We start from the raw sequence: 110,729 nt of genomic DNA on the forward strand, positions 1-110,729 counted from the left end.
TTGAAAATACTTGGTGAGTTTTTTCTCATCTTCTATAAATTAACCACACACATTTTTTTTCTTAAAGCTTCACTCACATAACTGAGGAATAGTTTGGTGTTGCACAGAAATACTCTATAATAATCTAGATTTTACACCAGAGACTATAGACTGCACATTACAGCCCTGCCTGCCCCGTTGACTGTCAATACCGACTTACTTTATGCAAATCTAACAGGATGAACAGCATACTGTACAGGGCAAATTTAGACAAAGATGAATAATTATTTCTCAAATCTATATGAACCATTATAAGGAAATTTATTTACTTCCTCTATCACTCTTGGGTAACAAATACAGCCACATATGTATTAAGAAGGTTCTCAAGTTACAAAGGACAGTTTTATTACCTAGGAAGAAGAAACTCCCAGCAGAGGACAAACCACTCTGGATCTACTTGTTAAGAAGCAAATGACTGAGAATGTTAAACTAATAGGGAACTTCATAACCAGTAACCACAAGCTACTTGAATAAGTCATAGTAAGGAAGATAGAAATACAAGGGAATTAGATTTCAGGAAAACAAATTTTGGGGAATTAAGAAATCTAGAGAATAAGAATTATTAGAATTTGTCAGTGAGGAAGATGGCTAAGGAACCCTAACAGACAGTATAATTAAGGTTCAATAGACATTTCCTCTGAAAAAAGAAAATGCAAAGAAGGGGGAAATCTATGTGGCATTGTGAGTTGCTGATCAAAGATCTGATGTTAAAAAGAAACCTATAAAAGAAATGGAAAAGAGGAAGGCAACCAATCAAAAATACTCAGAGTCAATTACACAGTGGGCTATATTGTCACAGACCTTACTTGGCTGCACAGGGGACTGAGGGAGCAAGGCCTTTGTTACTCCCCTGCTCAGACTGTGACTGACTGTGGTGTGGAGAGCAGGAGCTACTCACCTGATACTCCTAGCTACCAGCAAGTCAGCAGGAAGAAAAGCAGCCCTAGCTCTGCCCCACATCATCATCCCCCAGTTTTTGGTCAGATTTGCCAGGTTGTTGCCAGGGGCTTTAAGCTGCACCACAAAAAGGGGTGTAGTAACTTACTCCTCTCTCGGAGTTAGGGAGCGCAGAGGAGGAATTGCGACTGAGTTGCAATTCATTCTCTGGTCTGCTCCTGGGTGATGCAGCTACTTACTCTGGTCAGATTGTAAATTGTAACATTACAATCAAGCCCAGAATGAGTCAAAAACGCTAAGGGAAATAAAAGGAGCTCTTATGAATAAAGCAGGAAGAAAATAAGTACTAAAGAGAAAGGAAGTCCATTAACAAGTGAGGGGGATGAAATTAATGATGACTCAAAATGGGTGAGATAATAGATTCTTTTATTTTTAAAAAAATCTGTCTTTTTCTAGAAAAGTAATCAGAACAATGAGGAAATAAGACAAATCTAGTAAAAGTAGCTACTGATAGGAACAGGTAAGAGAATATTTCAACATATATATTAGCTGAGCTACATGGTATGCACTGTAGGGTATTAGAGTAAATTTTTTTTAGCTAATTCCCTTATCACAGACAATTGTAATTAATTTACTCTGTCACTGGCAATTATTATTTAAGAATCATCAATTGGGGAGCTGTAGAACTACTGGAGAAAAGCAAATGTAATACTGATTTTCAGAAAGTGATCCTGGAATTAGCAACAGCCTGCTTTGAAATCAAAATTCCATCTCTAACACAACTCCTCCCCATGTCACAATCTTCCTCCTGGGGTGCTTCCGGTACAGCACAGCACCACGGTGCTTGTTGCTCTGTGCAGATCACACACCAGTGATGTAGACCTATATATCTAAAAGATAGTGGAAACATGAATAACAAACAGCATGGGCTTATAAAGACTAAAACCTGTCAGAAATACTTTATTGCCTATGTTTAATAGAAGTACAAAATTGTTGGAGGAAGAGAATGCAACAGGTGTCAGATACTAGGATTTTAGTAAAGCAGACCATAAAATCTTATCTGAAAAATTCAAATTGGCTTTTACACAAACTTAGTCACAGGAAAAACAAATAGACTGCAGAGCCAATGAAAGATAAATAGCAATGTATCAATTTAGGGGAGGCAGAGTACTTTAGAGATTGTTGTCAAGTCTGGTCTTTAATATCTTCATTAAAGATCTAAAACAGTACACTACAGTTTCTCCTATATTAGGTGGAATTCAAATACAGGCCAGGACAGAGAAATAATAAAAAAGTGATCTAAAAGGTTTGGAAACATGGCCAGAAAACAGAAGACTGTACTTGGAAAAATGCAAACTACATCTGGTGGGAAACAAAGGAAAAATAATCTCAAAATTATAGATATGCAATGGGAAGAGAAACCTGGAAAGTAGGACTGCTGAAAGATACCGTAGTGATGGCTGGACAGCAAGTTTATATGGAATTTATAGCGCATTATGAAAGCAGAAAAGCCAATGCAGTTATTAGTTGCATAAACAAAGGTATCTGGTAACAGGGCAAGGCTAATAACCCCTCTCTAGGCTGGCCCCTATAATATATATTGCATTTTATCCTGGGCATCATGGATTTGCTTCTCGCAGAGCAAAGCAGAGGTTCCATTCCCCCAAACCACTGGATATCTGGGTCATTAAAGTCAAAGAGGATTCCACACTGCCACTTTGTTTCCCCACTCTCACAGGCTTCTGGATGCTGAAGCCTGTAAGAGCCAGCCATAAGCTGCCCTTAGAATCCTTCTTCCAGGGCAGTTCCAAACTAAAAAGGCGGCAGAAGCACAAATTACTACATATAGTCTGCAGTGGTTCACTTTGTTTGGCTTGTAGGAGTGTTGGGAGATGGGAGAGGTAGAATCCAGCTGAAAATGGTCAACTCGCCTAGCGTATCCCCTTCCAACAAGAAGGCCAAGCAGTGCTGGGAAGAAATTAATGCTAAGGTTATGTCTACACTATGGAGTCTATACCAGCATAGCTATGTCAGCCTCACCCTAATGTAGATGCAGCTTACACTGACAGAAGGGATTTTTCTGTCAGGGTAGGAACACCACCTCCCCAAACAATATTATTTATATCGACATAGCTGCAGCTACACTAGGGTTATGGAAGCATAGCTACGTCACCCAACGGGATGTGTTTTTTTTTCACATCCCTGACAGACAAACATATGTTAATATAACTTTCAAGTGTAGACAAGTCTAAGGATTTAAAGAGGAAAAGTTCAGGATGACACAAGAAGGTATGCAGTATAGTCACAATTCGCAAAGACAGGAACTTAAAGTGAGGCTCATGAATCCATACTTAGACACCTAAATAGTTGGCCTGATCTTCAGAAGGGCTGAGCATCCAGATGCTCCTCTTGACCTCAGTAGGAAAGGAAAAGTTTAGGCTGAATGTCAGGAAAAAATTACTGAGAGTGAGAGGTAATCAGTTGTAGGACAGCTTCCCAAGGGAAATAGCGCAGGCCTGACATTTGAGGAATGAAGCTAGACTTAACGAAACACTAGAAAATGCACTAAAGGAACAATTCTGCAATAACACAGAAATCAATTAGATAATCTATCAGGTCTTTTCAATCTCCAACTTCTATAATTATAGGTTTTTATGTCCAGATTCCAACACAGACCCCCATTTACTACTATTAGTGGTACTAAGAATCTGGAAAAATTGAATACATCTTTTAACATGCAAAGATATACAAATGTGAACTTTCAGAAATTCTGTTAACTATTCTACCTCATGCTCTCATTTAAAACTTTTGAATGATAAAAGGCATGAACCTTACACAAAATAAAAAAACCAATGGAGTGAACACAAGTTGCTCTCAGTACAAATGCCCGCCAAAGGAAAACATGAGTGTCAATCTTTCAGATACATTTTCAAGGGAGAAACTAAAATAGACAGAGAAAGGAATATTTAAAAAATGCATTTTCTTCCCTACTAAAGTGCTGGCTTGTAGTCCATTTTCATAAACACTGAGATGTGAAGAATTCCCTTCTGCTCTCAGAATGGAGGAGCTGGATTGCTGTCCATCTCTGCCTTGATACACATCACCATAACTACCATATATTCAAGGCTGGATAAAGACTCTGCTGAGTGGGGACTGAACAAAATTTGCTCCTCTCCAAAAAAAACTGTAGCCCTCCATTGGACAGCCAGCAGTGTGGTTCGTACATGCTGTTCAAGTCAGCGTCACAAGAGTCTCATCTACTGCCCATCCTCCTCCCCCTCCTCCTAAGAGGCAGAAAAGGACACCATAGATGGTGGGTACATTTCCTCCTCAGTTCTTGGTAGCCAACCAGAAGCATCACTGTGCTATCTATTGCTTACTGACTCCTCTGACTGCTGGGCCAAGAATCTTAGAACTCAAAGATTCCATTTTACTTCTCCTCCCTAAGTACAATAACATGTTTTTCAAGTGATGCATTTTATATGCCTCTGACTAAGCTGAGCTCAAAGTCAGAAGGTTCTCCTCACTGGTTAGAATAGGGTGGGGGCTGAAGGAGGTGGGTAGCTCTGGTCTTTAACATACCATTTATTTCATTACATCTAATTTGGTTGATATTATCAACATTATTACACTGATAGTTGTTTCAACTCAGACTAATTTAATTGATAGAATTCTGTGTCCTTGCTATTATATGAGACAATTAGCTCTCATTAGTTCACATTTCACTCATTTTCTACTGACTGATTGCACTACATACTGATACTTGCTAATATCAATATGTAATGCAATCAGTCAGAGGAAAATGTTGGTATAGTACTGTATCTCTAAAAACTATCACATTTATCATTCCGATTGTCTTCAAAGTACCAATATTTTCCTATAATTTAATGGTTTCATAATCTAATGTTTTATATTAATAACAATCTTTGTAAGGTCACATACTTAATCACATACGGCTTAAACAGCATTTAATTAATGAGGATTGCCATTTATTAATAAATTGCAGATGGTACATTTCCGTTATCCAGCATAACCTTCAAATAGAAATGAGACTGAGGTTTGACTTAAAGACTTTTTGCTTCCTTTTCCCTATTTCCACAGTTTTCTTCCTGAATTCTAAGCTTTTTTGTATTCTATTGTTAAGGTCCTGCTGTAACCATATGGAGAGCTTTAGTAAAGCAAGAACATGCAGCTGATGCTTTGTAGGAGAGGTGAAGAGGTTACTCGAATTGTGCTACTGTTAATTTGCCCTTTAAGCATCTACAGCAGGGAGTCTATAATGGCATGAACCAAAGCACAGATTTGTCTATCAGATTATTACGTCAGAAATGTTAAAGATTCAAAAGGAAAGAAAAGGGCAAAAGGTTTTTTGTAATAATATATATAATCCACTGAGCTTTCATTGGGGACCATTTGTAAATGCACTGCTAGCTTACTCAGATAAAATGCAAACATACATACCTACATTTTTTTCTTAAGTATTTTTATATTACAGATGTGAATTTGTAGCTATGTTTTATAAACAATATACTTTTAGTCGTTGAATTTTTCAAGAAGTATTAAACCCATTAATACTCTATTAAAGTATAGATGATTCTAAGAAAAATAATAGCACCACACACATTAATGTACTATTCTTTAGAGTTCGGCCCTTCAATAATAAACATATTTAACAACCTTTAAAGCTAGTCTCAAGCAAGATCATAATTTTTAAAAGAGAAGTATTTAATGTCGGAAATGTAAAGAAGCATAAAAACAAACAGTTTGCAGTTTGGGATTTTAAAATTCAAAATAATCGGTTTTTAAAGATCAAATCCAAATTAGTTTTGTTATGCTATATTCTACACTGAATAATGACAGAGGATATTTAAATACCATAGTTCCTATAATAATCCCTGGTTGAATCATGGCTTCTCTGAACTGGGCTAGCCCTTTAGATAGAAACTAATCGCTACAAACGCTAATTTTCAAGTCCCTTTTGTTTCCTATTGCAGGAACCTCTGGATGCAGAAGGTACCCAATTAGCAGAATTCATGGTCCTGATTGTGTATTGTGGGGCTAGTGTGTGAACAGTATAAACATTGTTGATTACTATTCCACTGTAATGGTTGATTTTTTTTGATTGCTTAATAAGGCCATCTATTCTGCATCAGGCATTGGCAAGGTTGTTGGTGAAATCAGTTGGGTCACTTTTTCTGGTCATAGTAGCAGGAGGAGCCTGGTGATGGTAACAGATGACTAAAGACATAATTACAGGCTATTTAATCACATCTGTTTCCCCACTTAACATTGTTTGCTCAAGTTACGTGTAGTTAAAGAAATCAAAAGGAAAATAATGGCAAAGACAGTAAAAAATTACTATTACATGGTTAAAACTCTAGGGTTTGTTATAATTACAGAAAACAGAGTTTACAGTGATTTTAAAAGGCACTAATTTATATTAGTGAGCTTCTATACACACACACTCGGCAAAGCTGGTTGTTGCTGGTTGTATAGTCCATGTTATTTAAATACCTATTTGTGTAGAGGAAGTGGCTGAAATTAAAAAAAAAATCATAGCAGGATTAATATTGTTTATATATTAAAATTATTTGTATGTGCTCATCCAATATTATAATTATATGTCAAGTTAAGTAACTCTTTTCATGGTTTGTGATTAACAACTAATCCTATAAATACACCTTCTATTAAATGGCAATCAGAATAACAGAGACACGGTGAGCATCTCTGTATGCCACTCCATTCATTCTGGGATGCTATTTTCATCCCTTTATCCCTCCAGGTACAGTTCACACCATCACTCAATAATTTGCCACTGAGTCACAGTCAAATAGAGGGACAGAACTAAAAGATACGTAACTGCTTATGAGCTGTCAAACACAGTCCGTGTTGCATGCATACATAGTCAAACCAACTGTAGACATAGGCACAGCTGTATCTGCTTGCCGCCCACATATTGTATAGTAAATGTAAAACGTATGCCATGTGCAGTAAGTAAAAATACATATACAGTACACACTTCAACTTCTTTTCAGTATAATGTAAGTAATTTACTATATAATCTATACACATTATTAAACGTTACTGTGCATGATACAAAATAATCTGCATTGCATTTTTTAATATACAGTTAAAGTGGTCTAAAGTAACCAACAATACAATTGATCAATCAATAGGACTCCAATACTGATTGGGAGCTCTGCAATATGAATATTAAATAATAGTACTATATTTGTATCTATTAGATTAAGAAGAGAGTTGGGGAAATATAAGCTGTTTTTTTAAAAGCATGAAAAAGAAGAGATGAGGAGAATTTGATGAGCTCCCAAATTAAGCTTAAGTGGTCTTTATTAAAAAAGGCATTTAAGAATCTCAGAAAAGAAAAGGGGAACATGAAGGATCTAAAATGAGCTACTAAACAGCGGGATTGTCCCAAGATATCCCAGCTCCGGTTGTCCCAGGATTGGAGCCTCCTTTCCATCAGGGAGGGCTTTTCTTTGGGGGCAGTGGTTCTGGACTCGGGGTCTGGGATATCTTGGGACCTGCAGCCCACAGCTCCAGCAGAGTGAAGCAGACCCTGAGTTCGTGGGCCTTCTTTAGCATCTCCAGATGGGGGATCGAAATGAAACTCACACACTCCAACACATTTGAGGATACTCCCACCCCATGGCCCTAGCAAAGGGGGAGGGAGGAGAGTCTACCCTGGTGCCAACGATCCAGCGCCACCGTATTGGGTTTTGGGAAATACTCTGGCTGGGCCTCTGAGTCAGATTCATTCTGTCTGTCTTACCCTGGGTGTCCATTCTACTCTCCTCTGGGTCAGGGTGAAGATCTCCTGGCTGGGAGTTCCCTCCACAGCTCCAGGAGTGACTCCTGTAGTCTACTACTTAGGGTAATCCTGCTCCCTGTCTCCCTGTGTGATGGGGCATACAAACCCCACACTGGAAAACCAGGGATTAAGGGCTTATTCTGGGACCAGCCAGCTTGCCCCGAAACACCTGCAGCAAATGCTTTATCAGGTGGAGCACTCAAAAGACAGAGGAGCAGACCTGCAGCACACAGCTCCAGCAGAGCTGAAGCAGACTCGGAGCCCAGAACCACTATCCCCAAAGAAGAGCCCTTCCTAATGGAAGGGAGGCCCCAACCCTAGGATAACCAGAGAAAGGGGGGATACCTTCACTTCCCCTCCCCTTCCCCTGCTGGTGAGACCTTGACTTTAAGAATCCCCTCCCCACAACTCCCCCTGCTGGCCACAGGCTACAGTGTGACCACTAGTCCACACTCCCCTTGCAACCCCCAAGGGGAGGCGGCGGGACACCCTTACACCCTGCTGACTGCAATTTCCTTGCTTTTAAAGGCATCCTTCCTATCATACATGATTGACAAGGCCAGATGGGTAGGGCTAGCTCTACAGTCAGGGCCTCTCTGGCACCTTCCTCGTCCATGTGGCATCTATAGACCTGTCACATACCCTCCTGCTCATAACAACTCAGGGATGTTGTTCCTTGTAGTGGGCATGTCCTTTTTATCCACAGTAGTATTCGTACTCTGTGAAAAGAAATCAGCACTAGTGTGAGCCCTGCTGGTCTAGTGAAGCATCGGGAATCAGTAGGACTGGAGGGCCAGGTACCAACACATGATCCTGCTGTTTGTGTCTTTTATTGTGTGTAGCCATTGACAGGGTGTGTGGTCCATACCGGGCAAAAAGGGATTTCCCAGCAGCTAGTAAAGCAAGATGTCAATGGGCCACATCATGGCCAGAGCTTCCTTTTCTATCACAAAGTAGGTTCTTTCATGCAAGAACAGCTTTTGGCTTAAATACAAAATGAGGCATTCCTCTCCCTCAAAGGTCTGGGAGACCACCACCCCAAGTCCCGCATCTGATGCATCTGTCTGGAATATAAATTCTTTTGATAAATCTGGGTTGAAGATCACTGGATCACAGCAACACCTCTTTCAGCATTTAAAAGGTTGAATCACATTCATCTGACCACTGCACATTTTGAGGTTTCTCCTCTCTCATCTGCTCTGTAAGAGGGGCTGCGATGTTGGCAAAGTTAGGCATGAATCACCTATATCATCCAGTCAACTACAAAAATTGCCTAACTTGTGTTTTGACTATGGGTATTGGGTAGTAGGCCAAATCCTGCACTTTGTCCAAGAGCACACACCCACATCCCACCACATATCTCAGGTACATGGTTTTACTATTCTGAATTGACAATTAGTCAGGTTAGCAGTCAGGTCGTCTTTGGAGATCGTGGGTTGGTTTTTTTAATACCGTGATGACATGGTGCAGATGGCTGTCACAATCTGGGCTATACATTACTATCTGCTCTAGATAATCTATGGCGTAGTGTCCATGCTGAAGGAGCACAAGATCCATTAACCTCTGAAAGATTGCTGCCACCCTAAGCATTGTCAGAAAATAGTGCAGTGCAAAGAACATGATGAATATTGTCTTTTCCCCTGTATCCTGGAGTCAACAGAAACTGCCATTAATCTTTTGTAAGGTCAATTGTGGATAGGTACCTGGGTGCCCTAAGCCATTCCAGTAGCTCATCCATCCATGGCATGATATGCATCAATCTTGGAGATCGCAACGACCTTGTAGTAGTCAATGCAAAACTTTGTTAGAACTGAAGGTCAGAAGGGACCTGCCTGATCATCTAGTCTGACCTCACGCACATTGCAGACCATAAAATATCACCCACTCACTCCTGAAATAGTCCCCTAATCTCTGGCTGAGTTATTGAAGTCCTCAAATCATGGTTTAAAGATTCAAAGTTACAGAGAATTCACTATTTACACTAGTTTAAACCTATAAGTGACCCGTGGAGAGGAAGGCAAAAACCCCAAGGTCTTTGCCAATCTGACTCGGGAAAATTCCTTCCCAACCCCAAATATGGCAATCAGTTAGACCCTGAGCAAGTGGGCAGGACCCACCAGACAGGTGCCTGGGAAAGGATTCTCTAGTAACTCAGAGCCCTCCCCATCTAGTGTCCCTTATCCACCTGTTGTGGATTTTTGCTACTGGCAGTTGCTAATGAGCCATGTGCCATTGTAGGCAGTCCTATCATACCATCCCCTCCATGAACTTATCAAGCTCAGTCGGGCTTCAGAATGAGAACTGTGGGGTTTCACCAGCCACTGTGGGATTCCTCCATTACACCCAGGTCTAGCACCTCTTGGAGTTTGGCTTGATGGCATCCGATATTTTCTTGGATAGGGGCTGAGGGATTCTCCCTCACCCTCTGCCCAGGATCGCTCTCAATGCGGTGATACTTTAGGTGGGTACGCCCAGGAAGTGCAGAGAATATCTGACGGAATGCTTGTACCAGATGATCCATTTGGGTTTTTTGTTCAGCCCCAAACATCTCCCCCGACTTGACAGTGTTATCAGCCTCTGTTGTCAGAATCTCAGGTCCTAGTTCAGAGTCGGTTATGAGAGGAATGTTAAGTAAGACCTTTAGCAGGTTGACGGTAGATTTGAGTGTTGTACCTCATAATTGATGGGAACTACACATTGCCACACCTCAAGGAGCCCCTTCCATTGGGGTCAGTAGCTTGGACTCTGTGCTCAGCTACAGTAGATGATCTAGTCCCCGAGCTTGAACTCTTGTAACTGGGCTCCTTGGTTGTATGTGACTGCGTTATGTCGATGGGCATCCTGCAGATTCTCACAGGCAAAGGAACCCAACTTTTTAAGCTGCTTGTGCAGCTGAAGGACATTAGGACTAGGTTTTCTGTTCATTGGCCCTGGCTTTCCCAGGACACCTGTAACAAATCAAGAATGCCCTGGAACTTTCAGTCATATAGTAACTCAAAGGGGGAGAAACCCATAGAGGCTTGGGGAACCACTCAGATATCAAATAGTAATGGAGGCAACAGTTGATCCCACTGTTTGACGTCTGTGGTGACAAACTTCTTCAGCGTTCCTGTGAAGGTCTTGTTAAAACCTTCCACCAAGCTGCCAGTCTGCAGATGGTAGACCAAGATTTTTAACTTGTCTGTCTTCAGGAGTCTACACAATCCTGCATCAGTTTGGACATAAGGTTGGGTCTCTGGTCAGTCAAGATTTCCCATGGCAGGTCTACCCTATCTAAGAGTTTTATTAACTTGCTTGCTATTGTGCTTACATTACTAGATCGCAAGGGAATGGCTTCTAGGAACATGTCACATAAACTACTATTACTAGGATATGTTGATGGCCTACCAAACTCTTTTGTAAAGGGCCAACTAAATCTAACCTTGTTCTGCTCCTTCCCACCCTGCTGACTGCAATTTCTCATATGTAAAGGCCTCCTTTGTATCATACATGATTGACAGGGCTGGAGGAGTGGGGCTAGCCCTTCTGCCAGGGCCTCTCTGGTACCTTCCTCTTCCATGTAAGGTCTATACAACCCGTCACACATTCCTTTTCAATTTAGGTGTTTGTTTGTTTGTTTTGTTGGCAGTAGTGACCTTGATCCAAAAGCTACCAGCTGTTCCTTTTGTAGAAGCAATGCCCCAGTACCTGTCTCACTGGCTTCACATTGTATGGTTGTCTTTTTATTTGCATCATAGTAGGTGGTCACCAGCACCTTAATGTGTGTGATGGCTGCAACATGTTGAGGTAACCATGTCTATACTGCATCTTTGTCCACTAGTGGCCTCAGAGGTTCACACGCATCTGAGAAGGTTGGAAGAAATTTTTTTCAAATCGTTTACAATTCATAATAGTCTCTGAACTGATTTAATATCTTTAGGTTTGGACATCTACTATATTGCTTTTAAAATTTTGGGCTCAGGTCATAGCCCATGTATGTTACTGCAGTCAATTGTAATTTCATCTTGTTTTTATTCAGATTTAGATTTATCTCCCTGGCGCTCTCACACACAGATGGTCATAATCTGCCAGTTTCCACCATACTGTCTTCATGTCCATACACTAGAATGTCATCAGTTATGACACTGTCCCCTGGGACTCCTGTTAGTATGTCTTGTTGATGGCACTGGTAGTCATCTGCTGCAGGTTTGGTCCTAAATGGCATTCTCAATCATTTGTATCTACCTACTGGCATTTAGAATGTGGTGAGGTAGCTGCTTTCCTTATTCAGTAATACTAAGCAATATCCATCTTTAGCATCAACTACTGAGAATATTTTTGCCTTTGCCATGTTAGATATTATTAGATTATATCAGATAATAATATCTTCATAAGATTAGAAGGCCAGAAGGGAACACTGATCATCTAGTTTCACCTCCTGCATAACACAGGTCACAGGTCTTCCCTGAATTAATTCCTGTTTGAACTAAAGCATATCTTTTAAATAAAGATTAGATGTTTTCTAAAAATTGCTAGTGATGAAGATCCACCACAAACATTGGTAAATTGTTTCAGTGGTTTATTACCCATAATGTTAAACATGTGCACTTTATTTATAGTCTGAATTAGTCTAGCTTCAACTTCCAGACATTCGATCTTGTTATACCTTTGTTTGCTAGACTGAAGAACCTTCTATTATGAAATTTCTGTTCCCCCGTAGGTACTTATAGACCATGAGTGAGTCATCTTTTACCTTTCTCTTTGATAAGCTAAATACATCAAGCTCCTTGAGTCTTCCACTGTAAGGCAGGTTTTCCAATCTTTTATCATTCTCATGGCTCTTCTCTGAACCATTTCCAATTTATCAACATCTTTCTTGAATTGTGGACACCACAACACATCAACGCCAAATACAGAAGTGTAATATAACCTTCCTACTCTATATTCCCCTGTTTATAAATCTGAGGATTGCATTATCCCTTTTGGCTATAGCACTGCACTGACAGCTCATGGGAGTCATGATGGATAAGCAACTGAACAAGTCCTTTTCAGGAGAGAGTCTCCCATCCTGTAGTCTGGACTATGTTCTTTGTTCCTAAATGTATGATTTTATATTTGGTTGAACTGAAATACATATTTACCATATAGTTTATCATGCAATTTACCATGCAGTCCAGTTTGTTCTGTATCAGTGACCTGTCCTCTTCATTATTTATTACTCTTCAATCTTAGTATCATCTGCAAAATTTATCTGTGATAATTTAATCTTTTCTTCCAGGCCATTGATTAAAATGTTAAATAGCCTGGGGCCAAGAACCAATCCCTGCAGGAAGCCACTAGTAACACTCACTCAGTGATGATTCCCAATTTACAATTATCCAGTTTTAAGTCCATTTAATGTGTGCTGTATTCATGTTGCATCACTCTAGTTTCATAATCAAAATGTCATGCAGTACCAAATAAAATACCTTTATGTTTAAACATATTATATCATCACTATCACCTTTATCAACCAAATTTATAATCTTATCAGAAAAATTATATCTAGTTAATTTGACAAGATCTATTTTCCACAAACCACATGTTGACTGGTGTAAATTCTCTGTTAATTCTTTATTAATCAAGTCTTGTATCAGCCATTCCATTATTTTGCTTGGAATTGATGTCAGACTCACAGGCCTGTAATTACCTGGGTTGTCCCATTTATCTTTTTCAAATACTGGCACAATATTAGATTTCTTCCAGCACTCTGGAACTTCCCAGTGTTCCAAGATTTATGGAAAAGCACTGACTTTGCACTAGACATAGCTCTTGGTAGAGTTAGTATGGGTTTCTCTGCGCATTCTCACTGGAACTACTGCATCTTTATCCCTATTATTAATCTATCACAAAATGCGTCCTCTTTTAACGCACCCTAAATTTAGACTAAGATTAACCTAATCTTCTATTATTCTAAATCAGTGATTTTGCACATTTTGGCAATATATTGAGCTATTGTTTCTCCAGATTCTTGATTACACTCATTGAACAACTGCCTTTTGTATATGACATTTTTGTGGGTTGAAAATGATTTTGGATCAATTCTAGAATTTTACAGGGGTCCTCGCAGTCTGCTGCTTGTATATTCAGATACTGATGGAGTATGTGGCAGCCTTTACCCATTGCAGATAATAATGTGGCTGCTCTTATTTTGTTTTCCTTTTCTTCAGCCCTGTTGCAAATTCATAGTTTTCGCACTGTGATCTACAGAATGTCCATTTGCTAAACACATCCACTGTCATGTCCATCTGCTTGGAAAAAGGAATCGGGTATGTTTCCACAATTCGTGATTGATTTTATTTTTTCTCTCCTCCACTCTACCTCAATATTCTTAATTTCTGATTTCAGGTACCTCTGGGAACCAATTCACTTCTGACAACACATCAAAAGTTGAAGCATAAAAAGCGAGAGCACCAAGACAGTGCAACGTTCAAGCTTTATTCCCTTCCTTCACATATGCTATTCTCTCTCATCACTTCCTGAAGGTAGTGTTCTCTAAGTACCTAGACATAATCATGCTATAGCACCCCCTATTGGGGAGCTATTTATCATAACAAGACCACTGAGGGACTAGAGTTTTCTATCAAGATGTACAAACACTAGAGGTTACATAAGCTTTATAAAGGCACAAATTAAACTGATGCACTACTCTACTGTGATTTCCTATTTTAACAAACATTTTAGATTTGAATATTCGAACACAGTTGTATAAAATGTACAAACAAGCCACCACCACAAAAATATTGGACTTCAGACCTAGGCTAGTCAATCTTACCAGACGTTATTTACATCTTATCTTAGAAAATGAAGTTACACACTGCTCACATGGATATTTTTGTGAAATTTATATTTTTTAGATAAAATTATGAAATATTAACCTTCTACGTAGCATTTCAGTGCTAAGACTTCAAAGCGAAAAGAGTCTAAAATTTGCTTTGCTGTTTTATTTAATGTTATTTAAAACCATTGAAAAGATACATCATCATGCCAAACAGTGTTACTAAGCAATCAAAATCCGACAGCACACAAGTGTCATTGAAGAGAAAACATACAGATCACGATTCTCCTGAAAAGTATGTTACCCTCTTATGTGAAAAATGTTATCCAACAAGTTTGTTCCACCAAAAAAAATAAAATAAAATCAGCAGAGCTGAACCCCTTCAATGGGTGGGATGCTGCGAGTATAACTGAGATGGTGATTAGCAGAAATACGTTTGTATAGTACTTAGAGAGCTCACCTTTTGCCTTTTGGTCTTGGATTTGATTTCTATCTGGGACTATGAAAAGAACTGAGTTATCTCCAGCTCCCTGTTAGTGTGTGTGGATTTTCCATCCTATTCATCTTCAGAAAAATAAGAATAAAAACTGAACAGAAAAAAACATTTAATGCCCTTAATTAATTACTGAGAGAGATCAAAGGGAACACTAAGCCATTACATGATTGCTACTGTCTTTCTAGGGTTTGGTTTGGTTTGCACTTTTTAAACTTTCTACTCAGATTCTTATGGATAAAGTAATATGTAGACCATGAAATTTCAGCTAGCTGGGCCTACTTATAAAATTAAGCTACCAAATATTAATAAGTTGCATATTGCAGAGTATGTGAAATGGTGGCTGGAGTCCCTTTTGAAAAGGGGTGGTTGTTTCTCATTGCAACACACCCATACTGTCTTTCCATTCTCAAAGTATGTCTAGTATTTCATTAAGATAACTGCTTATTAATTGCCTCTCTGTCTGGACCATCTTCCCTAATGAACTTATCCTCTGGGAGTAACTCATCTATGCAGTAAACAGAAATGTGTTAAATGCAGGGCATGCTAGACCTTCATGGATCCAGATCTCTCAAAATACCTTATGATCAAAGCCCATGGCTGGATGCCACCCCAGGTATTGCTCAATTTAATCACAACAACCCCAATACCCCGTTATTTGAAGGTTGTAACATTAAAACTAAACAACAAATCTAGGTGGATAGCGCCTTTTAACTAAGTAAAACACATGGATCTCTCTCTCTTGTATTGTTTTTAGGAATTCCTGAGTTTACTCGTGAAAATTACCAAAATGCTTTGAAAAACATTGAATTTAAGAATATAAAAGAGAAGCAATGGAAATAAGCAAGGCAAGCAAGTTTCAAGAGTGAAGAGTCACTCAGGACAAGAAACTGACAAGACCTGCCATTTTTGCCCAACTGTCTTCTGAGACCACGGATCCAGGGTCTCGGGGGAAGCTGCTAAGAAACCATCGCCGCCTCTTGCCTGCATTGGTGAGGATAATTGCTTTTGCAGCTAAAATATACTGGACTTTTGGTTTGGGAGCTCATTTTATATGTTTATAAGTATAGTAATTAAAGCCTTTCTGTCATTATCGAACGAGAGTCGTGTCAATTCCAGAGCACACTAACAGCAGATCCCAGTCTGTGAGTTAACAAATAAAATGTAACTTCCCGATTTTTGAGACACAAATATGTGTCTGTTACAGTCACAACAGCAGTATACAACTATATATATATGCATTTGGTCACTGAGTTATGCATGTTTTTCCTCTATTTCTCAATATTGCTTCAAAGTGGTCCAAATAAAATATTCATAAGTCATTTAAAAAGATAACTGTGCAATTGTATTCAAAGCACTTATAAATGTTTGAATCCTTATGACTGAGTTAATTTAAATCTATGTTCTCCGTAAAATGGGTCATGATTCTTTATTTCTCTCTGTCCTACACTAATCATCCTTAACTGCAGAATTAGAACGTAAGAACAGCCATACTGGGTCAAACCAATGGTCCATCTAATCCAGTATCCTGTCTTCTGACTGTGGCCAATGCCAGGTGCTTAAGAGGGAATGAATAGAACATGTAATTATCAAGTGATCCATCCCATTAGCCATTCCCAGCCGCTGGCAAACAGCAATCCCAGCCCATCCTAGCTGATAGCCATTGATGGATCTATCCTCTATGAACTTACCTAGACACTTACCTAGTAACCACAATAGTCCCTACACAAACAGTGTATTAACAATGTTGATATCTCAAGTGTAGACCACAGGAGGACAATAATTCATTCTATAGTAAAAATGTCTAATGAAGAATGGGGGAAAAAAATATTGGAGAGACCAGGGAGGCCCAGGGTTGAAGGAGCCTTGAGATAGAACTAGCTTCTCAGCCCTAGAGGAGGTCCCTCCAGTAAAAGCATATTAGCAAAGCAGTGCACAGAAATTTGTGTGTGCTGTACCCTTTTTTGTGGATTACTTCAGTCTGTGGCTTCATGTACTTCATGTCACAGGATTCTTGTAGGCAAAATTAATTAGTGATTATAAAGTATTTCAAAATCCTCAGCTAGAACAGTAAAATGCAAAAATTTTAAAAACCCTAGTGAGAATACTGGATTTCCTGGAAAGGCTAGAGCAGTAAAGAAGAAATCCAAGACAGTTGCACATATCCAGTGTTTTACATAATAAGGGTACAGGTGCTATATTGTACCACACAATTTTTAAAATCAGTGAGTAAAAAGCATTTTTTAACCTAGAGAGGACAAAGGAAAAATATCAAACCATAAATAAAACTAAGAAAATAGATACACCATTAAAGATAATCTTGTAGAAAAATACAGTAGGCCTTCTGTTTAACTGTTTACTGTTAAAAGGCCTGCAAATGGTATAGTTATCAAACAAAGTATGGATGAAAGAACTTAAAATATTAATGGAATTATGTATTTCTTTGACTTCATTCTATTATATTTTACAGGGGAAATTTACCTCAAAATGTCTGGGATATCAAAGGATCCTGGGCCTGATTCTCCTCGCACATGAGTTTTACACCAATGTAACTCTGGTAGCTTTGAGTCATTCCTGATTCTCTCCAGTACAGGTGGAAGGAGAATCAAGGCCCCCTGTGGTCCCTAATTACGGATGATAGGTACATTTTCTGATCCATCCTGCCTTGGCCTGTAGCAGGGCCTTGATGCCTTAGAAACTGTGAATAATTCCCTTCTTTGATATATATTATTTATAGACCATGTCCATGTCCCCAACTCCTCTCTTTTCTGAAGAACAGATATGTAGATCTGTTGGTCACTCCTCACACGTCATTTTCATTGCCCTTCTTTATATCTTCTCTAGCATTTCTACATCATTTCTAAAGCGGGGGTGTAACAGAGTCCCAGGTAGTCCTTCCCCCAGATAGTGGGAGTACTTGACCATGCCCAGTTATTTACACTGGGTGGTTCCAGCACAAGCCCCACTGCCTTACTACTTGCAAGGGGGCCTTGCCCTTAGTGGGCCTTCTTAAGTCTCTTCAGATGGGGGATGAAAGGAAAGTCACAAACCCCAATGCATTTGAGGGTGCCTCTCTTCCCTGTGCCCCTCAAAGGCAGGGGAGAAAGTCCCACAGTGCTGCCAATGATACAGCGCCCACCTAGTGAGTTTAGAAAATTCTCTCTCACTGGGCTTCTGAGTCAGGCTTAGTCTGTCCGGCTTCCATGGGATTTTGCTGCACTCTCTGTAAGGTTGAGGTAAATGTCTCCTGGATGGGAGTTCTCTCCATGGCTTCAGGGGGTCACTCCTGCAGGCTACTACTTAGAGCAATCCTATTCCTTGCCCTCTCCCCTACCCGCAACTGAGTACAGTTTCCTCTCTTTTTAAAGGCTTCTTCCCTATCATACATGATTGACAGGGGTAGGGCTATCCCTGCCCCTAAGGCCTCACTGGCACCTTCCTCATCTGTGTGGGGTCTATACTCCAAGTGGAGATGCATCAGTGTGGCAATATTACCTCCATCATTTTGTGATTCTCACACACCGCTAAAAATAAGTGACATCACATGAGATTGATACATCACCTCCACCTCCTCTCAGACATGCTAACTTCTAGGAAACTTTCTTGCAAATTGCTTTTTATTCATATTCCACTGATATACATCTGACCTTAGGTTAATTGGTACTAAATATTAATTCAGTGCATATGACCCGCTGTTCAACTTTCTCGAGGTCACTGTGTAGTTTGGTTCAATCCATCTGGGTCTTCTAAGCCTTATAGATTTTGCAATCTTTTTACATTTAACTTTTTAGCTTCTTCCTTATTAGCCCTTCACATCTTTATTTTCTTTGCACTTTTTTCACTACTTGTAAAAGATCATATTTGCCAATTTATAGAGCCAATAACCCTTTAAAATTTTACTGTACATATATACATGCACACACACGCTGTACATATTTACATATGTGCACTATTGATCCCTCTCACTCTGTCTCCACTGCCCCTTTTCATTTATGATCTAAATTTCACTATTAAATGTGCTGCTTCTTAGATGATTTATGGTTACTTCGGATGTTTCTATGCTGCAACCAGGAGTGAGCTTCCCAGCCTGGGTAGGCAAACTTGCCCTAGTTCTAGTCAAATTAGCACATGACAAATAATAGTCTGAACACTGCAACAGGAGCAGTGACTTGGATTAGTCACCTGAGTACAAGCATGCCCACCCCCTTGGGTGTCTAGCCCAAGCCACCACCTGTGCCGCAATGGCCACACTGCTATTTTTAGCAGTGAGCAGAGCTAGCATGAGTGTGTTTCCCCCATCCAGTAGGCATGCTCTCAACTGCAGAGTATTCATACTCTTAGATTCTAAACACATTTTTATTGATCTGCATAAGAGAAAACTAAGATTAATGGTCCAGGATTCATAATTAGATACTAACACACACATTATCTGGTGCTACTTGCTGTCAGTGTTTCTCTTTGTCTTCTCTGCTTGCAACATTCCAGCACTGGAGCCCACGTTTGCAGTCCTGGGCTGAGCACGTCAGTTTTAGGACCTGGATTCCATGCTCTGGAATGTATGTTCACAGACACAACACTGGGCTCGCAGTCAGTCTCTATGGTAATCTTTTGCCAGATCACTGCTGACTTTTACGAACTCTGTGAAATTATGCAAACTTTCTGAAAAGTGTCTTCTCTAATCAAATGCAAATTTCTTCCATAGCCAATCAACATTTTCTCCATTACAGGTTTTTACATTAAAATCTAGTACAAATCTCTTATGACATTCATAGCAATATTTGTTAATGGGAGAATAAGTTTCCCTTGATTTCATTATCACCCTTTGCAGACATAGAATCTTTTATGTCAGGGCTAGTTTAACATTTTGGACCCTTCTACTTAACTTCCTCTGCAAATCATTTGCTTTGGCTCGTGAGCATCTATTTTTATTGTTTCTTTCTAGGTAAGCATATATTTTTAACATTAAAATCTACTATTTTGGCAAAAATAACTTTTTTTAACAGTTCCAATATATGCAGTTCCATTGAAAATGGAGTCCTAGAGCACTTTTTGTCTGCTTGCTTTTATTAATCAGCTATGCTTTTTGTTGTTGTTGTTGTTATTATTATATGTGCTCCTTCTTCTCTCTGTCTTCTTCATGTTTCCGTAGCTAGAAGATAAAACTTAGCTAGTTATTGAGAGAGTATCATTTATTTCTGTTCTTTAAGCAGGCTGCAGCAGAGCCAGAAGATAATGGACACCTCATTTATTCAGGCTTTGAATGATCATATTTAATTCCCAGTGACAGCTGTCTTCACCACATTAGCATTGCAGATCAGCTCGGTTTTGTAATGGCCTTCTATTGAGCATGATTCAATTATGTGTGGTCCGTAGTGAGGCCGGATACGGTCTTAGTATCTATAGCAATATTTCTGCAAGCTGCTGCTCTTTACACTGCTCACATTTAAGCTGTCTGTTTACCACAATGCTTTCCTTGAACTATATTGAACTCTGTGCACTTTGAAGCTAAATAAGGAAGAATGAATATAATTTGTCAGAGCAGTTATCTGTGCAGACATATTACATACCTCATGTTCTTTACATCTGTATGGAACTAGGAAACACTTATTAAAATAATTGTCTGTTTTTATACTTTAAACATTTATAATATAAAGTCATTAAAGCAGATTTAAATTATTATACAATGTTAAATGGTACCAAGTACTGAAGCTTAATGCTGGTTTAAAGACCTATTGTGATGACATATCAAAGAAGTGTTTTCCTGAGTAAATCTGCCTAAAATTAGTGTCATTTTTCTGAAAAGAGTTGAAGAGGGGCATAATGTTTCTGAACTGAGGAAGAAGAGCGTAAGACTGGTAAAAATATATTTTTAAAATATTTCAAGATTTCCTATTTAATTTGCTGTGTAAATTATCCTGTGTACACTATATTCCAGGCCTCCCGGGCCTTGTAAAGATATGTGCAAATTAAATTTCACGCTAACTTGCCCAAGTCCACAGGCACCTTATTATGTTTATAGAGTTGATACAATTTCTACCATACTCTAACAATACCAATTCAATAACAATAACTTAACAATTCTCTTTTAAATTCTGGACCCATGTCTCACGTAGCCTCTCCCTCGCAATAAAGCAGCCAGTTTCCCTCTGTATAGGTTCTAGCTAAGAGACAGTCTTCACTCTGGATGAGATCCTCAGACCCACTCCCACCCCTTTATTTTATGCCAGGTATAGGAACTGGAGCAGTGTAAAAGGGTTCTGAAGGTGCCCAGATCTAGTCATGGGGAGAATTCCCCCAATGCAGGAATTGAAGTAACAGCCATAACCTTTCAAAGACCTCTTTGCAAATCCTGGCATAGGGGATGTGCCAAGGGCAGGGTAGAAGTACACAGCACTGAGGAGATGCTCAGCCATGCTGAGGCACATAAGGCAGCCTAGGGTTGCTGACATAACTTGAAAAGCCCTTCAGGGAGCCACTTTAGCTTTCCTTCTCCCCTGGCTGTGAGTGTTTTATGCTGCACCTCTTAGGGTACATTTTCTACCACAAGTGAGGGTGTGCTAGGCATACCTGCACTAAGCTTTAATCTAGCTGGCATGGGTAACACTGATATGTGGTGGCACAAGCTTCCACATGGGCTAGCACCCCAGTACAAGTCCACTGTGATGGTACTGGGTACGTACTCAGTTGCTGGCCCATGCTCTCATATCTTGACTGCTACTGTTACCCACACTAGCTAAAGTGCAATCATGCTTTCATTTGTGGTACAGACATACCCTTAGAGTTATAGCACAGAATTTCACCTTCTTTTGGTGTTTATGAGGTAGCTCATCACCATGGTATCTAAGCATCTAACCCTTGCAGAAGTATTGCTAGACACTAAAATTCTATCATGCCCCATTATGGATCACACACAATTCTCTCCCCTCCACACCCTGCATTCTGGTGATCATACGAACACAGGTCAGAAATCTGAAATTTGTCCCCCGGAGAGGCATAAATGATGCTGATGATTTACAGATCGTTATATCAAACAATCAGAAGGGTAGATTTTGAACCCAGATAGTATCTTGAATTATTTAGAGAACCTCTCAATATAACAAGGGACTCTTCTGTCATTAAACTACCCCTCTTGCTTTTCTTTCCACAGAGTATGGACAGTTGCACTTTCTGAGTGAGAGGTAGAGTCTAAGCAGCTGTTTCAGAGCTTAGTGTGATTTGGTGACCCAGAATAGCTGAGGGTAGAGCATATTTATAAAGACTCCCGAGTCTTGAGGTGTTTTTTGTTTTGCTCAACTTTTTTTTCCAAAGTCTCTCTTCAGTTACCTATAACTGAAGCACCTAAATCAGAGCCAGATTTTCAAAAGTACTCAGCACCCAACTGCTTCTACTGTGGCACTTTGACAATTTCTTGATGTCAATGTGCTGAACTCTTTTGAAAAATTGACCATTAGTGTGTGTGTTTGGGTGGACTTTTTTGCTGCAGTAACCCAGGGGGTGTGGAACTTGTTCTCCTTTGATGCCTCTTTCTGTCCTTTCCTGACCACATATTTTTAAAAAATTGTTTGTTTGATCCTTCTGCCTCCTTCCATATTTCTAGGTCCCCCCCGCTTTCCATTTTCTTTCCTATCCTATCCTCTCTGACTAGGGTAGATTTAATTACAATGTCTTCCTAGTGTTTTATAATGGTTTTACTGCATTACTGTACCCAGAGAGCATGCTACATAAAGTTAATAAAGTTATTATTACTGATATATCACTTAAATATGAGATTCCTTGTATTTTTCAGTTGAGGGATAATTTTTAAAAATTAGCTGCAGGGTTTGCATGTATAAAATTGCATATTCACCAAGCTTACATTGACAGAAGCAACTTCACCAGATGAAGACATCACTTAATTTGCACACCACTGATGAACTGGCACATACATTTATTGATTTTTTTTATCAGTACAGTGAATGCCTTTATTTTTATTTATGATGGGTTACTTTTTATGGAGTTACATAAGAACAGCCATAGTAGGTCAGACCAATGGTCCATCTAGCCCAATATCCTGTCTTCTGACAGTGGCCAATGCCAGGTGCTTAAGAGGAAAAGAATAGAACAGGTAATCATCAAGTGATCCATCCCATCAGCCATTCCCAGCCTCTGGCAAACAGCAAATCCTGCCTATCCTGGCTAATAGCCATTGATGGATCTATCTAGTTCTTTTTTTAACCCTCTTGTAGTCTTGGCCTCCACAACATCCTCTGGTAAGGAGTTCTATAGGTTGACTGTGTGTTGTGTGAAGAAATATTTCCTTTTGTTCATTTTAAACATGCTGCCTATTAATTCATTTGGTGACCCGTAGTTCTTGTGTTATGAGAAAGAGTAAATAACACTTCCTTATTTACTTTCTCTGCACCAGTCTGATTTTATAGACCTCTATCATATCCCCCCTTAGTCGACTCTTTTCCAAGCTGAAAAGTCCCAGTCTTACTAATCTCTCCTCATATGGAAACTTTTCCGTACCGCTAATCATTTCAGTTGCCCTTTTCCAATTCCAATATATCTCTTTTTTAGGATGGGACGACCAGATATGCATGCAATATTCAAGATGTGGACGTACCATGAATTTATAAAAAGGCAATATATTTTCTTTCTTATTATCTATCCCTTTCCTAATGATTCCCAAGATTCTGTTACCTTTTTTGACTGCCATTGCACATTGAGTGGATGTTTTCAAAGAACTATCCACAATGACTCCAAGATCTCTTTCTTGAGTGGTAACAACTAGTTTAGACCACATCATTTTATATGTATAGTTGGGATTGTTTTCCAAAGTGCATTACTTTGTATTTATCAACACTGAATTTCATCTGCCATTTTGTTGGCCAGTCACCCAGTTTTGTGAGATCCCTTTCTAACTATTTGCAGTCAGCTTTGAACTCAACTATCTAGCATAGTTTCGTATCATTGGCAAATTTTGCCACATCACTATTTATGCTTTTTTCCAGATCATTTATGAACATGCTGAACAGGAAAGACCCCTGGGGACACTACTATTTACCTCTCCATTCTGAAAACTGACCATTTAGTTCTACCAAAAGTTAGATCAAAAGGGGTTGTTAAAGGAAATGAGCAGGAAAGGTAAAACAATAGCCTGGATCAGCAGCATCTCAGTAAACACTCAAACACAACAGGCAGGTTTATGGCCAAGAAGAGGCAACTCTTCAGCCCCAACCCTGGTGTCATAACTTTTGCCAGGGTTCAAAAAAGAGAGATCAAAGGGAACATTAAGGCATTACATGACCTAGAAAGGGAGAGAGTTTGAGTGAGCTAAGAGAGACAGCCAAAGAAGCGTCAGTGAAAGCTTACAGGCTGGCAAGGAAACGGAGTGAGAGCAGGACAGTTTCTTCCAGTTGGAGATGGGGGCGGATAGCGGATATGAGAAGTACACGATTAAGGTATAAGACAAACCTCTGCATATAGACCTTTTATTATTTCTACCCTTTGTTCGGCATACTTTGTATCTTTGGAGGAAAGAATGAATAAATAATGCTTTCTTTAGAAGACTCTGCTTGCTACCCACTTTAAGCAGCTCACTGGTGGCAAGCCCCTGGAGAATAAGTTTACAGGTGTCAGGGAAATTCAGTGAAGACAAGTGCCAAGTACTATGTTTAGGAAGGAAAAATGAAATGCACAAATATAAAATGGGGAGTAACTGGTTAGGCAGTACCCCTGCTGAAAGGAATTTGAGGGTTCCAGTGGATCACAAACTGAATATGAATCAGTTGCAAAAAAGGCTACCATCGTTGTGGGGTGTATTAACAAGAGTGTTGTATGTAAGACACAGGAGGTAAATGTCCCATGCTATTTGGCACTAGTGAGGCCTCAGCTGGAGTACTGTGTCCTGTTTTGAGTGCCATGCTTTAAGAAAGATATGAACAAATTGGAGAGTCCGGAGGAGAGCAACAAAAATGATAAAAGATTTGGCAAAGCTGACCTTTGAGGGAAAATGGGCATGTTTAGTCTTCAGAAAAGAAGACTGAGGAGGACATAATAGCGGTCCTCAGGTATATTAAGAATTGTTATAAAGTGGACAGTGATCAGTTGTTCTGCATGTCCACTGAAGGCAGGATGAGAAGTAATGGGCTTAATCTGCAGCAAGGGAGAATTAGATATTAGGAAAAACTTTCTAACTGTAAGGATAGCTAACCACTGAGCTAGGCTTCCAAGGGAGGTAGTGGAATCCCCATCACTAGAAATCCAGTCTAAAAGTGGTTGGACTGAATGGTTTCACACAGAGGGAGTGCAGTCATCTGAGGGGTGCACTCAAGAGGGACAAAACAGGGTCTTAGGTATGACTCATCTGGTAACCATAACAACATGTAATGCTTGTTTGCATAAAAAAAATACAAAGATTTCCACAAGCAAATAGTTGTGCACACTAATTTAGGCCCTGATCCTGAAACTGAAGTCCATGGCTTTAATGGGGCTCTGTGCTAGTGCAGTGATCTGCCTGCACAGAGTCAGATGCAGGACTGGGGCCTCAGTGGCTAAACTGAGGCCGACTGAAAAAATCTGTCTGTAAATGTTCAAAGAAAAGATTATATTTTAGAAAGCATCATCAAAAGTATCCTGGAGAAGAAAATATGCCCTGCCCAGAGTATGTGCTGAGAATAGGAATGTGTTTCATGTGCATTTAAGCTGGATAGTGATGTACAGCTGCAACTGGAACCTCTCTGCTGATTAAAAATAGTCTATAAAGAAAGTAGAATACTTGATAATGGAATAAACTAGTATGAGGACTATACTATCTAGCACTTTAGAGTCAGATGCTCAAAACTCCTCACAGACAATCAGATGATTTTTTAAAATGTTAGAAGGGAGTTGTTCAGGTATTTATTTTTCATAATAATCCCTTGAAAGGTAAAAACTAAAATCTGTTTCTTAAGAAAAAGTTTTATCCATGGCACTGGTTCATTATAGCAGGATTTTGCTCGTGAGTGATGAGCAATGGAGATAGAGGGAATGATAGAAAGAGTTTGATTCACATTGTTGGGAGGGGAGAACTCACAGAAATATATGGTTTTAACAAACAGATATAGGAGGTGAGGGGAAGAGAAAACAAGGTGGGTCTTCCAACCTAGACAATATCCCTAAATCAAATTGTTTTCTTAAAAGAAAGAGGGAGAGGAAAACAGTTTGCTAAAATGTGAATTTCTGGCCTGTTAAATAAACAAGTCTACTGTGGCATGCATTAATTAAGACAGACGTGTATATATGTGAAAGTCCTCTTTATATATAATATGCACATAAATCTAATAAAGCATATTTTGGTATATAAAGGTTAGCAAATAAAACATCTGTATTTTAACTGGGTTTCAACTAGTGTATACTCCCACAGTATGGCATTACAAATATAATCAGTCTAGGTAATACCTTTCATGTGTGTTCTTATATTAAAGTTGTGAATATTATTCTTTCTACATAACACTTTTATTTCAAAATACATAAAATATTTTTCACATACAACTACATAAACAGGACTATTAATCACCCACTGGGAAGATATTGTTATGTAAAATTGGTCATATTTACAGTCAATTAATGAGGGAAACTAGAAAAATGTGTTCCTATATTGCTTAATGTAATGGATACTGATGAAAACTTAGTCCATCTGTCATGTGTAATTTGATCTAATTAGAGTAATTTATATAATTTGTTCCGGTAATTGAGAAAAGGTCAGGACTGGAGTTCATAAAATATGAATACTTTTACATCCTGTTTCAATATTTAGCATCCTACACTACCCATAGATACCCTTAATGTACAAAAACTAAAGTGTAAACAATTAATGTTGCTAGCGCTACATAAATAACATACCTGACACAATAAACACAAAAGCAAGGAAATGAAAAGTTAAGACCCGACACCCTCTTCTTCTTTCACCCGAGGTATACCACCTTAAGTCTGATCCTTTAGGGTGTGTCTACACTGCAGTTTGATAAAGAGTATGTTGAAAAGCAGATACATCTACACTGCAGCTGGGAGCGTGCTTCCCGGCACAGCTAGACAGACATGCTCAAGCTCTGCGAGAGCTAGCACACTGAAAATAGCAATGTAACCAGGGATCGCCTAGGCCACAGCTCAGGCAGTCTGAGCAAAGTGTGATGCTGTCTGGACTAGGCAGACCATTTATAATATTATTGATATCAATATTGCAAAATTACAATAGTTTGGACAAGACATGCCATGTCAGGTACCGTTGGAAAGGTTGTAATTTGCTAAATATGATTATTTTGTTTATGCACAAGTAACATCTTGGTACTGTAAGTTATGGACAGGTGCAATATATCTGTATCCAAAAACTGGTGCTGTGTTTCTCGGTGACACCCCAGACAGAATGACAGCATCCTGCTTAATGCCCATGCTTAAGGGCCCATCAAGGGAACTCGAAGGTACTATGAATCCAGTGAAAGAACCAGGGGCTAACCTTATGAGTCATCAGGACATGTAAGGCTGAGGCTTTTCCATGCCGTGCGCTGTGTGGCTGTGTTTGGGACAAGCCACATGACAAGGGGAGCTGCATCATCCTCATATTATCTTTATTCCTGTGTCTTACCTCTGGAATCAACTCATTTGCAACTGAAGCTGTGAAAGAAAGGACTGAGATGTACAGCAGGAGGACTGTACAAGCATGGGTGCTTGGTGAACTGCCCATTAGGGGAGGCTAGCCTATGGCCCCACCCCTTCTGCCTGAGGCCACACCCTCACACCCCTCCCTCGTCACTGCCCAGAGCTGGCGCTGCTCCCCTGCAGCTGGAGGAGCCTCCCCACTCTAGAACCAGGCCATCCCGAGTCTTGACAGAGCGGCCCCAGTGTCGGATGGCCCCAGCAGCCCCGAATCCTGGCCAACAGCCCCAGCACTAGCCAGGCAGCCCACCGGTGGCCCCAGCCACCCCAGAGCACTGGTTGCACCTGCTAGTGACCTCAGCCACCCTGGAGCACCAGCTGAGTGACCTGAGCTGTGCGTGGCCCCGAGCACCAGCTGTGCCCGCCAGTCGCCCCAGACCACTGGCCGGGCGCCGGGCAGAGTCCCCGCTGGGCGGCCCTAGCAGCCGTCCCAAATCCCTGCCGGATAGCCCCAGTGGAAGCATAAAAACTTCTGCCTTCCCAGCAGGGACGGCAGGGAAATAGGAAAGACCACCATGGTCCCATGCTTTCAGCGGCTTTCGGCAGCAGCAGCTCTTAGGGAAGGCTTAGCCTTTCCCGCCTTTAGTACAGGGCGCCCATGTGTACAAGCCTGCAAACTCAACAATTCTACTGAAGATCTGACATACATGGACTTTACAGTCATTTGTATGTATCTGATTGCTTTGATCATTTAACAGTTCTCTTCTCATTTGTTTCTTTCCTTTTATAATAAACCTTCAGTTTTAGTTACTAAAGGATTGGCTGGTAGTGTGGTGTTTCGGTAAGAACCAAACTTATATTGATCTGGCAATGTGGCTGACCCTTTGGGGTCAAGAGAACATTTTGGTAAAGAGAATAGAGTTCTAAACAATTTCTCTTTGCTGGACCTAGTAGCTGCCTGGGAGCCAGAGACTGAAATGCAGTAAAAGGGGCTGTGTAATTTTTTTGTTTTAGCTTCTTGATAACCAGTGTGTGGAATCAGAAATACTGTTTGTAACTGGTTGGGGAATCTAACTGCAGCATTAGCCACCAGTTTGGGAGAATCTGCTCTCCTTTTTGCAGCCTGTCCTGACCTTGGCATTTTCAAGTGGGCTACCCTAGGCATGGACGGGTCACAGCAAGTACGTAATCACAGGGTCTGTGTGGGTTTGTACTCAGGCAGCTAGCCTGAGCAGCCATCCATGCTACCCCTGGCTACACTGCTATTTTTAGTGCGCAAGCTCGAGCAGAGCTTGTGTGTGTCTGTCTAGTCATGTTGGGAAGCACGCTGCCAGATGCAGTATAGACGTACCCTTAGAGGTGCCAGCCTTCCAACAATCTCCTCCCCCAAAACACATCAAACTATCCCTCAGCTCTCCCATTTGCACACTCTATTCAGAACGCTTTCTTTGCCCTACACTAAACTATCTCCTCAACTAACATGCCTCTGTCTACATCTGCCAGTGTACCAGGACTCACTACATTGCTTGAACTGACTTGCTATTATGTGTTTCACACTCACTTTTTTACCCTTGATGTGATCATGACTTCAGACTTTTCCTGACTCATGTTCCATCTTTATATCTTCGTGAAACATGCTGACAGTGTTTGATTGAAATACTCCACTCTTTTAGCCAGTGATGATCCCGCTGGGCAATGTTATGTGGGTTTGGATGACTCACTAAGCTTTTTATCTCACATGCATATAATCATAGGCTTGCACACGGGGTGTGCCAGGTGTGCCCAGACACACCCTAATGTAGGGGTGGCAAAGTTCTGGGTTGCAAACCTTATTGACGTGTCCCGCGGCGCCGTCTCACTGGAGGGTAGAGCTGCCGCCTAAAGCGAGTTGGGCACGCGATTTTTCGGCGGACGGCAAGACACGCCACAATCTGCTGCTGAAATACCGCTGCTCACGATATTTCTCGGCAGAGACTATGACGCAGCGAGAATTCTGCCAATGGGTAATTCAAATGTGGCCCGCCAGTGAAATTGAGTTTTACACCCCTGATAAAGACCATGAAGAGTCCTTGGGTGCACACCCTAATCAAAAGTCCCTGGGTGCACACCCTAATGAAATGTGCTGCGCACGCCTATGCATATAATAGAGATGGGAGAGCCCAACTAGAGAATGGGGATCCAGGTTATTGATTGGCAGGCTTGAGATGGAGACCCTAGGAGCAGATGACTCCAGGAAGACAGTTTGAGATGAATTTTGCTGTCTTATTCTTAATTTCTCTGTCAAGCTCCAGAAAAGGGCCAAGCGTGGACTTTAAATAGAATGGACTCAAAGCTGAGAGTAGGTTGGGAAAGGCACCAGTTTACCCTTCCTACTTCATACCATTTTTATGTCAACCAACTAACTCTTCCTTAATAGTACAAAGTCATTTGCATAGCTGAACATCCACTTTATTTCTCTTATGATGATAAAGAGAAGCAAGGTCAACAACAAAGCCCTCCTGCAATCTTACATTCACTTCATTACTTCCATCAGACCAGTCTCCAGAAATGAGGCAGGGTGTCTCAGTACCCTGACTCTGTGTAATCCCATGCCACTTCAAATTATTTAAAAAAAAAAAAAAAATCTAAACACTTTGCTATAGACATACTTCACTTCCATGAAACTTCCTTGCTAAAATATATCCCTTCATAACTAGCCTGGGTAATGAGGGCAATAGACTCACTTAGCATCAAAGAATTATCTGCATTTGAAAGTAACAAGTGATTTCCCAGTTTTGCGGTTTACTGGGAAGGATTCCTGATATCATTCAGCATTAGATTTCAGAATTTTTCTAGAAACATTACCATGTTAAATCCTACACTGTAATGAATTAACCTTTGTAAAATGAGTCTGAGTATTTACAGCCAATGCATGATGACAATTTATTATTAAAAAAAACAAACCACCTACTTCTGCATCACCCATACAATAAAACAACAGGCTGCTGGTTTATGATTCCCAAGTTCCCCATTTATTACATTAGTTAAATCAATCTTTTTGAAGTTCTGACCAAGAATGCTAGAACATATTGGGCTAAGCTATCAAATAACTGTTTTTTACATGTTAAATTGTTATAGGATTAATCATTTCTCTATAAAATATAGATTAAATATAATAATATGCATTTTATTCTGACTTGCATGGTCCCTTTCCAAATCTTAAATGAATGTGAAGCGTTATAAAATTCTAGCTTAAGGGAGTAACAGAATTCAGTTATTCCAGGCTTCCAGTTTTGAACTGCTGTACTATTTTTTCTGGAATGCAATTTATTTTCTGTTACATTTCTTTCATTAATATAAACTTTCTATACTTGATATTTGACAATTCACAATCAGCAATTTTTAAAAGGTCTTTAGGCGTCCTACAGATAAAATGAAGTGAAATCATTCTAATTTCAAAGAGAAAGATCCCTGGTCTCTCTGCAGACAGGAAGTCACATTACCAAGATTCCACTATGGAAGGCATATCTCCTTCACTTTCTGACATTTTTTCTATTTGCTTTAAAATTAATAGGTTACAAACTAAAAGAAGGGGAAGAAAAGGAGAAGAAAATTTCTGGAAGGAAACAGAAAAATAAATGAGAAATAAAATAATTCAACAAGAACAAAAATAAAAACAACCATATAGCCAACCTCTCATATACCAGTATAGCTAAGGGAGATGCAGTATAAAGTACTGTGCTTTTAATATAATGTTACAATTCTGTGGCCTCCTAGAACTAGATGGTTCTCATTTAGCTGTTCATCATGACCATTTAGAACTTCACAATAAATAGTGGTGATATACACTTAGAACCTAATACTCCACACAGCACAGGCCCCTACCTCTTTAGCTAAAGGAGAAGATACATTAATTAATTAGTTGTGTCATAAACCCTATGCTGCTAACAATTAATCATTTTATATATTTTTTTTTAAGTTCAGAAGCGATAATTGTAACCATCTCATGGTATAATGACGATGCATTACACATTCCATAGAATTTTACAGGTAACTTCTGTACTGAGTCTAATTCTAAATCTAATATGTGGTTGAACTAGAGCATGTCTTTTAGAAAGACATCCAGTTTTGATTTAAGAAAGTTAAGTGGAGAGTCTACCACATCATTTGCTTAGTTACTCTCACTATCAAAAATGTGCACTTTCTAGCTTCAACTTCCAGCCACTGGACCTTCTTAGGCCATTGTCCACTGGGTTAGAAAGCTTTCTGCTATCAGATATCTCCTCCACATGTGGGTACTGCCAGACTGTGACCAAACCATCTCTAACCTTCTCTGGAGTAGTTCTGATTCTCTCTAGTAAAGGGCAGCAATGATATACATACAGACACACACGCTGGCTCTTTCCAAAATGAGTAAAATAAACACTGAATGAAACCATATCACCAAAGTCTAGACATTAAAGATGACAGTGTTAACATCAAGAGGGAACTGAAATGCTCACTTCACAATTCTGTTTTGTAGTGTTGGTCTAGTGGTGTACAGCTGATGATAATGTATTACCACATGAAGTCTGCATTTGAGTCACAAGCTGCCATGAGAAAATGCCTTCCTATTACACAATAATATTTTAATATTTTCTTTTTGTAGGACATACCAGAAGATTTACTTCAAGAAATGTATTTAAAGTATGAAGTGTCTCAATACTGTATGTGTAATATTAATTTTATACTATAGTTTACATTAGGATTGTTCACCACACATCCTCAGACAGACTCTGACAAATAAATAAATAAATGCAGCTATTCCCTCCATCCATTCTTCTCCACACCTCACTCTCCATATAAGGGTGAACTTATGCATATAGAAATAATGAGTCATTCCCAAACTGAAAACTAACAATGTCCTCACCAGGAGAAAGGTTTCTAGAACAACATATATTTCTGAGTGGTAGCACTTCTTAGCGTATGCGCAATGCGCCTCAGGTGGCAAGTGACCAGGATTCATCACCGAATTTGGTCGGCTGGGTGGATCATTAGCTTCCCCAGCTTCACCAGCCTACAGGGAGGTCAGCTGGACCAGGTACTGACAGGTAGTGCAACGTGAATGATGATCCAAGCCCTCTAATGGTAGCACTACAAGTGGATTAGCACCACTGCAGGTTATTGCAATAGTAGTTATTAATTGCAGACAATTATGATAGCTTCAGAAAAATATAACAAACAACTTGTGAACAGATTCTGTATGTGTCCCTATGCACATTTTTGCAATCAAGAGATAAATCAAGAGATTATAGATAATATTGATCCATAAAGAAACCCACAGAACTTGGATTCTTCTTTCACAGTAGCATATCAGGAATAGCTTTATCCATCAGTGGAGTTATACCAATTGTACGACTATGAGAAGAGAATCAGGCCCATAGTATTTGAAATGACTTCTGAATAGTCCAGTGTATATGTTTAACCTGCATCAGAGATGCTTTTACTTGTGAGACATGCATGTGTACATAGCACATAATCCATTCAGTCAGTGACCTTGCCAGTATTATGGTGGTAGCTAATTTAAAAAAAAATACTCTTCTTGTTCAATTTTTCCAACACCTATAAGTGCTGCAGTTACCACAGAGATATTATGCAGTTGTGAATGGGAAGGCAAGTAGGCCATGACACAATCTCTGGGTTAAGACAAAGCCTGAATGAAAAGATGAGTTTTGCAATGTACCTTAAAGGGCAGGCATTCAGCATAAATAAATTCTACAGCTGATACCGAGAATGTGCTTCACCAGCCCACAGGGACAAGAAGTCCCTGACAATATTAGTTGTCACACTGGAATGTGGAGAGACAGAAGTGGCTGTCATTGAGTTTGCTGGGTTCTAGCACAAATAAGGCTTTAAAGGCAAGGATCAGAATCTTGAACTGAACCCAGAATTACATTAGCAGTCAGCGTGTGTTCATGCCATTCTGCCCTATCTAAAAGGCAGGACTGTGTTTTGAATCAGTTGGTGTTTGAGTGGCCTTGAACATCAGCTTGAGGGAGAAAGTACTGCCATGATCTGGCCTTGAGGTGACAAAGCATGGATCACCATAGCTATGTCCACATCAGAGAGTAAATGCTGCAGTTTCTTGGTTCACCAAAGGTAGAAAATAATTTCTCACGCACACACCCCCACCCCCGCTGTTAGTTGGGAGTCCAGGAACAAGAATTAATCCAGTAAGACCGCAGGACTGTATATCACCTTCATATTTGGACAGCAAAGTCACCTCAGATGAAAGAGAGGTTACAACTGTGACGCTGGCTGGATCCAGGGGGCCCTTAAGCTGTATTCAGGAGCTTTGATTACTCCCTTCTACACCAGTCTCACGTTGGGGGTGTCATACTGGTTAGATTCCCTTTTACTGGGAATGAGCTTGAGCCATCATCTCTCTATCACTCCCTAAAAAACACAAAGTGTGGTGCACCTGCTTTGCTTGGTCACTGGGACATCAGGTGCATCACAAGGCTTAAGTGTTTGCTAGGAGTGATGTAGAGATTAATGTTGCCAGCATATTGATAGTGCTACAGTGCAAACCATCTCACAATCTCCCCAAATTCACATCTATTTTGAATAACAGAATCAACAAGACTGAGCTCTGCCAGACTCTGCATGTGAGAACATTTGAGAAGGAACTGCTATGGCTACTTCCTAGTTCCACTTGTTTGAGTTCTCTTTTCTCTAAGTAGTAGACACCACATACTTAATATCTTTTTACATTAGCACTTTTTTCTTTTTACTTTAATGTTGGTACTATATGCAAAAAGGTACTAATGTCAACATGAAGGTTTTACTGTATTTATACTGTACCACAAAATAAAGTTTTATAAATATACAAGAAGATCTAAGGTTTGAGATCTCATTTTTATATGGGCACTCTCAGAAAATGTCAGCCACATCTGTTTATTTTATTGGCAAAAAAAAAATTACTACTTTTCACTACTTTTTATTCCTTTTAGCACAGCAGAACCAACGCAGCTAAGGGAAAGTGTACAGATTTTTTTCTGGCTTGCAGCTTATACATTGTTAAGAAAACTGTAAATGAGTTCCAACTGCAGAATCTTTACTTGTGGTGTACACCTTACCTACGACACACCTCAATTGGGTCAAGGTTGCTGATGACTCTGTGCAACCCAGAAAAACAACATCGCTTGAACTTTTAGGTTCCAAGATGAGAGATGGTAGTTAGAAAACAAAACATCTTTTAATGTGTAAAGCTAGCAGCAAATATCTCTACCGGCAGGTGATGGGACACTAGATGAGGAGGGCTCTGAGTTACTACAGAGAATTCTTTCCCCGGTGTCTGGCTGCTGGGTCTTGCCCACATGCTCAGGATCTAACTGATCATCATATTTGGGATTGGGAAGGAATTTTCCCCTGAGTCAGATTGGCAGAGGCCCTGGGATTTTTTTTGCCTTCCTCTGCAGCATGGGATATGGGTCACTTTCAGATTTAAACTAGTGTAAATGGTGGATTGTCTGCAACTTGAAGTCTTTAAATCATGATTTGAGGATTTCAGTAACTCAGCCAGAGGTTATGGGTCTATTACAGCAGTAGGCAGGTGAGGTTCTGTGGCCTGCTATGTGCGAGAGGTTAGACTAGATGATCATAGTAGTACTGTGGAATCACAAAAATTCAGACAGGATGCCTTAGACTGGAACAGTGATAGAAAACAAGATGCCTCATACTGAAACTGTGATAGAAATGCTATATTCGGGCAGGATGTCTTAGAACTACAATAGAAATGCAAAATCATTGGCCTATGTTGTAAGACATTAACTACCTTTGTAATAGTACCCAGCCATACCCTGTCAGATAGACAACAAGTAACTGTATGTGACTCGGGACTCATTGGCACCAAAAGAATCACCGGGACATGCTGGCACTATGAGACCCCCATTGTGCGTTATAAGTACCCTATGTGCGGTAAATGACCTGTTAAGTATCAGAAACTCCACTATACGATCTATATGTAAAAAGGAATCTTAAAAGCCTATATAAGCCACCTGTATTTTGTACCAAGGCGAAGTTCCAGAGATCAGCACAGGGACGTGCTGTCTGGACTTCCCTATAGCTATAGCTGCCTGTGTGTTTGTCACAATTAAAGTTCTGCTCGATCCAACCCTAAAAGAGAAGCTTCATGATCTTTTCCACGACAGTACCTTCTGGCTTTAAAGTCTTTGAGTCTATAACGCTGATCAGGAATTTATCAAAACAAATACAAAACCACCCCAATTACATTTTTAGAGTCACTTTTCAGAGTAAAAATAATACTATTTAGAAACTTAAATAGCACTTTTCAACCATAAAGTCAAAGTAATTTACGAAGGAAGATAAGATTTAGTATTCCCATTTTACAGATGGCTAAAGTGAAGCATATAGAAATTAAATGATTTGCCCAAAAATACATGAGTCAATGGCAATGCTGGAAATAGAACCTAAGTATTCTTATTCCCAGCCCAGTGCCTTATCTACTGGGCTACATTTAGAGTTAGATGTGTGTAGTACTAGATATTACAGGAGCATGTGCAGGGTTTTTAAATGTGACGACTTTTGGAGGGCCATTTTAAACACCGGCCCCCCAACCCAGTACCCCAGGGCCCTGCTGCCTCCCCCCGGGCCTCTGATGACTCCTCCCCTCATTGTCCCAACCTCTTTTCTGCACACAACAGGCAATCTCCAAAAACTGGAGGCTGCGGGAGAGGAAGGGACGGGAGTGGGACTCAGCAGATTTCCCCGTGCCCCCTCTGGCAGACTGTGCTGCCAACCTGGCTTCCCTGCACCAGGCGCCATCTAGTGGGGCTCAGCGGGAACGCTAGCTCCAGTGCCTTTTCCAGGCACATCCCTTCAGCTACAGTCAGCCTGACTCCCACCCTGGCAGAAAGGGAGGAGGACGGTTCAAGGGAGGAAATCCCGGGGCGGGGGCAGAAGCTGAGAGCAGTGGCGGAGATGGTTATTGGGAGGGCCTGTGCCTCTGCTTGCCCCCCTTTGTAAATGCCTCTGCAATAAAACATATTGTATGAAATAATCCTGCTCTGTCAATGTATGGACTAAATGACCTAATAAGAATTTTCCATTTTGGATAATTACATTTGCAACTACAAGTTCAAATCCCATTTCCACTGTGACTTCAGACCACTGTCCCAGAAGTTCAAAGTTATTAATCCTGCTTGCTATCTAACATTTGTCATATGCAGCACAGAACATATCTACAAACTACTGTTTGTTTATCCCAACAGTACATTAAATGGTGCAACTGTACACAGAACACATCCCAAAAATAGTTCATACTGCTCCATGGTATTAGGAGGAGAGGACATTAATTATTCCTTCCCCCTGGAGATCAGAGCTTCCATGGAGACTGAGTCCCTCTGTACTGAGGACTGAAGTCCACCATCCACTACCAACTTCAAGTCTTCAATGCAGCAGTGTATAGCATTGCTTGCCAAACTATTAGGCCAACCAGTGATTTTGTATTGGCCACTGCTTTAACAGGCGACTCGTTCTTAAGTTATGTGGAAGAAAATATTTTAATGTAGCTTTGATAGAAAGGATGCGCAAAGCAGCCATATTGACTCAGGAATTGGAACATTATTTTTTTATTTGTTGATTTTTGGTTAATTTCACTGCAACCGTAAAACTGCATTAACACACTTTTTCATTATTTTCTGTATATAATACTTATCATTTAAAACACGAACTTTAAGTGTCAACATTACAACATGTTATAGCCTAACAGACCAGATGAAAACAAAATTTGATTGACACTAAATTACCTAGTAAGTATCAAACTGTACCTCTTATGTATGTTTATTAGTGCTGATAAAAAAACACTATATGGTTTCTGTGAACAATTTAAAACAAAATGAAAGTTTTTCTTTTCGTTCAAAGTTTTTGCTGATTTTTTTTTTTAAAGTGACTTTGTTGGGGGGTTGGTTAGTTGGTTGGTGGGTTTTTCCCCCTCCCTCTCTTCACCGGAAAGGGATGGAGGAAAACAAAAATTTCAGTTTTAATTTTTCTTCAAAATAACTAGAAAATTTCAACTCAATTTTGTCCAAAAAGTTTTTTTTTTTCAAAAAGTGTTTAGACAATTTTATTAAACAAGTTCTAGTGTTCATACAAAGCTACTAGATATTTTTTATGTACAACGTTTTTTATATACAAAACAACTGCTTTTATTTACAAAGCAGACACAACAACATGCTAAATGGTACTAAGTTTCTCCATATCCAGTTTTTCCTGAGTGCCTTAGTATATAGGATGAGATAGCCACAAATTGTTGATGGAATCAAGATCTAAAAATAAATGATGAACAATGTTAGTAGCAGAACATTAGGCAAAACAGAACGTTAAGCAAAACAGGAGGCGCGTGTGGGGGGGTAAATGTATAACATGAACCCAATTCGGCCTAAAATTAGGAAAAGCAAGGAAACAAGAAAATGCATGATTTCTTATGGGATAACAGTGTATTCAGCAGAGGTGTTTTATTGCTTTCTTGAAAAGAACTTTGAAAAAAAGCCACGAAAGCAAGTTTGAGTATGGTTGGTGGGGAAATCTCTCCCCCAAATCGCAATGCTAAGGACAGCTGAAGTATTTTGGTAACAAATGATGGGAAAAATGACTCACTTGTCACTTTGTTGCATCCCTATTCTCCCATCATTCAGAATATCCCACATTATGATGGGATACTATCTACCAGGAAGCGAGGAGCAAAGAACAACAACAGGCTAAGGGAATATAAGGTTAGGCTGCACACAAGGAGGGGTTATTGTCTGAGCAGGAGGGAGCCAGAATGTGAGGCTGGGGCAGAAGGCATTGAAAGTATACTAAGGCTTTGAGATACAAATATGGTGCTGCAGAAACAGATGCCCAACAGAGGTGTCTGTTACAGATCCTCTGAGTGGGGAGTACTGTGGCAGGCAAGCCACTGAAGGTATGTCTACACTGTAATTAAAAACCCACAGCTGGCCTGTGCCAGCTGACTTGACTTGACCCTGCGAGATGAGAGTCTGACCCCAAACATCCACATCGCAATTAAACAGCCGCTTAGCCTAAGCCCTGCGAGCCTGACTCAGCTGACATGGGCCAGTCTCTGCGGTCTAAGGGTATGTCTACACTGCAATTAAAATTCTTCTGCTGTGAAGTAGAGAGAATGCAGCAGAAAAAGGCACAGAAGAAGAACAGAGGTAAACCTATCAATGAGGAGTGGGGTAAGGGAGATGAATCCCCCATGGCTTGAGAGAAACAGAGAAGTTCCTATAAAACCATCAGAGACTCTGAGGTGCGTAAGCTAGGGCAGAAAAAAGAGAAACATGATACTGAGGAGTGGAGAAGAGAAAATGAATGTTACCCATGGACTGAGATAAACAATTCCTATTGGAATTTTTAAAAGGTTCACTATTTGATGTAACAATACAAGTGGATGAGCTCCTGGGCTGCTATTCTTTAGCCAGCTGAGTGCTAACAGGCCACATTCCTAGAATGCCACACATTCTCAGGGACATTATTTATGCCAGCAAAAGTAAACAAAGGGCACCCAAACTACTTCTGCTTTATCAGGAAGAAGGTAAAAATCTGTTTTCAAATGAAAAGAAACAATATTAGATGGAAAAGAAATGTTTATTCTGCAACCTTCTGAAATGCGCATTCCAAGCAACATAATAGTATCTGATAATAAATGTTAATACTCTCCAATTATATAGCATTTTTCATACAGATCTTAAAGCACTTTTTATTTTTCTCAGTAACCTATGCAACAGATAAATAATATATGCTCATTTTAAAAATGGAACCAGCGACAGAGAGGCTAAATGATTTTCCCTATGCCACCTCACATTGTGAGTCAGTGAAAGAGCCAGGAACAGCACTTAGGATTCTTGCCTGAATTTAACATGCAAATCTCATATTTGCATGTGACTTGAAAATTCTAAGTTGCAGATCATAGTATTAAACTAACTTTAAAGATATTCAGAGTGAAATATCCACTTCCAAGCCTTTTGCATTTTCTCTAGATGCTCTCTTGTTTCCTAAGGCTTTCATCCTGCCTGAGATTCTTACTCTTCTGAATAGACAATTCTTACTGAGACATCAATTCACAGCAAAATTGGTCCATCTTGGAATCTAATTCTCCCACTATAAAGAAGGGGGAAAATCCCTTTTAAACTTTAGCAGGCTTCTAAAGAGCACATTCTGGACAGATTTTTTTTCGGATGGGGGGGCAGTTCAGATTGGACCTTGACAGGAAAAAGGTTCATCATTGCACTACTAGCTGTTAACACCAGTTAAGGAAGACTCCCTCAGTCTCTCTGACTACATTGCTTTTTGTTCTCACAGAAACCACACATTTAGCAGGGGCTGCCCTTCAAATGAAGGGAAGAGAGCTTTCACATGGAAATAAAGGACTACATTCACCTGGATTACTGTTCCGCTCATACAATTTTACAAAACAAAGACATTGAAAAATGCTGAATGATTTTGTACAGTGGTTCCAGTTCTTGTTTTATGTAAGCATGGCTGTAAAGAAATGGAACTGATGTTCTAAGCCAAGGTATGGAGACATATCCCACACTTATCTTTTATCTACCTTATACATATTGATCAGATTTCCAAGCTATATTTTCTGTATTAACCCTATTTCTTAATAATACTGACAACACCTGTATACTATTAGATATACAAAATGATATTGTGGAAAATGTATAATGAAAATGTTGATAAAAGCCTTTTAACTAGATAAGTGTTGAAAAATGAGCAATTTCTAAGGGCCCAATTCTGCCACTCTGAAGATATGTTGGCACTGCAATCAGCGGTGTAATTGAACATGTGTAGACACACCCGAGCTAGTTTTGATCTAGCTAGCTCAGTGATGCCACAGTGCTGGCTATAGAAGTCCATCAAGGACCCTAAATACATACTCAGGCAGCTAGCCTGCGCTGAAGACTATGCTGCTAGTTTCACTGCTATTCATATTCACACTAACTAAATTAAAGCTATCTTGGTTATGCCTACATGTGCTGCAATCACACCTCTGATATTCCTCAGAATGACTTAGGGTATCTTATATAATGCAAGTAGTCCTACTGAAATCTCGTTTGACTTGCATAGAGAGTAAGATACTTCTCAATAACAGTAAGGGTGGCAAAATCAAACCCTAAATGTTTGTGTACCTCATATATTTGCCAGGCTCTTTTTCATTTTGATCCTACACATGGAGAACAGTTTCAAGAATAAAGTTAGTTTTCTTTGCCTTATCCTCTTGAATATATGGATTTCTTATTATCTTTGTTGATGGATTGGGAAAACGGTCTGAGGAGATATTATGATTGTGTACCAAGTGTGGCATGAAGTTAATATTCAATTCTAATCTAGATGATTGCCTTTAAATAGGAGACTAATGCTGAGATACAAGTCCCCTTGGTACATTCATGCTGTAACGTGCTATTGTGATTAGCATAATCTGCTACTGAATTTTGTGATTGTTTGTTTAGATGGAGCATAAAATGAATACATATGGCACTTGCCTTTAAATAAAGAAGTGTAGAAATTTTTCTTTTGTGATGGAGTTGGATGCTGTAATTTATCCCTCAGCACATATATACAGAAGATGGAACATTTTTATTAATAAAATTAGATGCCTTTTGTCATTTCAACACTGTAGATTCTTGAAATGAAAGAAAACAGGTAAAACCAGTGAACAATCCAGTTGCTATTTGAGTGATGCTAACAATGAAAAAGAAAAAAAGTAACATGAGTTTTCAGATGTGTGTAAATATCATGAAATAAATGTCTAGTTCAAAAATAGCAATTCTGGATGTTGCTGTTGACATAAGTGATCCCATGGGAATTATTTCAATCTGTCAGCAATTTGTTTTCTTTCTTTGTGTATGGCATGGAAAATTCAATGCACTTTGTCACAAATACTTTATCATTGCATTCTCATTTTTTTTTTAAATTTATGAGAAGGCAAATAACAGAAGAAATTACTAGACTACATTTTTCCCTGTATCACAATAATTCCCACATTGGCCAAAAATCATACTGAATGAAAGTTTATTTTCTGTTGATCATAGGAATTTTTTATATATACATAAATTGCAAAAAAATATCAATCTTCTAGGGCTGGCTTTTGCCAACAACTGTGGCTGATTGCAAGTCATTTGAAAACATTGAGCCATGCATGAGCATGACAAAAGTCAATTTAGGCGGGTTTGGAGCAGAACAAAGACTTACAGATGCAACACAATTCAAAATTCAGCACTTTGTCAGAGTACGTTTCAATTCAGTGTTCATGCTATTTCATTAAATGATGTAAGAAGGTCAAAAGTTTAATAAACTTCAATTTTCAACGCATATTGAATAATATTTTTATACATCATTCTAAATTACTGAAGACTGAGGCAACAATGATCAAGGTCAGCAGAGCAATTTGTAAAGACAACCCTGAGCTCTGCATGAACAAAATTAATCACTTGACTTTTAATCATTTCTTAAAACTACAAGATTACTTGAGGGATATAAACATGCACTTTCTTTTTATTCCTTCCCTGTCTTACATCCACAACTGAATTCACTTGCAAAGTCAAAGCACTTGCAGACCCTGTATATTATACAATATATTGTATTTTGATGTAGCATATTTTAAATAGTGTCACAAAACGCTTCAGTTAGAGTGTCAGTCTTGAGCTAGAAAGGAAGAAAAGGGATGATTTAAGGTTAGATTTAACAAGGGGAAAGAAATTAGTGGTAAGAGAGTGGTGTATTGGGAGGGCAGTACCACTGAGACAGCAACCCCCAGGTGTAGAGTTAAGTTGCAGACTCAGATTGCAGAAACAGGGTGAGCAGTGGGGAAAGTAGATACTAGGTTAAAGTAGAAATCTATTCAATATTTTGAAAAGCTGTACAGTGGAGTAAATTTTGAATGGAATTCAAAGATAGAGAGAGAGTCAGTAAAGGCAACAGAGATATATAATTTCACTTCCTTGAATGGAGAGGAATATAGCCACAATTTTCAGGACCACCTGAAATCTAAATAATAGGAACTAAATAATACCAACAACACAATGGAAAGGAATTTCCAGTCATAAAGTTAAGTGGGTTGCAGCCAAAAATCCTTTTATGCATTTCAAGCATATAAAACAATGCTGTTCTTTTCAAATACATTTAAAATGAAAGAAAACATTGTATAAATTGTCTCATGCTCTTCTCTCTCACAAGAGAGAAAATTTAGACAATACCAGTTATATACAAGTGCTTACAAATGTGTATATATACACACACACACACACACATATTAACCAGACACATTTCTATTATATTTTATCATACATTGACAGCAACCTTTCTTTAAAAGAAAAAAAATTAACTTCCCATGCCTCCTTTTCCTCCTCCACTCTTTCTTCATTCATCCCATTTTCCCTTGTATTCTGTATCTGCTTATCTTTTTCCTTTATTCTAATTCAGATTCTTCTCCCTCTTTCTATATCACTAAATCTCTCCTTTTATTCATCTAATTTACTGTGCTTCTACCTCATCTTGTTGCACACATCTGTGGCTGGTCAGTACTGGTGGCTGTGACCCAACCTCCACTTAACACATTTTTGCACACATGGAGTGGACCATGTACAGGGGGCACAAAGGTTTGGGGATGGCCCCTGGAGCCCTCTTTTCCCTGTGTGCTCAAACAAGGACCTGCTACAATCTGGCCCTAAATTAGGGATTATAAATAATATTAACAGTTTTAAGCCTACCTATTTGCTAACTTTTCATTGGGGGTGAAGGGGAGATAGCCAATATCCTATTCCACCTCCCCCTCCACACACACATTTTGCCTTGAAAGTTCCCAATTCTGTCAAATTTACAGGTAAAAAAAATTGCCTTCCCCCACCCCCCGCCCATGTGCTACTTCTGTTTCTCCCTGACCCTTTCTCTGTCACTCAGCCCCTTACACAGCAACCAACATAAGAGAAGGTTATGCAGCAGGAATACAAATATTGAGTATCCTATTTCACAGTTCTACAGAGAACACCAGTGAACTTAATTTGTGATATCTGATTATTCAAAGAGCATTTGTATAAATGGCATATTATGATACATATTGAACCATATGAACACCAAAGAAATGCTTGAAGACATGATCCCAAAAGGGCTTGGAGCAAACATTTTACCTCATGTGCTTGCTGAGAAGGATGGTAGATTCTGGGTAGCACAATTTTTTTATTTTTTTCCTCAGCGTGGATGCCTGTTATTGCTAACATAATTATAGGTATAGAAAACCACTTGCAAGGACAACATTCTGTCCTCATATACTTATATAGCTGTCAGCAAAGTCAATGGGAGCTGTGACTGACTATCTAAAAGCAGAATTTGCCCATTGATAAACACCATCGCATGAAAATGCAGATACTCACTGATAGTCACAGGAGCTAACAGGTGTTGGCTGCATTTTCTGTGATTTAAGCATCTTTAATTTTTTATGAGATTAGAGCTTATTGGGGAGAAGAGCAATTGCTTTCTAACAGAGTACCAGGAAGGTAATCAACAAAACTGCTGAATGATGCTCTGCCAATTATTTTACCAAGGAGCTCTCAAAATGTTTCCCCCTTATCTTATGATAAGCCCCATGTACCAGGAGTTCATGCACTTAAGGGACTGGGGAATTTTTACAATTGTTTCTCCATTTAAACAATAAGGGTCTCACAAGGAGAGAGGCAAAAGCACTGGACAAAAAATGTCTACTATTTTTCACCAGAAACGTTTATACTCCGCCCCTCAAAAAGCTCTCGGTATACCAATTGCATTGCACAGTGGTCAGTCTATGTAATTTGAAAAATTGGAGAGCAGATGAAGGAGTTAGGGCATATTTTCCTGTGTGGTTTTTGTTTGTTTTTTGTTTTGTTTTATTGCTTGACACAGCACAATCTCATGCACTCCCTGAGGCAGACAATTTCCTCTTCAAAATATTTTTATGACTCATAAAGACAAATGCCATTTTGTGTTCATATGTAGCCCACTACAGAGGCGATAAACACACTATGCTGTCTACAGAGAACTTATTTTGTGTTTTGTTTTGTTGTCATATAACAAAGGTTATTATGACTGAAAGTATGTGGTCGCACTTGGAGTATTCTAATTAATAAATTAACATAAAATTGTGAAAAACAACTTTCATTTTCATTTTATAGAATTTCTAACTGAAAAAAATTAACAATTAATTTGATTTTAAAAGCTCTAACAATAATGCACAAAATTCTCCCTAAGTTACACTGTGCCCAGCCCAATGGAGACAGTGGGTGCAACAATGTAACTGTGGGAAAAACTTAGCCCCAAAGTAAATAAAATGTATTAACTGACACAAATGAGTGTTTTACCTTTCTGAATACTGGAGTACCACAGAACTTAAGCCAAGTTACACAATGACTAATTGATAAATAAATTATTCAGTTACGCTATTATTGATTCACTTTGCCTCCTGTTTAATATATATTATGCATAAGAATAGTCTGCCAATAAAAATAGCTATCCATTGTCACTATGCTATGTATGGTATCATATAAAATGAGTCCATGAGCACATACATATACCAAATGAACCCAATAAATAACGAAGGAGAAAAGTAAAAACATATGTTTATCATCTGTACAGATGTGTTCTCTAATTCTAGTACTCTTTTGGGAATGGAGAAAACATTTTTGGAGGAAGAAACAGGTTGTAATAAATGTGCCCACTATCCACAATCAGTCCTGTTGTGTTGCTTCTGTCTTTATTAAATGGAACACAAACAGAATAAGAACCCACAGTGCATTTTAAAGAATCACTGAAAACGGCTATTCAAACTATACTGGTATTCTTGAAGTCTAAGTTCATTTAAGACATTGCTGTTAAAAATACTACAGCCCACTGGGTGGAGTAAGCACACAGTGGAAAAAGCAGGTTGTTATTGAATTTTACAATAATCTAATACATATCTGGAGGTAAATATTGGGACTTCATTTTAGGGTGATTTTTCCCTTCAATGAGGAAGAGTTTAAATTTAAAATGTGTATAAGGATATATATAAAAGACTTGTAAGAACATTTTTATGCATTATATTTTCATTATGTAAATGTAGCTAGTAAAGATCCAAACATTTTCAAATCAGGGCTATCTAAGCTGGGGTGGTGTGTGTGTTTTAAAGAAATTGCATACTATTTCCCCTTTTCTAAGCTGCTAAGTGCAGAAAGTGTAAATGTACATTTACCTGGTGACATTTCTAGATATAAATGCATACTTTTAAGCAACACATGCCCTTTTCCAATATTTTTTTATTTTGCATTTAACAAAATAACTGCAAATATCAGGTATTAGAAGGGTTGAAACAACCTTTTCTATTTTGTTGTCTTTAGAACCCCATCTTTTATTCATGACTTCTCTCTTGGTGCTGGAAGGCAGACTGTGTTGCTATAGCAATGCCCTGCATATTCTTGTAGATAGCTTACGGTTTCACTTTTTTTGAACAACAAAGAGCCATTGATACCACATGTTGCCAAAGGTTACAAAAGTTGAATTCTAAAATGAAAATATTTCATCAATAGAGATGAACACTCTATGTGCTCCACAAATTCAAAGAATCTCATAAGGCTATAACCCTGTTTGTGAACACTGCTGAACCTAGTATAAACTGTTTGACTCAAATTCATTCTTCAGAATAAAAAGTATTTGAAATACGCTCCTTGGTTTCAGGCCCAGAATTTTTAAATGATTTAAAGAAAACATGAGCTATCGTAGGGATAAACCCTTTTTTTCTACATTTTAATGACCCCAGATAATAAAATGCAATCTCATATGTTCCAGTTATGATATAATAGTAAATATACTCTCAATGTCAGGGAGCAGTCATCATACACAATCTCCAGCTTCCCACAATGGATATTAAATATAGTTGAGTATCCCTCAAGAGTTGCGAAGTATGTTGTGAAGAGTTGTGAAGTATGTTTGAAGTTGTGAAGAGTTGTGAAGTATGTTTTTTGTTTCCTTCTTAATTGATTTTTCTTCCAGACTTGGGTCCCACAGACAGATGTTTACATAGTACAAATTCAGTAACAGTTTAACAAGTTAAATCGAATAAGGAGTTAGGTGTAGAAATTCAGGTCTGTGATGAAGAAAAGACATTTGCACTGATGAGTAAGAAAGAAGCTTCACAATAACTTGCAGCTGATCAGAAAGCTGGACGAGTGATATCATGGACAAAAAAGTTCCTGGTGGCCATTACAAACCAGTAACTGTTAGTAAACACTGGTACCTATTTCTTTCACTCCTGATCCTTCTGAAGCATATCACAGATAGGACAAATGGTTGTTTAGCAACTTGTCTCCTGATTGAGTTATTTATTGTCAGCTTCAGAAGATGATGTTCACTTCCATAGGCTGTTTCCCTGCCTTCCATCACACATTTGGAGAAGAACAGGACAATCGCAGGAGGTATTTCAATTGGCCAGTCCTAATCTAGTTAGGTGCAGTCAAGAGAAGGCTTCCCACAAATTTAAGAAAAAAGCAAAAACAGAACATCACAATTGCACCTAATATTTTCTAAACTACATAGATGATTTTGCTGCAAGGACAAGTGGCTTTCCTTTCTGAGGCTGAGAATGAGAGTCATTTATTAAATGATGGGCAGTGGTGAAATGTCCCATGGTGTACAGCTTAGGAAACACTTAAGCACATTTTAAAAAATAATTTTCAATACTTCTTTGAAAATTTCTCTTGCTTCAATTATCTTATTTCAAACTTGAAAATTAGCATTTCTCTATATCGGGTATTAATCCCCCTGCCTGTGCTGTTGATAATATAGCTAGATAATTATATTGCACCTATTTGTATCTGTGTGAATAGACACTGAACGAGTACAAGGCAACAGTTTGCCTATTATTAACTTTCAAGAATATGAGTATGGTTATGGGAACAGAATGTGTTAGTTCAATGGTTCCCATCTACGGATACATATACTAGTATCAGAGGTTTTAGTGAAAGAGTACAATGACAAAACAAGAGCTTCGAGCAATCCACCTTCCGCTGTGGATTGGAGCACTAAATGAAAAGCAACAAGTACTACCTGGTACAGCCAAGGTCTCCGTCTAGAAAACTGACAGCAACTACCCAAGTTGTGTTGGAATATTTTTGTTCATTAACTTGTGCTCCCTCTGCTAACTGAGTGGGAAGCTGTTCTACAATAGCATAGTAAACATAATACTGCATGGGTTATATAGAAATAGTAAGTATTTGTATTCATTTTGATGGTAGAAGATTACTGTTTGTTTTTAACAGATATTTAGAATATGGAATGCATGCCAGATTGTTCCATAATTTTAAGGTCAATCAAATTTGCAGACTAAATTAGTTCTGTCTGAGGTATTTCTAGTGAACCCATCACCTGGTATTCAACTAACAGTCTCTTTTTCAGTAAGCACTTCAAAATAAACAAAACTGAACTCTGCTCTCAGTATCCTTTAATGTAACTTATTTGTCTGTTGCCTACATCTCAGATTTGTGTTATTTATTTTTAAAAAGGGCAAGTTATATGGCTTTTAAGATACACAAACCCACCATTTATGCAGCTGTAGGTCGTGCTTTGAAGAGTAGTTCATAACATGCAAAAAGGATCTGAACTTCTAAAACATGTCAAATTACACAAAGCGTACTCTGTAGTTGATACACAGGCAGCACACACTTAAAGGTTTCTGCTTTCGTAAAGGTGTCTCTGACCTGCCCCCAGTATGACAACATGGTAGTATAGTAGACCAGCCTATTCATCTTTCCCTGTTCCCAGTAAGTTCCAGCTACTGCTCTGTGCCTGTCTCCTATTTATCTGCTTTTTATGTCACTGCGGTGTCTAAATTTTGGCTAGCCTATCAATGTTGCTAGCTCAACAACTCTCCTTGCTGATTTCTGATTCTACCATAGTTCACTGATAACACCATATTGTTTGTTCTCTCCTGCAGTAACAATTGACTGGCTAGTTCTTCTGTAACACAGAACTCCACAACATAGCAGCACTTTTTTTCCAAGTGACTTCTGCCTATTTCAAACACTTACCTGCTATACTCTTCTTATGCTAACTGCCAACAGTTCTCTATCTATTGCCCCATTGTTCCCCACTTACTAGCCACATCAATTGCCTGCCCTCCATCCTGAGTCCTCCCTCACTACACTGTTTTATTTTCCTTGTATTGGTTTCTCCAGCCTCTGCCTCTTCCCACATCTAATTCACGCTTCTCCTTCCTTTCGGATATATTCTACAACTATCTTCCTCGCCCACACATTTACCTTCTTCTTCCACCACCAATATTCTCTCCTATTCATTGCCTCCAAACCCATTTAATTTATGATCATATATTAAAAAACTTCTTTAGCTTAGATATTTAAAAAAACAATGCAAGGGCTGTGTGAAAAAAAAAGACAAGTCACTCCAGGATCTTGGTGTATAATATCCCTATCCCCACCATGTTAGTCCCCAGTTGCTATTTGTCATCACTTGTTAAATTTAGATATAGTACCCAATCCTGAAAATACATATGGATGTAGATTTATTTCCATGAGAACTCCAACTGAAGCTAAATACTAATAATCAAATACCGCCTCCATATTTATTCCCTGACAAAAAAACTACATTAAAATGAAGTTTAAATTGAGAGTTCCTATTAATAATTTATGGTAAAAACATTACAGGGCTGTTGTAATTGTCCCAAAACCAAGCTCTAGAAAACCAGGAAATTCAGAGTTAAGTTTACACTTAAACAAAATCCAAAGTTGTTAAGATATGCAAATGCACAGTGAAGGAACTCATACTTTAACTCTGCCCTGTAGTGACATCATAAAATAATCATATGATTATGATTAGATATTTTAGTGTTGTGGTCCCAGATTGAAGGAAACTGGTTTTTTAAAACACAATTTTTAAGAGGTATTTTGGCCCCTTTACTACAGGAAAGTATCAGTATTTGAAGTGTCTGTGCAATTCCATTGTTAAGATCATTCAAGACAATTGAGAGATTGACACAGATGCTAAATTTCTTAGACAAACCAGTTTTTAATTACTTTTAACCTAAGCTAATTAACAGATTTACTTATAAATTCTCAAAAGATTCATTCTGTACTCAGAATAAGTGCTGTACATTTGGGAAGGATACACTTTATGCTTCATACATAACAAAGAGGTTGAATCCCTGCCTTGACTACAAAGTAGAACTCAGTCTTAACTATGGAATTGTGACCAGCACTTGCAGAATACACTTGTACTCTAAATGGCTATGCTGCTGGTATGTTTTCTAGACAATTTCTCCATTGGTTCCTATACCCAGAAATTGCATAATTCCAGATCACCCCTTTGTGTCCAAGCAAGGCACTGCAGACACTTCCCTCAATGCCCTGTACTTGGGTTCAGAAATAAATCACTTGCCTCCAGAGTCTTTAAACAATATTCCCCTTCTCCTGGGATCTAGTTTATTGGTTCATAAAGGTTCTCCAAAAAGAGCTCCTCTATGGGATCAGAAGTCTTATTAGCCTCCCCACCCACCACCCTCTTTGGGCTGTGGGGGTTTCGTTCTGATCTTCCTGGCCCATAGATTCTCCCTTCATGTTCAGGCATCTTCCCAGCCCTCCTTCTTGGTGCAGGAGTTTTCTGTCAAGCTGCTCTGTCCTTGGCACAGGAGGCCCACAGCTCCTCTTGTTGAGCTTCCTCATAACACTTTTTCATCTGGTCCCTTTCTCCAATTAGTGCAGAAGGTTGAGTAGGCAGCCTTCTCCTACTGGTGTCACTGTCTCTGTGGTCTGAGGGAAGAGGCAGAAAATATACAGCACTCTTCTCCCAGCTCATTCCCAATTGGTTGGGTGAGAGTGGAGTCTTACCCTGCCCACTCCACAAAGCTCCTAGTCCCACTCGCAGCCCCTTAAAGAAATAGTTACTGACTTTTTTCTCAAACACTACTTTTTCTGAGGCTGCTTCTTCTCCACCAATACGGCTTATTTCCTAGATCTTTTGCATACATCAGAACCTCCCAAAATCTCAAAAGGCCATGGCATGTGACCAGGGTGAGCTGACCATTAGGCAGACTACCCTGTCACAATGACAGATATATAATTAGTCAGCAAACACATTTGAGAACTGAACTAGGTTTACAAATAATGATTATTCATAGTTATTTGTTTATGGTAATACCCATTGTATATTAGACACTTCCTAGTTGTTCAAAAAGGGATGAACACAGCAAAGAGATTCAGACAGAGGCATGATCAAACTGACATGCAAGGAAAATAACTTTAGCAGCTACATTTTGTATGGACAGAAGGGAGACAACGTGTATCTGGGAGGCCAGAGAGGAGGCTGTGGAAATGGAAAGAAAAGGACAGATTTTGGAGATGCTGAGGAAGAATAAAGGGCAGGATTTGGATATCATCCAGATGTGTGGAGCAAAGGAGTGAAAGTATATATATGAATACAAGCTATATAAGAGTACCAGAAGAGAATATATAGGCTATCTAGTTATAAATAATACTAATATTCTCTTAACTCTTTGTTCCCAAGATTCAATGTCTATTTTTCTGAATCGTGCTATGAAATCTTACAATGTTGGTTTAGTTTGCAGAGCTGCAAATGTTAGTGATAGTCATAAAATTAAGGCCTTATTAAACTCTGTCATACTATTTCTCTAAATGAGCTCCTATTCCACTAAGCTACACAGGCTTAATATATGCTGTGTAAAGAATTATTTCCTTTTGTTTGTTAAAAATGAGTGTCCTTTCATTTCCAGAAGTGTCTTGTTTTATGACTGTTCCACAATATGCTAACAACAATTAATAAGTAGTCTGCCCTTCATAATTTTACATAAAGTCACCTAATATTCCAAGGAAGGTCACGGTAGCCCACTGTGGGTGGGAATGTTGACTCATGCTTCAGCATTTTATCTTTCATCTCTTTTGGGCTCTAAGAGTTTAGACTACATCACAATTTTCAACTTTAATTTCATAAGCAATAAAAAAGGGAGCTGAAGAAATATACAAACACACTGTCTCCAACTAGGAAGAGGCTACCAGTTACTGTTTCACCACAGGCATTCTTCTCTGGTTAGCAATACTGATAAATGGTTGATCATATAAAGGTAACATCTCAGAGCCTATCAAAGTAGGAAAGGAAATATAACTCTTTACTCCCACCTTTCAACTACAGCATACTTCTGGAGTCTTTGGTCCAGGTCTCTATGATTCCAGTTGATGACAAAAGAAAACTGAGTTAAGAGATTATTCTTTCCAAAGGAATGGTTCCACATTTCAATGCCTTTCACATTAATGACAACAATCTAAAAGGAAGAGGAGAAATGACTAGAACCATTTTTCTGATCAACACAATTTTATTAGATCTTCTAACAATTACACGGGGTAATCACATAGGAAAAAAAAAGGTTTGAACATGGATAACAGAATAGTTCCAGAGGGGTAGCTGTGTTAGTCTGTATACAGCAAAAACAATGAGAGATTTGTGGCACTTTAAAGACTAACAAATTTAGAGAAATTAATCAGATATTGTTGTACATTTAGAAAACTGGTGATGGGTTCAGACTCAAGATTTGAAATACCATGATTCTATAATCAGGGTAAAAATAAATATAATTTATCTACTATAGGAAGCCTTGTAAAATCAAAATCCAGTTATATGAAGACTAAGATGAAGAAGCAATTACCTTTCTAAGGTGATGTGTAAAGTTAAAGTAACTGTTATAAATAAACACAGGAGGTGGTCATGGGCAGCCTGCCAGTGACTACCATAGAGTCTATTGATAGCTTCTGTTAACATGGACCTAATTTTTAACATTAGAACGCAGAATCATGAAACCTGGCCTTGTCCCAGCTCTCAATATTTATGATATAGCGATTGCAGCTGGGCTGCAATAGTTGTTATGGACCTTTATAATTTTCTTTGGTCTTAAAACTGAAAATATGTCTATATCCAGAATTCTTGTTTTAAGGACTTCTGTGAAGAAGGGAGATGCCTGGAGGTAGATGTTGAATGTGGTTTTTTTTTACTATTATTATTGCTCTCTGAAACTTCCTAAAGAAATGAAAGTATTTAAATATCATATGAATGTTTACAGTTTGCACATCCAAAGCCATATACTCATATATACTGTACATAAATTCTACCTAACACACTTTCTTATTTTTAAGAACATGGACTCAGAAGATCTGAGACCTACCAAGTCACAGATCTTAGCAGCAGCTGGCCAGTTTTAGTGTAGTTTGACTAGGCTGGGGATCCACTGGTTCAGGTGTCAAAGGCTTATCCAGGGTGGAGAAGTCTTTCTGCTCATTCTTCCAGCCACCTCCAAATGGCTGAGATCTCCATAAGGATCCTGGCAATGTTGTTTTAAAGTTGTTTAAAGCTGTAAAACATTGTTCATTGCTATGGACCAAATGATGCACAAAAGCTACAAAAAGTCAAATCAACGAATGAAGGATAGTTTTGTCATTACAATACAGGGCTGGGAGCCAGCGTTCTAATCCCACCTTGCAAGTGACTCCCTGACACTTTCTTGCCTGTCACGCTGACCTCATCTAGCCCAGTCTCCAATTTCTCCAGCCTCCCCTTCCCTTTCAAATCAGAATTCAGTTCCTCATCACTGTATTCAAAGCACTGCACAACCTGGTTCCTGCTGCCTCTCCATTCTTGCCTCCTTTTCTGCTGCTCACCCACACCACCAGCCACTCCCTTTACGTCCTACACCTGCCTTCTTGTCTTCTTCCATGCCACGTACCACACAGAACCCTTGAGTTAACCCTCTCCTCCAAATGACTCCTCAGACCGCATGTCTTTCATCAAATCTACATTCTCTAACCCACAACTCCTATGTCAAAAGTAATAAAACTGGAATTTACAAAATCTGAGTTACTTCTCTGCTCTTTCACACTGCTTTGGTCTCCCCCGCACCATCACTGCATCTACATGCTACCTGCATCAGTTATAAGCTCTTTGAGGCTGGGTCCATGTTGTTTTCCATGTCTCTAAAGCACCCAGCACATAATATTTTGCTAAATGGCATGATAAACTGAATAGAGAGCAATGAGTTTTCAGGTTCTCTCTCATGTCATCATCCTCAGTCAAAACAGAAAACGGTTTATAGCAGCACTGATAGATGACCCTGTTCTCTTGCAGGTACAGAAGTTCCCTCAACTGGGAAAGTGATGGGTGGGAGGCAATGTTGGATTTGGGGGAGGTTACAGTGCGGGTATGCAATGTCTGTGCAGCACAGACCTCAGTTCCAGGTGTTTTCCTGGCATGCAGAGTGGGGACAGGATGCAGGAGGAATGAGGCCAAAGGAGTCTCTGATATGCAGATCTTCCTGTCCTGCCCCTCATTGCAGAGGGGATTTAACACCTGTTTGGGTGCCATTTTCACAAAGGTGGAGGCAGAGGTCCATGCAAAGAAATATTACAAGTGCACCCACATTTGCACCTGCAAACTGTCATTTTCATAACTGAACGTACAAGAGGTACTTGGAGTTAAGAAAGCTTCTCACAGCCCTCCATTTAATCTTCATGGAAAAGCCTAATCTGTTGGGCAAAGAACTCCAAGGAGAGCACAAAAAGAAGCCAGGACATGGGGCGGTGGGGTAGTTTTGCATAGTAACCCTATTCAAAGGCAACCAAGGGGAGTTCAGGTCACTGATCCAAATCCGAGTGGCTGAGCAACAGTATGGTGAAGAACTTGGATAGAACTAACTGCAGTTTCTCTCTCCTTCTCACCCTCCAAGACCAAACCCTTTCTCCTTAACCTTGAGAATAGAAAGGACCTCTTTACTTGCTCAATGGCTCTGACTTGGAGTACTTTTAATTATTGTGAGCAACAGTATTAGCTTCCTACAGGTATAATTAGAAGCAAAATAAAGTGTGGAAGCACAGGCTTTGTAATCATTGGTAAACTCTAGTAATAAATTCTCTTTTAACAGAACATTAACTAGATATGTGCTTTCAGTGCTGAATATATTTGTTACCAATACATGTAACAAGAACAAAATGTGTGCTATTTTCAATCTGAAATTTGGCCAACTATTCACAATGCTTGAATACAAAATTTGTATCCACGTGAGAAAAAATGCACAAAAACATGGATGCAAAACTTTAAGTTTGCATTTAATATTAGATTAGCTGTCACACACATACAATATATAAATATATAATACATATCTATAAATGTATATTTGAATACACCTATATAGTATTTCTGATAGCAGATTGTTCTAAGTGCATGCTTAAATAGAATTTAAATCTTGATTAGAACAAAATCAGTTACATTTTTAAATAAGGATATACAAAAGATGCACTTTTGAACACACAGGTAAATGCCATAGAACAGATATTTCAGTACAAAATTAGTGAGAACAGCTCTCCCATAGTAATAGGTATTCCCTTTTCAGTTCAATAATCAAATAGCTTTGACTGGTCAATGTCTGCCTTTGTCCGGTTCTGACCTGCATGTTCCTATGAGGGACATCTTTGTCTCACTTTTCTTTGGTCACTGAGTTCATGTACCTCAATAGGCTGAGACTTGCAGTCCATTAACAAGAGTTCTCAGTTCAGCCCTAGGCCACCCAGAAGCCTTGGTGCATGTTCTCACTGAATGGCTTCACTGGTGGCCCATTCAAATGTGCTAATATCAGAATAAAGGGTTGAATGGAAGAGCCAATGTACACCATTGCTTAGGAAAAGTGACTGCAGCTTCCAACAAAGCCTCCCCTGTGGTGATGTTAAGCAGAGTTATCAATAGTGCTAAGGCAGAGCAAGAACTAATGCTCCAATCATGTCATCAACAGGTGGCACAGATGCAGGCACTTCAATACAGAAATCACAGGGCAACATTTACTGGTAGTTCTAGCCTCTTTCCAGTTCTAATGTACAGATAAATGTGCAGATGTCATGTGTCTCTCTCTTGTGCTGTGTCAGACCCCCTTGAACTGAGTTCCTAAAGACTTTTTTGTTTCCTCTTCCTTTTACTATTCGCACAAACTGTAGACAATGTTAAAGTCTCATCTACAGCAAAGCAAATTATTTTTTGATTTTTTAAAACTACAGATAAGTAATTTTCTCTTTCTGTGCAAAGAGACTATTTCAGTAAAAAAAAAAAAAAAAGGAAGCAATTTTATCAATCACAAGACTTGCCACACCGTTACACCAATTTGCTAATTGTTAGAATGCACATTAAGCTGTCTTGATTTCTGTTAAATTAACAAATCATGCAATCTCTACTCATCTCACTTGACTATTTTTTATTTTTTCTTCAAGAATTTTTGGGGAAAAATAGGGAATACAAAAAAAAGGGTTCATAAGAATTATGAGGAATGTGTGTGAACACACTAAATGTACTTGTAAAGTACATTATGGGCAGTCACAGAACTGGAGGAGACTGTCCTAGCACATGAAAACAACTCAGATTCCTGCAGTAGATTTTCGTTGCTAGGGAGGAAATGGAGGCTTTCCCCAGTTAGCAAACTTATCAGAAGCAAACAGCCACCATCATAAAACACTTCTTCTGATCCAAATGTGGTCACTCCACTATGTTATACTTGGAAACTTAATAACATAAGTCATTTTAAGACCATTCTTAAAGGACAGAGGTGAATGAGACAGAAAACAATAAAGAACCACCACCAAGAGGAAAATCAAAACATTTTCCCAGGGCTAACACTGGAGGACTTCAACTACACAGCAAATTACTAAAAAACTCTTCTTTTAGGAGAGCAGATGTGATGCATAGCAAATTATTGTTTATAATACAAGTGTGTTTTAGATGTTATTGGTGACTGTGATGCCAAAGTTTAAAAGATTTGGTGGTGTAGGGATAGCTTGGTTTCAAATCTTACTTCCTTTCTCCTTGAAGCTTTGAATGCTCCTGAGGAGAGAGAGAATGGCAGCATTCAATGCCATGCAGCCAGAAACATGCTGGCTGCAACCCAGGAATTTGAGGTAAACTGATGTACAAGCGGGGAGAACTGCAGGGATTTGATAAAGATGCATATAACCCCAACATCCTAAGAAAAGCTGTGTGTTGAGTATTTGTTTATCAGATGTTTCTCTCATCCTGTGTGCGCTGCTCCCTGAGAAGTAATTTTGTTATAGATTTGGACAAATTACAGGCTGGAAGCTCATTATGGGCAATATTCAGTTGTGAACCAGCAAAAGGTTTAACATTCAGTCTCTCTCTCTCATTATATTAAGAAAAGCCATTTTAATGGTAGATGTAGTTAGTAAAGGGGTCTGAAGTTTATTAGCTACAGTTTTTCCTTCACGGTTGTGGTGCTATGTCATCTTGCCTGACTGGCAGTAGGATAAAAAACAGTACTGATTTTTTTCAAGTCTCTCAAACACTTTTCTGTAAATTATGTGGTGTTCACAGAGTACACGATAGCACAAAAAGGGTGTTGCTATCTCTCTGCCTGACCTATATAACCAATTTGTGGCTTCAATATTCATTCATACCACAGCTATCTTAAATGCAGGTTGAAAATACCATCTCTTATGGAAAATGCTATGGATATATGATAGACTGATAACTTTTCTTTCTTAAGCCAACCTAGAGCTGGGATGTAATTATTTTTTTAATTATATAGAATGGATTAAAAACCTTATAGAAAGGATCTTCTATATACAATTCTACAAGTGTTTAGAGCAATTTCTATAAGATACTATTTAACTTCTATAGGCTTCTATTATCTAGAATTTTTCCATAAGGATTTATACAGTACCACTCCATCATGTACTCGCTCTCTCTCGTGTCTGAGTCTGGAAGTTTGTGAAAGAAAAAAGAAAAAAGTGAGGAATATCCAGATAAATCAATGTTTCCATTTAATTTGTTCCACTACTATTAAGTTTCATTAAGTTACTATTAGTTTCATTCCTCCCTCAGAGCCAGATCCCATGAAGTTAATGGAAATTTTGCCTGAGAGTAAAGGCTGAATATTGAGCCCCATGTTGACATACTTCAACAATCCAACTAAACCAATAAATTTTAAGGCCCCACGCAAAATGGTTTTTATGCAGTTATTTAATTCATTTTGTATTTCATCATAAAATGCTAATTCCTTCACACACAGAACTAACTTGGGCCTATTTCCCAAAAATAACAGTTAAGAACCTTTTGTGTCCTTTCCATCTCTAACTGGTACTGCACAGTTTCAAAAGGCTCCTTTAGAACTCCTCCAGCATAGTAAATCCCTTCCATGCCCCCAGGGGAAGTTAACCACTCCTTTAAAAATTCTTCTCTAATTTGGTTAGAGCAAAAGCTGCTTTTGGTTAGTGCAGAGCCACCTGTTTTTCATTATTTCCCTTTTCTTTATGCTGCATGTCTATGACCTTAAAGACTCAGCAGACCTCTCTGGAACCTTAAATTGTGAAGTGCGGAAGAAATGCCTGCTGATTTGCATGACTTAGTCAGTAGCTAACTCGTTGCTGCCTTTATAAACCAGCAACGAAAAGGAGACCCAAGAAGCAAACAATATTGTCCTACCCCACAGCTAGCTTTTTCCTTCTGCATCCCAAACACGCCTCATCTAAAAGTAACACTCACTCGGGTACCCTGCAGCTATTCCTGTCAGAGTGCTGTGGCCACATTCCAGTGATACTGCTCAGCGGGGAAGTGCCTAGGCAATATAATTTCTCCCTCCTTCCTGCCTGTAAAGACAAAAAATTTCACAAGTGGCCTGAGGGCAAATTATATTTAATTTTAAAATGAAAAACTTTCCTTAAAAAAAAATCACATCCAGTAGTTATTTATTTATTTTCTATCAAGTAGGGGTTATAACGTTGATTGCTCTCCTCATCTTGTCCAGATGCTCTCACCCCCTTTTTGATATAGGAGTGTGCTCTTGGGCTTTTAGACCTGGATCCTATGGACACACACCTAAGCATATGCTTTTCTTTACTGGTCCCAATGAATAAAGTTAAACACAAATGTGTTTGTAGGCGTTTTCTCCTGCTCTCCTCTTGCCCTGCAAGATGACTTTGTATTACCTGCCTGCTGCTTTTTTTGATGTTGAGCATCGTACTATTATTATACCTTGCATTTTGTCCAAATTACATATCCTTTTGGGATTCAAAAATGCAGAACACAAGACATTCAGATATGAATGTAGATGTGTTTTGAAAAGATGACAGGAATTTTGGAATATAAGAAGACAAACCTCATCTAAGACACTTTTCTCTGTTATGGATGGATGGATCCAAATGTAAAACTGGTCCATAAGACATTTCATTTTATGAAATAGCGGTAGGTACCAACCTTCAAAAGAAAGTGTCTAGTTTCATTTCTTGCTAGTCTGACAAACTAGTAAGAAAGCACTTGCATCTTCAGTATTAAAGATGGTCTAATGCTCATGGTTCTATTTTTAAAAATAAATGGCAGATTAAGATGTCTATTGTGTCAGATTTGTTGATTTTTTAAAATAAATAAAAATGTTCTCAGTGTCTTAAAAGTTCTATAATAAGCAGATCTACCATTTAGTATCATGCTTCTATTGACATACAGCTCTCATGCTTTCTATGAGTCTCAGATGTGATCACTTCAAAGAGCATCAGAACAAAAGTAGGATGGGAAAAAAGTTCCTATTCCTTAATGCAAAAGTGTTGTGTTTGCCTTTTAAAGTTTCATAGTTTCAAGAGTCTTCAGCATGTTGATGAACATCTGCACTACAGCTTTCTAAAATAGGTTTCTTCATCACGTAGTGTCATTGATTAAGGCTTTAAACATTAACAGGTTGTTCATTTTTAGTCAAAAATGGCAAACTGTTCTAACTAAAACAGTGTAAACTACAGAGCCAATTATGACAGATTATTTCTGTTGGGATGTGAGTGCAGGCATTCCAGAAGAATTCATAAGTATGTTGTCTCCTGGCTTGGGTAAGCACTGCTCCCCCACAACCTCCACACCCCTAGCTGGAGACAGAGAGATTCCCCTCCCCACCTTTTCCTGTTTCAATCCATTTTAAGAACTAAATATAGGAAATTAGCAATAGGCTGAACCCCAGAGGTTTGTGGTGTATAGAAGCATCCTCCAGTTGGGATCCTCATTTGAATTTATACAGAGGTCACACCAGGTACTATGACTGTGCCATAAAACCAGCCTTTTCCAGTTAGACCCTGGCTCCCTCCCTACCTATTTTGATCTTCTGCCAGGGGTAGGGGAAGCATAGTGACCACTACCTCCCACACCATTTGATACAACTGGCCTGGCTGCTTCTCTGTCGTCTTTATGGGACATTTCTTCTTTTCTCTTGCCCCACCCCCAGCCTTGCCTTCCTACTGGCAGATGCTTTTTGTAGTCTCTCTCTCCCACTTTTAGTGCATTTCTATTCCCCACCCCAACTGTGACATTTTTCTTTCCTATTCATCCTGGGATTCTCACATCTTTTCCTCTCCTCTCTGATGTTGCTCTCCTCTCTCCTGCCACACCACACTCCCTGCACTTGATGCCTGAGCTAAAACTTTTTCTTGCTTGTAGGAAGCAGCAGGGGGAGAAGTGAACATAAATAGCAACTGACTGTTAAGCAGCAGCCTGTGGGCTCCAGATTAGGGCAGGGAACTGCAATCAAAACAATTTTTGTCCTAGCTACTTGGGAAGGGATGGAAAGGTAGGAAGGAGAGGGAGGGAGACTTTGAACAATAGCCAAAATACTGGGACAGTCCTACTGTAATAGAAATGGAAAGCGTGCTGTCTGTGGCGTCACTCTATTGGCACTACTAATGGCTGCCTACAAATAGTGCTATTTCACTTCAATGACTTTGGCCAGGTCTTTAAAGGTATTTAGGCACCTAGAGTCCCCTTGATTTCAATGGGAGTTAGGCACCTAAATATCCTTAAGGCCCTAGGCTTTTATGTCATCATATTTACCCAGGACTCACTCATATTCATTTATGACCTCCTATATTTTTCCTGAGAATCAGGATAGTAGGACATCAAACAACATTTCCCAGTTCTTGGTACCAAATCTGCACATGGCAATCTTCTCCCATGAGGTGCCTGTGACCCAAAGGCCCCTTGGCAAATGGTCCCCAGTTCTTTGTAAACAACTCTGATCTCATACCTGACAAACTCACTATACCAAATGTATTGCTTTCAGGATACTGGCCATAAAGGGAAGCATGTATGGTCTCCACTGAAAACTTGCAACTTATCAAAGTTCATAATCATGGCACAACATGTGTCTAGGTAGTATTTAAGGAATAATGTAACTATATTGATTTTAAGGCTAAAAAGAGTCACCACGAACTAATACTACTGAGTGACAACTGGTTCATGCAGGAGGGTGTTCCCACCCGTCCTGGTCAGCCAGCGAGGTAATGGAAGGCTCTATTGTCTACCAATGCCCCATCACAGAACAGTTAACAGAAAATAATCAGAGACAATGGCAACAAATCAAAACCACGTGGAGGTAAAAAATGAACATTATAACAGATGACTGTCTATGAATAAATACAAAAGACTGTTTCTGTGTAACACAGAGTGGGAAGAGGTACTTTGGATCGATTCCTGAGGAGACATCTTGTTGAGTGGTGTTTATTTTCCATGAAAAACTGGATCCTGTGAAGCCAGCCAGATATACAACAGATTGAACTTTGGGGTGGGAGGACCTACTTTATTAGATGAGAAAGGTAACTAGTAATAAGGGTAGGTCCTAGTTCACGCTTGATGATTTTGTTTTGTATTGTAACCATTTATTTCTATCAGTCTCTCTTCTCTATTCTTTCTTAAATGAACCTCCTTTTGTTTCATTACAAGTGCTGAGTGTTATACAGGAGCAGTGGTTTAAGATAAAATTGGGATACACTGCTTCTTTGGAGGCAGAGGATCCGAGATTCCTGTGAGTAGCGAATGTCAGGGGTTGAATATCACAGAAGAATGCTTCAAGGGACTTGCATGTGCCTCCTGTTAACCTGCAAGCTAAAGTCAGGGCTGGCAAAGTCAAGAGGAGAGTTCTTGAGTGGCTGAAAGGCTGGTGGTGTTAGGGAACTAACACCCAATTTCCACAAGCAAGACTCCCTCAGGCTGGCGACAAGGGGTTATAAAGGTGACCCACAGACTGGGGTAGCCCAACTGTTGGCCCAGTGCTGTAAGATTCTTTCACTTTGTAGCTGCTGTCATGCAAGAAATTTCTTCATTTTGAGTTTCCATTTCGAAAAGGTAGGGTTAAAAAAAAGCTAGGTATTATTCCTAAACCAAATGAAATTGCACTTGTGACATCAAAATGGATTTTTTTTGAAGTAGTACACTGGATTGACAGAAAAGCAGCTGCACTGCAACAAATGAAAGTGGAAATTAATAAGAAACCAAGGTAAAAGAAAGACTATTGGTTTTGCACACCCACAGCAAATTGGCTGGATTTACAAAAGCACACTTTGATCTTTCCCAGACTAATTACTGCTCTGTGTTTGACTGTTTTGTGCATTAGTTGCCCTTCATAGAAAAATGAAACTACTGTAGTACACAGCTGTAATACTAATGAAAATATGACATCCAATAAACAAAGCATGGCAAAGATCAGCCAATACAATAACTGTATAATACAACTTTAAAATGTCCTTTGTATACAAATAATGACACACTTAAGGTGGTTTTGAACAATGAAGCAATATTAAATGGTGTGAGCATGGGTCTGAGAGAGAGTGAGAGAAATTGCATACAAGACTGGTATATAGAGTTTTGTGAGAAAAACAGTTTTAAGACCTACTACACAATTTGTAAGATTAGATGATCTGATAAATGCATAAATATTTTGAACACTGATTTCATATAGTAAGGATGACATATTCCCAGAGTCATAGATTCAAAGAGCAGTAGTTCCATACTTATACTTATTTTGGATTTCATAGGTCCATGGTATCCAAAGATGAAAGAAAAAATAATTGAAATAATTGTAAGCTGGAGAGAGAATCAGTTAGTAGAACAACCAGAATTAGTCTTTTAGTCAACAAGTATTCCTCCTCAAGGCTTTAGGACTATATCAGTTAGAACAAGAGAAACAAAAATAGCTTTACAAGAAAGCAAACTGAAAACTTCACCCATAACAACTGGGTACAAAACCATACCTTCAAAAAAACCTTCCCACTTCTGTAACTCAAGTGGTTGTTTTTACAGTTTCCTGTATTCCCTCGGAGAGTCTGATCAGGCTTTCAGTCTCCATTCCTGCACACCTGTTAACTCCTTGCTTGCTGAAAAATAAGCAGAGCCTTGGGACACTGCAACCCGTGGCAGAGACAACATTGGTCTCCAAATCAGATACTTAGGAGAGGAATCACACAGAAGTGACATTTTATTGTTAACTAAGGCCCTATTCTCCTGATTCTAAGAACATATTTTTATGATTGTTTACTATTCTGTATTACTATGGTGCCTAGGGGCTAAATCTATTGATTTTTAAAAGCTTGGGCTGCACATATTTCTAATACAAGGATAACATATTTACTTTTGATTTGAACCCTAAAACTTAAAGCTGCCATAGACTGATGCTCTGAGTGCAGCATTAAGCTCTTAAAATAGATGTTCCTGATGTGGATTTGTTCTATGATATATTATTCTACAGCATCCAAAAGAGTGATGGCTATTTGGGACCTAGGCACCCTTGTATTTGTACTCTACACACTACTGCAATCATATTTTGTACAAAATATGCCTTATGGGGTATCACATGAAAACTAATAACTTTCATTATTTTCATAATGCTTATATATATATTTCATATGGTTATTAATATCATTGTAAAATGCATGTGCAAACCTTTTATGTGAAATTATGAATTTCCTCTGTATGATGTGACTAGAACATGTTTAAGACAAGACAGCCTACCCTAGGTAAAAGCAATAAACACATCTGTCATAGACAAAGGAATGTGGTTTTACTTCCATTTACACTAAACAAAGCTATCGAGCTAAACCAGACAGGGTTCTCCTGCTCCTGACCTCAAGACAGAAAATTAACATGACTCCTGCACCCAAGAGAGACAGGAGACTGAATCCCCAGGAGACCTTTTTGACTTGTATGACAAAAAGCAATCCTTTTGGATTATAAGAAACAGATACTGACTTCATCTTTATTCTTCAACTTAGAACTTAATGTCTTCTGTGAATACACAGTGATAGGGTCTGTGCATTGTAGAGAAATATCTCTGAGGAGCATCAGGGCTGGAGTTCACTAACTGTTATCTGCTAGATGAGGAAAATTTGGCCCAGGGGAGCCTTGAAGAGTTTGCTGGTGAAAAAGAGAGCTCCCTGCCACATCAGTCTGACACACAGTCTAATCACCCACAAAATGCACTCTTGCTGAGGCAGAGAGGTAACACAGTGGCTGGTAGCTCTGGGTATCCTCAGCAGCATGTTACAGTACCTCACAGAATGCATAAGGAGATGTGGCCTTGAGTACTCCCCTTCCACTGTCCTGTAAAGTCCTCATAACCCCAAAAAGGCTGGGCCCAGGATTCCTGGGTGGCTCGACCCCTTATCTTGTCGTGGTCACTTAGGACAGGGATTAGGATGTCCCCCTCAGGGGTACTCTCTCTGCACTGAGCACTTCCCTGACCCACTGATCATTGCATAAAGTTCAAAGCAAATACAATTTATTAAACAGCAACCAATTAAAAAATAAGGAAAAATGAAAAAGGTTAAAGGAAAACACTTAACACTGCCCTGTTGGCATGGGGACACCATACACAGCATCTCTGGGATATAAGGGACATTCACAGTCTGTTTCTCACGCCTCATAAGCCTCCTGCCCAGGCCCTGGATGTGCTGCAGGGATACAGCGGGTCAAATCCTTCCTCTGGCAGGGGCCACATGCCCCCAGGTTCTAGGTGGCAGGACCCTTCTTCCCAGTGTTGCTCTCCCCCACATTGGGGTCACGATCCCCCTCCATGTCTAGCCTTCAAGGCCTCTTGGCTGGTGATGTCTCCCTGCACTGAGCCCTCTGCCCTCTAGATGGCTCCAGCCCCAGCTCCACTCTGCTTCAGCGCAGCTGTTGTTCTGCCTCCAGCTCAGCTCCCTGAGCTGCTCTTCTGGTTCTGGCTGCTCTGGCTCTGCTCCCAGCACAGCTCCCTGGGCAGCTTCTCTGGCTCTGGGTTTGGCTCTCTCCCTTAGGTCAGCCCTGCTTGGCACAGGCAACTCCAGTTCACATGGAAGACAGGAGCCTCCTGGCTCCCTCATTTGCCTGTCCGCCCTGTCAATAAGGTTTGCCATCACTCTAGCTGCAGTCAAATTGCACAAGATGATCTGGTCCCATGTTTACAAACTACTCTGAAGATTAGCACTGCTACTTTAAAATGCTTACTTAGCACTTTTATCTCCATAGTTTTTTTTAAAATATCTGTCTCAGACTGTACATTTTTCCATATTAGGAATATTTGAAAGCCTTGTAAATAAAACCTTGTTTCTGTCATGTGTGGATCTCCATTCTTATGTGCAGTCTAAATGAAGATAATATATTAAGGCACACAGTTTTCCTAATAAACAGTGCCCCTTCATTTTGCAAAAAGAAATTAGCTCATTGCTGTAGTATTGTTTTTCCTCAACACAGAGCTAATTCAAAAACTTTTCATACTATAACCTGAGAAAAGTCTCTGGAAACAGAAACTGGATTTTTGTAGTGACTGAAGCTGTTTCCAATAAAACTCTTCTAACAATCCTATAAAATAATGAAACATTCTTTCATGTAACATACAATCAATTATATACTTGTGGCTGAAAGATTTTTGGGGAACTCTAAATAGTTAATGTCCCATATTTCTATTTTTTATGGGACAAATTCTGCTTTAAATTAAATATTTAATTGGAGCGAAGCCATTCATAAATAACAATGTGTATAAATCAGAATGGGATAATAAGAGTGTTACATATATGCACCTTGTTTCCATAAAGATTTTGGATTCATTCCTCCCAAAATAACAAAAATGTGTTAATTTATTCAACTGCAGTTAACATATCCTCACTTTCTGCGCAACTGGATGCTAAAATTAAGGCCAATGTGCACCTGAAAATTTGAAAGGGAATTTCATAAATATATATCTTTAAAGATTTTCTATAGGAACAAAATGTTTCTCTCAGTGGTTTATAGATTACTTCCAGCATATTAGAGATTGGTACATTCTGGCAAGGAACTCCATTCCATTCTAGGCCAAAAAAACAATCTTAGACTAAAATATTAGGTCTTTCAGGAAATCTCATAAAAATAAACTCAACCAATAATGCAGCCTTAACTGTGCCAAAAAAATGATATTTTATTCTAAAGGCTGGAGTTTGAAGAGTACTTTTAAATATAACACTATAGTCCCGTTGTGTGAATATTAAGAGAGCACACAACATTTTTCCAAGTAGGAAAGAACATTGGGTAGGATCCTTGCACACCTTACTCAGCTGATTAAACCCATGAAGGATCTGACCCTTTCCTACAAAATATTTACCACCGCACTGCAGTTTTTTAACCCATTCATTTCTATACTTTTAAAAATATTTCAGAAACCTAACATACAGAATTTAAGTGATTACATACAATTAGATGCAAAAGAGTTTCATAATATATTGCAGGAATGGGAACCTGGATATCAAGTTGCATTGCTGTTACCCCTATAAACAGTGCACTACTAGTACATGGTACAGTCTTTACACATATTTCCCAGTCTTTAGCTAGAAGAAAAGTTAATGTAATTCAAAGTAATTTTTTTTCCTCCACAGCTAATCATAACCCACCCAAAAGGAAAATACATCCTGCAGGAGACAACAGAAATATATACCTGGGTTATAAATTAAAAGCCTTTATTCCACAATTTGGTAAGGTTCTCCCAAAGAACCTTTCCTCATGAAAGTGATTTATGGCGCAAGTACCTCATTGTATAAAATGAGAATTAGTACTGCATACCAAAACAAATGGGTCTCTTTCCTACTGAGCTATCATATACATGGCATAACAGGCAATTTAATTACTTATCAGCCATCCCTTACTGTCTATATTATACAAAGAAAGCCAGTGCAGATGTAGTGTTATCATCAAAAATGAAAGCGTCTAATAATTTAAATATCAGTAATTATTGTACCACTGAATATTGTACCGCTGTATTGAATTTGTCAACTGTTGTTCATGTGTACGGTATATATAAAAACTGATTCTGATCTCACAGTGATGAGATGCAGAAGTAGTTCACTGAAAGCAATGGAGTTACAATAATAAAAAAATGGTGTAATGTGACACCAGGACCATAGGAATTATAATGTACCCAATGCATTATCCCATCGGTGCAAATTACACAGTCCTTAAGCCACATATCTGAGATTGGAATTGGGCTCTTATTTGAACATATATACTTAACCTTGCTGTAATGTTCCATTCAGATAATGAATAACATAAGCAGTAGGATTGTGCTTGCATATTCATTGTCAGAATATCTAAAACCTCTTCATATTAAAGCTGACAATGAAAGCATCAAGGTGACAGTTGATGCCACTTTTGGAAGTAATTCATTCATGTTGCTTTGAAGATATTTCTTAGCAGAAATCCCACATTATAGAACCTAGTTTCCTAGAGGCATCCTGTATAAAAGGCAATGTTAAAAATCATGCCTCTGATAACGTCTTTAATTGTAGTCATAAGATACAAAATATTTATATAATTTTAGAAATTGACAATGAAGAAAGTCACTTTTTTTAACTAAACAGAAATAAAGAAAATCATAAGTAGTATTGTGAAAAAACGCAAAAAGACCAATGGGAACAGTCACTAGTGGAAAAATTAAAGCTTTTCCATTTTTAAAAAATTTTATCTTTTATTTTCTCCAACTTGGAATTCAGAAATGGTATCTGTTTCTTTTTTTTTTTTTTTTTAAAGAAAAGAAAGGGGTTGGCGTGAACTTTGCTAAAAATATCAAAAAGTTTTCAAATTACTCTTACAAGAAATTGTAGTATTTCATGCTAAATGGTATCCACTTCAACACAAAGGTAATGTCTCACTCTCAAAAAAATAAAAATCTATATTCTGCTCTTTCTTGCATTTCCCATTAAAAAAAACCCCGCACATTAGACAAACATTTCTATCTCTGGACAGCTTTCTCAATCTTTTTATTTTTATATTTTGTTTCTAAAAGGGATACTTAGTTTTAACTAGATTGCAATTTTAGTTTAAAAGAGTTGAAACAGATTTTCTAGAATGAGTTAGAAAGTAGCCATTGAGAGTATTACCTGCAGATACTTTTAGAGATGCAAGAGCAAGGAACAATTGTCTCTCTAGATTTAATACAGATAATGTTTGATTCTCTGAGACAGAAGTAGTGTAATTGTGATAAAGACAATACGATTGACTTTTTAAAGTGTACATTTTCTATATTAATATTTGTTTTATTGAGCTTATTTTTCTAGCATTCATTTCTAAAGCACCCATTCTCACCTTAATGTCAAGTCACTCAATTTAATTGTTTTATTCCAAAAATTCTGAACACACATTTTCTTCTGCTTACACAAGTATTTTTATTCATGAATTTTAAATGCATTTTTTAAATATTCTGCATTTTCATTATTGCAAAGTTGGGATTAAAGCAAGTGGCCTATAAAAATAACAGAGCATTAATTATTGTATGAGATGATGAATAAAATGAGTGAGCATATGACTAATACTTTTTGAAGTCACTAGCAAATCATTTCTGATATAGACATCCTTTGATTTCTGATCATATGATTTGGAAATTTTATACACAGAAACCATAATACGTTTGTTTGCTCTTCTGAAAATGACAAATGCCCAGATTTTAAAGATATTGGGTGATGCCCTGAATGCTTAAGTCATTTTTGAAAATGGGATGTAGTCATCTAAATTACTAAGGCCTTGCAATGCTGAGCAGAGCTAGAGCCACAAAAGGCCACTTTAGGCATCAAAATGCAACGTTTAGGTGCCACTGAGTTCTTCAAAACCCCCATTCAGCTGCTACTTAACCCAAGAGGCACCTAAATTCCCCAGGAACATAAGTTTCTGCTTGTGGGCATGCACAAAATCCCCTCAGTCCTGATGCTGCCAAGCTGCTTGATTCCCAAACCCCAGCGAGACTCACCTATCCCCATCTACATCACCTGCAGGGCCCAATCCGGTAGGTGTGCTCAGAGCAATTAAGTATTTAAATCATTAAATATTAATTGGAGCAGGGACTTGAACTTGACTCTCTCACATCCCAGGGGAGTGCCCTAACCACTGGCATGTAGAGTTATTCCTTTGTTTTTTCTCTGTGGCCCAAAAGAATATTTAATTATTTACACAAAATGGAACAGTTCCAAAAAGAGAGAGACTGCTCAGTAGCCTTGTAGTTAGGGCACTCTTCTGGAACGTGGGAGACTTGGATTCAAGTCCCTGCTCCCAATCAGGCATTTGAACCTGGGTCTTCCACTGAGTCCCCTAACCATTAGCATATTGGCTCTAATGGTGAGCGTCCCACTCTCTCAACTGATTTTTCACAAGGAAGGGCTGAGGCATCTAACTCCAGGAGAGGGTGCATGGCTGAGCGTCCTGAGCAGCAATTGTCACCTCTTTATGGCCCAAAGTTAGGCATCTAAGTACCTTTGAGGGATGGGTCTTGGGCCCTGCCCCTCTCCTCAGCTTTTCCCTGTTGCTTAGCTTAGCCCCATCCTTCAAAGTTCCTTAGCTGCCTAACTTTAATTCAAAGTTGGCAGGGGAAGGGGGCATGAAAGAAACAATGTTCATTGACTTTTATGTGCCTATTACCCTGTTTTAGACCTCCCTATGGCACAATCTTTAAATGCAATTGAGGTGACAAATACAATTACATCAGATAACATGTCAGCTATCAAAGCAACTGAATTTGGAGATAAATTGACAGTCATGGAATACCACAGCTGAAGAAAGGACCCTTAATCTCATTCCAAAAAAAGGGTGAGGTCTCTTCACTCAGCTCTTGAAAGCATCAGTTGAAAATCCACAAACCCTTTTATTTTGAGTAAATAGAAGTTACAATCACTAGTTCTATGAACCAATCGTTCAGTTATTTGTTACCAAAAAGAAAATCTGCTATATAATAAAACACTCTACAAAGGCAAGCTTCACTAGACATCATCAGCAGTGTCTTTAATATTTCCCAAAACCTGAGTACACCTGCTTTTCAAAATCAGACATCTTGAAAAACATTGTGCTGTTTACACCAAAAGGTAAATACAGATGCTACTGGGAGTTAGTTCAATGCAAGTGAATTCAAAGTCTCCTTCTATAGAACTCTGTGAAAACTTTATGACAATTCATTCTGCTGTAATTTCATGAACACTATGGTGTTTGTTCCTGTTTTAAATTCTGTGACACACACAAATGTCCCTCATCTGAAAGTGTCTTTAAAAAGAGGTTATCATCAGATAATAAGCCCAAGTCAGACATCTTCAGATGCTATCCGGCAAAAGCTAGAAAATATTTATCACTATTATTTATGGTAACAGGTTGGGGGGAAAAAGAGATTTCAGTCTTTTACTAATTGAGTACATTACATGTAGTCAATGCATAACCATGAGAGGACTGCACAAATAACAATGCTGTGCTTTGCTCACTTTGACCTATTAAGAAAATTACTTGATGCCTTTTTAGCACATGAGAAGATAACTTTAGAATTAGCTTTAAAATCAAATTGTTTCCCACATTAATTATAGTTTGGTAATTAAGAGAATTAACAGTAATTAAGTTGCCAACAATGACAAGTAATCACAGCATCTTTACTTCTTTTAGTATCATATGGCAAACACAGATTCTCCTTGATTTCAGTGGAACATGAGTAAAGTTTGGGTGCATATGGCCACACACACATACAGACTCAGGACCATACTCTGGGTCCTATATTTTCCACAGCTGAAGAATGTGTCATGGAATCAAATATTTGCTACGAAATTGTCATCACAGAGTGAGTTGACCTTTTCAGAGGGTTGGGACTCAACCCCACCTGTACCAGGTATAGCCTGCCTCTCCAAGTGAAAGGAATGTGTCTAGAGGGAGGGGAGTCATGTGATGGGATCATGTGACTTAGAACTAGGCCTGCTGTGCAATATAAAGGGTAGCCTGTGTTCAGTGACAAAGCAACACTAGCGCTATGTGAGCTTTCAGAGTATGAGAGAAAGGCTGGGGTAAGCACTGCTGTAGGAACACATCCTCAGTGTCAGAATTAACAACTCTGCATCAACAGTATGCACCAGCTAGGAAGTCTGGATGTGTTATTTTGAACTTTAAGTTAATAAATCAGACTCCCAAAGAGGCAGCATTATTGAGAACATCTCCAGAGTGAAGTGTTCTTAACTGGGAAGGAAGGGGAAATGAGGCACCAAAGCCAGACTGAATAAATCCTACTACAATTGTGCTCCAGCTTGAATTTCTTTAAAAAAAAAAATTGTTTATTCCTCATGATTACACAGACCTTAAAAACATGAACCCAGCGTAGTCTGATGTGCAGTTGTTTTCCAGAGTCCTCAGACGCCCTGAAACAGTGGCTCTGAAAGAGTGTACCGCCCCATTGAAAAATGACATCACCTATTTCAGTGCTAACCTTTTAACAGCAATAACTAGCTAATATCCTGCACTCCCAAATCAACTCCTGCCCCTTCGAGGTACCAAAGCCTCCAGTTCGCTCCCGCTACTCTCTTCCTCACCTTTCAATGCTCTTATTTATGGTCAATACAAAAACCTGCAGCATGCTGAAAATTGGATTGTAGAAACATAGTAAAATACCTGAATTTACTAGCAAAAGCATACAGGTGCCAAGGTACTGGTTGTATTATTTATTTTCATATTTAATTTAGTAACCACTTCTGTTTGTTAAATTAAGTGAAGCTGTTGCGGAACTTCCAATCTGCCATGGAAATTTAGAGAACTTGCCACAGAATTTCAGTCCAGCTTGCTGCATGGCACTGGATACAGACATTCATCTCTCCCTCTAGGCTTTTCTCCTAGAGATTGCAAAAAACTAGTGAAGTCTGAGGTTCCATAAAGCCTCTAAAATTTTAGAGGCCAAATTGTCAGCAGGGCTCAACCCGTCCTTTTAAATTTACTTGCACAAATTTTGAACGCATATCTATTAATCCACACAAAATATATATTTGCACATACTGCCTGCTTTCTGGATATAAACGCTTTCACGCGTTGGATAGACGGTGTTAAATCACAGGCCACTTTTGGACAATTTGGCTTCCATGTTTTGATTTCTAGAGCTTTCTAAAAGCATGCTAGAACTTTTAGATTATAATAAAAACACTTTTTAAAAAATTACTCATCATTGATAAGAATCAATAGTCACTTCCATCAGTGTCCTAATCCAACTTTGGTGCCTGCCAATTTGCAGCAAATATGATCAGGGACAGAGACAACAGCAGTACTTTTACCACTGAAAGTGGTGAAAAATGGACAGTCTTCTCTAGCCCCACATACAAATACCCGCACCTGTTAATTCTTTAATCTCTTATCTAGAAACCACAACCTGATCCTGCAAACACTTCCACATGCAAGTAATGATTAGTCCCATTGCCTTCAGAATCAGACCCAAAGATAGCAATTATTTTACCACAGCATCTATAATAAGTAGCAACAAAGACGCTGTTCCTGTCCTGAGAACTGCATAGGCAGATCTTTGTGCTCACACAGTGACCCGTTGACATCAATGAGACTCCATGTGAGTGCAGGGGTTCACCTGCGGGGATCTCAGTACAGGATTCGGGACCAAGACAGCACTAATTTATCTACAGTATCCAAAGTGCCTATCAACCAAGAAAACACCATGTTATTTATCCAGATTGTATAAAACAGCAGCTAAACACCAGGAATTTAGTAACAAGTATTCACAGTAATGAACATAGCACTCCCCCTTCTTTACTCTTCCCTTCTATCCTACCCCATTCTTCCCACCATCCCTCCGCAAAAAAATGTCACCAACATCATCATGTTATTTGGCCTTACCTTTCTCCCTCAGAATCCGGGTGCTAGCAGGATGACTACGATGCCTGTAGGAACAAGCTGCTTCCTCCAGCTAGACTGCTGGATAATGTGCCAATAAGTCCTCTTCGTTCTTTTCTTATTCTGAACAATTCCTTGCTCTCCAAAGCCATTTAAAAACCTTCCACAGGGAATCAGTATAAATTAACCACATACTATGCTAACTATAGAGATTAAATATAAGTTTAAACTCCCAAATATGCTGTTATATATAAGATCCTAGAACAAGAGAGACGGAAACTTGTCACATTCTTCATTCAGTTACATCGGATTTCTTCCATCATTTTCTCAATGGTCAGTTGGTTCCTTTGAGGGGCCTGGGGAAAAAAAAAAGATATGATCTATTCTATAGCAACTTCCAGACTACTAAATACTAACGAACAGAAATAAAGTTAGCAAGGCAACAGCATTAATTTTTAGGCGTTAAGATGACAATTAACACACAAAGAAATAGTACAATGCATGAACAAGATATAAGAAAGAAACAACAATGAAAAGTAGTGTTTGTGTGTCCTCTGGAGTAAACTTCATTGTAAAATTTAACATTATGCATGTCTTGATTTTGGATCTAAAATACTTAAAAAAAAAAAAAAAATTTCAGTATTCCCTTTTAAAGACTCAGAGAAAAATCTTCAAATCAAGAACTACAGCCTTCCTTCTCTCCCCCCACATAAAGTTGCTTTAGAAAAATGACAGGCAAATTCCCATCTGTACATTCTGCAATGGATCCACTGAGCCTACATCAGCAGAAGGTGATGTGATGAATTTGCCAAGTAGTGAATCTGCTGCTCTTCTCTCTCCTGACTGGAAGGTGACAGGTCTGCATGGAGGAGAAGATTCTGGGGCTATTGAGAGGACAGTGTGTGAATAGTGCATCAGGTAAGCAGAGGGTTTGGGGATCCTGCAATTAGCATGGCAGTTGATGGAGTGTTTACCAGGACTTAAAAACTTGCCTAAATTGTGACACACCTAGTGCCACCAAGGATTATAAGAATAAAGCAACTCCCTGGGAGCTGGAGGAGGTGGAGATGGGGTGCCTGTTGCAGATCTCACCAACCCAGCATCTAGGGTAGTTTGTATAACATCTTGACAGATACTGAAGTGCTAGGATGGCCATTATCAAATCCTTGCTGCTATGGAAACTGAACTAAAATCAAAAAAAGAAATTAAAACAGGGAGATAACAAAAAGCAGGGAGACAAAAAAAGCTTTGGGACTAATACATAAATAATCCCTGAAATCTCAGAAGACAGAGAGAGAGAGACAGTCTGCTCCCAGCAAACTGAACTCCAGTGCCTGAGGTTGGGGTACTTGAGATAAGATAGACCTACCTAAGCTTTGTGTAAAACAAAGATGTGGAGATTTTTGTGCTGAAAACCCTTTTCTTTTTGTGGTTTGATTCCTACTCTGAAAATTAAATAATACTTGGTTTTGAAAAGACTATTTTATATGACTATTGACCTACAGGATACAGCTCTCACAGGGAAGGTTTACAAGGCAGGTGAGCCTGCAAAGCATTCATGGATTGTAAACAGGTGCTACATCCAGGAGACCCAGTCTAAAGAGAGAAAGAATCATAGGGTTCCTCCCCAGAGAAGGGAAGGCTCAGGATCTGTCACCTGGAGGGGTCACGCTCAGAGACACTGACGGGGTCAAAGGTGCAGATAGAATTGAGATATCCTTCTGTGACATAACCAACATCCAATCTCGACTATTAAGTAGCTCTGCCACCCCTGCCCTCTAACCTGGAATGTCCTTTACACTGCTTTGCTGCTATAGCCTCTAATCAGGCCTGCTCACAAACAGCCTCCAGCACATATGTCACTCCCATCTTGGTCTATGTGTATTTGTAGTCTGCCAGTCACACCTACGCTTTTTCCAACCCTGAATTATACTACAGGGTGACCCCAGCGCGCACACAGATTTTTCCTCAGAAACTGTAAATCTTCAGCTATGAAATGTGGTTGGATTCAGAATGAGAAATAATTCCCTTTCATGATATCAGCATAGGTGAACAAGTGGCTGCTAGGTCCTCAGGTGCAGCAACAAGGTAGACCTCCAAGAGAACAGAAACAGACCTATGCACCTTAGATGGCTCCTTACGTAGCCCAGCAGGGGAAACTTGCAAATAAGACCGCCCGAACACAGACTGAGCCACTGCCAACCCAGTTGGCCAGGCTCTGATTTGGGATTATTTGAACCTACCCATGAAGGTTCAACTCACTCCTCTAGACATGAGCAGCAGATTGGGCCCAGGATCAAAGCACTGTAAAACAAGGTTACTTACCAATAACTGATGTTCTTCGAGATGTGTTGCTCACGTCCATTCCACTATAGGTCAGTGTGCACCTCCATGCACAATTCCCGGAATTTTTTTTCCCTTAGCAGATCTCATAGGGCCAGCTCCGGCGCCCTCTGGAGCCCTGCGCACATGCCGCGGTATATGAGGCACTGCCGACCCTACGCCCCCTCAGTCCCTTCTTTCTGCCAACTCCAGCAGCGGGAACGAGGGGTGGGTTGTGGAATGGACATGAGCAACACATCTTGAAGAACATCAGTTACTGGTAAGTGACCTTGTTTTCTTCTTTGAGTGCTTGCTCATGTCCATTCCACTATAGGGGACTAATAAGCAATACCTTGGAGGTGGGTAAGAGTTACCAGTGAGCTGCCCCCAGCACCGCTCTGCTGAATCTCGCATCCTCTCTCGCCTGCTGAACAATGGCATAGTGGGACGTGAAGGTATGCACCGATGACCAGGTGGCAGTGTTGCAGATGTCCTGCAGGAGCACTCTCTCCAGGAAGGCCATAGATGAGGCTTGAGCACTGGTCGAGTGTGCTGTGATGGGTCCAGGAAGCAGCACCCTCACCTGCTCATAGCAGAACTTGATGCAAGATGTAATCCACGAGGAGATGCGCTGGGTGGAGACAGGCGAGCCTTTCATCCGGTCGGCCACTGCAACGAAGAGCTGCGTCGATTTCCAGAATGACTTTGTATGCTCGATACAGAAGGCCAGGGCTCGTCTCACGTCCAGCGAATGCCATCTCCTCTCCTCCTCCGAACTGCGTGTTTTGGGAAAAAACACAGTGAGAAAAATATCTTGATTACAATGAAACTGGGAAACCACCTTGGGCAGGAAGGCTGAATGCGGCCTCAACTGTACCTTATCCTTATAGAATACTGTATAAGGGGATTCCAAGGTCAAGCCCCTAATCTCGGAGACCCTCCTAGTGGAGATAATGGCCATCAGGAAGGCTACCTTCCATGAAAGCATGAGCAGAGGGCATGAAGCCATGGGTTCAAAGGGGGGCCCCATGAGTCTCGAGAGGGCCAGGTTCAGATCCCAGGGAGGCACCGGGTCACGGACCTGTTGATAAAGCCTCTCCATCCCCTTGAGGAACCTGACCGACGTGGGATGGGAGAACAGAGATCTCCCCTCTAGTGGTTGAAGGAAGGCCAAAATGGCTGCCAGGTGAACCTTCAGCGAGGCCAGCGCCAGACCCTGGAGCTTTAGCTGAAGCAGGTACTCCAAGATCGCCTGTACAGGCGAAAGGCTGGGCGGGATGCCCCGGAACTCCGCCCAAGACGTAAACCGTTTCCACTTAACCCGGTACACGACCTGTGTGGAAGGTTTCCTGCTGCCAAGCAGGACTTGTTGGACCTTCACCGAGAAAGCTCTCTCTCCCTCTGTCAGCCACAGAGCCTCCAGGCCGTGAGGTGCAGGGAGTCCAGGTCCGGGTGCAACAGGCGACCATGGTACTGGGACAGAAGGTTGTGCCGCCTCGGGATCTCCAGGGGTGGGGCGATCGAAAGGTCCAGCAGCATGCTGAACCAGTGCTGTCTTGGCCAGGTTGGAGTGATGAGTATAACGTCCACCCTGTCCCTCTTCATTTTCAGCTGGACCTTGGGCAGGAGCGGAGTGGGCGGGAACGCGTACATGAGGGTCCCCGTTCAGCCGATAAGGAATGCATTGGAAATTGACCCAGTCTTGCGACACTGGAGCGAGCAGAACCTTGGGCACACGTGTTCCAGGTTGATGCGAATAGGTCTAGTTGGGGAACATTCCACTTCTGGAAGATCATAGCCACCACCTCTGGGTGCAGCGACCAGTTGTGGCGGGGTAGAAATGACCTGCTGAGGCGATCCGCCTCGTCGTTCCTCACTCCTGGAAGGTGATAGGCAGTTAAGTGGAAATCGTGCCTCATGGCAAAGTCCCACAGGCAGGTAGCCTCCGCACAGAGGGCCAAGGAGCACGCCCCCCCCCCCGGCCTGGTTATGTAAAACATGGCTGCGGTGTTGTCCGTCAACATTTGCACCACTCTGCCTGTCAGGAATTGGAGGAACACCTTGCACTCTAGGTGAATGGCCCTCAGCTCCTTCACGTTGATGTGCAGGAGCCTCTCCTTCCCCAACCAAAGGCCCTGCGTGCCTAAGTTGGCGCTGATGTGGGCTCCCCATCCTACATCCAAAGCGTCGGAAAGTAGGGTGACCGACAGGACCAATTCCCTGAATGGAATGTCCTTCATCACTGTCTTGGGAGTCCACCACCAGTTTAGGGAGGCTAGGACGAGCAGGAGAACTGTGACCACCCGGTGCAATGGGTGTCTGCTCAGCACATATACTGAGGCCAACCATGCCTGGAGCGGTCTGAGCCTCAGGCGAGCTAGTCTCACTACGTACGTGCAGGCCAGCATGTGGCCCAACAGCTGTAGACAATGCCTGGCTCTTGTCATGGGGCATCAGTGCAGCTGGGAGACGATAGAGACCATCGCCTTGAACATGGCTGAAGCAAGAAGGCTCTGGCCTGGGAAGCGGCCAGGGTGGCCTCAATGAATTCTATGTGTTGCACTGGGTTTAGTGTGGATTTCTGCTCGTTTATGAGCAGTCCCAGCCTGCTGCACATGGAGCAAGCGAGGGTCACGCTCTCCTGCACTTGGGACCTGGACCTGCCCCTGATCAGCCAATCGTCCAGGTACGGAAACATTTGCACACCCTTTCATCTCAGGTGGGCAGCCACTACCACCACGTACTTGGTGAACACCCTTGGAGCTGAAGACAGGCCAAAGGGCGGGGCTGTGAACTGGTAGTGGGAGCCAGCCATCATGAAACGGAGAAAATGCCTGTGCCTGTGGAGGATAGACACATGAAAGTATCACATCCTTGAGGTCGAGGGCGGCATACCAGTCTCCTGGATCCAGGGAAGGGATTATAGGGAGACCATGTGAAACCTGAGTCGTTTGACATATTTGTTTAAACAACACAGGTTTAATATGGGTCTCAGACCCCCTTCGCCTTGAGGATGAGGAAGTACCTCGAATAGAACCCCTTCCCCCTTCTGCCTTGAGGGACCATTTCCACCGCTCCTATGTTGAGGAGGGTGTCCACTTCCTGCAACAGGAGTTGCTTGTGAGAAGGGTCCCTGAAGAGGGATGTAAGGGGAGGGTTGTTGGGGGGGGTACATGTAAACTGTAGGGCGTAGCCCCCTCAGACTATCCCAAGGATCCAACGGTCCAAAGTGATCTTTGCCCATTCGGGATAGAAGGGCCTTAATCGGTTTAGGAAGGGGCAGGGCGGATCCAGGAGAGCAGTCGGGACATCACCCTCAGGCACACCATCAAAACGGTCTCCTCCAGTTGCCCGACTCCTGGGGGGGTCCCTGCTAGGGGACTGAGGACGAGCTGGGGGGCTGATTTCTCCTTCCAAACCCCCTATTCCTATCCCTATTTCTATAGGGTTGCGGAGGCCTTGGCTGCTGCTGTGCCTGGGGCCGTGACTGATGCCTGGAAGCCTGAGGCATGTACAAGCCCAGGGAGTGAAGCGTGGCCCTGGAGTCCTTCAGACAGTGCAACTTCGCATCGGTCTGGTCAGAGAATAGGGCCGACCCATCAAAGGGGAGGTCCCGAATCGACTGCTGCACCTCCTGGGACAGGCCCGAGGATTGCAGCCATGAGCAACTTCTCATGGAGATGGCGGAGGCTATGGCCCTGCCCACTGAGTCAGCAGTGTCACAGGACATCTGGAGTGCTAGCCACCGTGGTTTCTTCCTCCATGATGGTGTTAAAGCCTGCGGCCTGATCCTGGGGCAGGGCCTCAGCGAACCACCTGAGGGAGTCCCACAAGTTAAAATTATATCTACCCAGGAGAGCCTGATGGTTGGCAATCCTGAACTGCAGGCTTGCCATGGAATAAACCTTTCTCCCAAACAAATCTAGCTTTTTGTTGTCTTTGTTCTTGGGAGTGGACCCTGGCTGACCTTGCCTGTCACGCTGGTTAGCCACATCTACTACCATCTTCGACCATTACTGAAGCCATTGACCAATGGCTGCCTGCACCACAAGCTGTAACGCTTTGTGGGGGTGTAGAAGTGGTCGGTATGGTCTGGCTGGGGCGTCGCGACCCTTCCTCGGTCCCAGGCTCCGAGGAAGGCCACAGCTCCTCTACTGAGGGGAATTAGCAGCCGGGTTTAGGAGTCTATAGCCTCGGCCTTTCCACAGGCGGGCTGTTTACGCAGTCTATGGCCCCGGGCCTTTAGGCAGGGCGGGCAAGCAGTGGCTCCGCTATCCATAGCAGTATGGAGGAGTAGGCTCTCACGGGGTGGCTAGGGAAGTGGGGAGGGGGACACAGGCCCACCCATCTCCACTGTGTCCTAGCCCAGGGCCCTAGCAGTGGCAAAGGCATTTGCCACCAAGTCGGCGGGGCTCCCACCACAACACACTGACAGGGTTCTTGCCCCTGACTCAGCCACTGTCTCTGGCTGTCCCTGGGCCACTTCCTCCCCATGGTCCCCCGGTATCTGTGGCCATGTATTTCCCTCCAGGTCACTGGGGAAGGTGGTGAGTGGGCATCCAGCAAGTCCCTCACCATCGACTGGCGGCAGGTCCGGAAACACCTAGGGGTCATCAGCGAGCAGTAGCTCCTCCAGGTCGCAAGGGCCCAGGGGTTCCTCCGGTCTGCTAGAGCCAAGCCATGCCAGTGGGTCTTCCATGCCAGGCAGCTCCTCCAGGTCAGAGCCAGCTTCCGGAGGCTTCTCCCATCCAGCGGGCGGGGGTAGCTTTTCCCAGCTATGAGGGTCCGGCGGCCCTTCCCCGTCAACAGGGTCTGGCAGCCCTCTCCAGTCCTCCAAGCCAGGTGGCCCTACCCAGTCAACAGGGTCGGGTAGCCCCCTCCAGTCACTCAGGCCTGGCAGGTCTGGCCAGGGTTGAAGGCTCCGGTCGGCAGGTGTCTGCCAAACAGACACGGGGCCTGGATCAGGCCTAGGCCACAGCCTCTGGGAAGACATGTCTGCCTCCCGCAGCAGCCTTCCCCCAACTGAGCTGCTGGGCCTGTCTTTTATACTACCAGCCCTGGGCCTGGCTCCACCCCTCTGCTTCCGGGTTGCTGGGCCTGCAGGGCCTGGTTCTGTCCAGCTAGGGCAGAGCGACCCTTCCTCAGTCCCAGGCTCCGAGGAAGGCCACAGTGCCTTGCTACAGGGGGCGTTGGCTCTCCCGATGGCTGTCTCCCCTGGGAGACCCCGAGTCACTGAACCGACGGTGCCGTGACCATCCTCAGTCCTGGGCACCCTTCTGTGCCAGGGACCACCTTCTCGACGCCTCCGACCTGGAGGGCGATGAGGACTGCCTCCGTCATCGTGAATGGTGCCGACGAATGGAGGTGCGCTCTGAAGAGCTAGAGGTACCGGAGCATATCTCGGTACTGATGACTTTCGGTACCGCTTGCCATGTGGCTCTGCAGATCCTTTCGGTCACTGAGGTCGGTGCCACTCCAAGTTCTTTGGTGCCGAGCCGGAGTCCAGGAACCGGGTTCCGCATCATGAACTGCACAGTGCCGGGTCCTCCGATGGCGACCCGGTTCTGCACCACCTCGGTGCAGGCGAACTCCTCTGTGCCGGGTCCTCCAACAGCAACCGGGTTCTGCGCCATGTGGGCATGGGCGAACTCCTCAGTGCCGGGGAACTGGGATGGGAGCTGTCCGAGCACCACCTGGCAGACTTCAACCGATGCCACCTTCTGGCCTATTCTGCCTCCGGTGCCATGGATCGACATCTTGACAACGCCGACCTGAAGCAACTGCTGGGGAGCGTCTCTGCTCTACCCCAGGTGGCCATCCAGCAGGAGATCTTCCTCCCCGTACCGGGGATCTCCACTGCCCTTTGGGGGACCCATTGCAGGTTTCCTCCATGACACCGACCCCTTCTCTCTCGGTGGAGTGGGGGGTGGAGGTGACGTAGGCAAGGTCAACAAGGCTCTTGCCACCTGAAAAGCCTCCGGTGTCGACGGCATCGGCAGTGACACTCTCCCACTCCCCGGAGTCAGGGGAGGCTCCCTGACCGGAGATGCCAGCACCGGAGAAGACTCAATGGGCCGGGTCCGGTGCATCTCTGTGCTCAACCCTGCCCATACCGACGGCGCAGGGGAGTGTCCGCATTCTGCGCGCTGCTTCTTCCTTCTTGGTGATGTTGCATGGTACCAAGTTAAGGCCGGTGCTGGCAATGCTGCGTGGTGCCAAGTTGAGGCCGGTGCCGGCGGTGCGCTCTGCACCGAGGTCATGCTCGGTGCTGAGGTGGAGCAGGCCAGCTCGGATGCTGGGCGGAGCACTGCCTCCATTAACAGGGTTTTCAACCGGATCTCTCAGTCCTTCTGAGTCCTCGGGAAAAACCCTACAGATCTTGCACTTGTGCTTTTTGTGTGCTTCCCCCAAGCACTTAAGACAACGGTCATGGGGGTCGCTAAGCAGGAAGGCCTTCCCGCAGGAGGCACACAGCTTGAATCCCGGCGACCGGGGCATAGCCTGGCCGCTCTAAGTCCCTGCAGGGACTTGCCTTATCTCTAACTACTCTTAACAATACTTAACTACTACTTAACTAATTAAAACTAACTTAGAATAACAAACAAATTCAAATAAGGGGAATAGTACTTGCTGAGAGCAAGGCTAGTTCCAGCAACCATCACAGGCGGAAAGAAGGAACTGAGGGGGCATAGGGCCGGCAGTGCCTCATATACCACAACATGTGCGCAGGGATCCAGTGGCGCCGGAGCCAGCCCTACGGGATCTGCTAAGGGGAAAAAAGTTCCGGGAACCGTGCACGGAGGCGTGCACTCACCTATAGTGGAGTGGACATGAGCAAGCACTCGAAGAAGAACTGGGTTCACACCAAAGGGTGGATCCAGAAGGAAGCCCTTGGAAAGCAAATAATATTGGCAAGACTTGGTCTCAGGTCTATTGCTTATCAAATTATTTGCTTCCATATGCTTGCAGGCAGAGTGCATTATTTTGTTCCAGCAGTAAAATATCTTGCATTATACATATACCTTAACAAACAAATAGTGTTATATGCATGCATTAAAAGACACACTACAAATTAATTTAGTGGACTATTCAGCCACCTCAAAACATGGGATCTTTGTGCCCATGGTATGCGCAGACTAGACCTGCTAACAAAGGATAAAATGATCTCCATTTGCAGCCTTTACAGTAAAGCAGCATTTACCTTCTGAATGGGCCCTACAGGAAGTCCCTTAACTAAATGGAAGAATCGAGAAGGAAGGTACTTCTCTAGTTTACAGCACCTTTCATTCAAGGCCCTCAAAGCACTTTACAAACAATGAATTTATCCTCAAAATTCACCCTATTAATTAGGGAAAACTGAGGTCCCAAGAGGCTAAGCAAGCTCAAGATCACATAGGAAGCTTATGATACAGCTAGGAATAGAAACTAAGTCCAGTGTCACCTAGTCCTCTGTCTTAACCACAAGACCATTCTTCCACCTATAAAATATCTCCAAAAGATTATTATCAAATGTAGTCATAACCGACTATTTCATTAATTATATTTTGGTGGGGGGAAAAAAGCCAAGTTAAAAATCAGAGATAATGGAAATAGTCTGATGCCAGATTCCAGGAGACAAGACTTGTTATTGAGGCTTCCTTCATTCAATGAAAATATAAATGCACTATCTGGTTACTTGTCTATAATAAAACCTTTCACATACTGCAGATAAAAAGCAAATACCCCTATCTTGCACCCTGCTTGACTACCCAGCCATATCTTTGTTCTATGTTAATCCAAACAACACCAAGCTATTTATACATCATTAAGGCTGAAAGGACGGAAATAAAGAAAGACCATTGTTTAAAATGAGAAACAGCTGTCTCTTGGGCATATCAGAGATTTTCATTATAGTCCCCAATTCTGATGAAGCATGACTTAAAAGTGGTTCATCTATAGGCATGTTGGAAACTCCTGATTTTATTGCCTAATTACAGGAACACTTATTCACATCTCACATTTTTTTTTTAAAGAAACATTTCATGGGAGAATTAAAAAAATACAAATACTTCTGAAGGAAGAGGGTGCTTCATGAATGCCTCAAATAAATAAACAGCAAAGCTATGCTGTAGAAGTGGTGCAACCTGGTTAAAAAAAAAAAAAAGGAAGAATTAAGAATCCTTTGCATTTATATAGCACCTTTCATCCCAGCATCTCAGTCTTTTTCAAAGACTGATGCATATCACTTGGCTACGTCTGCAAGAAATCAAACTGTTGAAAGAAAGGCAAGATTTACGTGGATTTGTTTTCATTTTTGCTATTCAAATAGTATATAAATACACATATGATAGTCTGATCACTGGGTTAGTGAATACTTCTAGAGCCATATCTTTGCTTATTTTACTCGTGCAAGTAATCCCAGTATCTGTGTGAATCAGGAGAGCAGGATTTGGTCTGATTTGAATATCATTTTATCACATTGTATTTTAACCTAATCTTAAATGTTAGGGGTACTTTGCATTTAACAGAGCTATAAACTGGTGATATGCGAGCATAATTGTGTTGAAAACATATCACATATAATCATACTGTACTAGCTGTCTATCTTAAGATATTTTTACACTCCACTCTTCTTTCAGTGGCATGTAGAGTACATATGTGCATAGCCCCCACCTCCTCCCCTCCCCCCATCACAGGTATAAATAGCAGTGTAGCTGGTGAGACACAGCTTTGGCGAGTAGAGTAAAAACACACCAGAAAGCTGTTGGTATGTAAGTGAGTACATACCCTGCATGGCTCTCTACTTGCCCAATTTGTGCCTCCCCCATGACACTGCTATTTTTAGGGTTATTTTAGAACTATTTTTAGCAGCATAGTGTCCTGCTGCAGAAGATGACTTTGGCAGCAGGGAAAGATTCCAGCAGCGGGGAGTCAGCGGGAAAGGCTCTGCCAGCACGCCACTCCTGGAGCCCTTCCCCATCACATGGAAAGACTCTGCAAAGGATGGTTCCACCAGCTCCCTGTTGCTGGACTCCGCAGCAAGGGAAGACACTGGCAGTGGGGAAAAGCCCCGGTAGTGGGGAACTTCTGAAGTTTTTCCCTGCCACCACCCTCCTGCAGGACACTGTCACTGACACGTGTAGCTACACACCACTGTGGACACCAGTGGCTTTTCACTGTGATATGTAGCTACACATACTCTACACACCGCCACCAGTACTGGCTAGAGTATACATACCCTTAGTTAGTTATATGGCTACTAATATTGCCGTAGTATCTGGTTACTTCACAATCTAATGTATGTATCCTATCAGAAGTCGTATGAGGTAGAGAAGTGCTATTATCCCACTTTACAGATAGGGAGAAGAGACTCAGGTTCATCCAGGGGTTAAAACCTCTTTCTCTCGGCTATGATTTCAGTTTGATAATACCATATTACACATTTCCTGATTTGAGGTCCTATCCTGCTGCTAGGATATTTTACAATTGATTTCAATGGGAGAAATATTGTATCCTATAATAGCTACTCCATTTGATAGTTGAGTATGCATGCGTGCGCGCACACACGCGCGCACACACACACACACACACACACACACATACCATGTATGAATTTTAAAAAATGAAAAGAAGTCCGTTTTTATACTTTCATACTGTTTTGCCACATTTCTTAACTTTCACTTAAGGTTCCCTTCTGGTGAAAATTGAAAACATACAGTTCCTTTAAAAGCTATCTTGTTTTTAGTAAACAGTGATTGCAAGAAATTTCTCTTCTTTCACATATACACCTGGAGTCTGCATTATAGTCAGCACATTTAGAATTCTCACCAGGCATCTGATCATGTATGTAGGTTCAAGAAGAGACTATGTCAATGTTTGCTTAGTTCTTACCTTAATATTTATTCTAACTAACCTTGGAAAAAGGGACACAAAATAATGAAGCCAAGTTATGTCATTTGTATTCTCTCTGCTTCATTTTACAGTCAAGTAGATCCAAACAATGAAGCATAAATGGTTTATTATAGTCTTAATTGCCACTGTCAGGACCTGATAAAAAAGGAATAGGTTTGTGTGTATATTTTCTGTGCTGCATCTCTCAGCATCTGGAACACAGATTAAAAGATCATATTTTACTAATGGTTATCAGGGCTTAGTTACTTCTGAGACAACATAGGCAACACACAGAGCTGTTTGTAGGGGCATGCAAGCAGGGCAGTCACTTCCATGGGGTGCTAGACTGCTGGACCATTTGGCTTTTTTTTTTTTTTCTGGCTTGGCCACAGGGAAGTGGGGATGGCAAATGTTTTCCAGCCTTATTGGCAGACCACCCACCAACAGATAATACACTACAAGGAACAATGAAATTCTTTCAAGGTAGAAAGTGATCATTCCTATTCTTATCTTTGTATGTGTACAATTTTCTCTGAGACAGATTCATTCCTGCACTGACACAATAGCAAAGTCAGGAAACGGGCAGCAGCTTTCACCTTTCCTATTTAGGGGTTGCAAGAGTTGGTGCAGCCCCTCAGGGCTGGCCTGCCTTGAGCCCCTGTTTCAACAGCCTCACTGGAGTCTACTCCAGCAGCTATTTTATCCTCCTGCCCCTGAGCTATGTTATCCCTCCTGCTTTCCCTCTGCTCTCCATCCAAATCCAGAATGTCTCCTATGCCTAGGGTTCCTACTCAAGTGGTGCAGAGTCAACTCTACACCTACCATAGGAACATTCTGTGACAGGAGTATTCCTGGAGGGCCTTGCATCTGTTTTATGGCCCTTTTGTGCCAGCCTATCTTCTGCAGAGGCTCCATAGGAAAATGCTGAATCTGGTCCATAAAAACACACAGACATTCACTGCAAAATACATTAAGAACTAAAGAAAAAAAATCAAGCATATTTAAAACCCACAATCTAATTGATTTTCAAAATGTAATGTCTCAGAAGCTCAGTATATACTTTAAAAAAAACAAACAAACAAGAGTTCTGTGGCACTTTAAAGACTAACAAAATTAATTTCTGCAGGCATAAGCTTTCAATATTTCCTTCAGGTTCCAGGATGCGCCAGCAGTTGAGAGCAAAGGGGAACTCATGTACCAAACCATATCCTGACAGCAATATACAAATGAGCAAGTCTTCATTAGAACTATCAGAAACAAACCTCAGAAATTCTAGAAACAGGGAGAACCAGTTGAAAACAAGAAGGGCAATTCTGAACTGAACTCTGAAATGAACAGAGAAGACAGCATAGGTGTTCAGGGATGGCAGACAGTCACATTGGGAAAGAGAATGGCACAAAGCCTGCAAATAGGGACCATTCTGCACATGGTGGGGCCTAGGAAGCTGGCACTTGGAGGGGACACAGAGAAAAGCAATAGTCAAGATGAAGCCATTAGTGAGATTTGCAGCAAAATTTTAATCCTTTTCAGGGAGTAAGAAGCCCCAGGAAGTCCATATTTGGCCCAGAAATTAAACAAACACTACCATCTTCTATGAAGGTATAGAGACAGTCATTTCTAGGGCTCCCTCATGGGAGCAGCAGGGAAAGGCACCAGGAAGGGTGCGTTAGAGATGTCCAAAGATATGTACATGTGACTATTATCAGGGTAGAAGTTAGGTTAAAGGTGGAAGAGAAAAACCATCAGCCCTCTAGTCTTTATTATTTTCTCCTTGGTCAATTTATTTTAGTCTTTTATATCAACTATCATATCTATCCTGATGATTATCAATGCTTAGAGACCCCATGGTATTAGTGCAAAGGAGCAGCTACCCACACCACAAGAAAACATTATTAGATATTTATAAGTGAAAAAATGACAGGAGGGAACCACAGATTCCTGCACAGATATGGAGATGATCCTGAAGGATGGAATATACTACAGAATCAAAGGCAACTATGTCAAGGAGGAAAAAAGGGATTGGGAAAGAAGTGGCCATCATCAAAAAGGCAGGAGTTTATTATATACATAGAAGAGATGGCAATGCTATTGGCCAATAACTACACAAATTCAACTACACAGATTCAAATTTTCTATTGAAAGCTGTCACCACTGTGCATGATTGTGGGAGAAATGATTAGAGAGATGGGGGAAGGCAACCTCTATAAGCAATTTTCCAAGAAAGGGAAGGTTAGAGATGGTCTGGTAGTATGAAAGAGAATCAGAGGTCAAGGATAGCTTATAAAGAAAAGAATGGACAGAATTAGGTTTTAGAGAGTTGTAGACGGTACCAGAGGTCAAAGAATTCATGACAATGGTGGTAACAATGAAAAAGGGTGCAGAAATAGGACCTTGATAGCAACAAATGGCTTTTATTGAACTCACATTCCATAACTTATTGGTTCCCTTGCACATTCAAACTAGTGCTTGCAAAAGAAAATTAGGAAATGACAGTATTCTTCATCCTAGTTTGCTATTTTATAGACCTGTGTTACACATTGTAAAGGCAGAACACAAAAATGCTATTAATCATTGAAGAGGCTGGGCCATTGGTGACTATTCTCCATTTGCATGAGATGATACAAAAGCGTTCTCATGATAACATTGAACTTGTAATGAAAGAAATCCTTCTCGTTACCTATTAGCAGGGTAAAAAGTTACACTGGAGAAAATGCAATCACATCAGAGAGGAAAACTATTGACTGTCACCCCTGTGCATGACATACATTAGTAGTATGATAAATCACTCAGATCGGCAGGGTCCAGATTCTGAAAGTTGATGAGCTTCCTACAACAATAAAATTTGTGTGTGTGTTTTATGTGGTATTAATGCAAAGGTGCAGAAACATTCAAGTGAGTGGACAGAACAAGTGATCCATCTGGCTATGGAGTCCCTGATTACAGAATATCCTAGGAGAAGGCCCAGGATAAAACTATGTAATTTGTTTTCTCTCTCTCTCACCCCTAGATTCCACTGGACTTCTCCCTTCCCCTTTATTTGCTCCCATGTTATCTATTCTTTGTCCTGTCAGTGCCCATAAAGCAGCACTCTGACTGAATGGTCAGAGCCAGAAGTCACATCAAAGGTCAAAACCAGAGTCGGAATCCAAAGCAAACGCAGCATCAAATGACAGTCAGAGTCAGTCAGAAGTCTCACCAAAAATCAAGCTGAAGTCAGTAACTGGAGTTAGGGTAAGGAACCAGGAACAAGATGTGTTAACAGGAGCAACAATCAGGCAAAAAGGCAGGAACTAAGAACTAGATATGATAACAGGAGCAAGAACCAGGAAAAGCAGCAGAAACTTAGTCTCAGGAGCCCAATCAACAACAGACTTAACAACTAGCTGCTTAGACAGAGAGAGGAAAGGGAAGTTTTATACCTGGTGGTATCCAATTAGCAGTCTGCTGCTAGTCACCTGACTTTGCCAAGTCAGCAGGTGTAGCCTCTGGTGTTAGGGTATTAGCAGTAATTGTACCAACCGCTCCTGTAGCACTGAGACCAGATTCCATTTATCCAGTATATGACAGTCTCTCACGTCCCCCCACCCACAGGCTGTTCCTGCTATTGAGACTGTGGGGGGGTATGTTCCCTCTTCTTCGGCCCCCATTATAGAGGCTTCCTGCAGCTGAGACACCTTCTCCACATTGTTAAGCATACCTGACAAGTCCTTAATCATCTAAATCATTCAGCTAGTAAATAGGATTAAGACTGTTATGTACAAACTGACTTTGTTATCAAGTAATTAATGGATATTCACTAACAGCTACCATCCATTCAGATGGCTTTCTTAAGCCTTTTTATAATGGTGTTTAAAATTAAAACCTATTTGTGATCATTTTAAAAATCTTTCAGATAAAAGAGAAGTGTGACAGTTTAGAAGTGTGACAGTTTTAGGATCATGTGAGATCCTCACACATTTGTGTGGTTGGTTTTTTGGTTCTTGATTTTTTGTTTTTTTAAAAAATAAAATAAATCACATCTATGTACAAAATATAGCCCAAAATATTAAAGGTATGCACTAGAGTATATTTTGTTTGTTTGTTTTTGAAAAAGGGCAGGAAGATCATTTTACCACACTAGATAACACAGATGTGACTGGAGTTTGGGTTTAGGTTATAATTTACTGTGTTTTAAAAGCAACTGAAGGCTGAACAATAGAAACATTTTATATATTAAAAATATATATAGCAGTATGGTTTCATTTTTAGTACAGGTCAAATTTTGGCTGTTTTTTAAGTGAAATAGGTTTGGTTGTTTTAGGCAAGTACTAGCCAGCTTTACACAACAACTATACTTAATGTATCACATATTACTAAACTAGTCAGAAAAAAATTTTCTGTGGAAAAATTTTGATGAAAACAAAAATTATGTTTGTTGAAATTTTGACTGGGAAATTTCAATTTTTTGGTGAAAAATCAAAAGCCAATATTTTCAGCAGAAAAGCAAAAAAATTTGATTTGGCATTTCCAAATTGCTTTCCATAGAACATTTTTTTCCCCATCAGAAATCTAAACATGTGAAAACCAAAATATGACAGATGCTTTTCCCAAAAACACTGTGTAGAAAAATCCAAGTTTTGGATGAAAAATAGTTTTAATGGAATTTTCTGACCAGCCTTAGATTAGCACAATTATAAGTTTTCACCTCAAAAGGTCCAAGTGGATACAATTAAAACCAAATTTTGTTTGATTTGAAGTCCCACATTCAGGACCCATTCCCTCACCACTCCCAGTCACACATCCCCGCTGGTATATATTCAAGACCACAATGAGTATATTATCCATCAGATCTTTGAGGCCAGAGTTAGATGGGGTAGACTCTGATACCTTGTGGACTCGGAAGGTTGCAGTCCTGAAGAGCACTCCTGGGAAACAGTGGAGAAGATCCATGCTCATGACCTGGTAAATACCTTTCATAAAAACCACCCTGGAAAATTGGCCCTCCTACTGCACAGAGGGTGCACCAGGGAGCAGGGTAACATGAGGGATCACAGGCGTCAAGTGTGGGCCCGTGAGTGCCCAGCCAGAGCTCAGACCATAGCCACTACCCAGCAGCTCACCTGACCTACGGGAGAAGGGTGCCAACAAACCTCTAGCTTGCAAACTCAAGAAGGGGCTGAGATGTCCAGTCCACTCATTGGCTAGGAAGCTCTACTTAAATCAGAAAGAGGCACAGGAAGTTGTCTGAGCAACTAGAGGAATTGTTGGTTGCCTGCTACTCTGGACCCTGTCTGTTTGCCTAACTCCTGATTCCTGTCCTCCTCATCCCAAACCCTTGTCTGTTCCTGCTTTCCTGCCTTGCTCCAGGTCCCCGTTCCTACCCCTTACTGTTGATGTTGAGTCTGTCTCTGGCTCTGACTCCAGGCTCCTGATGCTAACCATTAAGCCTGACTATCTATGCTTTAGTCCCTACAGCCATGATCTGTTGAAACTCAGCGGAGTGTAGCCAGCCATGCCAGGCAAATGCAGATGCATCCACTGATGAAGCAGAAAGTGTGTGCATGCATTTTTTCCTTACTAATGTTTTATTTGCCTTTACTTCCTCTCTTTTCCCCTGTCTTCCTGCCATTAAATGTCCATCCCATCCCCAACTGTAAAAGACAAAAGTATTAACTTTTCATGGCTTTACTGGTATATTCTGAGAAAATGAAAAGTTAGGAAGTAAATTCAAAACAAATTCTTGAACAGCATTATGGCAGGCTGATTACATGATCCATTTCAATTCTGTGTTCTGTACCAGGTAGAAGTAGAACAAACAGAGGTAGAGTTGACTATGACCCAGGCAGTCTTTCAATGACAACTGGCAGAGGGCACACCATACCATAGCTCACATCAAGCCTGACACATTCATTACCCTAACACACTGTTGTCAGAATCTGTATATGAAAGGTGTCATATGAGGTATTGTATGCAAACCAGTAACATGCTGGGCATTATTATTCTGTGATGTACCAATGGATGGCACATAAAGATGTATGCTGGAAATACATTCTTGTAATGGTTTCAATGGTTCCTCCCTGTCAGCCTTGAAGGCAGGCCACTCTGCCTCACTACACCACCTAGCAGCTGGTAGCCAGTTGATAAGGGATTAGCATGGCGTGTGTCAGTAAAGACACCCTTGGGGCAGGACAGGGCAATTTGCAGTCTTTAGCCTAGCTCCCTGGCGGGCTGGACAGTAAAAACAGTCAGGCGCAAGCCCCCTTGGCAGGATAGAGCTGTAGCAGTCAATAGCCCAGTTCCCTGGCTGGGGCAGACAACAGACAAGCGCAGGCCATCCAACTAAAGGTGGGTAGGCTGCCACCACAGGGATGGGGTCAGCAGCAGGGGGTAGGAGGACCCAGGTCCACCGTATTCCACCAGGTCCCAACCCAGGGCATACCAGTGGCAAGTGTTCCTGCCACTGGGTCAGCAAGGGTCCTACCAAAACACGCTGACTGGTCCAGGAGCCAGCAACAAGGCAGAGGCATCTGACTCCTTCCCTGGCTTTGCCCCAACTGAGCTGGAGGCCCCACCTCTTATACTTCCTGTTCTTCCCCCTGGCTTCGGTGCAGGGAGCAGGCCTGGCCTGGCTCCACCCACCAGGGAGCAGGGAATGGTCCTCCCTGTCAGCCACAGAGGGAGGCCTCTCTGCCTCCCTATAGTTCTTAAAAGGTGTTCGCAAGCAGTGCATAAACCCAACCTGTACTAGACAAAGGCATGTTGTTTTGCCTGTTTTCCTATGTCTCCAGTGTAAATTAAGCCAGGTAATACCCCAACAGACAATGAAAAGTATATCTGCATAGAAGGTAAACAAAGCCATCATGCTAAATGATCAGGGTGGAAGACCACTTAATGATCACTATGGGGGATGGAGCCTACATCCCCCAGAAAGCCTTCCTGGCTCTTGAAACAGAGACAAAAGATTTGGGGAAATATAAGCAGAAACAGAAAACCATTTAGACAACCAGATTAAAGGGAGAGTAGTGGATCCTCTTGGCCTGAAAACCCAGAGTAGCTGGAACTGACTATAAATAGATAGATAGATAGACTATAGTAACTTGTTGAAATTAGGAATTAGGAAATTAGGAAATGTGTTTTATTCTGTTTCATTTGTAGCCTTATCTGTGTCTCCCATTCTTACTTATCATCACTTAAGTGTCTGTTCTTTGTTAATAAACTTACTCTTGTTTTATTACAAAACCACTTCAGTGCTGTGCATTAAACGGAAGGGGGAAATCCTCAGCTAAACTAACAGACTGGTGTGCGCTCTGTCTCTTTGGAAGCAGCAAACTTAACAACTCTGTGAATATCCAGTGAAAGGGACTAGATACTGCAGGGGAGATGGCCTTGGGAAGACTCAGGACTGGACGGGCTGTTGGTGTCACTCTGCAAGGAGTAACTGCACTGGTGGAAGCCCGGGTGAAGCCACTGTGAGCAGGCTGCTGGTGTCAGGACTCTGGGCCAAAGCTCCTCAGCACAGAAGCACCCATGGTTACAAGGCAGGCAGTAACAGAAACCCTTGCTGGACTGGATGGCCCCCTAAATTGGCACATTGCCATCTGCTTTTCATTCCCTTGCTGGGCTAGGCAGAGGGATATCCTGCAATCCTCTCCAGAAGATTTCTAGGGATGACATCCTAATTTCTTCCTCCATGATAGGACACTTTCACAGGCCAATCTGCAGTGAGTTCAGCTGGCACCATGGCAGCAAACAGTTTAGTGGCATATGGGCCCAGATGGCTTCAGGACACCAGTCACAGCTGGGTTCTCTGTCCCTCTGTGACCCTCAGGAGTAAAATATCAGCCAAAATCACCACCACCTGTGTAAAAAGTTGCTAATATTCATTGTCATTGCCCTGTACTCGTATCCATGGAATAAGGGCCAGAATATAGCTTCGTGCAACAGAAAATCTTCCCCCTCCTCTCTGCCTGGCCATATTCACCATGGTTCAAGTTGGGGTAGGGTTGCCAATTTTGGTTGGACATATTCCTGGAGGTTTCATCACGTGATATAAACTTTAATTAAAGATCAATCTTTAATTCCTGGAGACTCCTGGACAATCCTGGAGGGTTGGCAGCAAGAATGGTGCTGTGCTGAGGTGCTTCAAATCTGAAGTGTCAATAAACATTTATTAAAAGTATTTATGGGACTATGGGAAAAAAGTTTTGAAACTTATCTTTGCCCTTTTGTTGTGACTGTAAACCTCTTGGTGCATGTGTCTGATTTTATCAGCAGCTTCTAGCACGATGGCTTTGAGGGGTGCCTCCTCCATGCTCGCAGAATGTCTGAGGCTGATGTGAAAGAAGGAAGAGGACAAGGGAGGACATGTTCTGTGAAATCCTACCAGCCATTGCTGCATCAAACCATGAACAAAGGGCCAATATGATCAAAAGCATGGAGAAAAACAGAGAGGACAGGCAAAAGGCCTGGGATTCCAGCAGGACAAGTATTGGGAAATATCTACAATGCATTGTAAACTGGGGTTCAAACTCACATTTGAGCCCAACCCCTGCCGCCCCCGTATTACCCACACACAAATCCGTCTTACTCGGGTCAGGAGCACTCAGGACTTAAGTCTTAAAATCCACCTAAAGGGTGGTTCTGAGCCCGAGTCCCACTGAGTCTTAGGTCCAAGCTCTATCATTTTGCAGTATGGACACAGCTCAAGCCACAGAGCCAAGTCAAAAGGTGTGCATAGTGCAGTATGCACATGTTACATGATTGTGAGACCCAGGTACAGCAACTGCAAATCCAGGTTTGTAATGCAGTGTGGATACTCAACAATGGGCTTGGAAACACTGAGTGCACAAGCGTGGGCCCCACAGTACCACGTTTACAATGCAGTCTAGACATATCCAATGGGTCTTCACAGACAGCAAACTCAAATGCTGCAGACCTTGGTTGCTCTACAGATCAGACATCCTGGACTGATCAGCCTTTACACTCACTGGAGAACTCCATGGTCACTGCTCTCTGCCTCCCACCCCCAACATACCATGTAGGATCACAGACCGCATTCTTACCCCTGCTGCTCCACACTGGGGGACAGCAAAGAAAAACCACAGCTTCAAATACACTCACCTGTGAAAACCCACAGATTGGAATATGGATAGCCACAACAAACGACAAAAAACTACCTTTTTGTTTACACAAATGGACATAAATGTTTACTTTCCTGTTAAGCTGTTAGAAGTTTTGTATGTGTTTGTTGGTGCTTTGATTTTGTGCACTGAATTTTTGTACTCAATAAAGTTCTACATTTGGAGAATCAAAGTATCTTGATGAGTTCACAAGTACTACAGAATGCACAGCGGCAGTCAATAAATGGAACAATACTTATAAATGCACACCAAGCACCATAGAATTCAAAGCCTCACAAAACCCCCCGGCCACATTTATAAATGTGCAGCAAGCACCACACAATTCATGGCAGCAAGCAATGCCCCAAGCCCAGCAGTATTTATGATTTGCAGCAGGCACAACAGAATTGACACCAGCAGCCAAACCTAAAAAATACGTAATGTAAACTACACAAGATAGACATTATCTCAAGGTAGCAGAATGCTGCAGTGGCCGACTGTGAAAATAAACCTTTAATGTCTCCATCAAAAACAAAGCTCCACATTGGGTCTTGTAATAGCCCTGGTATCTGGCTGTTCAGAGTCAGCAGACAGCCACTCCACCTCACCCCGCCTCATTGGTGGCAGCTATTCCCCCTTTGCCTCACATATAAAGTACACGCCATGCAGCTATGACCCTTGAGATGTTTATTTCCTTGAGATCTAATCTAATGAGTAAACAATGCCAGCAACCCTGAAATCTACCACAAGCACATTGCACAGTCATTCTGCACCTACTGAGTCTGTAGATGAATCTTTCTTTGGCACTGCCAATATAGTCAGTGTACAGCTCTGTACTTCAAGAGCCAAGGGAGCACGGGATAAGCTGGATTCCCCAGAAACACTAATGGCATTTCCACATCACCAGTGGTAATCTGCCATTTGGGAAAGAATGTTCCTGCTTGCAGCTGTCAGATGGTCCTGTGTTCTTACAGATTCATGCCTCATGCAGCTTCCCTGACCAACCCACTGATATCAGTGAAGCATCCCTGGTGATCCACTAGTGCTTGCATAACCATATTGAAGTAGCTCTTTTCATTGATGCACTCAGTAGCAGGGAGGTCTGGTGCCCAGATAGCATTATGTGTGCCATCTATTGCCCCACCGCAGTTCCAGAGGCCCATTGGTGCAAATCCATCCACTCTGTCCTGCACATTGCCTAGAGTGGCAGTCCTGCGTAGCAGAAGATGATTAATGCTTCACACACTTGCATGACAAGAGCCCTCCTGTAGATTTTCCAACTCCAAAATGATTTCCCACTGACCAATAGCATTCCAACATTGCAAGCTTTCATGGCTTGATTGCCACTTGCCTCTCCACTGTCAATCCAGGCTTCATTTTGGTGTCCCTGCAACAAAGGGCTAGGGTGAGCTCAGCACACAGATACAGGAATGTGGCCTTTCACATCTGAAAGTTCTGAAGCCACTGTTCGTTGTCCAAGACCTGCATTACAATGTGATCCCACCAGTCAGTGCTTGTTTCTCAGGCCCAGAAGAGCATGCCACTGTCTGCAGCTGTTCTGTGAACGTCACCAGCAATCTGGAATTTTTTTCTGCTATGTCCATCAACAAACTCTCCTCAAATAGATCCTCATCTTCCTCACTGAGTTTCCAGTTATTGTGGAATTTCCTGAAGATCTGCAAGTACAGGAAAATTGTACATCCTGTATTTGCAATATTTCATAGGTAACAGTGTTGAGCTCTGCTGGCTCCATGCTTCTGTCAAACATTGCAGAAACTGAAAAGCAATGTGTGGGTTTGTGGGATTTTCAAAAAATAACATGAAAATTATGGGATGTAAAATGTATTATGGGATGTAGACAATTGCATGCTGGGAACTTGATCCCTAGCTCCCTGAAATTTCTGGGCAAATCATAACTGCTCCATAAAACACTACAAAAATGTCCCCAAAGGCACTGTATGGGACACTGGCACATGGTACACTGGGTTACCTAGCCGTGGCACAATGCACTTTACATCAACACAAGCACTAGTGGTAAATACATGCAGCATTGATGTAAGGAGACAGGTAACCAAGCACCCAAGTGATATACAAACTTTGGCGACTGTACAACAATGTAAACTTGCATCAGCTGAAGTTTGTACTATAGACATGGTCTGAAGTGCAAAGAACTCAAATGAACTTAACAGAAAATCAATGGGAATCAGTAAGTTTTGCTAGTGAATTTTTGTTCAGAGATGTTTGTGCTGATGCTGTTGGATGCCTGGTCTAAAGTACAATGCACTTTATAAATCAGTACAAAAATAGTGAAACACTAGTTGATACTCACATCATGGCTGAGGGGGAAGGGTAACTGGTGAGTAGGAAGGTCTGAAATGGCTTCCTATCCTAACTCCAAGGAGTCAAGTTTTGTTTCATTTTCCTTTCGTCACCTAATTTTATTTTCAAAGTGAAAGTGGTCAGGCTGGAGGCAAGATGCACATACCTTCTGTAACAGCACTTGCTATCACTACCCGCTTCCCTTGTTTTATTTAAAATTACCTGTTTTTTGGCTACTTGTTTGTATCAACAGTTGTGCTGCATTGAGGGGAGTTGAGGGAGATCTAAAATGGAGATCATTCCATTTATAGGGTAATCCTCTCCCACAGCAGGGATTATACCAATCAGGAGGGGGACAGGGCCAATTTTACACAGAACCTTGGAAAGGAGATAGAGAGACAAGGTAAAGTACTTGTTTCCTTGGGCTAACTGATGTTATTTCGGAGGTGCATGTTCTTTCACTTTAATCACATTTTGTAATAAAATCACCCAAACACAGAATCTTACACTGAACTGGGTACACGATTTTTATTTACCTCCCTTCACTTCCCATTCCACAAAGCACTGGGAACATTACCGCAGGTGGAGCAGACAGCATCATTTAGCAGCCATTGCTCTACAAAAGCCTCTGGACTGGAGAGCCATTGGTGGAAGACTGCTCTGAGGAATGCTGTGAGGCATGTGCTAAGTAGAGACCCTTCTCTGAAAATCTCTCCTTTCTGGATTTTTCAGTGGCAAACTTGGTCAAAGCCAGGTTCAAATGGATGAAAAGGTTCTAAGACATATGAACAGAATTGGGATAATACAATCATAACCTCTTTTCCAATAAAGATATATGTTAAACTACTGTAGTCACCTCACGTCCCCAAGAACAGGTATCAGTGAAATTATTTTGGGGGGAGGGGAAACACTATAGTTGTTATTTTTAATCAAAATTGAATTCTAACTGACTCTCTTATTTTAAGAAAAAATAAGGAAATAGGAAGTTCTGGGAACTAAAGTGAAACTTTGAAAATGAATAGCATTTGATAACATAAGAATACTCAAAGTGCCCTCTTCTGGAAGCTGTTACTAACAGCTAGTTAATTTGAACTATTTGTTAAAATCACAGTATTATGATGTACATTTTTTCTGACACACTATACATTATTTCTGTTATCAGATTATCTGATAATAGTTTGATCTGCAGTTGAACTAATTTGATTGGAAATATTAATTTGTACATTAAAAATGTTATTTTTTGTAACAGAGGGAAATTGTTATGCATGGCCTTTATGTTATATTAAAAATGTCCCTTCTTTGAAGGAACTCTTCACCAAACTGATGTTATGAATAGCAGCTGCAAAACCCAGAGCAAGTATTTGAAACTGTAAATAATATTTCACTTGTGTAGAATAAGTAATTGTCTTATACTAAAATTATTGTTTTGAAATGAATGTTATTAAACACTATATTAACAGGTGAACATTTTTCTTTGGGTTTTGCCCCAATTTTTTAAGTTCACTTTAGATTTGTTTCCATCCCGTGATAAAAGTATTATATTTAATATGTCATTAACTTGCAAGACCAAAGAAATGAAGTATCACCACTTTTGATTTTGTATTATTCATGATGCTCCTTTTTATAAATCCATTTGAGGAAACAAAATATTGTTTTGTCAACTAACCTCAAAAATTCAGTGGGTGAATTTTCATGTATTTAAAAAAAAAAAAAAAAAAAAAAAAAAAGCCCCCCCAGCCTAGTTGTTTTGTGTTCCCATATAAAACACTAATTCATTGTCCAATCCTTTCCAAGTACTTTCATCAGGGTAACTGTTGTTATATGTTTCCTTTTGTTTAATTACATACTTTGTTTCTATAGCAACTAGAAAGCATATAATCAGTTTCAGTTCCTGAGTCTTTACACAGTGATTTTGCTTTCAGCATACAGTAGTAAAAAATAATCCTTCTTTAGAACTCCAGACACTATCTGTTCTTTCTGAATATCCCTTAATTAGTATGCAGTAGGATTAAATCCAATAGTAGTTCTATTGCAACTACAAGAAACTGAACAATATAACTAATATTACACTGAAATAGAAAATTCTAAAACTGTTGCTAACAAACTCCTGCATGAATTTACTGCCACCTTCAGGCTTTCATCAAAATGCATCTCTGGTATAGTTTTCATGTTTCTTCTGGTCAAATTATATTCTTGAGGCAGATTTAAGTTTCCCAAGCGTTACTGACTGTTTTGGATTTAGTTTCCTTAGGGGAAGTTCAAATGAAACATTAGAGTTTTCTGTTTTCAGAAAAAATATGTAGCTTGGTTAATTTACACACAGTATGAGGAGAAATTCCACATTGCTCTCTCACTCTATCGTCCTCTTTTTCCTGTCATTTGCCACTGAGCCACTGGAAAAATAAAGGCAGTTATATTGTTTGAAGATTTTCCTATTGCTCTGCTCTGTTGAACAAGAATACAAAATCCAGTACATCTTGCCAAATGTTAATGCTAAATACTGGACACTTTCTACATTTTCCCTTCTGTTCATAAAAAAAAAATTATTTGTAGAAACATAGAGAAGGTGCTTAAAGTATATTCAGACTCTGACTCAGAAAGTTAGTTCTTGTAGTGTGAGTAATGTCTGTAATTTAAAGTCTGTGAACTCTGCTGTGACATTATCCACAATACCTCTTCAGTCCTTAGCTATATTTATTTTTAAAATAGGGTATGTCTTAAACGCAATAAAAAACAAATTTTAGAAAACAATAAAGATGTTTAAGAGCAGAACTGGAACAGTACAACCTTCACTAAACTGCCTAAGATAGTGTCTCTGATTTATATATATCCACACACACAAAGCTACATTACAAGAATAATATTAAGGTTGCAAAATCAAACACTTAAAAGTTAGGAAATTACAGAATTAAGGTGCCCTGGGCCCACTTGTGCACATGCATTATGATACGATCTTTATTACCTGGTCTCATACTACTTTTTCCACAGGACTCCTGCCTCATTCTGTGCACAGGATGGATGGTGCTCAGTGAATGAGCAGCTATTCAGTATTTTCTTTTATCCTCATTATTCAATGTGTGACCTCATGCATTGTTTACTGCACACTATTCATACCCTGCCCTGAAGACAGAATTATTAATTTCCTTATGGGCTTTTCTATGGTGTTTACCACTGTAGTATCAGAGTGCTTCACAAGCATTAATAAATGGACCTACTCAAAATCTATTTTTCCACAGGACTCTTGAGGAAAAAAATCCCCTGCTTTATTCAGGCTGTGAGGTAAAGGAGGTTGTTCTATGTAAGACCCTTGCCTCGTTTGTTGCAGAAGTTGTAAGGTGTGTAGTGAATGTGAAAGAGGTAGGGGATTGATTGCAGGAAGAGAAAGAAGGGTCTCATGGTTAAGAGAAGACAATTGACTGCTGGAGATCTGAATTCTATCCCTGCCTCTGCCACAGAGTTTTCTGTGATGATGAGTCACCTAAACCAAACTTCACACAAATGGTCACTGTGTGTTCCTCATTTTTTGTTTCCTGACTTGATACTCTGCGGTCTGATTTGCAAGTGTGCAGAGCACACATAATTGCAATTTAAGTTGACAGAAGCTGTGCTTTGAACAGATAAAGTCTATATAATACTAAGTACTCTGAAACATCAGATCTTAAGCATCTCACATTGGGCACCCAAAATTAGTGGATACTTTTGATCTCATTTTCTGTGTACCTTGGCTCCCCTTCTGTAAAATGGGAATAATACCCCCTCAACTCACAGCAGATCAAGTAATTAAAGACTATATCATAATGCATCCACCCAAGGGGGCAGAATTAAGATTGCACAGGCAAAATTTCAATCTGGTATTTCCTCACTTTTGAGTGCTTAATTTTGCAATCTTAATATTTGTTTAACAAAGTTAATGAGCGTGTGTGTGTAAATTTCTTATGTTTTTGAAAAAGCAAACTGAAAAAAACCAAATGGCATTATATTGACAGCCACGTGTTCATCACCTGAGCTGGAACTAGACCTTGGCAGGAAATAGATTTCCTGTCCTGGAAAAATGTTGAGGTATTGAAAATTTTTCTTATCCCAAATTGGGACAAAGTGAAAATCACAAAATTGTTTACAAACTGAAAATCCAAAATGTTTCACTTTGATAGTTTTGAAATGATCATGAAGGATTACTATAATTATCTAAATTTTTAAACAAAAGGTGATTTTGAACCAGAAAATCAGATATTTTTTAAAAATATCAAAACAAAAAGTTTCAAGTCAAAGAACTTCTTGTCCCTTTCCCACAAAAAAACATGTCAATTTGTCAAAATGATTTGCTGACCACAAAAAAATTTTCAATTAAAAAATTTCTGAGCAGCTCTAGTTGGAACCTTCAGATCTATTGTACAGACATCTGCCTCTTGAGCTAATAGTGTCATCATCTATGTGAACCAGCACTAGAAGTGGATGAGAACCACACTTTGCCAGCAGGTTTCATAGATATTTGCTGACAGCAGAGGAATGGCAAGACTCAGGAATCTGGAGTTTCATTCCAGTCTCTGGAGGGAATGTGGTCTAGTGGGCACAGACTCTTCTCCCTAAGCTTAATCCTTTTTGCCCCATCTTGTCCCTGTCCCAGTCCTGTCTCTTCCCCACTCCTGGCTCCTTGTCCCCCATTCGCCTTGCCTACCCAACCCTAACCTCCACTTCTCAGGCTTCTCATCCCAGCCCCAGGCCTGGTCTACACTGCGAATGTAGTTCGACAGATTGTGGCTTCCTTTGACCACATAATGTATGCATCTCCACTGGCAGGTCTGTTCTGCTGACCTAAATCGTGGGAAAGTTTGACTTAATAAAATCACCTCTGCAAGAGGCATAGCACTGAAGTCAAATTGCATGGGTCAAATGAGTGTCAGTGTAGGCACATCTATGTAATTGGCCTCCGGGAGTTATCCCACAATGCTCTGCTGTGACCGCTCTGTATGTTCTCACTCTGCTGCACTGTGGCCACGTGCACAGGAAACAGTCTCTCTCCTGAAGCCCCAGGAAATTTTGAATTCCATTTCCTGTTTGGTCAGTGTGGAGAGAACTTTGTAGCTGAACTGCTCGTGGTGACTACATGCCCCAAACGCACTCCAGCATGGAGTCGATCTGAGATCTTGGATTTCAGCCTATGGGGCGAAGAGTCTGGTCTGGCTCAGCTCTGAGCCAGCAAAAGAAATTTAAATATCTGAGAAGATATCCCGTGGTATGGTGGAGAAGGGCCACAACAGGGTAATGCTACATTAAAATCAAAGAGCTGAGGCAGGCATATCAGAAAACTAGGGAGGCGAACAGTCGTTCTGAATCGTCACCAAAGACATGCCACTTTCATGAAGAGCTGCATGCAATTCTCGGGGGTGACCCCACCACTGTACCTCCACACAGCATAGATACCGCCATAGAATCCATGTCCAGGATGAAGAAGACTCTGTGGACGAGGAGGAGGAGAGCAAGGGGCAGGCGAGCAAGGTATCTATTCTACCTGAGAGCCAGGACCTGTTTGTTACCACAGAGCAGCCCAGCCAGATGCAGGACAGTGTGACTGACCGAGATGCTGGGGAAGGCGCATCTGGTGAGTATGTATAGCAAATCGTATTTCTGTGGTGATAGCCCAAGTTCAAGCTTCTTATTTCTGTGAAAAAAGGAGTCTATATGTTTGTGGGAATGGGCTTCCTGGGTGTTGGTCCACTTAAGCAGAGGTTTATCCCCGAAACAGACAATGTATGTGCACAGGGATGCTCTGAGAATCCTCCATGGATATCTCCAGGAAACTTTCATTAGGTACTTTGCAGAAGGTTTCTGGGGAAAGCAGCCTTATATCTTCTGCCATGGTAGGACTCTTTTCCCTGCTACTCTGCTATTAAATGAGCAGGCATCATTGCGGAACACAGCATAGCAGCATAAGGGCCAAGCCTGTACCCAGATGCTTGCAGTAAATCTCCCCTTTCCCCCTGTGTTACCCACAGGAGACTGATATCACACATGATCACCTAGGGAAGATGGCACAAGTTTACAGAACCTGACCAATATAGTCACTGCATGTTATTCCCCTGCCATGAATGGTTTCCTGGGATCCAACACAGACAACTCCTAGCCATGACATTGTTGTCATGGGTGTTAAGGGTCTGGGAACAGGTGCCCCTATGTTTTCTCCAGCCACACTTCACTCACACCCTACTCCAATCCCTTTGGACCACCTCCTCCCAAACCAGTCTTTGGGATGGTAAAGGGGAGCCCAATGATCCTGCTGCTTGGTTAAGTGTGTATTGGGGAATTTAGTGCTACAGAAACTTCCCTATAATGGATGCCAGGGCCCCTTATTTACCATGTCTGGAACACTACTCCGACCTGTGCAATAGGTACAGATTGGTATGCGGGTCTGGTGTTGCCTTGTGAATGTGAAGGGGAGTTCTTTTTGCACTGTAACATTGCTTTTTGTTCATGGGACCAGCTAACAATGGAAACTTTGTGCTTTGCTTGCCTTACAGTGAATACCTCGGCCTTCACCCCAGCTTCTACTCATTCAAAGAGCCTTTCCCAGATTAAAAGGCGAAAAAAGAAAATTTGGGATGAAATGTTCAATGAACTAATGAATGCCTCCGCAGCTGCTGACACAGATCTCAGAGCCTGGAGGATGTCATTGTCAGAAATACTGAACATGGACGTAGAAAACAGAAAATCATTCCAAGAGCAGGAACATGCAACGCAAGATGAGATGTTGCATATTATGAGGGATCAGTCTGACATGCTGAGGCATCTAGTAGAGCTCCAGGAAGAGAAGTGGCAGGATAGACTCCCTCTGCAGCCCCTGCAAAACACTCAGCTAACAAGCTGCTTCCCAGGGCCCATCCCCAAGCACTCTAGGAGGAGGTTGAGCAGGGTGCAGTACGTGCTCCACTCCACACCAGTGGAAGAGAGCACAAAAAGGTGCTATCCCCTTTAAGAACTGGGAACGTGCGTGCTTTGCTGTTTGCACAGTCACACTTTGCTCTGGATCCCCTAACAGCCTTATGAGAATGTTAAATTATCTTCCTTTCCCCCCACTGTTACGGATCACCAATATAACTTTACTGCTTTAAAAAACATTACTCTTTATTCACTGAGAGCTCGGGATTGTCGACAGGGAAAGAGAAGGGGGAGAACAATGGTGCAAGGGTGGGGGATGGGAAGGGAAGGCACTGACAGAGATGCACATTACTATGGTTCATTGCAAAAATGGGTTTTCAATGCTTCCCTGAGGCGCAATGCTCCGTGGTTGGCTCTCAGCATTGCACTGGTATCTGGTAGCTCAAAATTTGCAGACAGTCTATAAGCCTCCACGACCCAATCCAGCAGGAACTTTTCCCCCTTTGTTTCACACACATTATGGAGCACACAGGAGGCAGAGATAACAGTTGGGATGTTGCGTTCACTGAGGTCTAACTAGTGAGCAAACTGCACCATCATGCCTTTAAGTGGCCAATTGCACATTCCACCACCATTCTGCACTTGCTGAGCCTATTATTGAAATGCTCCTTCTTGCTGTCCAGGTGTCCATGAAGGGCTTCATTAGTCAGGGAAGCAAGGGGTAGGCAGGATCCCCCAGAATCACTATTGGCATTTCAACGTCACCAATATTTATTTTTTGATCAGGGAAGAAAGTGCCCACCTGCATTTTTTTTAACAGACCTAAGTTCCTAAAGATGCACCTGTCATGCACCTTCCCAGACCACCCCATACTGATGTCAGTGAAGCATCCCCTGTGATCCACAAGAGTCTGCAACACCACTGAGAAGTATCCCTTTAGTTTATGTACAAGGTGGTTCGGTGCTAAGATAGGGATATGCGTGCCATCTATTACCCTGCCACAGTTTGGCAAACCCATCCACTATGTCCCACACGTTTCCCAAAGTCACTACACTTCTTAGCAGAAGTCTATTAATGGCCCTGCACACTTGCATCACAGCAGCTGCCACAGTGGATTTACCGATTCCAAATTGATTCCCAACTGACCGGTAACAGTCTGGGGTTGCTAGCTTTCACAGAGCGATGGCCACCCACTTCTCCACTGTCAGAGCTGGTCTCAAGCGAGTATTCATGCATTTCAGGGCTGGGGACAGCTCTGCGCAAAGTTCAGTTAAACTGGCCTTTCGTATACGAAAGTTCTGCAGCCACTGCTCATTATCCCACCTTCATAATGATGCAATCCCACCAGTCAGTGCTTGTTTCCCAGGACCAAAAGCAGCACTCCACTGATTGTTTCATTCTATGGCTTATAGCAGGGCAGCTTCAATAACTTTGCAATTTTCCGCGCTGCGGCTCTTGTCTTGGCCTTGAAAATACTGCAGGATAAGTTGTGAGGTGTTTGTGATGCTCACAATGATAGTGCACAGCTGAATGGTGCGAAAAAATATTTGTCTGTTTGTTTGAGACAAGAGGGGAAGGGGGAAGGGAACATGTTGCATCATGGGAGGAAGACAACCTTCCCAAAAGGCACAGCGGGTAGTTGCATGTGGGATAGCTACCCACGGTGCACTGCTTTGATTATCGATGCAAGTACGGCTGGTGGGGACGCAAACCCCCAACACAATGCGTGTGATGTGATCACACTCCTCCAACTTCGTAAGTTCAGCAGCTGAAAGTTGACTGAAATTAAATCAACTTCCCTCCGTAGTGTAGATATACCCCCAGTCTCCTTGCCCAGACGGTCACAGTTCTCTCCTCCCCAGCATCTCATCTGATCTGTCTCTCCCCTTCTCCCACTACCTCCCAGTCACAGTTTCACTCCCCAGGCTAATCAGTCAATATCAGTCTCTCTTCACACTCCCTTCCTGGTTGCTTGTTTCAGGCTTTTTCCCCAACCAGTCCCAATTCTTCACCTGCACTCCAGCTCCTTGTCAGATGTGTCTCTCCTCCTCCCCACCACTGGTTCTTAGTCCCATTCTCCTTGTCCAGTCAGTCTCACCCTCTATCCCCAGCTTCTTGTCCAATTTCAGTGTTCCCCCACCTCACAGTGAACTGCCCCCTAGTCCCAATTCACCCCCCTTTCCCTTACTGGTTCACTCTGTCTCACCTACCCCACAGCTTCCAGTTCCAGTCTTCTTGCTCAGCCAGTCCGAGTCTGCCCTTCTTTCCCTCCATTCCAGTCCTCTTGCCCAGTCAGTCCTAGCCTGCCACCCAGCTTCTAATTCCAATCTCTTTGCTCAACCAGGCCCAGTCTCCCCTCTCCAGTTCTCAGTCACAGTTTCGTTCCCCCCACTTCCAGTCCCACCAGACTCCTTGTCCTCTTCTACTCCTTTCCCTCCCCTTTGGTCCAGCTTTTGTCCCCTCCACTTTTGAATCAGGAAGCTTTAGGGTTGTTACCTCTCTAGGTTTCCCCACCATCATGCTTTTTTGAGGTAGCTGTCCCAGGAAACCTGTCAGGGTGCTCAATACACATAGACAACTGTCCAGTTTTATGGAATCAGGATCATTCTGGGTGTCCCAGGGTTTTTTTCACCTCAGAGTTTACTAGGAAGTTTCCTCCTCCACACTGTCTGGGTACCAATGGAGAGGGGGAAGGAGAGGAGAGTTGTCATTGAGAACACATGAGAAACGGGCTTCCTGCTCTCAGTTTCAGTGCCTATGCTAACTCTATCTTGGTCCCACGCAGCTGGAAGCAGCAATTACAGGGAAAGCCCTTCTGAACTCCACAGCCCTAGTAAGGAGCATGCTCAGTCACTCTGTGGGATGGCACCTGTGCATTGCAGTCACACATGTGAGCTGTGAGGGGATGGTGTATAGTAAGTCACTCTGTGTGAATGGCTCATGCACAATCTGGTCAGTACTAGAAGCCAGGAGAAGCTCGAGCAAGCTCAGTGAGGACAGACCTTTCAGTTTCATTAACTGCTAAAATTGGCCACATTTATGTGGATTTTCACAGAGACAGCAAAAGGCACATCTGTGACACAAAGACCATCCCGTGCAAAATTTCAAAATCCCTGCTCCAAAGCATGCAGGCACTAGCACATTTCAAAGAAAAGTCTCAACAAATTTTTAACATGGACAAAACAATGTATTTTTCCCTAGTCTTATTCTCAAAAATGGCTGAATTATTATTTGATTACTTCTAATGTGTGTCCTATTATTTAGTAAAATGTGTGTTAAAACATTGATTTAGGAATCTAAAGTGTGTACAGCTGCTAATCAAAAATATATGCTGTCTGCAATGAATAATTGTGTGACATCCCACATCTTAAATCCAGGCCACCGAGCTCTCAGCTCCCATTCTGGCCTCCACTCACTATCTGCAGAAACTAGGAGAGCTGAGAAGCAAGTAGGATCTCAGCCTCAGCCAATGAACCACCCACAGGAGCCTGGACTGGAGGATCACCCAGCTCCACTGACTGGTCAATCACACTATTTAAGCCAGGAGACCCAGGAAGTTATCTGAGCAACTAGGTGATTTCCTGCTATGGCTCTGTTGGATCCTTGTCATGCCTGCTTCTTGCACCTAAGTCTGTCCCTGCTCTGCTCCTGCCTCACCTCTGCCTTCACTCTTGTTCCCAGCATACTCCTGGTCCATGCTTGATCCTTGCCTCTTCTCTGGTTCCTGCCTTCATGCCTTGTTTACAACCATCCTAGTCCTGGCTTGACCCTTGGCTTTGGCATTTGGTATCTGACCTCAGCTTTGATTCCTGGCTTGACCCCGGGCTCTGGTAATTGGCAGTTGATTCTGCTGATCCTCAGCATTGTTCCCCAACCTGGATGCCTGCTCTACCCACTAGATCTGATGCTGACTCTGAGCACTAGGCCAAACTATCCATAACAGATAATAAGAATCTCTTAACTAGAGAGGTAATGTAGCTCTTGTTCCTTAAATGAAACTTGGAGACCTTACTGTAGCCCTTTACTGGCTTTAGGAGACTGTAAATCTCTTTTCCTGGGTTATTCAATTATCACCTGCTTTTAAAACATAACAATCCAACTGACTGAATACACTGAGTCATCTCTCATCTTCCTGAAGTAAGAGCATGATCGAAAACATGTTGAAGTCAATAGGAAGACCCTTATTGATTTCAGTGGGCTTCCAATCAGGATCAGCAATCTTTAAATACATACAGCAGTAACAGTCAATCACACTGACTCATATTGAGTATTACAATCTGTCTATAGTTCTGTGTGATAACTAGAAATTACCCACTGTAAAGTGTGCAGAATCAGGTCCTAAATGAATAAATCCAATTGAAATAAAAGATAGGGATTTTATTCTCAGGTCATTTCCCTATGAGGACATACACTTAAGAAGTTTCACTAACTTCTGTGAAATATAAATGTGGACTTTTCCATGCTACTTTCTCCACCACAACTTCCTGTCATCATAACAACACCTAGCCTGTATTAGTGCTTTTCATCCACAGATATTAAAGCAGTGTACAAAGTAGGTTAAGTATCATTATCCCTATTTTACTGATAGGGAAACTGAGGCACAGAGCAGCGTAGTAACTTGCCTGAGGTCACCCTGCAGACAGTGGCTGACTCAGAAATAGAACTCAAGTCCAATTTCCAATCCAGTGCTCTGTCTACTACGCAACACTACCTTCCTGTCATATAGCCCTAGGGAAGTTTGTCTGCAAAATTTAACTGCTTGTTACACTGAGTTTCCATAGCAAGAAGCATCTCTAAAATACAAGACCTTTAAATTGGGCTCCAAGAAAGAGGGGATCCAACTGCTTAAACTTATAGTATAAATGTGCTATTTTAGATATACTGAGAGGCCAAAAGACTGTTTCTCGCTCACCTCAGGCACTAAAGTTTCTCTAAGACTAGATACCCAGCCTTTGATGTGCAGGCATTCTTGCCTTCTCTCAGCCTTCATATTGATCTCTATGGGTATGTCTACACTGCAGTTAAAAACCCGCAGCTGGTCTGTGGCAGCTGACTGGGGCTTCGGCTAAGGGGCTGTTTAATTGTGGTGTAGATTCAGGCTCAGGCTGAATGGGTTGGGCGAAGTGTGACGGTCTCAGAGCTTGTGCTGCAGCACAAGACTGAATGTCCATGTCACAATTAAACAGCCCTGCATGTCTGAGTCAGCAGTTTTTAATTGCAGTGTGTACATACCCTAAGAGGCTGTCTAACAACTGGAGAATCTGTCTACATACAGCTTATGACTTCTGGCTGATATTATGAAATTGCTGTATCATAGAGTGCCTCAATGTACAGTGACAGCCATGAACTGAAAGGGCTATAACAAGTATCTACCAAACCAGAGACAACAGTGGGTCATTAAACCTTAATGGTTGCCCATTCAGATGGAAACACCTTAGGACAATGGGTTGGCTGAAGATAGACGTAGTTCCTCCAGTTTCTCTGTAGGAAGTGAGAACATCTGAGCAGTAGAACAAAGGAACCAAGTGTCAGTGGTAAGACTTAGGAACTCAAGGGACTAACAGATAAAGCAATGGGCAGGACAGAGGAAGAGAGGGGTATGCTTTTGTAGCTGTGGTGGGGAGTGAGCCTATTTAACTGTGGGACCAGTCAAGGTAAAAGAAAACTGATATTATACAGGAGAGGGAGACACTCCAGGATTGATAGAAGCCTTGTGCAGGAGAAGGATCCTGGATAACCCAGTTGACTGTCCTAAGTCCAAAGAGCAATTCAGAGCAGAGAGGAAAGTGAGGCAGGAATGCATATAGATTAATAGAGCCCAAGGGCAAAACGGGACCACGGTGATTATCTGGCATGACCTTCTGTATAACACAGGCCATAGAACTTGCCCCAAAAAATTGCTAGTGCATATCTTTTAGAAAAACTTCCAATTTCGATTTTAAAATGGTCAGTGACGCAGAATCCACCACAACTTTTGTCAAATTGTTCCAATAGTTACTTACATTCACTGTTAAAAGATTATGCCTTATTTCCAGTGTGAATTTGTCTAGCATCAATTTATAAGTGTTGGATTGTGTTATACTTTTCTCTGCTAGCCTGATGAGACCCTGATCAAATATTTGTTCCCCATATAGGTACTTACAGACCATAATCAATTCACCCCTTAACCTTTTCTTTGTTAAGCTAAATAGGTTGAGTTCCTTGAGTCTATCATTTGAGTCTAATCCTTTAATGATTCTTGTCCTTCTCTTCTGAACCCTCCCCTATTGATCAACATCCTTCTTGAACTGTGGACACCAGAACCAGACAGAGTATTCAAGCAGCAGTCATAGTATTGCCAAATACAGAGGTAAAATAACCTCTCTATTCTTATTGCCTAAACATTTGTCAACATTGAATTTCATCTGCAATCGTAGAAATGACCTTGAGAGGTCACCTAGTCCATCCCCCTTACTGATACAGACAAAGTATACCTAGACCATTCCTGACAGGTATTTATCTAACCTGTTCTTAAACTCCAATGACGGGGATTTCACAACCTCTATAGGTAACTAATCCAGTACTTAACTATCCTTATACTTAGAATTTTTCCCGTAACATCTAACCTAAACCTCCCATGCTTCAGATTAAGCCCATTACTTCTGTCCTACTTTCTGTGGACCTGGAGAACAATTGTCTCCATCCTCTTTATAACAGTCCTTAACATATGTGAAGACTTATCCAATTTCCCCTCAGTCTTTTCTCAAGACTAAACATGCCCAGTTTTGGGTTTTTTGTTTTTGTTTTTTTAAATCTTTTCTTCATAGGCCCTGTCTCGTTGTTGCTCTCCTCTGGACTCACCATTTAGTCCACATCTTTGTAAGGTGCGGCACCTTGCATTGGACATACTACTCCAATGAGGCCTCCCCAAGACTGAGTAGAGCAGGACAATTACCTGCCATGTCTTCTACAGGACACTCTTGTTAAAACATCTCAGAATGATATTAGCCTTTTTTGCAATTCCATCATATTTTTGATTTATTTAATTACTGATCCACCATAAGCCCCAACTCCTTTTCAGCAGTACTATCACCTAGCCAGTTATTCCCCATTTTGTATTTATGCATTTGATTTTTCCTTCTTAATGAAAATGGATATCTGAATTTCATCTACTTGAAATCAGCCCAGTTCTCTAATTTGTCAAAACCATTTTGAATTCTAATCCTGTCCTCCAAAGAGCTTGCAGTCCCTCCCAGCATGGTGTCATGCGCAACTTTTGTAAGCATGCTCTGCACTCCATTATCCAAGTCATTAATGAAAATATTAAATAGTACTGGACCCAGGTCTGACCCCTGTGAGATCTCACTGGAGATGAGCTCCCAGGCTGACAGCAAATCATTGAAGATTAAGGTCATGCTGTCTGGAGTGGTTCTCCGCTCCTGATCTGGGGCTCTCTTTTTAGGGGGTATTCCTCTCTCACATAACTTTAAGGACTTCTAGGTCAAGACTCTCATATGAATGTGATTCACTCATTGTGACTGATCTTTAGCTCTTAAAACTCTCAATATCAAGTTTAAGCTTTTAACACGGCTGGAATTATGATCTAAGAGCCCTATGGCATATGAA

General features: G+C 41.0%; 1 long non-coding RNA gene across 2 annotated transcripts; it reads right to left on the reverse strand.

Moving 5' to 3' along the window:
* Window positions 1-37,264: 37,264 nt before the first annotated feature.
* LOC137143877 (uncharacterized) lies at window positions 37,265-88,194 on the reverse strand. Of its 2 annotated transcripts, XR_010917294.1 has the most exons (7): window positions 88,031-88,194; window positions 72,646-72,998; window positions 58,264-58,367; window positions 57,443-57,479; window positions 52,901-53,086; window positions 51,864-52,006; window positions 37,265-37,976 (listed from the first exon to the last, which is right to left on the reverse strand). It is a non-coding gene; the product is annotated as an uncharacterized lncRNA (long non-coding RNA). The 2 variants fall into 2 exon arrangements; XR_010917293.1 differs by lacking the exons at window positions 57,443-57,479; window positions 58,264-58,367.
* Window positions 88,195-110,729: the final 22,535 nt, after the last annotated feature.

The sequence above is a fragment of the Emydura macquarii genome, unplaced genomic scaffold, assembly GCF_026122565.2.
Source record: "Emydura macquarii macquarii isolate MOO-44397 ecotype Brisbane River unplaced genomic scaffold, CSIRO-AGI_Emac_v2 contig_374, whole genome shotgun sequence".
In the NCBI taxonomy this organism is placed as follows: Eukaryota; Metazoa; Chordata; order Testudines; family Chelidae; genus Emydura; species Emydura macquarii.